The sequence below is a fragment of the Carassius carassius genome, chromosome 25, assembly GCF_963082965.1.
Source record: "Carassius carassius chromosome 25, fCarCar2.1, whole genome shotgun sequence".
NCBI classification, from domain to species: domain Eukaryota; kingdom Metazoa; phylum Chordata; class Actinopteri; order Cypriniformes; family Cyprinidae; genus Carassius; species Carassius carassius.
The window spans coordinates 8,659,220-8,802,888 of NC_081779.1; the positions used below are offsets into that span (position 1 = coordinate 8,659,220).

The 143,669-nt window shown below is 37.7% G+C and overlaps 10 protein-coding genes and 1 pseudogene across 16 annotated transcripts in view; 6 read left to right on the forward strand and 5 right to left on the reverse strand.

Annotated features, from left to right (window-relative positions):
• The first annotated feature begins 18,025 nt into the window (after positions 1-18,025).
• LOC132104089 (C3a anaphylatoxin chemotactic receptor-like) lies at positions 18,026-19,932 on the forward strand. The gene is made up of 3 exons (XM_059509304.1): positions 18,026-18,064; positions 18,622-19,147; positions 19,243-19,932. The coding sequence occupies exons 2-3, from the start codon at positions 18,623-18,625 to the stop codon at positions 19,738-19,740; spliced, it is 1,023 nt and encodes a 340-aa protein (XP_059365287.1). The 5' UTR covers positions 18,026-18,064; position 18,622; the 3' UTR covers positions 19,741-19,932.
• Positions 19,933-28,389: 8,457 nt separating this feature from the next.
• Positions 28,390-29,655, forward strand: LOC132104090 (formyl peptide receptor-related sequence 1-like). The gene is made up of 3 exons (XM_059509306.1): positions 28,390-28,941; positions 29,037-29,074; positions 29,152-29,655. The coding sequence occupies exons 1-3, from the start codon at positions 28,390-28,392 to the stop codon at positions 29,282-29,284; spliced, it is 723 nt and encodes a 240-aa protein (XP_059365289.1). The 3' UTR covers positions 29,285-29,655.
• Positions 29,656-35,818: 6,163 nt separating this feature from the next.
• On the reverse strand, positions 35,819-39,366 carry LOC132104657 (lens fiber membrane intrinsic protein-like). Of its 2 annotated transcripts, XM_059510220.1 has the most exons (6): positions 38,785-39,366; positions 37,554-37,767; positions 37,231-37,305; positions 36,947-37,096; positions 36,666-36,800; positions 35,819-35,926 (listed from the first exon to the last, which is right to left on the reverse strand). In XM_059510220.1, exons 2-6 carry the CDS (start codon positions 37,726-37,728, stop codon positions 35,865-35,867), a joined length of 597 nt encoding a protein of 198 aa, XP_059366203.1. In that variant the 5' UTR covers positions 37,729-37,767; positions 38,785-39,366; the 3' UTR covers positions 35,819-35,864. The 2 variants fall into 2 exon arrangements, with proteins under 2 accessions (XP_059366203.1, XP_059366204.1); XM_059510221.1 differs by lacking the exon at positions 37,231-37,305 and having other exon boundaries at positions 38,785-39,081.
• A 1,779-nt stretch (positions 39,367-41,145) lies between these two features.
• Positions 41,146-51,417, forward strand: LOC132104091 (upstream stimulatory factor 2-like). Of its 2 annotated transcripts, XM_059509307.1 has the most exons (11): positions 41,146-41,434; positions 42,623-42,666; positions 42,750-42,868; positions 44,061-44,171; positions 44,279-44,441; positions 45,086-45,173; positions 45,673-45,717; positions 48,526-48,584; positions 48,867-48,961; positions 49,052-49,180; positions 50,063-51,417. In XM_059509307.1, the coding sequence occupies exons 1-11, from the start codon at positions 41,397-41,399 to the stop codon at positions 50,147-50,149; spliced, it is 978 nt and encodes a 325-aa protein (XP_059365290.1). In that variant the 5' UTR covers positions 41,146-41,396; the 3' UTR covers positions 50,150-51,417. The 2 variants fall into 2 exon arrangements, with proteins under 2 accessions (XP_059365290.1, XP_059365291.1); XM_059509308.1 differs by lacking the exon at positions 45,673-45,717.
• A 5,749-nt stretch (positions 51,418-57,166) lies between these two features.
• LOC132104861 (free fatty acid receptor 2-like) lies at positions 57,167-63,296 on the reverse strand (annotated as a pseudogene).
• Positions 63,297-64,558: 1,262 nt separating this feature from the next.
• On the reverse strand, positions 64,559-76,735 carry LOC132104093 (free fatty acid receptor 3-like). The gene is made up of 2 exons (XM_059509311.1): positions 76,673-76,735; positions 64,559-65,750 (listed from the first exon to the last, which is right to left on the reverse strand). Exon 2 carries the CDS (start codon positions 65,591-65,593, stop codon positions 64,571-64,573), a length of 1,023 nt encoding a protein of 340 aa, XP_059365294.1. The 5' UTR covers positions 65,594-65,750; positions 76,673-76,735; the 3' UTR covers positions 64,559-64,570.
• On the forward strand, positions 75,864-92,752 carry LOC132104092 (protein argonaute-3-like). 2 transcript variants are annotated; one of them, XM_059509309.1, is made up of 19 exons: positions 75,864-76,398; positions 81,842-82,013; positions 82,791-82,911; positions 83,551-83,759; positions 83,999-84,135; positions 84,423-84,557; positions 84,843-84,930; positions 86,716-86,863; positions 87,035-87,154; positions 87,303-87,446; positions 87,829-87,962; positions 88,057-88,241; positions 88,975-89,134; positions 89,251-89,341; positions 89,514-89,708; positions 90,116-90,250; positions 90,364-90,465; positions 90,649-90,848; positions 91,964-92,752. In XM_059509309.1, exons 1-19 carry the CDS (start codon positions 76,380-76,382, stop codon positions 92,070-92,072), a joined length of 2,604 nt encoding a protein of 867 aa, XP_059365292.1. In that variant the 5' UTR covers positions 75,864-76,379; the 3' UTR covers positions 92,073-92,752. The 2 variants fall into 2 exon arrangements, with proteins under 2 accessions (XP_059365292.1, XP_059365293.1); XM_059509310.1 differs by having other exon boundaries at positions 87,303-87,425.
• Positions 92,753-98,292: 5,540 nt separating this feature from the next.
• Positions 98,293-104,746, reverse strand: LOC132104094 (sodium/hydrogen exchanger 3-like). The gene is made up of 17 exons (XM_059509312.1): positions 104,183-104,746; positions 102,979-103,281; positions 102,737-102,897; positions 102,561-102,639; positions 102,282-102,459; positions 101,921-102,141; positions 101,168-101,370; positions 100,967-101,056; positions 100,688-100,758; positions 100,469-100,598; positions 100,103-100,266; positions 99,743-99,860; positions 99,491-99,664; positions 99,338-99,386; positions 98,789-98,860; positions 98,406-98,655; positions 98,293-98,331 (listed from the first exon to the last, which is right to left on the reverse strand). The coding sequence occupies exons 1-17, from the start codon at positions 104,421-104,423 to the stop codon at positions 98,313-98,315; spliced, it is 2,523 nt and encodes an 840-aa protein (XP_059365295.1). The 5' UTR covers positions 104,424-104,746; the 3' UTR covers positions 98,293-98,312.
• Positions 104,747-106,834: 2,088 nt separating this feature from the next.
• Positions 106,835-118,611, reverse strand: LOC132104096 (sodium/hydrogen exchanger 3-like). Its single transcript, XM_059509313.1, has 16 exons — positions 118,335-118,611; positions 113,712-114,014; positions 112,608-112,768; positions 112,340-112,418; positions 111,378-111,555; positions 111,029-111,249; positions 110,227-110,429; positions 109,931-110,020; positions 109,469-109,539; positions 109,239-109,368; positions 108,958-109,076; positions 108,683-108,800; positions 108,364-108,537; positions 108,056-108,107; positions 107,866-107,946; positions 106,835-107,300 (listed from the first exon to the last, which is right to left on the reverse strand). The coding sequence occupies exons 1-16, from the start codon at positions 118,609-118,611 to the stop codon at positions 107,032-107,034; spliced, it is 2,526 nt and encodes an 841-aa protein (XP_059365296.1). The 3' UTR covers positions 106,835-107,031.
• Positions 118,612-132,043: 13,432 nt separating this feature from the next.
• On the forward strand, positions 132,044-141,278 carry LOC132104097 (hormone-sensitive lipase-like). Of its 2 annotated transcripts, none has more exons than XM_059509314.1 (11): positions 132,044-132,334; positions 135,346-135,590; positions 136,194-136,478; positions 136,664-136,754; positions 136,917-137,062; positions 137,626-137,811; positions 138,006-138,158; positions 138,262-138,406; positions 139,248-139,475; positions 139,576-139,943; positions 140,023-141,278. In XM_059509314.1, exons 2-11 carry the CDS (start codon positions 135,348-135,350, stop codon positions 140,254-140,256), a joined length of 2,079 nt encoding a protein of 692 aa, XP_059365297.1. In that variant the 5' UTR covers positions 132,044-132,334; positions 135,346-135,347; the 3' UTR covers positions 140,257-141,278. The 2 variants fall into 2 exon arrangements, with proteins under 2 accessions (XP_059365297.1, XP_059365298.1); XM_059509315.1 differs by having other exon boundaries at positions 136,194-136,349.
• A 369-nt stretch (positions 141,279-141,647) lies between these two features.
• Positions 141,648-143,669, forward strand: part of LOC132104098 (probable ATP-dependent RNA helicase DDX6) — a 5,686-nt gene continuing 3,664 nt past the window's right edge. Inside the window, exons 1-4 of one of the 3 annotated variants that reach the window (XM_059509317.1) lie at positions 141,649-141,777; positions 142,413-142,538; positions 142,976-143,074; positions 143,575-143,638. In XM_059509317.1, the coding sequence (XP_059365300.1) occupies positions 143,025-143,074; positions 143,575-143,638 (114 nt within the window). In that variant the 5' untranslated portion in view covers positions 141,649-141,777; positions 142,413-142,538; positions 142,976-143,024. Of the gene's footprint in view, positions 141,778-142,412; positions 143,075-143,574; positions 143,639-143,669 lie in introns of all 3 variants that reach the window. The other 2 variants (XM_059509318.1, XM_059509316.1) reach the window with 2 other exon arrangements.

Genomic DNA, 143,669 nt, shown 5'->3' on the forward strand with positions numbered 1-143,669 from the left:
AAAGTTCCTCAAATGGCAGATTTGCCAACGGCTCGCCTCCGCATCTTCTGTCCACCTTTCTTCTCAACAGGAGTTGACTGTTTCGGGCCATTTATTTGGCCTACACTGATTAATAGACTGAGAATAAGCGTAATGCTAGAGAGTTGCATCAGCCGATCTGATCGGGAAGTTCTCTGGATTGTTTGCATTATAAGGACATTATATGAGTAACGGACAAGTAAGTCCAGTGTTATTTGAATATTAATGTTATACTGCAAGTATAGTTGTTGCAGATACTGTTTCTAAGTTTATTCATGTATATTAACGTGACCGCACGTGAATTACGCGCTGTATTATATGCTGTTAATTATTTGAAGTTAAAAATAGCGATCGATCACTGTGACTTGTATAAGTAGAAGATACTTTATGTTGTTTATTATTTATATAATTTATGTAACATTTAAGTGATCCATTTGCTAATTATTATTTTTATTTTGTTGTTCTAGAAAACCTTGTACATGTCCATCTATATTGATGTCAGAGCAATCATTAAAAGGCTATCATTGAGACAAGACGGTAAATTCCATCAGGTGTGTTGTAGCAGAAATGACTCGATCCAGACAAATTAAAGAGTCGATCAGGGCTGTGGCTGAAACACGAGCTGAATTCCTCAGTAAGGCAACAGGAAGTCATAAAACATTCTGTGCCACAAGTCCCAAGCAAGATAACCAACCAACCAAAGCTTTCACAGAACAGCTTTCAACATTAACACCACTAGAACAATTATTGACAATTTCAATTCGGAGAAGAGATTTGTCAAATTTGTTGTTCGTAATTGATAAGCAACGCCAGGACATCATGTGTAAACCCATGAGAGTACTACACAAGATCTTTGGACACCCCCCCCCCCCCCCCCCCACAGAACTAGACTGAAATTCCTAAGGGGGAAGGGGCTTTGAACCTCTGGTCTCCACAGACATCTTTGCCAAGAGAATGGCAAAGAACCTGTCTTTTCTACATGTATATGGACCAAAATGAACTCCAAAATGACTTATAAATGAATCAGTCCATCGCTTCACTCCATATTCATTTATATGTAATCCACACATCCACACAATCCATCACTTATTGTGTATGTCTTTTAAAAACTATGGGATAACTTAAGGATTCATAATCATGTTTGGTATGTTTGTGATGGAAACTGCTTGCTTGAAATAGGCCTGACAATCAAATATTTGTCAAATGGATCATATTAGTGTTATAGGAATCATGTCCAAAATTATACCCTACAAGAGCGGGAAAATTCGGACCACATGCTTGGTAAGATAATCATATGATTTATGATGCCCCCCCGAGCCAAGACAATATCTGATTGGTCAAGACAACATTTGAGGTGTGGCCAACAGGCCAGTTTAAATACCCAGGACACCATAAAATCTAGCTTTTAGTCTCTAGCTTTGCTTCTGCTAGTAGTCATGCCTGCTTTTAGTTCTAGCCTTGCTTTTGCTACTAGTCATGCCAGCTTTTAGCTTGGCTTCTTAGCTTTAGCTTTTAGCCATGCTGTTTGTCATCATTGTTCTTTGAGCGCGGTTCCAGCGTGCTTTAGCCTGCACGCCTGCTGCTACTTAGCCACGATGAGAAGAAACACAACCTAGTCTCGTCAAACTTTACTTCTTTTCTTTTCCGTTTGAGAGTTTCGTGTTCTGAGTTTTGTAAGTTCTAAGTTTTGTAACGTCGAATTCAACTTCAGCCAGCTACACACAACTCTCTGCATCTTCAGCCAACGCCCAACAACCACAGGCTTCTCAAGACGTCACTTCAAGGACTACTGAACTTCCAGCCAATCAGCGACAACTTTACACAGGCAATGTACCTTCAGACATTTGTGCTGGTGTATCTAATATAATTTTAACCTCATTGAGGAACTCAGTGCGAGAGTTAATTAAGTGATTGATGGTTGTTCATGTCTATGCAATTTAACGTATTGCTGTAAACTTGGGATTCCATATTTCCATTCTCTTAGACTCATCTTTCCCTAACTTTCAATCTTCCTGCAACTTGTGTGAATGTGTGAGTGCGTGCGTTTGTGTTAGATTAGTTTATATGTCTTAGATTTATCTAATAAAGCCTTATTCATATTGAAAAGAGAAGTATATTGTGTTTTGTGCTTACAAGTTAATGTCTTAAACTGCCGATCTTGTTACTGTGCTAATTGATAGTGTTTTCGCTATACTTTGGATATTAATATCCAGCGCAGATTTGATGTTAAACGGCTCGTTCAGTGAATCGCAGGGCGTCTCAGTGATCAGCCGTGAAACAGTGATTCTGTTCAAATTCCCTTTAAAATCTTAAATGATTCCCTTTGAGCTAAATTGCCCTGTTTCCCTTACAGCGTGATTTCACATAGAGCAGCTGTTACTACACAGAGCCGTTGTTAACTGAGAAGATGCGCAAATAAACGCTGAAATTGAACGTGGATTTGCATATCTTCTCAGTGAACAATGGCTCTGTGTAGTAACAGCTGCTCTATGTGAAATCACGCACCTGATGGAATTTACCGCTGATTAGAGAACCGGCTTTACTGACGAGATGCGCATAACGATCGGCCGATCGTGATCGGAGCAGCCCTACTTAAGACCAATACAAAGAAAGGATTTTTAGAAATCTTGGCCAACTAAAAAGTCTAAAAATGAAAAGTATGAGCATGTACAGCACTCAATACTTAGTTGGGGTTCCTTTTGCCTGAATTACTGCAGAAATGTGGTGTGGCATGGAGCCGATCAGTCTGTGGCACTGCTCCGGTGTTATGAGAGCCCAGGTTGCTCTGATAGTGCCCTTAAGCTCTTCTGCATGCTTGGGTCTGGCATATAGAATTTTCCTCTTCCTTGTGTGCCTCTCCTCTCTTTCTCCAGACTCTGGGACCCTGATTTCCAAAGGAAATAACAAAATTAACTTTCATCAGAGAACATAACTGTGGACCACTCAGCAGCAGACCAGTCCTTTTTGAAGCAAGACGCTTCTGATGCTGTCTGTTGTTCAAGAGTGGCTTGACACAAAGAATGCGACAGCTGAAACCCATGTCTTGCATACGTCTATGTGTAGTAGTTCTTGAAGCACTGACTCTAGCTGCAGTCCACTCTTTGTGAATCTCCCCCACATTTTTGAATGGGTTTTGTTTCACAATCCTCTCCAGTGTGTTTATCCCTTTTGCTTGTACACTTTTTTCTACCACATCTTTTCCTTCCCTTCACCTCTCTATTAATGTGCTTGGACACAGAGGTCTGTGAACAGCCAGCCTCTTTTGCAATGACCTTATGTGTCTTGCCCTCCTTGTGCAAGGTGTCAATGGTCGTCTTTTGGACAACTGTCAAGTCAGCGGTCTTCCCCATGATTGTGTAGCATACAGAACTAGACTGAGAGACCATTTAAAGGCTTTGCAGGTAATTTGAGTTAATTAGCTGATTAGCGTGTATGTGCCACCAGGTGTATTCAATCTTGAACCTTTTCACAATATTCAAATTTTCTGAGATACTGAATTTGGGATTTTCCTTATAGTTGTCAGTTATAAACATCAAAATTAAAAGAAATAAACATTTGAAATATATAAATCTGTGTGTAATGAATGACTTGAAAGTTTAACTTTTTGAATGGAATTAGTGAAATAAATAAACTTTTTGATGATATCCTAATTATATGACCAGCACCTGTATATACATAATCGATTATAACTTATGACATTATTAGCATACGCACTTGACATGCTAGTATTAAGGGCTGCATTTACACTTGGCTAAGCGATCACCGTGAATCATCTAATAAAAGCAGATCGGATCATCACTCAATCACTTGGCCACAGCCACTAACTTTTCTATCTGGATAACCGTTTGGATCTGTCTTTCCTGTGCAATATTTAAATAGATATGCTGAGAATGGCCTGGTGCAAAGTCAACCAGAAGTAGTAGGTTTTCTTTTGAAAAGTATTTCCAATCGCAGGACATTTTACAAATCAAAGACAAGTGTAGGAGTCTAACTAGTCTCCACACAGGTGTTCTCTTTTTTTTCTGAAAGTTTGTGAGAAAAGAGGCAGCGTTTTTTGCGTGATGTCGACATGCAAATGCAGACTCGATGGCTGGATTGCGTCTACATTTCACTGAGATCTGATCACAATGTGTCCTCGACTACCTCTGGACCAGGACATGCGGATCGGATAACATTCCAATCAGAAGCGCTTTTACACTTGTCTTTTCAATGTGTATGTGGACAACGCAGGTCGCATGTTAATGCCAAGGGTAAACGCTGCCAAAAATGCACTCTCTATTTTTAAATCGGATCTTTGCTTTTTACCGCATATGTGTGTGCACTATAGAGACAAACGCACGAAGGTCAGATATAATTCCTTTGCCGATTGTGAAACGTGATTGGTAAACGGTTTGCCAGAATATACCCTGACCCACGAAACTTACATAACTTACTTAACTAGCCTACTGACGGACAGACTGCGGTTAAAGGCACTTCCATCTACTTTTATGATATGAAATTGATGTAAACAAGTCAGTTATGTTTTGAGAACAGGACAAAACATCTGATATGTGGAACTAGATCTGTGCATTAGTCTGAATGCAGTCTATTAAAGCTGCCTGTGTCTATCAGTAAATATCAAATGCCAATAATGCAGAGAAAAAATAAAAACCCATAACTATGATCTGTAAACTTTCGATACTTAAAGCACTTGCAAATACTGAAAGTGTTTTTTGTTTATCACGTGTAGTCCCCCCATTACTTTATATTTCCTTGTATGTTTTGAAGCTATATTCGTTTTCAATTCTTAACAATAATTAATTAATTAACAATTATTTTTAAAAGTAGCCTGCTTATATAATTGAATAAAAATGCAAAAAATTTATTTGATACAATCTTCATGTAAAAAAGGCCCCCTCGTGGGCGCTAAGCATCAGACACTTTACTGTGACTCTCTGTCTCCTACGGGAAGATTACTCGCTTCACCTGGACTCTTAGCCAATCACAAATTGACTCAGGATCGCTGCACGCTGGTAGCATTCTGTCCGAGACTTTTGCCAGTAGTGTACGCTAACCGCACAGACTTACAACCCGTTTTGATACAACTGCTTTATCCTGTGTGCGTCTTCACAAGTAAGAATCTGTATTTTGTTGTTCCTTTACTGTGATTGCTGAGGCTAGATTGGTAGTGTTTTGTCTGTTTAGTGTTGCTAATGTAAGCTCAGGTTTTTTCTGCCCAATTAGGCCTCGCATTGTGATGCTTCTTTCTATCAATGTATAAGTCTCCACTCGGGCATTATTCTTTGGTTACACATTGTAGAATACCAGTTAAGCATCCTCTGCGCACAGTTTGTAAGCTATTGCGATTCGCCTTTAATCCAGTTAATCGGTTATAGAGCACACACCTTCCGCATGCACACTGGTCGTCACGTGACACCTCTCAGAGCGGCCTGGTATAGTTATTTATGTGACCAGCAGAGGGAGCCATTGTATAGCGAATGGTTTATGCTTTCTCATTGTTATAGTTGTAACAGCTTAGAACCATTGCACAGCCTTTTTCAGTTTTTTAATGCCAGTTTCGGTGATGTTAAAATAATATTATTGTATTTTATTTCTGCTGTATTGTAGAATAGGATACAGTTAATACAAATAACGGTTTGTTGCATGATAATCATTCATTTGCATTCAACTAATTATGTTTGTGAAAGTGAAGTGACATTTAGCCAAGTATGGTGACCCATACTCAGAATTTGTGCTCTGCATTTAACCCATCCGAAATGCACACACACAGAGCAGTGAACACACACACACACTGTGAGCACACACCCGGAGCAGTGGGCAGCCATTTATGCTGTGGCACCCGGGGAGCAGTTGGGGGTTCGATGCCTTGCTCAAGGGCACCTAAGTCGTGGTATTGAAGGTGGAGAGAGAACTGTACATGCACTCCCCCCACCCACAATTCCTGCCGGCCCGGGACTCGAACTCACAACCTTTCGATTGGGAGTCCGACTCTCAAACCATGTAGCCTTCTGAGTCACAGCCCAGGGAGCGGCTAGACGAAGAGGACCACAGCAGACCTGATTCACGCTCTGCACCCCCAGAAGGTCAGCTGCACCCCAGCCCAGCGCGATGGTCAGTCACTGATAAATGGGAATCTTCTGCAGATGAGTGGAGAAGGGAGTGCCGCATACTAGAGCGTGAAAGGGAAGATATACTAGCATCAATTGAGGAATTAAAAATACAGAATGAGCAGCTCAGAGCCAGAGCGGAGCCCAGCAATTCCCGTTCAGAGCCACGTACTGTAGCTGCCAGAGATAGACTTTACAGAGAAGGGCTTGATTATGGAGGTGTTTCAACCCAGTACAAATCAGTCTACTTCCGAGACAGGGAGACACCACCACAACGGTCCTCTGACAGGCATCATGACTACAATAGAGGGACAAAGGACTACAGGGAAACAACCAGGTATGAATCTCCCTCACCTAAGCGCTCTACCGAGCCAGTACTCATCAAGCACCAGGCTTCGCGACGAAGCTATGAGTCCAGAGAAGGCCTCTACAGTTCTCAACATAATTATGAGCAGTGCAGCCACCGCCGCTCACCCGGGCGCTACGCCAGCTACAGAGACTCTTGTTATTCCTCCAGAAAATACAGAGAACCATCATGCCGAGGTGACTACTCTCCTGCACACCGCTTCAGCTACTCTCCAGATCAGCGTGAGAGACACTGCCCTTCACCTTGGCACGAACCCAGACTCAGACGCTCAGTGACTCCCCCTGGTGGTCAGGAAAGAACATACAGAGGGCCTACTCCTACAATCCCGAACTTCACCCGTCCTAACCCAAGAGACTTTGCGAGACTCCGTATTGCCTTAGACAATCTCCTTCCTAGAGATGCCACTGAACGTTTCAAGTTCCAGATATTAGTGGATCATCTGAAGTTGGAGGAAGCATTGCTGGTGGCAGATTCTTACAGCAATTCTGACTTCCCCTTCACTGACACTATGGCAGCTTTAAACCAGCAGTACGGGCAGCCACACCAACTCGCCCTTCAGCGTATTGCCGAACCGATGGATGGCCCCAACATTCAGAGTGGAGACATCAAGTCATTCAGGTTGTTCGCCCTGAACGCCAGATCCCTGGTGAGCATGTTGGAGCAGCTCGGTTTAAAGGGGCAAGTTGAGCTGGACTGTGGTTCTCATGTCACCCATATACTGGGCAAGCTACCCCACGACATGAGGTCCAGTTTCAGGCGTTACATCCACCCGCTCCGCATTCCTATCCCCACTCTTCTGGACCTAGCAGATTGGTTGGAATACGAGCTCCAGATCCAGGAGGATATAGCACAATATCGCTTGAGAAAGGACACTGGAACTAGGCCCAAAGACTCCAAGAGTACTGTCAAGTCGTCACCTAAGGCCTCAGTCCTCCTGCTGGGGGCTGAACCCGAACGGGTTAGGGAGCCAGCCAAATTCACTCTTCTAACTAGTCTAGAAGCAAAGAAGTTCTGCCCATTCTGTGAGAACTACAAACACACTCTGAATAATTGCGCAAATTTCAGACTGCTCAGCGCCACCCAGAAACGTAACTGGATTCAGGACCACAACCGATGCAGCAGAGAACACAGATCAGCTGAATGTAATCTGAAGATGTGCTGTAAAACATGCAACAACAGACACCTGCTTGCGCTGCACGATGTCAGCGAGAGAAATTTAGTCAAGACTGACAAAGCTGAGAGAAGGTCTGACCAGGTGAAGTCCAGTGAGAGCAATCCTTTATCCGTACCAAGTGCAGACCAAGTGCTATACATTGGCAAGCCACTGCAGGGCCAGCGTGTGCTTCTCAAGGTCAGTAAAGTTATCCTCCGCCATGGTGACCAAACTCTAGAGACATACGCTGTGCTAGACGACGGCTCTGAACACACCCTGCTCCTCCAACCAGCTGTCCAACAACTGGGACTTGAAGGCCAGCCTGAGGATTTGCCTCTGCGTACAGTTAGACAGGAGCTGCAGATGCTTCACGGGGCATCTGTCTCATTTAGCATCTCTCCAGCCTGTTCTACAGCCATGGTATACAACATCCAAGGAGCCTTTACTGCACCCAAGCTCGGGCTAGGCCAGCAGACGTATCCCTTTAAAGCACTGCAGAGCAAATACAGACATTTGAAGAAGCTTTCTATCCCTTCATTCAAGGACATTGTCCCGCTACTGCTTATTGACTCAGACCACCCTCACTTGGTGACTCCAGTTGAGCCAGTCATCTTTGGTCCCCCTTGTGCACCGGTTGCTGTCCGCATCCATCTCGGATGGACGCTGCAAGGTCCGACCAACAATCTAAAGCAGTACCTTATTCGAGCATCGCTGTTTTTTCACCACCTTCAGGGCACCTCCAGCTGACATCTACCAGCATGTCAAGAGGCTGTGGCAACTGGACATCCTCCCATGGCGCAGTGAAAAGGCCAGTACAAGGTCACTGCAGGACAAGGAGGCCCTTGAATGCTTGGATAAACAGACGGTGCGAGTACATGTTAATGGTGTCCACTGCTATGCAACTCCTCTCCTCCGTGTGAAGAACTTTCCCCAGCTCTGCACACCAAAGGAGGCAGTACTTCCTCAGCTCCGGAATACCGAAAGGTGGCTGACGAAGGAACCCTAAGATGGCCCAAGTCTACAATGCAGAGATCCAGAGACTTGAACAGGCTGGTTATGTGGCGAAACTACCCCCGGCACAGAGAACACCTCAAGCAGCTGGTACATCCCTCACCACCTTGTCGAGCACAATGGCAAGCACAGAGTGGTTTTTAATTGCCCTTTCCAGTATGGCGCCACTGACTTGAACAAACTCCTGCTCCCTGCTCCAACCCTTGGTCCACCACTCCTTTCAGTTCTCCTACGATTCAGAGAACACTGTGTGGCCTTCAGCAGTGACATACAGGGAATGTTTCACCAAGTCAGGCTCCTACCAGAGGATGAGCCTCTCCTCCGCTTCCTCTGGAGGGAGCTCAAGCGTGATGAACAACCTACAGTCTATCAGTGGAAGGTGCTTCCCTTCGGCACTACCTGTAGCCCCTGCTGTGCTACATATGCCCTACAGAAGCATGTCACTGACCATAATCCATACCAGCTGACGCAGTGAGAGACTCTGTGTTAAGACATTTCTATGTGAATAACTGGCTACAAAGTGAGCCTACAGTTGAAGATGCTAAGCCTATCATTGACAAGCTGCAGACTCTTCTTGCCGAAGGAGGCTTTGAGTTACGCCAGTGGGCCAGTACACATCCAGACACCATCCGTCACCTCCCTGCTGAGGCAAGATCGGCTAGTGCTGAAAAGTGGATTGCCCAAGGTCACCCAGATCAAGAAGAATCAGGACAAAAGGCGTGACTGGGACGACCCTGCTCTGCCAGATCACCTGCTAGCCGCATTGAGAGAGTGGGAGGATGAGTGACCTCACCTACGGAACATAGCACTTCCGAGGTGTTACACTGGCCGTGAGTTAGACACTCCTACCTGTGAGCGTGAGATCCACGTGTTCTGTGATGCCTCAGAGCGAGCCTATGGCTCTGTGGCATACCTCCGAACTGAGAATCCTCATGGAGTCGTCCAAGTAGCTTTTGTCACCGCAAGATCCAGAGTTGCTCCAAGAAAGCAGCAGTCAGACCCACGCCTGGAGTTATGCACTGCTCTGACTGGAGCACAAATGGCTCAGATCCTCAAATCTGAACTAACGCTGCCCATCCAGCGGGTGGTGCTCTGGTCGGACTCTACTACCGTGCTCAAGTGGCTGCAGTCAGAGTCATGCTGATTCAAAGTGTTTGTTGGTACACGCGTGGCAGAGATTCAAGATCTCACTGAGGGCAACACATGGCGATATGTGGACTCTGCATAGAATCCTGCCGACGACATAACACGTGGCAAACCTCTCAACACATTGACACCAGACAGCCGCTGGGGTCAAGGCCCAACCTTCTTGTGGTGTGAACCAGACAAATGGCCACAAAGTCCTCAGATTCAGACAGAGGCAGATCAGAGTGAAGAGCTCAAGAAACCTCAGTTCTGCGGCCTCACTACTACCACGCCAAGTCTTCTCCCAGACGCTAAGCAGTTCTCTTCCTTCAGAGACCTCCTGACCACCACAACGAAGACTCTACATGGAGCGGCCCCAGGCAACATCACAGCCTACAGGCAATCCCAGCTGGCTCTGCTAAAATAGGTACAACAAGACAGTTTTCCTATTGACTATGCCCTGCTGCAGTCAGGGAAACCAGTCTTTCAAGCTTGCACCTGAGTTTGACCACAGTGACAAGCTCATCCGTGTTGGCGGACGTCTGCGCCATAGTAACCAGCTAGAACCGGATACTGTTCACCCGGTGGTGCTGGATGCCAAACACCCAGTCACGCAGTTGCTCATCCAAGAGTATGATTACCATCCGCACCATCCAGGCTCAGAGAGGGTCTTTTCAGAGATGCGCCGCAAATATTGGCTACCAGGAGGGCGAGAGGCTATCCGCCACTTTCAGCGCAAGTGCCAAGAGTGTCAGAAATGGCACAGAAAGTCACAAATCCCAAAAATGGCAGACCTGCCTCCATCCAGAGTCCAACTTTTCAAGCCAGCATTTTACTCAACAGGAGTAGATTGCTTCGGGCCATACTCTGTAGCGATTGGAAGGAGGAGTGAAAAGCGCTGGGGAATAATCTTTAAATGCATGACCACCCGAGCCATACATATCAACATTGCATCCAGTTTGAATGCAGACTCATTCCTCATGGCCCTAAGACGGTTCATCGCCCGCAGAGGAAAGCCGTTCGAGGTGATTTCAGACCAGGGGACTAACTTCAGAGGTGGTGATCGAGAGCTCCGGGAAGCATTCCCCGACCTTGCTCCAGACATCAAAGCTCAACTCGCCTCTCAGCAAATCAACTGGAAGTTTAATCCAACTAACGCCCCCCAATTTGGCGGCTGCTGGGAGCGCGAGATACGCTCTGTAAATTAAGCCTGCAAGAAACCCTTGGAGCCCAGCTTGTGACAGATGAGGTACTGAGAACCCTACTAGTTGAGATTGAAGGGATTCTCAACTCCAAACCATTAGGCTACACTTCTGCAGACATCGCCGACCATGATCCAATAACTCCCAACTCACTGCTCATTGGGCGGCCAGATGCCTCTCTCCAGCAGGTGGTGTATCCTGACTCTGAGCTCCTGAGCAGTAGGCGTTGGCACCATAGCCAGCTGTTGGCTGACCACTTCTGGAAGCATTTTATCCGTTTCTATCTGCCCAGCCTCCAGGCCCGACAGAAGTGGAATGCTGAAAACCCAGACCTGCACATCGGCAAGACGGTCCTCATCATTGACCCACAGCTCCCTCGTTCGCTGTGGCCAGTGGGTACAGTGATCACCGTCTTTCCTGGCCTTGACGGTAAAGTATGATCTGCTGAAGTAAATGTAGGAGACCGGGCGTACACCCGCCCTGTGGCTCGACTCATCCAGCTTCCAGAGTTTCAGACTAATCACTACTGGACGAGTGGGTGCCTTTTCATCTTCTACAGATTCCCTTCAGTAATCTGGGGGCGTCTGTAAAAAAAAGGCCCCCCCGTGGCCGCTAAGCATCAGACACTTTACTGTGACTCTCTCTCTCTCCTACGGGAAGATTACTCGCTTCACCTGGACTCTTAGCCAATCACAAGTTGACTCAGGATCGCTGCACACTGGTAGCATTCTGTCCGAGACTTTTGCCAGTAGTGTACGCTAACCGCACGGACTTACAACCCATTTTGATACAACTGCTTTATCCTGTGTGCATCTTGACAAGTAAGAATCTTTATTTTGTTGTTCCTTTACTGTCATTGCTGAGGCTACAATGGTAGTGTTTTGTCTGTTTAGTGTTGCTAATGTAAGCTCAGGTTTTTTCTCCCCGATTAGGCCTCGCGTTGTGATGCTTCTTTCTATCAATGTATAAGTCTCCACTCGGGCATTATTCTTTGGTTACACATTGTAGAATACCAGTTAAGCATCCTCTGCACATAGTTTGTAAGCTATTGCGGTGATATTCGCCTTTAATCCAGTTAATCGGTTATAGAGCACATACCTTCCGCCAGTGTTGGGGGTAACGCGTTACAAGCAACGTGCGTTACGTAATAATACTACTTTTCTGGAGTAACGAGTAAAGTAATGCATTACTTTATACATTTACACATTAATATTTGAGTTACTTTTTTAAAAATGTAATGCGAGTTACTTTTCAGTTGAATTAATTTGCATAAAAAAAAGAAGAATAAAGTACTGAATTAAAATGAACATAGTCACGTAGAACACTGATACGTGCGCGCCCTGCGCGGGAACAAACTCTAGTCAGGAACGGAGATGGCAGGCCAGAGCGTTACATTACTGTGATGGAAGTATTCTCATTATTTTGAAATCGTCGAAGAAAAGGAGAAGGGAATAATCGTTAAGTGTAAATTATGTGTTGGTGAAAAGCTCTTGTCAACTGCAAAAAACACCACCTCAAATTTAAAAAAAACATCTGCATGCAAAGCACAGCACTACAGAATTGGAAGAGAGAGCGCCGAATGATACCTCCACCCAGCCTCAAGCTAAAAAACAAAAGCTTGATTTCAGTTCATCATCACCAGGTAAAACAATTAGTTCCACTGAACTCAACAAATTTGTTGCTGCTTTTATTGTTGAGGAGATGCAGCCGCTGTCCACTGTGGAGGCGCCCACATTTAGAAATATCATCAGCAAAATCTCTGTGACAGGGAAAAGGCCGGGAGGCGTGCTGCCCGATCGTAAAACCTTTGCAAGGTTTTTAGATAATGCATATATGGACATGGAGACCGAACTAAAGAAAACTTTTGCCGACTTGGAATATGTTTCAACCACTGCAGATCTATGGACTGCTCAGAATAAAAGTTTTCTGGGAATTACAGTACACTGGATAGATCCTACTACTCTGCATTGGAAAAAAGCTGCAATCGCCTGCAGACGATTTCGTGGGAGACACACGTACGATACCATCGCAGCGGAGTTAGAGCAAATTCACAGCTCATATGCTCTTTGTGGTAAGATAACTGCCACGGTCACTGACAATGGCTCGAACTTTGTCAAAGTTTTCAGAATGTTTCAAGCTGACGATGATAATGAAACAGAGAATGATGAAGACGAGGTCATATTTACGGACTTGCACGCAGTTTTACGAGATGACATTGAGTCCAGCGAACGGTATGTTCTCCCTCCACATCACCGGTGTGCATCGCACACCCTTAACCTTATATGCTCGAACTTATTTCATAATGGCAACAAGTATTACACTCATTATTACAATGGAAAGTGAATTCACTTTATATAGTTTACTCTACCCACACAATAAGTACAAAAGTAAAAAACACATTACTTTCCATAATCTGTAATGTTTATTGATCTTTTATATAGCATGCATAGCTATGGGATCAGGAAGTTCTCAGAATATAATATTATTCTATATTATTATTCAATATATAGCCTATGTGTTTTTAAAAGAAAATGAAGGTGCTTGACTTGTATAGACCGTTGTTGAATATATTACGGCTTTAAACACTAGTACAATAACTTCTCAGTCAAAAAAAGACCTGAGAGAGATCAAGCCTCAGCCAGGTAAGAAAAAGTAACTGAAAAGTAACGCAAAAGTAACGTAACATTACTTTCCATAAAAAGTAACTAAGTAACGGAATTAGTTACTTTTTTGGGGACTAAATATTGTAATGCATTACTTTTAAAAGTAACTTTCCCCAACACTGCCTTCCGCATGTACACTGGTCATCACGTGACACCTCTCAGAGCGGCCTGCTGTAGTTATTTATGTGATCAGCAGAGGGAGCCATTGTATACCGAATGGTTTATGCTTTCTCATTGTTATAGTTGTAACAGCTTAGATCCATTGCACAGCCTTTTTCATTATTTTAATGCCAGTTTTGGCCATGTTAAAATAATATTATTGTATTTTATTTCTGCTGTATTGTAGAATAGGATACAGTTAATACAAATAACGGTTTGTTGCATGATAATCATTAATTTGCATTCAACTAATTATGTTTGTTTTTAATTCTTTATTTGTTTCAGAACCACACATCAATGTAAATATTCAATCATGCAGTTGTAAATTCAATAAATACTTCCAATGAAGAAATCTTCCGTGATTCTGATCGATCACCTGCTGTTAGCTCTACCTAACGATCCACAAACTATCAAAAATCAAAGAAGCCAGTCCTCTTCTATACACTTTATTTCAATCAGGACCACTTGCGTCAAGTATATTTTATGACAATTATATTGCATACAGTTAGTGTTGGTGGTATGGTTATGTTCTGAGCAACACTCCACACGCCTGTCCATGCAGCCATGCTTGGACAGAGCGGGGAGAGCAGCAAGACAAACCCCCTTGGGGTACAGAACATAGCCATTATAAGCATACATAATTACAATTCACAATTACATGAGTTGTAAACAAAATGTGATAGAGACTGCTTCCAATGAAGAGACTGTAAAGGAAGAATAAAGTTAGATCGGACTACAGGTTCAGTTGGTGGAGTTGGGGTTGGAGGAGAGAGTTAATTGAAAGCAGCGATGCGATGGAAGAGACACTGAAGAATGGGAATTTAAATAGACCGCATGTGATAGGTGTCAAGACTGAATTGGTACACGTCAGGAACAGCTGACTGTCAGCTGATGCAAGCGTGACTGACGTGGCCTGACTGAACTAACGCAATGCTCGATGCATTGTGATGCATCGTGATATCCAGTAGAATCGAATCGTTGACATGATAATCATAATCGAATTTAATTTGTGAAACCAGTGCCGATTCACACCCCTAGTGTCTACTGAAGACAGAGGTAAGAATTGTAGTCCCCTGGTTTGTTGTAACAGATGCAGTAAAGGCTACCTCTGGCCATTTTCTATAATAGTCAGTGAGTGTCAGAGCATATCAAAAGTCCCAGATAGTCTCGAAAGGGATCACAATGTCTATCGCTAGTTTTTCCCAAGGTGCAGAAGTTAAAGGAACAGGCTGGAGCATAACTGACAGGCAGTAATTTTCTCCTGCAAGTGTGTCCATTTTGTGCCACCAATACATTTCATGCAGGTGTGCATTTTTCTTACATTCCCATGATGGCCCTCATTTGAAATGCAGACCAATGACTCACGCAGTTCCCCAGCTACCACCAATCGAGACCCTTTAAACACAAGATCAGCTTGCACACTGAACTTATGTCTGAGTTTGTAGTATGGGCAAAGAACAGGATCCAAAGCAGCAGAAGATGGAGACCATCCACTCGCAATTTCTGTGCGCAGTGCAGAGCATTCAGAACAGTAAGCAGAGGCAGCAGCAAGCTCATCCTGGGATATGGCAGTCAGACCAGAGGACAGGAAAGCTACAAACTCAGGTTCTGTATCCAACTCAGCATCTGAAGTTAGAGGTATGGGCAAGCGGGACAGACAATCTGCAGTGTGGTGTTCAGATCCAGCATTTACACTGCCCAAACGCATGCCAGAGCCTCCTTTGACCAGTGGAATATTTCTGTTCAGCTGAGTTGAGTGTTCTGGATGTGAAAGTGACAGTATGTTCTTGACCATCAGTGCATATTTGTGCGAAGATAGCACCTAGTCCATAAGCAGATGGGTCAGTAAAAACGACTACTGGCAGACTGGGTCAAATAGTGCAAGAGCAGGACTGTGTACCAGTAGCTTTTTTTTATCAGCTAAGCTTTGTTGAGCTTCATCAGATCAGAGAAATCAAGGAAATCAAGCCACGCGTCCTGTTCCGTGCTCCAGCACGGTTAGCGCTGCATGCGAACCGCGCCCGAGTCCAACTGAACCGTGCTCTGGCCCACCTCTTCCAAGCGGGCCAGGGCCGGCCAATCGAGCCGCGCCCGGGCACGGTACGGAGCACTCACATTAGTCAAACGATCCGCGCTTTGGTGGTCAAACGCACTCGGGCACGGTTCAAACTGGCTAGTGTGAGTACACCCCAATTCTCATCTCTCAGGCATGCACACAGAGGCATCACTATGGTAGCGCAATTGGGAATAAATTTGTTGTACCATGAGAGGAGGCCCAGCAGAACCCGCAACTGAACAGCATACGATGGTGCAGCTGCATCGATTATTGCCAAGAGATGTTCCTGATCCAGCTAAATACCCTGTGATGTCACCATGTGTCCTAAAAACGTCAAGCTCTGCTTTCTGAATTAACATTTAGACTCATTCAGCACCAACCCTGTGTAGTGTATCAGACCCAAACCAGACAAATTAAAGATTCGATCAGGAGCAAGGTTGAAATTCAAAGAGCCAAATTTCACACTAAATCTCAAGACAACAGAATGTTGTAAATCACGCACCTGATGGAATTTACCACTGATTAGAGAACCGGCTTTACTGATGTGATATATATCGTGCACCCCTATGAAAAATATAAAGACAGGTTTGCAATCTTAACATTAGAAAATGCAACACAGCATGACATGCATACAAAATACTGAAGTGCTTAAGTTTGGTTAAAACATTTGTAGATATCTATTGCATGACAGCATTACAAACATTGCCTTATATAGTGGCTTTCTTATGTTTGTGGGCTTTATGTAAAACAAAAACCTTGCTTTAAACATTTTCGCTAGGTAACTGATTAAATAAAAACACAATACTAACATTTCAATGGGAATTCCTCCACATAACTCTCACCAGGGGCCTATACCATGAAGCTAGATTAGCTGCCTAGCAAGGTAAGTTTCAGGTTAGTTTGCACCAATCCTGGGTTTTAGGTACCACGTAAGTGGCTTGGCTTTTAGTGGCATTCATTGCCATATTAATTTACACTCCACGGCTAACCTGCTCCGAGGCAGGTTATGTTCTGGGTTAGAGATCTCAAACTGAAGTTGGACCAATCAGATGTGAGTAAAGTGACAATGTCTGTAAAAGTAAAGTGTGAGTAAAATGTCTGACACAAAGTCACTCCTCCAGTTTATCTTGCTGCATATTAAAGGTCACAAAAAAAGTCTGGCTTTAATGATAATTACTGAGTCACTTTATGATTTATATAATTATTATGGTGATTATTATTATTATTTATATATTACACAAAAGCGATTTTAGTTTAACAGTTATTATAAATCATTTATTTTAAATATTAATGTATACAGATCATGTAATATAAATAAGCTGTAGTATCAATAGAGTGCACTATTTAAAAAAAAAACATTCTGACCTTACATGTTCGAGTCTCTGTCACTATATATTTTCAAATGTATAAACTAACTTAAGTTTCATTTGTGACTGCACTGACAGAGCAAGATAATTTATTTTATTTGTCCTCTTTCATGTTTAATATTACGTTTAATTTGGTCATTCTTTAATCTCTTAACCTTAAGCAAAACCTTTAACCTTTAGTTTTGAGTATCGCTGGGTCTCTCGCGAGAAGTAAATCAAACTTCCTTTGTGTTGCAAGGCTCGTGATTGGCTGTTCCAGTGTTGTCACACATGAATCACTGGCGAACAATCCTGTAACTCTAAATTGGCTACCATCATGATACAGGCCCCTGTTTGCCAGTGTTTGACCCATGCCTGTTATGACCATGTCTCTGTCTAAAAAAACTTGCACGTGAATTAACTAATTAATACACTGAATTGTGCCATTAAAATATTACATTTCTCCTACACACATCATACCAGATAGAATCATAGTTCATGCAGTTAAATATACTTAAAAAATGTAAATGGCTGTGTGATTTCTCTGTACTCAGAAACCTGCAGAATTTGATGCGTTTGTAGACAAAATTTGCACATCTCCTCCCACTTCCTCCCTGTCTTCCCTTGTTGCCGAAGATTACACTTTAGAATGACTGGTCAAAAAATGCAGTGAGAAAAACTTGTTTATCATGAAAAGCACCTGCAAGTGATGTCAATGAAGTCGCTTGTATATTAATTTGTGCACTGATGATACAGTCTCTATTTGACACTCAAACATAGCTGAACATATTGACAAAGGATTTTGTAATGCTGTTTTGGCTGATTATTGCAAAAACGCTTTCTGACACTGTGTGCAGGTAAGAACTTAACAATTCATCACCAGATTTAGTTCACCATTTTTAAATACATTTTACAAGATAAGGATTAAATCTGATTTGTTGCATGGATTAACGTATTAAAGAAACATAAATAAAATACTACTGTTTAAATTAAATAAATATTAAATATTTGATTTTAAAATTTAATTCTGAATAAAATACATTGATTAAAGTGTGAATAAAATGTGAATGAAATCCTAAATGTTATGAGAGCAGAAAATTAAAAAAGGTTTTACTGGTTACTCATGATTTAGCAGAAAAAAATTCCAAATCTCTGAAATCTGTGTTCCTTTTATGACTAAGTAAACCTTATCAGTTTAATAACATGTACCCTCTTGGTTGCCAGACAACGCTCATCATGTTTATCTAACTGTGATGTGAAGCTTGTGAGACTTGCATGGTAACCACACGCTTATGGTGTGATTGTGTACAGATCAAAGTTGAGTGCATAAGCATAATCATATGAAAGCTGCTGTAGACCTACAGATGAAAAACTGAAAAAGCACCTTTAAAGGATTTATCTGTTTTGCTTGTAGAATGATCTCAAATACAACTCTTTCCCCTCAATCCAACTCCAATACCTCAATGTCCTATGAGAAAACAACAGTAGACATTGTCTTCTACTCAATCGTAGTTCTCCTTGGCACCACTGGGAACTCTTTGGTCATCTGGGTAGCTGGATTCCGAATGAAACCCAACGTCACAAATGTTTGGCTGGTCAATCTCGCTGTAGCAGACCTGATCTTCTGCCTGACACGAGTCACTTCTCTCATCAAAAGCATTTTCTTCGACCACTGGCCTTTTGGAGTTTTTCTCTGCAAGTTCAATGGTTTCTTCAAGTATGCCAACATGTTTTGCAGTGTTTTTCATCTGGCTGTCATCAGTGTGGATCGAGCTCTCTGTATCTGGCGTCCAGTGTTCACCAGAGAACACCGGACGTTAAGTGCTGCTCGTGTGGTCAGTGTGGGAGTTTGGATTGTGGCAGTGATGTTCAGCTCACCGTACTTTGTATACAGACAGGTCTTCCTTGAAAAGAACAACTTGAGCCACTGCTCATTCAAGGTCAGAATGGCGTTATAAATTACTGCATGTGTCAGCCTTCGTTAGCTTGCATAAAGACAAATTTTAGTATTATGTATTCATAATTGTATTTTCAGGTGAAAGGAGCAGATGAAGAAGATGGCAGTTCAGCAAAGTATGTCTACTATTTCACTCGTTTCATCTGTGGATTTTTATTGCCCTTCCTGGTCATCCTAATCTGTTACATACTAGCTGCTGTTGGGATACACAGAACACGGCTCTCTGGAAAATCAAGGCCCCTTCGGATTCTTGTCGTATTGGTCTGTGCCTTTTTCTTATGCTGGGCCCCCTATCACGTTCTAGGACTGGTCAAGTTGGTGAATAGAAACAACAAGGCAGTAAAAGAAGGATGGGCTATGGTTTCAAACTTAGCCTATTTCAACAGCTGCATTAACCCGGTTCTGTATTTCTGCATGGGACTGGATTTTAGTCGATGCTGCAACCAAAGTTTGTCTGGGATTTTTCGCAGAGCACTTGTGGAGGAAGGCCAAAGTCTCTCACAGCAAGTCACTAGAGAAGAAAACTGTCATTCTATTCCAAAAACTGCAGATGCTAAGTGTGAAACTAAAGTTTAAGAGATGAATATCTAACAGCTAGATTAATATCTAACAAAAATGAAAGGTTAACGCACCTCAGTGTCTTCTGGCTATCTTGAATCAGTAGATGGAGCCTTTATATTGCAAAATGCTCAAATTAAGGTAATTTATATGTTATTTTTTCAGACAAATGTTTGTGACAATTGTAAAATTTCATGTTTTGCCTACACGTTTTTTTTGTTGTTTTTGTTAATTAACAGTCAGGAAGAGAAAGAGGAAATTATTTGTGACCTTAATATGGGGAAAGGTCAAAAGTTTTAGACCAGGATTGCATTATGACTGGGGTTAATCTGAGTTTATTTTTATTATTATTCATTTTATTCCTGTAATATTTGCCTTTGCAATAAATACAGTACTATATGAAAAAAGGTGTCTGGTGTAATTACTCTTCATTAGAAAAAATGTGAAAAAGAATTTCAAAAGTTTATTAGTTAAAATTCTGATTCTGATGTCTAATGTGGTGAATCAAAACCCCTAATACTTTAACTCTAAATGGCATTACGGAGCACACTTACGAATCTTTCGTTCATTATCTGGCTCTGCTCGGTGTTCATCTTCAGTTCTCTCTTCACATCAGTTCAGTCAGTGTACTGTTTGAGTAAATGAATTACTCAGTAGTGATGTCCGATTCGTGAACGAATCGTTCAATTTAACCGGTTCTTCTTAGTGAACCGGTTGAAACAGTTCACCAAATCGAACTGAATCGTTTGAAACGGTTCGCGTCTCCAATAAGCATTAATCCATAAATTACTTAAGCTGTTAACTTTTTTAACGTGACTGACACTCCCTCTGAGTTAAAACAAACCAATATCCCGGAGTAATTCATTTACTCAAACAGTATGTTGAGATTTATAAATATTGTGCTCTCATTTATATTTGGTTTGTTTACCTTTTATTTATTTTCCTTGAACCAGGCAATCATATTGCAGAGTGTATGTCATGTGACCTAATCAGTGACTGAATGAATGCACATGTTTCTGTTTAAATAAAAGTGCGCCAGTCTGAACAAAACTGGTTGATGTGAAACAGTAATCCTGTTGTCTGCGTGAGTTACTCTGCTAACAGGTCAGGTATTCTGGGCCCAGAATACGGGTGTTAAGTCGCTGGGTAAAAGTCGCAACGAAAACTTAACTGCGTGTACCCGAGTTTGTAAGAGAAATGACATGAGGCTGCAAACATGAGCAGAAAGACAAAAGCAGCGGTATCATCGAGCCGCTGGTCAAGGCTTGTCTTTGACGGAGATGAGAAAAATTATGAGTTATGGGAGACGAAATTTTTGGGTCACCTTTGTTTACAAGGACTGAAAGAGACTATTTTGAATGAGCCTTCTGTCGAAGATGAGGAAGACGAGACGAAAAACGCCGAAGCCTATGCTGAGCTGATACAGTTCCTGGATGACAAAAGCCTGTCGCTGGTCATGAGAGAAGCAGCAGATGACGGACGTACAGCGCTGGAGATTTTACGTGGATATTATGCTGGCAAAGGGAAGCCCCGGGTAATAAGCTTGTACACAGAGCTAACTTCACTCCAAAAATTGTCGAGTGAGAGTGTTACGGAATATGTCATCAGAGCTGAAACTACAATCACTGCTTTGAGAAATGCAGGTGAGAATCTGAGTGACGAACTTTTGACAGCAATGGTTTTGAAAGGACTTCCAGAGACATTTAAGCCATTTACTATCCATGTTACTCAGAGTGATGTTAAAATGACTTTTGCCGAATTTAAGACAAGACTTCGAAGTTATGAGGACGTTGAAAATATGCGGACAACTGCGTCCGGGGACAATGTAATGAAAGCAAGAGCGCAGTTTGGAACAAAATCCACTTTTGCTGACTGTGCAGCTGCAAGTGCTGACATTGTCTGTTACCGGTGTGGCACAAAAGGCCATAAAGCAAGGACATGCCAACGTAAACAGTGGTGCAGTCAATGTAAAAAATACCACTCACCGCGATGCAACCTGCAGACGGAGAAAGCCGCGGGATAACGCAAGAAAAGTGTCCGAGGAGCCGGGTGACAAAGAATATGTTTTTCGGGCAAGCGACGCTGAGATGTGGAGGCATGAGGATGAAAGAAAGGGCCTAACGGTGGATGCAGGTGCAACTTCACACATCATCACAGACATCGCAAAGTACTATAAACTGTACTATTTGCACACAAAAGACAACGAGTGTGATGACCAATGTAGAAAATGTTATGACTTGCAGACATGGCATGAGATATTAGGTCATTGCAACTATGGGGATGTAATTAAGCTCGAGAATGTTGTAGACGGTATGAAAATTGAGAATAGAGCAGACAAACCAACCCCACCGTGTGAGATTTGCATACAAGGCAAGTTTATTGAGACTAGAAACCGAGAGCCAGATGCGAGAGCCAAAGCAGCTCTAGAAATGGTACATACCGATTTAGCAGGACCTATAGACCCAATGTCCAAGGACGGCCATAAATATGCATTATCTTTCACAGATGATTATTCTAGTGCGGTGTTTGTATATTTTTTGAGAAACAAGAGCGACACAATAACCGCCACAGAGAAATTTCTTGCTGATATGGCTCCATATGGCAGAGTTAAATGCATCAGGTCTGATAATGGGACAGAGTTCACAGGAAGGGAGTACCAGGCATTATTGAGTAGAAACGTATTAGACATGAGACCTCTGCACCATACTCTCCACACCAAAACGGCACTGCGGAACGTAACTGGAGAACATTATTTGACATGGCTAGGTGCATGTTAATAGAAAGTGGGTTACCAAAGACATTGTGGACCTATGCAGTCCAGACTGCGGCTGTAGTTAGAAACAGGTGTTTTAATAACCGAACTAAACAGACAGCTTACTTCATGTTAACAGCCAGGCAACCTAACATTTCTAGAATGCAGAAGTTTGGTATTCCGTGTTACGCTTATCAACATGAGAAAAGTAAGCTGAACTCTAGATGTGAGAAGGGCATTTTTGTGGGATATGACAAGAATAGTCCAGCATACATGATCTACTATCCTGATAGCAGGAAAATACAGAAGCGCAGACTAGTTAAGTTTTTACCTGAAATGAGTGCTGAGGCAGACGAGATTTCGATTGATGATGATTGTGACGATTTTGGGGTTGGGAATAATCTTAGAGAATCGAAAAGAGAAGGTTCTGAAATTAATCTGCAAAATTCTCAAGAACCAGTCACAGTAAAAGAGCCAGAAATGTGCGAAAGCCAAACACAAAAAGATCATAAACCTGAAACTGGGAGAAATCCTGCCAGAGAGAGGAAAAGGCCAGGATATTTAAGTGATTATGTTTGTGGTTTGGATGGTGACGGAGCTAACATTGATTATTGTTACAGACTTGTATGTAATGTACCCCAGACATACAAAGAAGCAGTAACATCAGTGAATGCAGATGAATGGGTTAAGGCTATGAATGAGGAGATGAAGTCATTAAAGGAAAGTGTAACTTTTACCCTGACCAGTCTACCTGAAGGTAAAGAATTAGTGGGGGGTAAATGGGTCTACGCTATTAAGAAAAATAGTGATGGAACAGACAAATACAAAGCGCGATATGTTGCCAAAGGTTACAGTCAAGAGAGAGGTGTGAACTATGATGAGACTTTTTCTCCAACTGCCAGTATGACAAGCATCAGAGTGTTGATACAGAAGGCAGTACAGGAAAATTTGATTGTTCATCAAATGGATGTGACCACTGCATACTTACATGCGCCAATAGAGTGTGACATTTATATGAAACAGCCAGAGGGTTACGAGATAAAATCTCAAGGTAATGCAAAACTGGTGTATAAATTGAAAAAATCACTGTATGGACTTAAACAGTCGGGCCGGAACTGGAACCGAATGTTGCATGAGTATCTTTGTGAAATGAAGTTTGTTCAAAACCCAGCTGACCATTGTGTTTACACGAAGGTTACAGAAACTGAGAAAGTTTTTATAATCATATGGGTTGATGACTTGATTATTGCAGCCAACAATATGTATGTGCTTAATCATGTGAAAGAGAAACTCAGTGCAAAATTTAAAATGAAGGACTTGGGAAAATTAACACATTTCCTTGGTATTGATTATGAGCAAGATTTTGATTGTGTTACAATGTCTCAATGTAGGTATATTAAGAAAATACTTGAGAGATTTGACATGCAGAATTGTAAGTCCAGAGTAACTCCATGTGAACCGAAACTAAACTACACTGATGATGCTGTGGAAATGAGTGATGTCAGAAAATACAGGGAGGTTGTAGGTAGCTTAATCTACCTGGCAACATGCACAAGACCAGACCTAAGTTTTGTAGTGAGCAAACTGTCACAGTATTTTACTAGACCAACCACAGAACAGTGGAACACTGTCAAGCATGTTTTAAGATATTTAAAAGGGACACAAGACAAAGAACTGTGTTACAAAAAAGGTGAAAATGATAACTTGATTCATGCGTACAGCGACGCGAATTGGGCAGCTGATGTAACTGATAGACTGAGTACTACAGGTTACTGTATTAGCCTAAACAAAAATGGTCCACTGGTCTCATGGAAGACCAAAAGACAGCCTACTGTTGCTCTGTCGACTTGTGAAGCAGAGTATATGGCTTTAGCTGCGACTGTACAGGAGTGTTTATTTCTACAGCAATTGTTAGAAAACATTGATGGTCAGAAATATGAATCGAGAGTGTATGAGGACAATCAGGGTGCCATTGCTTTAGCAAAAAATCCTGTGTATAGACAACGATGTAAACATGTGGACATTAAGTACCATTTTGTGAGATCTGTGATAAAGGAGGGCAGAATGAGTCTGGAATACTGTCCAACTGGTGATATGGTTGCAGATGTGCTAACAAAACCAGCAACAAAGCTCAAGTTAATGAAATTTAACTCATTTATGTTTGGTGTATGAATTTTGTACTTTTATTGAGATGATGAACTGGAAATGTTGAAATAAAAATGTGAGAGCAAGTGGGGGTGTTGAGATTTATAAATATTGTGCTCTCATTTATATTTGGTTTGTTTACCTTTTATTTATTTTCCTTGAACCAGGCAATCATATTGCAGAGTGTATGTCATGTGACCTAATCAGTGACTGAATGAATGCACATGTTTCTGTTTAAATAAAAGTGCGCCAGTCTGAACAAAACTGGTTGATGTGAAACAGTAATCCTGTTGTCTGCGTGAGTTACTCTGCTAACACAGTACACTGACTGAACTGCTGTGAAGAGAGAACTGAAGATGAACACCGAGCTGAGCCAGATGACGAACGAACACGCCCACTGCTGGAGCAGTTCTCGTTCTCGAGTCAAGAGCCGGTTGCATCGGTCTTCGGATCACCAGTACACTGAACCGAGAATCGTTTCTGTCGGACGCGTCCGATTTGAGAACAGATTAACTTATTCTTTTTCTCGAGTCAAGAACCGGTTTGCATAGGTTTTCGGATCACCAGTACACTGTACAGAAAACCGTTCCTTTTGGACGCGTCCGATTTGAGAACCGATGAACTGATGATACTGCGCATGCGTGTAATTTTTTAAGTATTTTGTTAAACATCAGAAAGTGTGATTTTTTTTTTTTTTTTTTTTTTTTTTTTTTTTTTTTAAGATGAATGTTTCTTATCTGTATATTGTAGATAATGTATAGGCCAAAAGGGGTTTTCAGGGAAGTTGGACAATATAATTAAGACTCTAAAGACTCTATGTTTAATAAGAATAAGGGATGATTTATGAAATATCTGTACTGTATTTATAGTTAATGATGACACATTCACAAATTGGGTTTTGTAGTAAAGCAGCTGATGATACTGAACTGCAGCACGTGCCGGTTAGAGCGATTCTCGTTCTGGAGTCAAGAACCGGTTGCATCGATTTTCGGATCATTAGTACACTGAACTGAAAACCGTTTCTTTCGGACGCGTCCGATTCGAGAACCGAGGAGATGATGATACTGCGCATGCGTGATTCAGCGTGAAGCCGACTGACTCCCTGCGCGTCTGAACCTAACTGGTTCTTTTGGTGATTGATTCTGAACTGATTCTTGTGCTAATGTTATGAACGCGGGTAAACCGAGGGCTTGAATGAAGGGCAATCTGGCGAAACGTAAATTCATTTAATAACAAATACATCGCAATGGATTATGTTTAGTAAGTGGATCATGGTTTCTGCGCTGATGACACCTAATTTATTTACTTTATATCTTCAATACTTAAATCCTCGTATGCACATTATTGCTGTTACTGTATTTGGGTGCGTTGTTGCAAAACTTAATTGTAAACTTGTAACTTTTTCATGATTATGAGGTTTTTAACTGACTAAAGTTATGATTACTGACTTTATATATTTGTATGTTTGATAGACGTGACGCCATTACGTCATCACCAATGACGCAATTACGTCGAGCGTAAGAGAACTGCTGAACCATTTTTTTTTCAACCGGTTTATTGAATCGAACCGTCCGAAAGAACCGGTTCGCAGAAAAGAATCGAACTTCCCATCACTATTACTCAGGGATATTGGTTTGTTTGAACTCAGAGGGAGTGTCAGCCACATTAAAAAAAGTTAACAGCTTGAGTCATTTGTGGATTAATGTGTATTGGAGACGCGAACCGTTTAAAACGATTCAGTTCGATTTGGTGAACTGGTTCAATAAGATCCGGTTACATCGAGTGATTAGTTCGCGAACCGGATATCACTAAACTGCAGTGTTGTGAACATGCTCACAACAGAACCGGAAGAGAAGACAATGCTGAATAAAGTCGTAGTTTTTGCTATTTTTGGACCAAAATGTATTTTCGATGCTTCAAAAAATTCTAACTGACTCTCTGATGTCACATGGACTACTTTGATGATGTTTTTCGTACCTTTCTGGACATGGACAGTTTACCGTGCACAAAGTTTCAATGGAGGGACTGAGAACTCTCGGACTAAATCTAAAATATCTTAAACTGTGTTCCGAAGATGAATGAAGGTCTCATGGTTTTGGAATGACATAAGGTTGAGTCATTAATGACATAATTTTGATTATTGGGTGAACTAACCCTTTAAGAATAATTTGACAGAATATTGTGTGAATTTGATATAAAATATTTTAGAAAAATGTATTTACATATTTGCCTAAACACACATATGAGATGGAAAGTAAGATATTTGGATATTATTCCTCTGCAGTTTTGAAAGAGTAACTATTGAAATAGGCTATGTCATAAAAAGCCATCTTGAAAGTAGAACATTTAATGACTTATGCATTGTACATAAGGAACAGTTTATTAAATTAATGATTCAGTTACCAGAAATTTAGATGACAAGTTAGTAAACTGTGCTCAAAAGATGTGAGCAAATATAAATTGTGTTTTGTATCAGGATGATATGGTAGCTAGATCTACAGAACATAGCTGCTATAGTTATCACTTTTTTTTTTTTTTTTTTTACAAATGAACATTACATTACAGTTGCATATTGTACACAAATATATTTTAGATTTTGAAGCTGGTAGTAAAATAGAGTAGACTTACATTTATAATATTTAAATATATTATCATATTTACATCGCAAACTAATGAAAATAATCTTTACATATACAAGTTTTCCTTAAAAGGCTGTATTTTTATGAACCGTTAGCTTAAACATTAGCTTTTTAACTTTGGCTTTGGTCGAATTAATTGTATTTATAACACATTTGAATTGTATCACAAAAATTGTTTCATGTCAAAAAAATAACTTGGAGACTGTATCCCACACGGCCCTGAAATCACAAGACTCTTCCATGGTCTTGTTACATTTTTGTTGTTTAAGTACCCAACTTTAACATACAATATAAATATATTAATAATATATGAATGTGCCAAAGCCACACTTCACTTACAAAATTTCGGTTTACATAAACAAGTAAAGATTACTTTTATGCATGTCCCCTCCCTCTTCCTGCTTTTCTGCTCTTTGTCTGCAGCAAAGACATTTCTGAATGGCCAGATGAATAACACTGAAAAGAGGAGAGGAGAGCAACTGAAAGTGATGTCAATGAACGAGCCACTGATTTATTTATGAACATAGCAAAATTACATTTTAACAGTCAAACACAGCTGTTGACTCAGTCACAAAGGATCATCCAGTGTTGTTTCCTTGAAGACTGATGGTTTAGTCTGATTTGTGAAAACGCTGATTTGTACAGGTAAGAACATTAACGTCATTTCCTCACCAGTCTACAGTTCTGTAAAGTCTTACTATTGATTTGCTATGCAGTGCAATAAATGCTTGCTAAAATTGTCAGGTTAAATTTGTGTGAATATTTTACTCCAGAACATCTATTTTTTAATACAGCCAACATTAGGATGACGTAACTGGGGATAACGTAACTATGATTTATGAAATCCTACATCTTTGTGTCTGTGATTTCATAAAGTAATTCAAAATCTATTACTCACACTTACATGTGGCATAACGAGTGCTCTTTTAAACACATTTTGAAGTGCAACATGAATTTCTACCACCTGACACATATCTTGGTTGCATCTCCCAAAATGATGATAATTATATGTCAGAAATTTTTGAAGGGTACCCATAATGAATCAACCATTCAAGTTAGCTTATAGAAATTGACAGCAAGACTGTTGTTTAAACTGAAATAACATTCACTGAGTTATCTCTTGATCATAGAATGACCTCCAAAACAACTCTTCTCCTCCACACCCACTCTGAGGTCTCAAACCACCATGCAATCACTACAGTGGACAATGGAGCCATTATGAACAAGGTTAGCATTGCCTTCCTCACCATCATTATTCTCCTCGGGACCATTGGGAACTCTTTGGTCATCTGGGTGGCCGGCTTCCGTATGAAACCCAAAGTCACTAACATATGGCTGGTGAATCTCGCTGTAGCAGACCTGATCTTCTGCCTGACACGAGTCATATCACTCATCTCAAGTCTGTTCTTCGACTACTGGCCTTTTGGAGTTTTTCTCTGCAAGTTCAATGGTTTTTTCAAGTATGCCAACATGTTCTGCAGTGTTTTTCATCTGGCTGTCATCAGTGTGGATCGAGCTCTCTGTATCTGGCGTCCAGTGTTCACCAGAGAACACCGGACGTTAAGTGCTGCTCGTGTGGTCAGTGTGGGAGTTTGGATTGTGGCAGTGATGTTCAGCTCACCGTACTTTGTGTACCGACAGGTCTTCCTTGAAAAGAACAACTTGAGCCACTGCTCATTCAAGGTCAGAATGGCATTATAAATTACTGCATGTGTCAGCCTTCGTTAGCTTGCATAAAGATTCATTTTAGCATTATTTACTCATAATTGCATTTTCAGGTGAAAGGAGAAGAAGAAGCACGTGGCAGTTCAGCAAAGTATGTCTACTATTTAATTCGTTTCATCTGTGGATTTTTATTGCCCTTCCTGGTCATCCTTGTCTGTTACATACTAGCTGCTGTTGGGATACGCAGAACACGGCTCTCTGGAAAATCAAGGCCTCTTCGGATTCTTGTCTTTTTGGTCTGTGCCTTTTTCTTATGCTGGGCCCCCTATCACGTTCTAGGACTGGTCAAGTTGGTGAATAGAAACAACAAGGCAGTAAAAGAAGGATGGACTATGGTTTCAAACTTAGCCTATTTCAACAGCTGCATTAACCCGGTTCTGTATTTCTGCATGGGATTGGATTTTAGTCGATGCTGCAACCAAAGTTTGTCTGGGATTTTTCGCAGAGCTCTTATGGAGGAAGGCCAAAATCTCTCACATCAAGGGACTAGAGAAAAAAACTGTAATTTCATTCCAAAGACTGCAGATACTGAGTGTGAAACTAAAGTTTAAGAGATTAATATCTAACATCAAGGTTAGTATCTAACAAAAACAAAAAGTTAACGCACCTCAGTGTCTTCTAGCTAGCTTGAATCAGTAGATGGAGACTTTATATTGCAAAATGCTGAAACTAAGGTAACTTTTAATATATATTTAAAAAAAATCATATAAATATTTACATGACAATTTAACATTTTTATGTTTATGTTTGCCTGCACATTTGTTTGTTTATTAACAGGAAGGAAAAGAAAGAGGAAATTATTTTCCAGCTTAATATGTGTAAAAGGGCACAAGTTTTAGAGCAGGATTGCATTATGATGGGGTTAATCTGAGTTATTCATTTTATTCCTGTAATATTTGCCTTTGCAATAAATACACAGTGTATACAAAAATTATTTGTTCAAATTCTGATGTCTAATGTGGTAAAACATTTAATCTGAAACCCCTAATCCTTTTAACTCTTAATGGCATTACTGAGCACACTTAAATAACTCAACTAACATCTACAGTGACACTGCAACATTAAAGATTGAGCAGTATTGAAAAATAACAAAGTGTACAAAAATGGCCTTAAGACATTTGAGTAATAAATACTGCATTGCTCAGAAGTAAATTTTACAGAATAGTGATTTTGATATAAAATATTTTTGAAAAATTAATTTACATATTTGCCCAACCCCTCATATTAGATGGATGATTAATGGCATTACTGAGCACACTTAAATAACTCAACTAACATCTACAGTGACACTGCAACATTAAAGATTGAGCAGTATTGAAAAATAACAAAGTGTACAAAAATGGCCTTAAGACATTTGAATAATAAATACTGCATTGCTCAGAAGTAAATTTTACAGAATAGTGATTTTGATATAAAATATTTTTGAAAAATTAATTTACATATTTGCCCAACCACTCATATTAGATGGAAGGTACGATATTTGAATAGTCAACATTTTAACATTCAAACACAGCTGTGACTCCGTCACAAAGGATTATCTAGTGTTGATTCCTTGATGGTTTAGTCTGATTTATGAAAACGCTGATTTGTACAGGTAAGAACATTAACATCACTTCCTTACCAGATTGTCTACAATTCCGTATAGTTTTACTATTGATTTTCTATACAGTCAGTGCAAAAAATGCTGGCTAAAAATGTCAGGTTAAATATGTATAAATATTTTACTCCACAACATCTCATTTTTAATAGAGTTCCTGTGGCTCAGTGGTTGAGCACTGCATTAGCAGCACAAAAGGTTGTGGGTTCAATTCCCAGGGAACATGCATACTGGTAAAAAACGTGTAGTCTGAATGTACTGTAAGTCAAGTGTCTGCTAAATGTAATACAGCCAACATTGGGATAATGTAACTATTATTTATGAAATCCTACATCTTTGTATCTGTGATCCATCTCAATTATTATCTTTGACCACTGGCCTTTTGGAGTTTTTCTTTGCAAATTCAATGGTTTCTTCAAGTACGCCAACATGTTCTGCAGTGTTTTCCTTCTGGCTGTCATCAGTGTGGATCGAGAGCTCTGCATATGGCATCCAGTGTTAAAGGTCGCGTTCTTCGTGATCCCATGTTTTAAACTTTAGTTAGTGTGTAATGTTGTTGTTAGAATATAAATAATATCTGTAAAATTATAAAGCTCAAAGTTCAATCCCAAGCGAGATATTTTATTTAACAGAATTCGCCTACATCGAACGACCAGTTTGGATTACATCCCTCTACGTCCTTCATTAATAACGTCACTAGAACAGTTTTTTGACTAACCTCCGCCCACAGGAATACACAAAAAAGGGGGCGTGGTCTTGTTGCGCTCTCACGGAGAAGAGGAATAGTTGCGTTTGTAGAGTGTGTTTGTAGCCATGTCGTCGAAACGCTGTTATTGCGGGCAACGTGTACTAAGCTGCTGTCGAATCACAACACAGGAACCGCTGGCACAATCAGAACTCGTTACGTATTTCTGAAGGAGGGACTTCATAGAACAAGGAAGTCATCAGCCCGTTTTGGTGACAGTGAAAACAGCGGTATACAGATAAGTAAATTGTGAAAAATACTGTGTTTTTTTTACATGCGAAACATGAACACATGTTATATTGCACATTGTAAACACAATCAAAGCTTCCAAAAAAGCACGAAAAATGGGACCTTTAACCAGAGAACAACGGAAATTATGTCTTAAAATTTAAATAAGTTTTATTAATACTTAACTATGAAAAACGAATAATACTACATTTTAATTATAGGTTATGCTTGATAAATGCTATGTCTATGTTTGGTTAACAATAGCATTGCCTATTTGAGTGACAGAGCTGAGCCACGGAGCCAAAGCCTCATCAAAAGTCTGACCAGGTACATGACCAGCAACCATGCCCCCCACAGAGGATTATACAGTGGAGAGCAAGGGTGCATAGGAAAGCACCGCCCACTGTTCCACCGCTGAGGGTGAGCTGCCACTGGACTCAGAGGATTTAATAGACTTTCTATTCTGACATACCACCTTTCCCATCTTCTGAACTCTCTGCCTTTCCCATTAAGGCCAACATGGCCATTTATAAACTGTGTCTCCCCTAAACTGTCTGTCTGTTCCACCACGACCACTGATGTCATTCCCCTTCCGCTAACACTCACCGTGGGCTGTCATGTTCGCTGTGGTCTGGGTTCCGCCTGGCTCCTCCTGCTCCAAGTTCTTCCTGTCTCCATCCTGGCTCCTCCCTCCGTCTGGTCCACCATGGTTCTTCCTGATCTCTCCACAGCTCCCCCCTCCGTTGTCACCTCCCTGGTCATCTGCCTGCCTTCCTGCCTGCCTTCTTTAATTTCCTGTTCTCTTGTTTAGTTTTTCTCCTTGACCTAGTTTTCCTTAGTCACAGTTCATTCTGTTCACCTGTGTCCTGTTAATTAAGTTATTAGTTCCTCTCTTATGTTTGGATAAAAACATTTTAAATGTGTACACTGCATTGGTTGCCTGTCTTCCTGGATTTCCTGTTTGTTCTTCATTGGATTATTATTAAAGACTGTGTGTGTCGTACAATTGAACTCCCCATCAGCGAGTGAGACACAAACCACTATACATTGTTTTGGAGTGAAGAGTGAGAAGTTTGTGTCGAATTTCTCTCTTTTCCAGATGTTTTGAAAAATCTGCTGATGTGAATTGGGTCCCGTTATCAGAGACAAGAGTACTTGATTGCCGTATCTGCTAAACACAGATGACAAGAAGGATTTACATTTACATCACATTTAGAGTCGTGATGGAATCAGTGAAAGGGACTTCAGGCCACTTATTGTAATAGTCTATCAATGTAGGCGCATAACGACAGTCCCATGCAGTGGATTCATATGGACCCAACACATCAATAGCTACCTTTTTCATGGTACAGATGGAAAAAGCACTGGCTGCTGCGGCACAGCAAAGGTGTTAGCAGTTTTGCTAGCGGACAGACACATTTGACAGGTCTGGGTGTGCTTTTTAACCAGACAATCAATGCCTAGCCACCAGTACAGTTCACATAGCCACTGTTTTGTGCACACAATTCCCTGGTGCCCTTGTGAGCTACCTTCACCAGTGTGTGCTGTAGCACAACAGGTACAACAAGACTTAATCCTCTGAACACATAATCCTGCTGCACACTCAGTACATCACGTAGGTGAAAGTATTGACATAGAATAATATCCACAGACATTGAAGAGGAAAGCCAACCGCATTTCTTAACACATCTTCTGGACCAGGTGAATTAAGAATAGCGGAGAGGTGATCCTCATCAGGTTGAATTCCTTGTGCGTTCACTGTATGTCCCAGGAAGCACAGACTGGTTTTGTTGAATTAGCACTTCAATTGATTCAACTTCAGACCACCATCCTGTAAACGCTGAATGACAGCTTTGGGCATGTGGTCATGTTCTGTTTGTGTACGTCCACAAAGAATAATGAAATCCAGGTAATTAGAAACATTCCGAAGTCCTCGTAAAACTGTTGCCAACATTATCTGAAAAACTGAGGGTGCTGAAACAAGAACAAATGGTACCCGACAAAATCTGAAATGTCCTTTGTGAGTAATGAAGGTGGTCAGATCATGGCTCTCCTCATGAGTGAAAGTGACATACAGCCAAGTATGGTGACCCAGTGGCTCTGCATTTAACCCATCCAAAGTGCACACACACAGCAGTGAACACACACACACACCCAGAGCAGTGGCCAGCCATTTATGCTGCGGTGCCCAGGGAGCAGTTGGGGGTTCAGTGCCTTGCTCAAGGGCACCTAAGACATGGTATTACCAGCCCAAGGTTCAAACCCACAACCCTAGGGTTAGGAGTCAAATTCTCTAACCACTAGGCCACGACTTCCCTCATGTAATGGTAACTGAAAGTAAGCACTCTTCAAATCAAAAGTGGAAAATAGCTATCCATAACTACAGCATTGTTGGGCTCTCGCAGGTCCAAGTACATACAAACAGTACCCAACTTTTTCTGTATTTCTACTATCGGGGAGACCCATGGCAAAGCATCCACTCTCTCAATAATGCCTAACTCGAGAAGGTGATTAATTTCTTCACTAATTGTGTCTCTAACAGACAAAGGTAAGTGACAGAGTTTCTAGCACACAAGAGCGACATCTGATGAAATCTTTACCTTGTGCACAAAAGCCTTTTGCGCATCCCAAACCAGGAATAGATATTGAAGCAGACAATCGCAAGACAGGAGCTGATGTGCGCTCTGGCAAAATTTAATTGCCTTCAAAACTAAGATGTAGCCCATTGATCAGATCCATCTGGCTTTGAAGGTGGTCTACAACGGTGACGTGCAGTTGCAGGTGGAGATTTTGCATGCATCACCTGCACAGGAACTGAGTGATTACTCAATAATATTTGGCTTGTTCACCAGCAGCTTCTTTTTGAATGTGTGTTTGCGAGCATTGACAGCACGTGAAAGGAGAGATGGCGAGGAGGTGCATTTTTGGTTGCGCACTCACGAAACACTTTTCCCATTCCCTAAAATTCCCTCGTAACCATCCAGATGGCTTGAATTTTTACATTTCGAGGAAGGAGGGATAACAGAGAGGTCATGGATTTGCTGGAAGCTCTTTACGCACGAATGCTTCAAAAATTGGACAGAACACGAAATGGGGTTTGTGAGATATCTGTCATTAACAGATAACGCGGTCCCATCAGTGTACACCGATGGTGCCTCACAAAGTTTGACGGTAAGTGGGACTGCTGGCGGTGTTTCAGGTGGCGAGTAATCCTCGACAACCGATTGTAAACTTGCGTTCAGATCTGCCTCCATTTCTGAATGAAACACCTACTTTTCTAGATCCAATCAGGTGCTAGTTGGAAAATAAAGCCACGCCCACTATTTTTCCTTATTTAGTATTACGTTTCTCTAGGAAACACATCACAACACTGGCGAAAAGTTGTTTGCAACTTCCGGTTCATGCTGATTTTAACAATTTATACCATTTGTTTTAAAACCTGCTTAAAACGCATTTAAATTAAAAGTTTAGCCTACATATTGACGCGCAAAACAATTCTAACGGATTAGGCTATCTCCCAATCCTTTGATAAATAGCCTATATAGAGTTTGTTCAAAAACAAAAATAATATACATCTAGTTTATAATCAAACTTATATCTCTCTGTGTGTGTGTTTTTCTGCTCCATGTCACTTTGTTCTGTCTATTTGTCCTACCCTGTCAGAATGTGCTACTTTTCATTAAAACAGTGGTTATTACAATTCGGCAACAAAAAATGCTACCGGTAAAATTATGGTTTATTAACACCTACACCTACCACAACCCTAAACATACCCTTACAGTTGCCTAATGTAAGTACAGTAATTATGTGTTATATTTGCAGTTGAAGCTAGAAGGGATACAGCTACAGTAAACCAACAATAATTATTTTTCTACCTTTTAGATTGTGTTTTGAAGGATTCCAAAACTTTTTTGTGTTGTGACCTAAATCTAAACATCTTTTTTGTATGATCTCTCTTATTTTGATATTATTATTCACATTTTCTCAGATTCTGCAAGGGGTCCCCAAACTTTTGCATGCCACTGTACTGAGAGAGAAATTTCACAGAAAATGATTTGATGTGGAATTTTATTGAAAAAAAAAAAAAATGAAAAGTGAAATAAACTTTTGTGAAGACTGGTCTATTTAACTGTGCAGAATTATACAAATATATGTGCATGTGTAAAAAAGTCCTTTAATGCTGTTTTAAACTATTAATTTGTCAGTGTATTTTTGCAGTTTAGAGTTTTAAGGTATAACATAAGGTCTGATGGAGGTCCTGAAGATTCCGTGCCAACACTTTCTGTTTCTTGCAGTTTTATCTTCTTCAGGTTAGCGACTTCCAACCACTCTCCTGGATTCATACAATCTGTGGGCACACATGTAGAATATCCCTGCAAAAGACAATTTTCAAATCATAAACTTTTAAATAATTGTGAATATTATTTTGAGTATCAACTAAAAAGTAAAATAAATACATGAAAGAATAAGCAATTATATTTACTTAGCTCTTTTTGTTCATTTGAACCATTGGTAGGTCACCACAATAATAATGTGAATAACAGGCGCACTTATATTTTTATTGTGCTTGTCATAAAGATAGCTGTAAGAGTGAATTTTTAATTTTAGTTTAGTCTGCATGCAAATCCTGTTTTTTTCGTTCTGTTTTTGTTTTTTGTGTGACACTACTTTATCAAAAGGTTAATCGAAGTCCTTTCAACCACATCCTTAGGCATATTACTTTCATTCTGCACCATGAGAACATTTCATAACTTTTAACTTCTGTGAGTCAATGCAATCCTTAAAGCAACAGTATGTACATTTTCTACCTTGAAAAATCAGTTTCAAAATCATTCTGATGACACACTGACTTCTAATAATGTAAATGGCTTGTTTTTTCCCCAAGATCCTTAAAATGTCTTTTCAGGGAGTATGTAAGTTTGGTGACCAGGTACGAAATTCCCTTAAAATGGCGAATTGCTTTACGGCAAAACCAAATGCACGTGTAGGCTACAAATATCCACAGGAATTACAACAGTGTATTCCACAAACTTAAGGGGGATCCAAAGTAACAAAAATACACAGAACTACATGCAGTTGCTTTAGATAGCAGTCTATTTGGTATTCTATCACCTGCAATGAAGGTCATGAGCATGGCCACCCATCCCAGTATGTAGGACCAGGAGAAGCGCCAGTCTCCAAAACGCTTGCCCAGGAAGCTTAGGGTTACGCCAGTGTAGATCGCCATAGCCAGCAGCAAAAAAAATGCTGGGTGTGAAAAAAGTGATGGATTAAAAATGGACAGAGGAAACGTAGTGCCATCTATATTTTTGACTTTGTGAACAGTTTTTATTTATATTTAGATATGCTAAAATTCCACATTCTTCAGCTCATTGTGCATGTTTGTGACTCACTGGAGATGAAAAGCATGATTCCTGCTGCAAAGGAACGACTGAATCTCTCAAAGGCAGAAAAATGGGCAAATGAGAGGATGCCTGCCATGATGCCTGCAAAGCATGCCATTCCCGATAGGATCATGAATGCCCGTGTGGCATTCCAGTATGCTGGGGAAAGAGACAAGAAATGTTCTAACAGTCAATAAGTTTATGTTCATTCTCCTCCCATCCCAGCCAATTCTTATCACTGTTTGTCTGATTTTTCTTATTTGATCTTTGAAGAACTGTCCCTACAGAATCACCTTGAACGAACCAGAGTACAGCTCCTGTAATCTCAGATGCCATCTTATGAGACCAGGGGTACAACTTTGGAACACCTGTTCAGAATACGACTGTGCTAAGACAACTCAAACCAGAGTATGGAGCTCTGTATGGCAAAAAGAATAAAGCATTGCCATCTACAGGCACAAATTGTCTAAATGCTCAAATGCAGGTGTCCGATTTATTTTATAATGATGTAAGGGACTTTTAACTTCAAGTTGATTTAAAAAGCCATGAAAAATGCATATATTATAGACGCATCAAAATATGATTCTGGAGACATTGCATGAAGACATTTGCTTACCTATACTTGCTGTCTGCATGTAGCATTTGTTGGCCATGCAGTACCTCCACAGGCCCTGGTGGGCATAGCTGCCAGAGAGGCGATACTGCATCCAGTAGTCTGTCGCTGTTGAAACCACTATGAGGATGTTCCCAATAATGGCACAGAACAGGCCTCCACCCGTAAAGCTGTACATTCTGACGCACGCTGTGACAATGCAGGAAGGAGATATGCACTATACACATAGGAGAGACGTTTTAATTTTACAGACACAGATAGCACAAACATTAATAAATGGGAAATACAAAATAATTATTCAGTTAAAACAAAAATATAAATAAAACATCCAAAAAAAAATCAATTCTCTTCAAACCAACATTTGGCTAAAAGGTTAATTAAATATTAACACTTAATAATATTAATAACTTTTTCTTTTTAAAGTTACTCAATTTAAACACAAAAAGCATTTCCAAAAATATGCATAAAGCATTTCAAAAATAAATTTGCAGAAAAGAATTATGAATTTGGTAGCAATATCTACTTTTTAAACATATTCATATACTTTTTAAACATACACTTCACAATTGCAGATTTCTTTATACATGCATAAATTATTTTATTTATCATGTTTTGAGATATACACCCAACAGATAGGGGGAAAGAAAATCTTTTAAACGAATACATAAAAAATATAAATAATACATTTAAAAAAAAAATCTAACTGGTTTTCTCGTGAAACTATGTTAACAAAATTAAACATATTATATAAAATTAAATAATAACATGTATACATATTCATATGCAAAATAATTGCAGTTTCTCAATTTAAACACAGAGCAATTTGAGAATATTTTTAAATACATTTCCAAAACAGCATTATGAATTATCTACAATAATTCAGCAATATCTACTCTTTAAAAACATTCCTAAAGCTTTACAATAATAGATTTCTTAATAGTTGCATAATTCATTTCGTTTATCAAATTTCTTCACACAAGAAGCTTAAAAATATGGATGTTACAGCTTTTTCTGTATACTTCAATATATTGTAATTGAGAAAGCGATCTTACTTAAACATCAGAGCTATTTTTGATATTCCAGGTTAGATAAAACATTTCTGCAATGTATTTAATTGGCATGCTTATCGTAAAATAGCGACCAGTTCCATTTACACTGCATTGACGTTTCAATCAATGAATCGAATATTAAGAATTACAGATATATAGAAAAAAAAGTGCTTTACATCGCTTACCTTGTTGCTTGTGAGGCAAATCCCTCTTTGCTTATCCTCTGGGGAAAGAGGGAGTGAGAGAGTGGAGAGGGAGAGAGAGATATTAAGAGAAATAGACAACCTCTGTTGCCCTTTTTTGTTGATGGTGGCAAAATCCTTTAAATGCTACCTCCTCTGTCCCTGAAACAAATACACTTGAACTGGTTAGGGCAGGGGCCCTGGTGTGTCCGACTTTTCACTATGTGTATGCATGATGTCAATGGTCCTCCTTTTGTTTGAAGAGTAGACTGTTCTGTAGCTGCACATATTCAAAGGATTGCTTTGGTAAAGCTGTCAATGCAAAATGCTGAGTTGCATGCTTGCTTTGACAGAGGCCACAGCGTGGATGCCCAGGGCATACCTATAGTTTAAAGTGCAATAAACTCAATGTTTCCCATTCCCAAATTAAATTACTGAATCAATTTTTAAATCTAGTTCAACAACGAGGGAAAACTGCTTTTGAAAAAAAAATATGATCTGTAAATATGTGAATGAATCAAGTCAATGCTTATAAACAAGCTTTTTATATGGAGAATCTGTAGGAATGCATGTGACTTATTGCGACAAAAACAGCTTAACTGTATGATTGACAATCAGAACTGTTTAATAAAATCGCATGGCTTTATTCTTACAAATAACATTAATGTATATACAAATGTACTGTTTAGTGAAATTCTTGGGTGCTTGCTTTACAACAAAGCAAGCAGTAATATCTCAACAATGCTGCAAAATATCCATCCACCAATTTTCTACACCCTCTTATGGAACGCTGGAGCAAAATAAATCCAAATATTAAATATTTCTAAAGAACACATATATACAATGCACAGAATTAAAATACCTGTTAACAATAAAGAATAACTGCATGGTCAACAGGACAGTTAACACTCTCTTCAGATATTATCCAAAAGCACTAGACACTTGCATTTTAAGAAACTTTTATTTTGTACTAAAAAATAAAGGTTAAATAAAACCTTTAATCTTTTATTTGGGTTTTTTCAGTGAAAAAAGCTTGTATTGTAGGGAAATATTCTAGTGACAATCAGTTTAAAGTGATGCTTCACCAAACATGTCTACTACTTGGATTTCTCCTCCCATAAACATCAGATTTATATGAAATAACTGTCCACTACGCAATTTTCAACATTATTTTAATTCAGAAAATATGGAACCCTTAAGGTGTATGAGCTGGACATACTGCATGTTCAAATTCATATTCCATGTTGTCAAATGTCTTTGACTTCAGCTGTTCATTTAATATTATGATATTTTTAACGATTAATCACGTTAACTTCTCAAACGATGTATATAAAATACACTGCGTAATTATGACAAGGCTAAAAAAAAAAAAAGACATTTGGTATTGATTTCAACAGCTCAATTTGCCATTCAGCAGCACAGTCTTGTGGCTACAGCAGTGCGAGTTCAGGAAAATAGAGTAGTAGCCTACTGTTGGGAAACGCTTGCTTTTATAATTTCATGTTTAGGCATATTAATGAAAACTTGTTACGCGTGTGGGCAATATCGAGTTAACAATTCGGAGCATTTATGTAAATGAAGTTAGCATGTTCATTCACATTACAGCTTTTAAAACAAAATGTCTATTTCCTATCCACCACTCTTGCATTCGTGTCATGTGGTTTGACCAAAAACCCGGATTGGATCGCGGGGGTCACCTGAGAAAAATCACCACTCGTCATATTCGTTATTCCTCGTGCTGATGTGACCAAGGAAAATCTTATTTTGTGCACGTTATAAGTTTTGAATTAACACGCAACCAGGTTCTAATTCGTGGCGAAAACACAAGGTAAGTTTTCAATTTCACTTATTTATGAAAAGAGATTTCAAAGCATCATGTCAGTCATCATAAAATTCGCGAGGCTGTTATAGCAATAGGTTAGTTGGATCTGATTTGAACTTAAATTGCCAGTTTCAGCGTTGAAAGTCTATCGCAATAATGTATCGTTAGACTCCCTATTTGTTCTGGTTCTAGCCCGTAACGTTACCTGCGAAATACAAGTTCTTTCATAATACGTACTCAGCCATGGACGTGTTGTTTTATCTATCTACCAAAAATATTTTATTATTGTTCCTTTATTTCAACCTAAACCACACTTTGTTTAAAATAAGCACTCCACTCCATATCTTATTAACGGCAGCGCTAAAATGTAGCTGCTTGCGGATGGATACGTAAAAATCGATAACAAAGCAATGCGGCGCAGTTCAGAAATAAGGCGAAAACGTGATTTTAATGTTCCAAACGCTTATAAATAAACTGACAAATAAAAACAGTGTTAACGTCGGAGCAAACATTCTGAAAATAAGCGACTCAACAGCTCGAGAACTCGATTAGACCGAGAGGCAGGAGTGCGTAACAATACGCAACAAAGCCGCGCAGTGAGCGCAACAACAACCGGGACACCTTCCTTCTTCTTTCACAGCGATCTCCATTTTAACTCCTCGCCCAGCCTGCACCTCACGTGTCCTGGACTGTCTTTCTCACATGACCCGTGTGTTTGTCCCCGTGATCAGAGCTTCCATCTCCCGTATTTCAAGTGTCGCTGAATATCGCATTTTTAAAACCGCTCGCCTTCATGGATATGCTCGATCAGAGCTTGGACACCTCGACGAGGTGAGAGCGCGTCCTTTATGTACGGCCAACCTCAAGGCCCCAGTCAACCATTTTCTGCTCTGTTTTCATAGTAGGACAGTTAGCAATCATCTTTTAAGTTTATTTTTTGACTTTTCTAAAGTTTTATGCACGCCATTAATATAGTAAGTTATACAACATATACGAAAAGCACGAAGAAAACAAGAGATCGCAGGCGTTTTAACATCGATGGTCGACATATTTCTATCACTATTAGCCCGATTGCTAATTTGGTGATTTTTGTCTATCCTAGGTTACTAGAAGAAAACACAACTCCAAGCCGGTGTATGTTTGCCTTTAACAGTACTCCTCAAAATTGATATTTTCTGAAAAATGAAAGACATTCGAACTGATATTTCAAATAGAAATGTCGTGTGTAGGCTATGTTACTGTTGGAACAAAAGCTCTTTCAGCAGTTTAAAGCATTAACTGTTAAATTCCCTTCAACCTGCAACCAAACAGCAGTCTTTTCATCCAGAGGCTTTATATGCATTCCGAAGTTTTTGTTTATTTGTGTATATACATATATCATTCTTTATCTAGATAAGTCGTTGCTATTGGTATTTTTTTAATTTTGCAGACCACTTTAAAAACTGAACGGTCTGTAGTGATGAGAAGGGGGCGTTCACCGTTTGTTCACCAGGATCTTGAAGATCTAGTTCAGATTTATATCTAGAACATCTTTTTTTTCAGTCATTTGGAGTTTTTAATGGATTTTCAAATAGTTCAAACGCCGTTTTATTTAACTGCATCAAAACTGAATGTAGTAGTTATGTCCGATTCGTTAACGAATCGTTCTTTCAGTCGGATCTTTTCAATGAATCGGTTCGCGATTCTTTCACAAATCTGAGCTGTTCTTATTAAGTGAAAAATAAAAAGGTTATTTAATATAAATATGGCAACAACAAACAATTCACATTAATTATATCTAAATGTAAAACACCCAAAATATGTTTTCAAAATAACAGTATAAATGCGAATTATATTCAGGGACTAAAGGATCAAAACACAATTACAGTAAACGCTTTTATTGTAAATAACATTATTATTTTTAAACCAGTGTTATCAATTAAACATTTAGCAGAAATGTGTATTTTGATCTGTATCTCTGGAGTTTCCTTTGAGTAGTTTTATAACATGACCCAAAACATTTGCTCTTTCTCTTTGCAGTCACGAGAAACAGGAAACTGAGGAGGTTGTTCAGCTGCAGGAGGGTAAGTAAAATCATGCATGTGCGGATGCAGTGAGTGATGCATATATTAAATATAGCGCTGTTGGTTTGTGGTGCATTTCTCAGGAGAGGGGGTGGGAGCGGAGGAGCAGGCAGCCGTTACAATAGCGAGCGTCCAGCAAGCGGCAGCCTTTGCAGACCACAATGTTCAGTACCAGTTCCGGACAGAGAACACTGGTGGACAGGTCAGTGCGAACTTTGACCTTTCCAAGGTTCAAACTGGGGTCAGTCTGTAATAAAACATGACTGGAGTACTGTGTCTTAATAACGGGTCTTATAAGAATGATTTTATGCTTTTATGAATATTTTCACTTTGTGCTATATCAAAATAAGAGAAATCCAGTAAAATTACTTCTTAAAATCTACTTGTGAGCCTTGCGATGGACTGGCCATTCAAGCAGGGATTTTCCTGCCTGTGGCTCAAGACGCTGAGTTAGGCTCCATAATTGTACAACCCTAATAAGGACAAAAAGGTTTGGATTATAGAATGGATGGATGGACTACTGAAAATATTTATTTAAAGATACAGTTCACAATTTCAAAGGGATTTTAAAGTTGACCTTACAGAACTGGACTAATAGTGCTCAACATCCCACGTATAAATGTTGCGGGGAAGTACAGTATATATAAGTATATACTTCAATAGGCAGTTTTCATAAACAAGACCCATTTAAAGATTTCAGAACAAAATCAAAAAGGTTTGGTCTTCAATTGATAAAATATCATCTAGAATTACAGTAAAATCATACTAGAGCCACTGGCTCAAATTACCCCACTCCTACCATCTTAACAAACTTGTATTATCCAGCAGTTTAGAGATAACATCACTTTAACAGTATAGCCACATATTATAACCTTCTAAAGCACAAACGTGCGATATTTATTTTCAAACTTGCCTGAAATTGTTCAGACACAAAAAGCAAAACGAGTCCTTGAACATAAAAAATCTAAATGTAGTTACAAATTATTTAATGGGTAAACTAATTAGTAAAATGGTTAACTCTTCAAATGTGTGTGGCCATATCACCAATATTGTTTAAGGTTGTCTCAAAACAAGGGGTGGCTCAACTTCCCCACAGGCTCATATCACCCCACTTTCCCTTATTGGCAATGTTTTAGCAAACAAGTATATAACATCCACTTTACATTATAATTTGATTCTTGGTAGATAAAATCAAGTGCAACCTTTCTTTTTCTTTACTGTTGAATATCGCATCTCATTCAGAAAATGTCAAACTATGATAATACAGTAGGTTTCAAATGGCAAATCATGTTTGTTTTAATGCATTTTTGTTATTTAATTCCAAATAGATTATGCAACTTAAAAGATACAAAACATTCCTACAAAATTCACCTTTGTGTTCTGACCTGAAACAGGTGACATATCGTGTGGTCCAGTTAACAGAGGACCATTTGGAAGGAGATGGAGGAGCGGCAGTCAGTGTAGTGTCCACAGCCTTTGCGGGCGCACAGCAAGCAGTAGCACAGGTGTGTATGGAACAGACTGGATGAAAGCATGGAGAAAAGTAATAAATTAATGCAGTGTCAAATTTGGCTGCATATCTCTCATATTTCTTTCATGTATCTTTCTATAGGCTGTCATCCAGAACCCTTTTAGTAATGGAGGCAGTCCAGCGGGTGAAACGGTGGGGGGAGAGACACGCTTTGCCTACTTTCCAGCAGCAACTGTCACTGACGGTACAGCTACAGCTGTCTCAGTGCAGGCCACGTCTGATCCGACCCTCACACAGGCTGGAGGTCAGTTTCACATGCCAAAGTCCAAAAGCAGTGTTTGCCATTGACGCATTGAAATTAACGTTTTTACCTGTTTATATGCAAAGCAAGTAAGCTGCATTTTGAAGAATTGTATTCCAAAATGTCAATGGCATATGTGCACAGTTTTTACGACTGTACCACTTCTCTTATTGCTGCACAAAATTAGAACATTTTATTTTTTAATAATCTCTTGGGTCAGAAATTATTAAGAATTTGCTATATGTTTCCCCCTCCCCAACACAAAACACTCACTGTGGCTGCATGCACTTAAATCCGCCGTAAGGATGCTTTCCGGTCACATATTACACATGCTGTAAACAAACAGAATGCAGGTTAAGGTGTTTACATGCTGGAAGCAATTGGGTTAATGTGCAGAATCCTATGAATCGGTTTTGTTTGGTTTGTTTAAGCCATTTATGACCTTATGAAAATGAAAAATAAACCAAATTGGTTTAACACGTATGACCACCCATGTTGTCAGTTTAAGCATAATCCAGTGGTAGTAAGTTCTAGTATGTCAATGTGCCAAAAACGTAGAGTGTTGATAACAGATGCTGCAGGTGCACATTTTTTCAAATTGTGTTTTTCAAACATTATTTTAACATTTCCATTTTTGTTTTCCCTAGGTCAGTTTTACGTGATGATGAGTCCACCAGATGTTTTACAGACTGGAACACCACGGACCATTGCCCCTCGTACACACACTTACTCTACGTAAGTATGATCATGAATCAACATCCCGGTAGCACTTTATTTTACAGTATTTAGTATGTAATAACTAGTAATAACTCTGAACCTACCCGTAAACCTAACCCTACCCCATGCAGTTACCTTGTATTACCAGAACTTTCTTAGATAAATACACTGTAAGTACACTACAAGTACATGTAAGTACACATACTGTAAAATAAAGTGCAACCAACATCCCTCATTTTTTCCTGTCTGCATGGCCCAGTCCAACCTTTCACCCTAGTGCTATGTACATAATGATTTGATCCCTTCACATTCCCCCAAATTAATTTCTGTTTGCAGAATTAAATTTCAAATCAAATCCTGATGAGTTTTCCTGCAAAACACCTCCGATTGAGAGTATGGAATTAATTTTAAAATGCAATGATTTCACATACAAATATGCAAAGTATTTTCCAATCAGTTTAAGTGCAGTCAGAAAAACAACCAAAACAAATTTGTCCCACTTGCCTGCTATCCCCAGAGACCTTGGTGAACGTGAGAGTCTTCAACACAGCAGATCAGAATGGTGAGGAAGACCTTTTACACCCCACCCCCTTTCAGCTCCCAGCCTGTCCATCTCTAGATGCTGCAGCTGGCTTTTAAAGGAATAGTTCACCCAAGAATAACATTTTGCTGAACATTTACTCACCCTATGCCAGCCAAGACGTAGATTAGTTGGTTTCTTCATCAAAACAGATTTGGAGAAATTCAGCATTACTTCTCTTACTCAACAATGGACCCTCTGCAGTGAATGTGTGCCGTCAGAATGAGAGTCCAAACAGCTGATAAAAACATCACAGTAATCCACACAACTTCAGTCCATTAATTATTACGGACTGTGGACTCATATTTTGGCCAGAAGCAACGGTTTAAAGTTAAAAATGCGTTTTTGATGGATTTGTTTCTTACAAACATGCAGCTTTTCACTTCACAGTTTGTTAATTGATAGACTGGAGTTTTGAATTACTTGTGGACTATTGTGACGTTTTAATAGCTGTTTTTCAATTCAATTCAAGTTTATTTGTATAGCGCTTTTTACAATACAAATCGTTACAAAGCAACTTTACAGAAAATTATATTTCTACAATATTTAGTAGTAGCTAGTAGTTTGTGCACGTTTGACAGGATTTTAGAAAAAATAAAAAAAAATAATAATAATACAAGACGTAGTCAGCTAGACTATGAACTATCAATATTATTAATTAATAGTAATTATATGATGCAGTCACACATGTAGCAATAATTGTTAGTTCTGTTTGTTGATTCAAGGTTAGCATCATCTGGGGTCCTCTGAGGGTCAGCATCATCTCTTCTCAGGTGTTCTGGATCCAGACTGGAGCTTGTGTAAATCCTAGTCCCGTGGCAAAACATAGAAACAAAATAGAGACATCATTAGCATAGCTGCTGATCCAACAAAGTAAAATTAGTTTAACCCAAGCTAAAGAATAAAAATGCAGATGCAACTACACTCACAATTTAAGAGATACATTATTCGAATGCTTGGCGAAAGAGATGCGTTTTTAATCTAGATTTAAACAGAGAGAGTGTGTCTGAAACCCGAACATTATCAGGAAGGCTATTCCAGAGTTTGGGAGCCAAATGTGAAAAAGCTCTACCTCCTTTAGTGGACTTTGCTATCCTAGGAACTACCAAAAGTCCAGCGTTTTGTGACCTTAGGGTGCGTGATGGGTTGTAGCGTGGTAGAAGGCTAGTTAGGTACGCAGGAGCTAAACCATTTAGGGCCTTATAGGTAAGTAATGATAATTTGTAACTGATACGGAACTTAATAGGTAGCCAGTGCAGAGACTGTAAAATTGGGGTAATATGATCATATTTTCTTGACCTGGTAAGGACTCTAGCTGCTGCATTTTGGACGACCTGTAGCTTGTTTATTGACGAAGCAGGACAACCACCTAGAAGTGCATTACAATAGTCCAGTCTAGAGGTCATAAATGCATGAACTAGCTTTTCTGCATCAGAAACAGATAACATGTTTCGTAGCTTGGCAATGTTTCTAAGATGGAAGAATGCAGTTTTTGTAACATTGGAAATATGATTTTCAAAAGACAATTTGCTGTCCAATATAACACCCAGATTTTTGACTGTAGAGGAAGTAACAGTACATCCGTCTAGCTGCAAATTGTAATCTACAAGATTCTGTGTGGTGTTTTTTGGTCCAATAATTAATATCTCTGTTTTATCCGAATTTAATTGGAGAAAATTATTTGTCATCCAATCTTTTACATTTTTAACACACTCTGTTAGCTTAGATAATTGGGAAGTTTCATCAGGTCTCGTTGAGATATATAGCTGAGTATCATCAGCATAACAGTGGAAGCTAATTCCGTATTTTCTAATAATATTACCAAGGGGCAACATGTATATTGAAAATATAAGGGGACCTAGGACGGATCCTTGTGGCACTCCATATTTTACTGATGATAAATGAGATGACACCCCATTTAAGTAAACAAAATGGTAGCGATCGGACAGGTAGGATCTAAACCATCTTAGAGCCTGCCCTTGAATACCTGTATAGTTTTGTAATCGATCTATGAGTATGTCATGATCTATGGTGTCGAATGCAGCACTAAGATCAAGTAAGACTAGAAATGAGATGCAGCCTTGATCTGACGCAAGAAGTAGGTCATTTGTAATTTTAACAAGTGCAGTTTCTGTGCTATGGTGGGGCCTAAAACCTGACTGAAATTCTTCATACAGATCATTTTTATGCAGGAAGGTGCTCAATTGAGCAGACACAACTTTTTCTAAAATTTTAGACATAAATGGAAGATTTGAAATAGGCCTATAATTTGCCAGTACACTAGGATCTAGTTTTGGTTTCTTAATAAGAGGCTTGATCTCTCATTTTGATTTCACCCATTCACTGCAGAGGATTCATTGGTGAACAAGTGATGTAATGCTAAATTTCTTCAAATCTGTTCCAATACTCCTCTACATCTTGGATGGCCTGAGGGTGAGTAAATTTTCAGCAAAATTTCATTTTTGGGTGAACTATGTCTTTAATTCAGTACTGTATAAATATAACAGATTTGTTTGCTGGTGTTTGCGTTGTCTTCATGTTCGGAAGACATCAATTCTGACCACTAAAAACTGAAATGGAGAAAAATCAAAGGTTTTTTTTTCAGGCTTATTACTTTATCCAGATTTAAGCAAATCTTTGGGTAGATTCAGTACTGAACTGTTGTTATATCAGTGAACGGGCTGGAGAATTTTTTTTTTTTTTTTTGCAGATTCATTTGGTGGTTTAATAGTGCAGTAAAGCAAGCTAACATAAGTCTCCTCTTTTTCTCTTCTGTCTCTACTTGCACAGGAAAATTGATGGCCCCCGGGCACCTCGTGATGAGAGAAGGAGAGCACAGCACAATGAAGGTCAACTAATACAAGCCTTAAGTCTTAGAGCTCAGAATATGTACAGTTTCAGTGGAAGCAAGAACATCTGTACAAAGCACTTACATGATCAATGTCCCACATTTGTTCTGCCTATTTAGTTACAGTAAAAAAATAAAAAATGAAAAACCAGGAATGTGCATTAGGGAGAGAAAATGGGATCAATTTGGATTTCATATTGACTTATTGGAAGTAATTCAGTCTATAGAGTAAAAGTAGATCAGTTTGGGCTGTTGCTAAATGGTTTTCTTGGTGTTTCTGCAGTGGAAAGGAGAAGAAGAGACAAAATCAACAACTGGATTGTCACACTGTCTAAAATCATCCCAGACTGCAATATGGACAATACCAAAACAGGAGCAGTAAGTAACAGCACCAGATCTTTTCTTCTTGGAACAATTGTACCTCTTTACACCTGCTAATGTTAATGGGCTGCTTGTTGTCGTCTCTAGAGTAAAGGAGGCATCCTGTCTAAAGCATGCGACTACATTAGAGAACTCCGACAGACTAACCAGAGGCTGCAGGAGAGCTACAAGGAGGTGGAGAGAATACAAGTGGACAATGAGCTACTAAGACAACAGGTATTTTTGTTGGTGTTGTTTATGTAGGATGCACAGTGGGATCTCAAAGTCAGATTACTAGTTAAGATGCTCCTTTTTACTTCAAAATATTATTATTTCTTTTAATTGCAGCTAGTATAAATAACAATACAAGTGCTAGTTGAATTGAAAATTTTTATTTTTTCGCCCTTTTTGCTTTAATAGCAGCAACACTGGAACTGCATGAACTCCATAAGTTTATATACAACTTCATGATCTTAAGGCTCAATGACATTGGTTATGCATTTTTCCTTTCTTTTCTTTTTTTTTTCTTTCCCCAAATTCAGTTTTCTGTTAAAATTGTTCTGAATTCTATTTTTAATTGGTTTAATTAAATTTTGATCATCAAAAAGGATGTTTAATCAGTTGTTTATATATATATTTATATATATATATGTATGTGTGTGTATATATATATATATATATATATATATATATTAAATTAGAACAATTTAACACTTTATTATGAATCGTGTTTTATTTTTCCAGAAATTCTGTTTCAGTTTTTCTGGGTCCTGAGTTTGATCTATTAGTTGATCTATTTTTTGGTCTAATACAGTAGTAATCAAATTATTGCTGTCATCTTTTACAATTTAATTAATCTTTTAAATTGTAATCAAATGACTTTTCAACAGTTACTTTCAGTTTTTGGTGAACAAAGTGCTGTACAAGAGGTTTACAGTTTCAATTAAAATGGATGACACATCGTGATATTTTGTGATATTCTTAAAAAAATACCTTAATGTATCCTTAAGTAAAATAAATAAATAATTCTAAGTTGTAAAATTTATGAGATCTGTGTTGTTTTGCTTACCAAGTCCGATTGGGCAAATGGTAATATGTTGAATGTCCATTGCCCTGCAGATTGAAGACCTGAAAAATGACAATGCATTGCTCAGAGCTCAACTACAACAACATGGCCTGGAAATCAGTGAGACTACATCACAGTGACAAAAACAAAACAACAAAAAAACATTCTCACGAATAAAAAAAAAAAGTGAAAGTGACGTGGAGAATTATCCCTCAATGACTTACTTGTACACGCCTCATCACAGAGTTAAGATGTTCTGCAACTCAAGTAGGGTATGAATGCTTATGTGATGCACAGACACACATCCTTCTGACAAGAGACTCTGACCATTTTGAAAATAACATCTGCTGTACAAGCACATTTTGTTTTCTCCGTCACTTCCGTGAGAATTCAACAACTTGGACTCGACTGATATGGAATAACCCTCATCTTCCAGAAGTATCCTGCTTGCCACAGGTTTATGTCTTTAGCTTCAATCATGGATTTTTGAACCAATTATTTGCCTGCTAATGCCTAATGCTCATCTTTTGTTCTGTTTGAAACATTTTGGTGGATTTTATTTTTGCTACATAGTGCAAATTTTACTACTGTCTCTAACATGACAGAAGGTCTTTTTTCGAGGGTTCTTCTGTATTTTATTTATTAGCTTTCAAGAAATTGCGTAGCAGCAGGTATACAAAACTATTGCATTTGGCTGATGTTTTGAATTAGATTTCATTTTTCTGTCTTGTAGTCTTTCCATATATCAGACTTTGTGAAATACATTCATCAGGCTGATCAAAGACTTGATATCGTGGCACATCAAGACTAATTTACAGTACAAATTTGCTTAGAATGTAAATGAAAGTGCATAGAGTATGTTTTTATTTAAAATGGAGACTTGTGATATCTAAAACTGCATTACCTATAAATCTCAGTTTTCAGAGTACATTATATTTAATGCACTGTAATTTTAGTGAAGGATGAACGAGTAGCTCAGGGTTTTGAGATGCAGGAAAATAGCCTAGGCTCTCCCCACTAACCTTGTAATCCTGCACTTTTTCCCCTTTGGCTTTAATATACTAGATTCAAACATGAACTGTGTGTATATATATATATATATATATATATATATATATATATATATATATATATCTCATGTATTTCAACCAGTTGTTCTTAAGTCATTAATTAATTCAAATTAATGTACTTCATAAGCCCTAATTCCCAGGTTCATATAATCTATGGCAAATAAAATGGAAGATGCACAATAGAAACAGATAGAATTGCTACTGCTAGTAGTGTTCTGGCTTATTTTGTTGTAGCTTATCTTCCATTTTATTTTGTAACAGTCCTAATTTAGGTGGTTGATTTAGACATTGATCAACAACACCATTTCGGTCAATAAAATTGGATTTGAGCTTTAAAATTTATCAACCTCCATTTAATTATAAGAGTGTGAACCTTAATAACTGATTGCAATGAGAGTTACTGTTAATGAGCTATGCATAAGGAAATCAAACATAAAACATTAAACCTTCTTAATAGTGTTAGTGTTTACCAGTTAATCTAGGTTTTAAGGCCAGAAGACCTAAGTCTTGGAATGAAAAGGGCTTAGGTTTACTGGCTTAAGTCTTGGATTTGCGTGATCTAGGACCTTTTAAGGCCATCTCTCACAGCCTTGTTTTCATTCATGTTTAATTCAATATGTCGTTTAACCTGAAGGTCTATTCAGGCCTGGGGTTTTTCCTTCCTAGTCAGGCTTATTGCAGAGTTTGAATAATATAATGCTAGATTACAAAAATAATACTTTAGACTGTTTACTGCAACCAATCAGGAGGTGGTGGTGGTATCAAACCACCTCAAGTTAAACCACAAGCAACCTGTGATCATAGCATACCAAGGCCTGGTTTCACTGACGGGGCTTAGCTGAAACCAGGACTAGCACTTTCATTAAATTATGGTATTTAAGCAACTTTTATAAAAATGCCTTTGAAGAAAACATTACAGGTGTGTATCTTGTGACAAAACAATGGCACTGACATACTTTAAGATATGCCAGAGCAAGATATTTTCAGTTGAGACAGCTCAAACATTCATTTTAGTCTTGGACTAGCCTTAAGACTTGTCTGTGAAACCGGAGGAAAGTGTTGAACCAGTGAAACATCAAGATATATTTCACATAGCAATACAGAGAGGGCACAGATAATCTTTAAGCACTCTCTCTGTCCTCTTCACAGTATTAATGCTGTACTTGAATGACTGTTGAGTCCAGAACCATAGTCTAATGCACTGCTACTTTTAAATTAAAGCTTAGAAAGAATATTTTTATTCATGTATGTCTGGTTGAATTGAGGAACACTTAGCATGACATTCTTACCACTGGTTTGATATCTATAAGCTATAGAACAACAACAACGTTGCGTTTGTCGTGCCTAATGACTGTTGATGTTTATGTATGTACTTATATAAAAGAGAAACCCAGAGTTACAATATGTAGTTATTTTTCTTTGAAAGAAACAAAAATTCTAAAATAAATGTGAAAAAAGCTGTCAACATTTAAACAATGTCTTATCTTCTACATCACCATTAAGTCATATGAAATTCAATTCACTGCAATGACAATGTCCCAAAAACACTTCTAATCTAAGCCAACGGGGGACTGTGATAATGACCCAAGCAGTCACAAGGAGGATCAATAGCGAAGTTGGGGTCCAAAGGGTTGTTTATTTAGAGCAGATGTGCAAAATATGCAAATAAATAGATATAAGAGCTTAAAACAAAGATTGTCATAAAAAGTCTAAAACTAGAACTGCAAGTACTAAAAACAGTACCAGCTCCAGAGGCTGCAGTTTCCCTTGCTACACAGCACAACGATCTTGTCCAAGCACTCTATCCGTCCCCCTACTACTAGTGGACAAAGATTTGTTTTATCATATATGTTAAAATTAATGCTGAAGTTTCCATTGTAACACGTGGTGATAAAGTGTTTTCAGTCACAAGATGGCACCAGACAGTCAACGATAGCGGAGTGACTCGTAAAGCATATAAGTAGTACCGGATGAGCAGTGTGTTATTCAATTTGGCGGTTGTTATCTGGGAATAACATACTGCAGGATGGTGCGATTGACAAATTAGAATCAAGTATTCCACCGAGCCATGTAATAAGTAAGGGAAAATGTACATCCAAGGTCTTGTATCAGCCTGAAAGGGTTTATTCTGAGAGAACAACTGGCTGGATGTACATTATCTTGCTTATTACATGGCTACTTGCCACATAAGTAAATAATTAGACATAAAATATTGATCTGAGTTGAAATATTTGAACGCAAAGCTTCTGTGAACAGAGCAGTTGCGAGAAAGCGGCAAGTTCAAACTAAACAACTTTTGCCCACTGTCATCCAGACCAGCACGCACCACCCCATCTGCCCCCTGGCTGTCCGATGTTCTGTGAACATCGCTCTAAACTCAGGGCTGCAGAGAGGAAATGGCACAAATCAAGAAACTCTACCAACCTCAGTCTGTATCAGTCACTCCTCTCTTGCTTCTCTGCAAATGTCTTCACTGCTAAAACATCATACTACCACAACAAAATTAACAACTGTTCTGACTGTCCCATATTTTAAAAAACTTTCTCTTCTCTTCTTTGTCCTAATCCTCCTTTATCGACTCTTACAGCCGATGACTTAGCAGTTTTCTTCACAAATAAGACAAGAACCATCAGGGACCAATTCTCCAAACCGCAGACTGATGATAACTTCATAATGGCTAATACACACTCTCTCTCCTCCTCCTTTCCATTCTCAGAGATGGACGTTTCCAAACTTATCCTTTCCAATCAGCCTACTACTTGTCCACTTGATCCTATCCCCACTCACCTCCTTCAGGCCTTTTTTTCTTCAGTACCTTCACTTACTCACATTATCAACACCACTCTTCACTCTGGTACATTTCCCTCAGCATTTAAGGAGGCTCGGGTAAGCCCACTGTTTAAGAAACCATCTAGCACTTTTAGAAAACTACAGACTGGTATCCCTTCTTCCATTCATTGCAAAGACACTTGAGCGAGTTGTGTTCTGCTGTGTACTCTCTTATGTTTCTTGTACAGAACAACCTCCTGGACCACAACCAATCTGGCTTCAAAAGTGGCCATTCAACTGAGACTTCCCTGCTCTCGGTTACTGAAGCCCTGCGACTGGCAAGAGCAGTTTCCAAATCCTCAGTACTCATCTTGCTGGATCTGTCTGCTGCTTTTGACACCAGATTATCCTGTCCACCCTTTAGAAAGATGGGCATCTCCGGAACCGTACTCCTGTGGTTTAAGTCCTACCTTTCAGGTAGATCCTTCATGGTGTCTTGGAACAGTGAGGTTTCTAAAGGAATTTCGTTTTCGTTCTTCGTTTGGGGGCAAAAAGAAGTTTGAAAAGGCAAACGATGGTATACTGTTTCTGAACATTCTGACACCCCCACGCTATACTGGCACATATCCTCTAAACACAACAACGATTAAATGATGAAGTATAGGCAATCTAGGTGTGAGACGGGCACCTATGGTCAGAATATTATAGACAAAAGAATAATGTTTAGCAGCAGTCAAATATCATGTTTAGCAATACAAAAGAACCATAATCAGTCCTTTATGGGAAGTGTGAATGTCTCATAGTCTGTAAAAATTTAGCTTGATGTGGAATAAATATACATATATTGGAGTCAGTTATTTAATTTTATAAGTGTTCATTTATTATATTAAACTGGAAAAATTGTAACACCTTTTTGTATTTTATGTGGTGTGATGATTTACTTTTGATAATAACAAAGGTTTATTATTGTATGTTTGTTTGGTATTTAATTTATTGTATAACGTTTAAATTAGCTTTTTGAAAGAACAGCAGCAGCAGTATGGTGTGACATTTATTTGAAACACATGTATTTGATACTTGCTACCTTTTATCTTTACTCTTTCCATTCATTCTTTTCATGGCTTTGGAAAACTTGTGTTGCTTTTTGCATAACTCCGGGTCGTCGACATCAAGCTTTGTTGCTATTTCTTTCTAGGTATTAATGCTTTTATATGATATATTTGTGCCAGCTCAGCTATTCGACACTCCAGTATATTCATGTTAGGGGATGTTTTTCTCTCTTGCCTGACCTCCGTTGAATGGGAAACGAACCGGGGAAAAAAAATTGCACGTCAAAGAATGTGGAGTTTCAGAACACGCCCACCGATTGCGTAACCACCACGGACCAATAGAAACTCAAACGTGTTTAGGAGCCAAAACGAACTCCCCCAGAAAGTTCGCTTTGGTCAGCTGTTTCTAACTGCCGAAACAAACTCAAAACAAATTTAGTTTCAGCCTGATTTTGTTCTAAATGACATCATAATCAGTTCGTTCTTTGATTTTGTTTGAAGTATATCGGGGCCTTTAAGCTTCACAGACCATATTGCTACAACGACCCGGTCCTGCAGATTTGCCTTACACAACATTAGGAAGATTAGACCCATTCTGTCAGAGCAAGCCTCACAACTTCTTGTCCAAGCTCTTGTTCTCTTCAGACCGGACTATTTTTAATGCTCTCATGGCGGGCCTTGCAACTGATCCAGAATGCAACAGTGAAAGTTGTCTTCAATGAGCCAAAAAAAAAGCTAACATTACTCCTCTCATCAGTTTACACTGGCTACCAGTAGTCGCTCGCATCAGATTCAAGGTACTGATGCTTGCCTACAAGACGACCACTGGCGCGGAACCAATATACCTAAACTCACTAGTTCAAACTTATGCACCCTCCAGAAGCTTGTGTTCTGCAAGTGAATGGCGCCTTGTGGGGCCATCCTAAAGAAGTTCAAAATCACTCTAACAGACTTTTTCCTAGTTTGTGCCCAGCTGGTGGAATGACCTCCCAATCTCAATTCGAACAGCTTCGAACAGAGTCTTTACTCATTTTCAAAAAACATCTAAAGACACATCTTTTTCGCCAGCACTTGACCAACTAGTACTAGCACTAAACTTTTCTTTTCTATTCTATTCTTGAAAAAAAAACTCATAGCTACGTGTTCTGTTCTAGACTAACTGAGATTTGCCATGGCACTTTGTTGTTGTTCTCTCGTTGGTCTGATTGCTTCTATTGTTCTCATTTGTAAGTCGCTTTGGATTAAAGAGTCTGCTAAATGATTAAATGTAGATGGAAAGGAAATGGTGCAGTCAAACCCCTTATTTCACAACATTTCACCACAAAAATAATCATGGCAATAAAAGGATTAAGACTAAATGTTTTAAAACCTTTCCAGTTTGTTAGTTCTATTATAATCCATTACAGCGCACAAAACAATCGTAGCAAAATGGCAGCAGCTGCATTTGAATGAAATGAGAGCGAGTCCGCGATACCAGGAAGACATAGTAAATAATAGTACACCATTTTGAATCGAGTTTTAATATTTTATTTGCTAAACGAAGGCAAGATTCCACCAAGAAAAAAAAAATTGTTCAAGCAAGAGTACAGCGCTGACTGCTGTTACCCGGAAGAGCTTGTTTTATTAGCTTTTACCGGTTGTTGTCGAGGGATAACATACCTCGGAATGTCACAACTGACCAATCAGACTCAAGTATTCCACAGAGCCGTTTAATAAGCTGCAAGGACTGTAAGAAAATAAAATGAAACAGTCTGTGTTATCAGTATTATTGATTAGACATCTGTTATCAGAAAATTGATTGTCTCTACATACAAAATATTGTGTGATAATTAAAGAAGAGCCTAAAGCTGAATACACTGAAGTCTGTGTAAACTGTGGTTATCAGCTGCTCTTCTAATGTCAGATGTGCTATTATTACAGCTTTTACCATAGAGAAAATCACTTTATGGGTATTATTAAAACAATGTGATAAGTTCTTTACTTTACTAGTTCTTTTCTATATTTTAAAATATGTACTTTTCTTTGTATATCTAGACAGTGAAAACACCTCCAGGAAATCAACACGGGTGTAATTTATTCATTAATTATATTTCTCTTGAATAACTCTTTTGAAATTCAAGTTGAATCCAAATGACTATAAAAATGTAAAAATTTTCTGAATAAAATGTGAAATCTTAATTTCATTTTGTTTTGGTTTTTCTCCATGCTACATGCAAACACTTCTTTCTGTATGCCTAAATGAACTAAAATTCTCTCTGTAGCTCAATTCTCACCCCAAGCCAAGAGGTGGGTTTGTCCCTTTGTAGGCCTCAGTTTTGGAAGGGCCAACAGAACAGCATCGTCTACATGTTATGATATGGATTTTCTCCTTTATACCATTAACACATGCGCGTTTGGTGCTGCGAATGGCAACTGAGGAATAGTAAAAGATGATGGGGTCCAAACAGGCATTCAGAGTGCTGGAGATCAAAGCAAAGTGACGCCACCTTTCGTTATCATCGTGGACGAAACCAACCACGTGCGAGACGTTATAGGGGCTGAAACAGATGGTGAAAACCAAAAGCGTCCCCACCGTCAACCCAATGGCCCTGATTCTACGGCGGCGTCCATGATGAGGCAGATTGGAGAGGATTCGTATGAAGTTAATGTACCAGAAGCAGCAGATGAGGAGGGGTATACAGAAAAGTAAGAGAAATAGCTCCAGACGAACAGGAAGTAGAATGTTAAGCTGCTCTTTGGTGAAGTAATAATAGCAAATTGTCACGTGAGAATTGGTTTGTATCTTGCTGCTGCTGCTTGAATTATCACTTGAGGGTATGCATGGCACAATATACACAATGCTGAGGTTAAGAGATCCCACAAGCCAGAGGAAGCAGCTTGCAATTACAGCACTGCGTGGTCGCTAGGGATGGGTACTGAAACCCGGTATTAAAATGGCCCCGGGGCTAAATTATGAAAGACCGTAGTATCAGTAAGATCTGACGGTTTCGGTACTGGAGAGGAAAACATTAATGTACTATGTATTTTTGCTTAATAATGTTATCGTGCACATTTTATCTCACCAAACATTTCTAATGTGCGATCATTTTAAGACGTTTGTCTGTGAGATCTGCGAGATCTCTCATGCGCGCCGCGGAGGCTGTCTGTCAGTCACACACACTAGTGATGCGCGGGTTGGGGTTTTTTCCAACACGTGGGTCCCGTGTGGGCAAATAAAGTAAAATTTCTTGACCCGCCCCGCGGGTCTATTCTTCTCTCTATATAATATAGAGAACTCTAAAATAATGGTTTAAACCAAGTAAATCCAAAGAGCAATTCATAATGCATGCTGTAATATATGAAAACAGAGATTTTATAACAGGATTATTTTTTTTTCAACTACAGACATTCACTAATTTTATTAGTTTTTGATAGGTTTTACTATATTTTACTTTTTAACCAGCTTAAAATATATATATATTTTTTTTATTTAGCAAATGGGAAAGGGGTTATCTTAAATTGTTAATGATGCAAAACAAAAAATTTAAATATTCATTAAAAAAACATGTCTGAGGTTGAAGAAATATTCTTGGTTTAAAAAGTGTAATACATAAAACTAAAATACTGACCTTCGCAATGTAGGAAAATAATAATCCACAGCATTTTGTGTCCCCACAGTTTCACACAAATATCTGCGAGCTTCCTTCACTTCTGTCTTAGACATAGTGAATGTATGGTCAGACTACGTGATGGGTGCGATGTCTCAAAACAGTGGAAATGTAATCAATTCAGAGCACAGTCTTCAACAGAGGCTCATTAAACTATGTCTCTTGGCAACCCTGGGAACAGACAGTGAGATGAACACAGGAAGTTGTCTTAACTGCTGCATATGAGGTATATTATCCCCTTCCAGAACATCCCCTCCAGTATGTTTCGTGGAACATACTGGCAAGATAAGAAGCAAGTGTTTGTTGTGTGTGTGTGTGTGTGTGTGTGTGTGTGTGTGTGTGTACATATATACATGGAAATTAATTAAATCAAATATTAATTAGGATTCAGCTGCTAGGCCCTAGTAAAGACTGAAGTATGTTCAGTTGATCTGTATATCATTTTCTTTTTAGTCCTGAAACAACCTTTTGATAGTCTCTTTGCAATTGAAGTGAATATTGACTGAAATCCAGAATGAAAATTTGCTATATTTATGTTGGATCTTTTCATTTGTTAGTAATAGGTGTTTGTCTGCTGAATCATTTTCAGCAAGACAAATGGACTCTGGATAAAGAATATTTTTTTAATGAATGCAATTTAATTTAATACAATATATTGTTTCTAAAGTTAAAGCATCAGTATGTGCTATTTATACAATGATAAGGTTTATTATGAGACTAATGAAAAATTTCTGGCTGTTTCCTGTAGTTCTTGATTACTCATTCATACTCCTGAATAGTCGACTTCCTGCAGAGTTTAGTTCCACACCTGGCTGTAATTTTCAGCTAACCTTAGTGACCATGTGACGTTGATTCATTTGCATTTAATTACAGTCAGAACTAAACTCTGCAGGAAATCAGAAACAGAAATGGGCTCTATAGGAACAGGAAGGATTGCTATATTGCTATAGCTTAAAGGGATAGTTCAACTCAAAATGAAAAATTTACTCCGGCTACCCTCATGTCATTATAAACCTGCATAACCTCTTTCTTCTGCATAATACAATATTATAGAATACAGATTTTGTACAAACAAACAAATTAAACATAAAAAAATAAATAAAAAAATAAACACAAAAAACACACACTTCTGCGCCATTTCTCAAAATATGTATTTTATGTTTAACAAAAGAACTTAAGTAACTTTAATTAATTTTAAACCTATTTAAATTTACCATATTTTTCGGAAAGTTGCACCAGGTCAGAAAAAAAGGTGAATAAGTCGCATTTTACTATTACTTTTCAGAAATAATGTCAATGCTGATAAATAAAACGATCATTAACTAACATTTGAAGTCACAATTGGAATGAATATTTAATACGGGGTAATGAAAAAAATGAAAATTTTTCATTGAAAAAATTAAAATTAGCCCATGATTTACTCCCCCTCAAGCCATCCTAGGTGTATATGACTTTCTTCTTTCCGACTAATCCAACCGAAGTTATATAAAAAACTGTCCTGGCTCTTCCTAACTTTATAATGGAAGTGGGCAGTTATTTCTGTTCAACAGTCCAAAAGAAGTCCAATAAAGCACATCCATCCGCAATAAAAAGTGCCTCACATGGCTCCAGGGGTGAATAAAGTCCTCCTGTAGCAAATCGATGCGTTTTTGTAAGAAACATATCTATATTTTAAATTTTACAAACAGTAATCTCTAGCTTCCCCTTACTGTCATACGTGCGTTCTTTCCGGGCAGATGACGTAGGATGTATGTGTTGCACATGTGCCGGTGAGAAGCAGAGAAGAGAGAATCATGGGCTAATTTTTATTTTTGGGTGAACTAACCCTTTAAGTAATCAGCAATCTTTATCATCGGATAAACCAGAAAACGTTGAAATGCCCGCTCTTAAATGTTTACATTTTACTTATTTAACATTAAAGGCATTATATAAGCCACTTTGGAATTCAAATCATAGCACGTTTCAAAAGATAAAAAAATGCGTAGTGCGAAAAGCCAATTATTTTGCGAACTCTGGCTTTGGGTGATGTACGCCCAAGGTTCTGCGGACCACAGTTTGAAAACCCCTGGGTTACAATATAATGTCTTTGTATATTTGTTTTGTGTAATTTAATTAGAAGACATTTGGTAATACCAACAACAACAACAACAGCAACAGCTTTAGGCATAAAACTGCACAAGGCCTTTGCACATATTTGATGGCCCCTCTCATATCCTTAGAGATACAGAAAAATATAATGGGATCAAAACATACGTTTAAAGTACTCAGCATTAAAGCTTTCATGCGCCACTCTGAGTTTTCTTTTTCGATAAAGCCCACAATGTATGATGCATTGTAGGGTGCAAAACTAATTGCTAATAACTAATAACACATGAAGGAGAGTCCACACAACCAATCCAACCACCCGGAGTTTACGTTGTTGCTTGATGAGAGGAAACTTTAACAAAATACTTTAATGAAGTTACTGTAACATCTCTGAGGTTCCACCATCAGATGGCCCTTATTAGTGGTGTTGTCCACATCATTAGAATCTAAATATGCTACCTTGTAAGGAAATATCAAAGTTATTAAAACAAGGACCCAGATGCCAACACATATAAGTATTGTAAAAATTATCCTCTTTGGACTTTTATAGTTAACTGGAAATGCTACACACACATAGCGCTCAGCGCTGATTGCGGTCAAGAACAGGCCACTGGAATAAAAAGGAAGAAAGAAAATATTGACATGGAACATGATATAGGGCATGTTCCAAACCATATTATTAGCAGCTTCTTTCATCTTGACAGGCAGGTAGGTGAGGAAGGTCAGAAATAGTGAGGTTCAACATGAATATGTCAATGGGCAAAGTTTTACGGTGAATCTTGCGAATACATGAGAAGAATGCCAGCACAGCATTAGGGAAAGCAATTAGAAATGTGAATATATATATGGCGAGAAACACTGTCGAATCTTCAGACATTGTTGTCGGCCTGTGGTAAAGTTCTTCTTTACTGTAGAAAACAACCCTGCAAGTTCTTAAAACAGCACCTGTAATATAAAAACACACACTTTTGAGATGAGATGTATTCTCTTAGATTTTTTAATATAATAAAAAATAAGCAAAATAAAAAATTTTTAATTTTTACATTTTTAAGCATTGTTGTGCAGTTTTTCCCATGCTTGATCGTCTTGGTGATCAAGCTTGTCTAGCTCCGAAATTACACAAAAACATAATGAATTTACCTAACAATTGTCTGTATTCCAAGTCTAGAAAAATATATATTTCCTTTTTACAGTTGCACAGATGTATACATTATGAACTGTTATAACTCTTATAATCTGTAGAACAAATTTTGTCTTTCTTTCTTTTTTGGCTGAACCATAATTGGCTTTTGCATTAAATGACTTAATATTGATTCCATCTAGTCTACATGCCATGATCAAACTACTGAGCAGAGAGCTTTTCAGAAATACAAAACATAATATAGTTATTTCAAGAAAGGTTTTATATTTTAGTACTGTACTTACTTTGGAGATGTTTTGTAAAAGTGACTGTTACCACTTCTTTTTTATAGTTTTTCCACTACAATAAATAAGTAAAATAGGTGTATTCCAGTCCAACATTTTTTCAAAACAATCTAAAAAGATTGTAAGACTTAAAAACTCACCAAAACTCTTCAGGTTGCGGCATAGGCTTCCCTCTCACTTTTAATAGTGAGACTTAAACGTTAACTTTTAACATGCATGTTTATCAGTTCTCTGATCTCTCCTGGGTAGTGTCTTATTGCAGCCCACAAATCACATGGGTATTTGCCCACACTTCCTCAGTGTGAAAACAAAGGATTATGTGTCACATTTTGGTTGTAACAAACAGCTGGTGGGACTGGGGACGAAGGTGGAGCTAGGGCGAGGGTGAAGGCGGAGCCAGATGTAGCCAAAGGTGTAAAAAAGTTTAGTGGCTGACCAAGGTAAAGACAGAGAGACCGGGGAGCTTGGAGAAGCCATATGGCCGATGGTTTCCTGTGAAGCAGAGGAATGGAGGAGCCAAGGCGGAGCTGAAGTGTCAACAGGCCGAGGAGGAGAGATGGGCACAGAGGCTAGAGTTGGAACCAGGGGATCCTCTGTGTTGGGTGGAGCTGATGGCCTGAAGACACTGGGCAGGTCCTCAATGCCAATGGAAGCTGCTGAGTGGTTGAAGGGCAGCGGAGTGGGGAGGATATGGCTGATTAAGGAGGTGGGAGAGAGAGGCTGGGTGGGCATTCTGGAGACACAGGGGGCACTGGAGATACAGAAGATGCTGGACATTCAGGAAAACTGGGGATAACCTCCCCAAACCAGTCTATAAGATCCTCAAAATATCCACCAGGAATCATATCAAACACACACAGCGACGGGAGTGTGGGCGGGGTTTTCCTCCCAGCCTTTGAACTCCACAAGCACTCTCTCTGCGATCCCCGGTGTTGCCGGCTCATGCAGCTAGTCAGACTCTTGTTGTTGAAAGGTCTCTGTGGTGCTGACTCCTTCCCACCTCTTCCTTGGTTTAGGCTTGTCCATCGCGGCAGGCTGGTCTCTATGGTCTGTGGTGGGCTCTATCAGAATCCCATTTGGTTCACTCACTGGTGGATGGCTGGTCTTTGGCTGCACTGGGGTCAGAGCATAGCTTGTGAGTTCTTCTACAGTGGGGCAGATGGTGTATGGAGATCCATTGCACACCCACTTGATTAACTTGGTGAAAGTTTCCTGAGGACCCACACTGGGCAAGCGAGCCATTAGGTGTAGGCCTTGAGGCTTTGCTGCATTACATTTACGCATTTAGCAGATGCTTTTATCCAAAGTGACTTACAGTGCATTCAGGCTATCCATTCTTATTTATTTATTTTTATCAGTATCCGTGTTCCCTGGGAATTGAACCACAACGCAATGCTCTATACTGAGCTACAGGAACATTATTCTGGATTTTGTTCCAGGCATAGCAGTTGGGTTGCAGGCAGGTCTATTTTCCTGGTACTCACTTTGGAGAGTCCGTCTTTCTGTAATGTGTGGTTGTCACAAAAAGTGCACAACGAAGGAAAATTTTCAAAATCAGAGTTTTGATGTAGAATACACAGGAGAACTAGTAAAACACAACCAGACATAAATGCAAACCAAGGCAGTCAAAGACTAGAAGGAACTAAGGGTATATAAACACTGGGACTAACAAGATAATTAATAAACACAGGTGGAAACAAAAGAACTAATCAACAGTCACTGGTTAAGACGCATGATGACGCCTATCCCAAGCCAGTACTCAATATCCCACCCCTCCTGTGACCAATGGTTTGTGTGCATATTCAGAGCCAGTGAGCAACGGACTTTCGAAATAATAATAATAATAACTGTCTTAATGTGCGATAAAATAATCGTCAACGTTCCAGCCCTAAAATATTTAAAATATTACTTGCTGCATCAATTCATTATTTTCATACACAAAAACTGCACCAGGAAAATGACCATGTAAGAGCAATTTAATTATATTTACAATACAGCACCCATAGTTAACATTTTAGACATTTCACATTATACATTTTATATTACAAATAACAATAATTACAGAATAAATGTTTCAAAGAATAGTTACATATTAAGCACATGGGTCAACAGTACCACACTGTTGTCCAGATTTTGATGAAATACATCAAGCCTCCATAGAACCGCTTCAATCTTACTATAGATCTTCCGTCATTTTCAAAAGATCCGATGCTGCTTTACAATTTTTTTGCCATTATAATAACTTACTTTTATTAATGTTTAGTTAAAACCATTAAAAATGTAATCATGTAATATAGAGGCAAACATATGTGAAAAAGGAAAGCTGTGATTAAAAAGCTAATGTCTTGAAAAATGTTATAATGTTAAAAATGTTATGTTACCATGCACTCTCTTCCAATAACTTTAAAAACCACCAAAACATTATCTCATATCCTTCCCCTAAATATGATTGGGTGACTCACAAAAAAATCCATGTTCAAAGTCAACATTTATTTCCATGTCTTGTCGTACCATAATCAGGTCTCTTTTATGGACGGGTCAGCTTTGTTTGCTTTTGATTTGTCATCTTTTGATTCAACATGGCTTATTATTGACGGAGCCTGTGTCGTTGTTTGAGGACTCCTGGAAGCCCTTTTGCAGTGATTCCAGTACTTATATGATGCATTCCTTCGTTTATGGCACAACTTGTCCACCAAATCCCTCGGCGTCCACGGCGAAAGCATTAACATGACCACTGGCTCAAGAAATACATTGCAGGAGCAGGAAAGCATGGCTTCACTTCTCCACTCCACATTAGTGTACAATACAAAGCCCACCACGTGGGAAACATTGTAGGGTCCATAACAGACCACAAATACTACTAAAGTGGAGAGTGCAATGGCTAACACCCTTCTTTTCCCATCAGAGGGCAAAGCAGAGTGTCTGACAAGCACTAGGCAGCGCAGTGTGCAGAATGCTGACAAAACAAGCGGCACCAAGAAGAGTAGCAGTGCCATCTCCAGGCGTAACGGCACCAGCACTTCCAACTGCACCTGCGTGAAGTTTTCATAGCATGCTGAGACATTCTCCTCTGATAAAGACACAAAATGGCCCCCTCCTTCGGCAATATAAGCAAAACCCAAGTGTGCAAGCACTAAAAGCCACAAGATGGCGCTTACCAGGCAAGAGGTACGCGCCCGACGGTAGAGTTTGTAAGTTATGGGATAGGCAATACTCAGATAACGTCCAACGACGACTGCTGTGAGGATCAAACTGCTACCATAGACCGAAGAGAACAGAAAGAAGCTGTAAACTGGACAAACCGCAGCTGGAAGCGCCCAACCTTGGAGCACGGTCTCTGCCACTTTGACTGGCATCCATGACACTAGAGCCAGGTTTGCCACGCAAAGGTTAAGAGCGTAGACTACGTTGGGGGTGGCACCATGTTTTTGAGCCTTACGGATGTACACGAAAAGAACAAGGAGGTTGCACGGAAGTCCAAGCAAGAAGGTTAAGATGTAGACCAACAATGAGAATAAGCTGGACACAGTCAGCTCCATGTCAGATCAGTTTGTCGATTCGTAGCTCACCTACAGTAGATCAATTAGCTAATGCCTCCTTTTTATAGGCTCTCCATTGGCTGCCAGTATTCTCTTGTTATACCCTTTGTAGCAATAGCTGTTGCTGAATCAAATTAAGTGCTGAACACTCTCCAATCTGCATGGGAAAAAAAACATGAAGACAATAAGGAAATTTGTATTTGCACAAAAGTTCATATTTATTTGGAAGGCAAAAAGTAGGGGGTGGAGGTGGGGGTGGGTATGGGAGGAGCGTTAGATGGGTGGTTAGTGCATCTAAGAGCTTGAATTGGTCTGATATGATGCAAGGGGATGGGTATTTAATGCAGCAAGATTATATGGAACATATATGGAGCATTTATATGGTCTCACATTGCCTTATTTGCTTTTGGTGCACACACTAGATCAGGCACCTTAGTGAAATGATTCAGAATAATTGGGATTTGCAGGAAGCTGAGCCCATCCAGCCGTGACTGCAATGAACTGGACGGTTAAACCATTAAAGCTGTAAACTCACTAGGAGTCTGTTTGGGGACGTCATTCAGGAATGGCTATTAAATACAATGAATTAACTTGACGCTTTTATAGCAGCTTGCAAAAAGCCTTTGGATCATTTTATTAACCATGATCATACTGGCTATACACAGTATATACTGTATATGTGTGTGTGTGTGTGAGTGAGTGAGTGAGTGTGTGTGATCATATACAGTATAATCATACTGGCTGTATATATATTCTAATGCAAAGTAGAAATTGTGAGTCAATTATTCACAAGGGATCTCAGGAAAAGACAAATGCTTTAATAAAGAAATTAAACAATTTAAACCAGTGAATTTACTATATTCTAAATATTGTAATTACATTTCAAACAGCTTAAACCAAACATGCCTAACCACATCCAATTATGTATTTAAAGACTGAAAACCAAAGAAAACAGAAAGCTTCAGCAATCGTTTACAACCTCAATTTTAGGTTAATAAAAACAGTTATCAACAGCAAAAACAACATGCATATCACAAACCCAAAAGTAGCACCACAGTCTTCATATAATGGCATTTAAATATAACCTGATCATACTCTTGTGATCAACCATGATTAGAACTCTGTCATATCTGCCATGCACATAAGACACAAGTAGTCCCGTTTAGAAACATTAGTGTAGCAGTAAACTTCAACAGAACTGATAAATCATGACCAATGGATGGGCATTTTTTTGTCACTCATTCTTTTATCATGTTTATCACTGATTAGAGTCAAAGTCCAATCTGAATAGAGGCTTTCGTATGACATTAGCTGCGCTTCCCAAACATGAAACTGCAATCTGTTGACAGATGGATTAACATTGTTGTTGTAAAGGTCTGTGAATACGAAAAGGCCATTTAACAATATGACACAATGATCCACGTGCAGATGACCATGAATAAAAATTTTTTTATAATTTAGCAGCTATTCAAACCTGTTCGACTCTAACTCATAAAATTAAATGTCTGAAATGTAATACTCAAAAATGATTATCAAATTGAAAACACTTTTTTTTCTATCTTGAGGCTGATAAATAAATTTGTTAAATACTGGAATCAAGATAATACAGTTTATTATGCAATGATTTGTATCAATGTTTTTATTTAATTTATTTAGTTCTTTCCGACTAGTTTCCACCCTGTCTCTTACCAATTATTTGCCCATTTTTGCAGCTTAACTGGTAGATCGTAGTGCTGGCATCTCCAAGGCTCTGGGTTTAATTCCCAGGGCATGCTAGTACTGATAAATGATTTCCTTAAACACTGTAAAGGCACTTTGAATAAAACTGTCTGCAAAACATGTCTATCTACTGTACTTCCTCTTTATTACCTCACCATGACTGGCCAGGCCAAGTTGCTAAATGTCACACTTATGTCATTGACTAATAACTGCATAAAGTCCTGTGTCAATAGGCTATGTTCATTTGTCTGATGTCAAAAACTTGTGGAAGTTCAGAACAAGACATAGGACCAGGGTTGCCAAGTCCACAGTTTTCTTTACATTTTTTAAAATGTTGCTATGGGTTGACTTTTTTCCCCCATGGGTTATAAGTTTTACATATTGCATAAATTGTATTTGAAGTGCTCGTTTTGATAATATTTTGCCCAATTTGTACTCTTCCAATGATAAAACTATGCTGGATGATGAGTTTTTTGAGTAAGGGGTAGGGCTGGGATAAACGATTATTTTTTAAATGATTAATCTAGCGATTATTTTTTCAATGCATCGATTAATCTAACGATTAATTTTTCCAGATGATTCGATTTTGATTATCTCCCCATTAATTGACTACTAACAATTTATACATGTTGATTTACATATCTGAATGAAAAAAACATGAATTCCTTAACATTGCAATATATGTTTATTGCTCTTAAAATTACAAAAATAAAAGACTGACTAAGAATGCATTACTTTGCACTTGTATAGAGATAGCATTCAATAAAACCTTGAAGCCTTGAAAGCACATAGCTTACTGAAACAAGCTTACTGAACACATAGGGCCTAGCTTACTGAAAAAAAGTTCTTCTTTCAGATGAAAATAACAACAACTTGATGTCTAGCATTCAATAAAAAAGTTCACTCAAAATACTTGTTTAGAGCAATTGAAAGAATACAGTAACCAATGTAAACTTTAGGGCTTTAAGCTAATACAGAGAGTGATTTTCCAAAAAAATAAAAATTAACAGTGGGAGCCAGCAGCCTGTCATGGAGAAAAAAAATCACCGAATGCTCCACGTGAAACTTTGGCGTTCCGCCCTTTTTCTATCGTGTCTAATGATTTTGGTTAATATGCAGGAGGGAGGGAGAAAATGCTACCGTAGCTCGAATCGATAGCAGAGTCTGTCGATTTTTGCTGCCTTGTCGAAAAATGCTACCCGAAGCGCGAATCGATCACAGAGAATGTCGATTCATTCTACCCTTGATATAATAAGTAAAAATTATATACAAGTAAAAATGACATAATTGTAAATGTACAATTATAAAATTCAAAGTTATGAGTACCTACTACATACGGCACTGTACTGTTTTTTTTTAAATGGCGTGAAAAGTAAAAATCATCAAATATTCATATTTGACCTGTCAAAGCAAACCTTTCCTTGGTAACTGAACTTTATGAGTAGCATATTCTGATAGACCAACACGCCCTATCAAATAATGCTCCCAGTGCAAATTCACTTTATTTTACATCACTAAAGATATCGCAATGCTCACCGTCCGTCAACCGAAGTCTGGATGCCTAGATTTATGGGCGTGGCAACGCAGAACACAATTGTGAGTCTGCACATGCGCAGAACCAGTAAGTAGCACATCTCGATGGGTAGCATGAATCGACAGAACACCTGTTTGGGCTCTCTCTCGTACGCGTCCTGTCAGGCGCAGCACAGATCACTCACCGATCAAATAACGCCAAAAAAAAAGATCAATGCAGAAAAACCCCTGGATTGGTTATATAACGTTGGACAGAATGTTGATCCGGCCATCGTGTATATTCAGCGCACATAAGGTAAACGTTTTGCAAAAGTTTTTTAGAGAAACAAAAACAGGTCGACGAATCGATGCGCATATTTTGCGTCGACGTGTCATCGATGACCTCGACGCGTTGTCCCAGCCCTAGTAAGGGGCAATGGTTGGGTGCTTTGTGAAATCAGACTGTGTTCATGATTACTACTGTATAGCGATATTCAAGTTGAAATTGTGCATTGAAAACAAAACAGTGACTGTAAAATATGTATTTTGGGCATGGCTGGACTGGCCATTGGGCATACCGGGCATTTGCCCGGTGGGCCGACATGCTTTTTGGGCCGATATCTCATACTCATACTTTTTTTTTTTTTTTTTTTTTTAAACGGCCCATAAAATTTGTACATCGGCGGCCCATTTGTTTCGTTTTGTTTTGTTTTGCTTAATTGGCGGCGCTGGGTTTGTGCCGGTGTAATGCATTGGTCAAAGTCAGTGTTAGTTTTTTTTTTCTGACAGACCAGCCCATGAAACACGTAGATCAGCGGCCCATTGGCTCTTTTCTTGATTGACACTGGGCTGGCCCAATCACAACTTTAAACGAGTGAGCGAGCGGCAGCAGTGTCAGTGTGTATCTGTAAAAAAAGATGGAGAAGAAACGCAAGGAATGTGCAGATAAATAGCGTGAAAAAATAGAACCAGGCCCTTAAAGCAGACACTGTAAACTGTGTCAAAATATATGTTTTCTGACCTTCATCAGCTCCTGTGGCAGATGATGATAGTGAGGACGGAGGATCAGGAGAGAGATGAGAAAGTGTAGAGCCTGCGGTAAGCATAACTACTTTCAAAACACTTAGGCCATGTCATGAGTGTAGATTATTTCCACATCTGCATAGTTGACGATTACCGCAATTCACTAGAAATTTAATAAGAGGCGTTTGTAAACCCTGTTTTCCGCCAAAATAAAAGCTTGATGCAGTTTGCGTCAAAATAAAAGATCATGTGCTTATCTCTTTCAAGTATAGAAATTGGTACAACTAATTAAGAAAGTTTCCTTTATTTTTTTGTGCATTTGTTTTACAAAATATGGCTATTACTGTCATTGGATTAATATTATAACTATTATTATGTATAGGTGTAATGTAAATAGACACTGTAACTAAAAGAGGTTTGAATTTTTCTTTGTTTAATTTGCACACTGAATATGGGTTGGAGCTTTTAATTTTGAACTCTCAAAGTGCATCAGATTAATGAATTTAACATTAAAATGCACAAAATTTTCTCACGGGGGGGCATGCCCCCGAACCCCCCTAGAAGGACCGAGGACACACCACCATAGTTTTAATAAAAATCCTGTAAGAAACAGTGGTATTGCTATGCCAGAGCCGCTTATAGCTTGTTTTAGGATTCACCGCTGTGGAGTATAGTTCAACTGTAATAATAAATATACAATTTTGACTTAATTCATCTGTTAACTCTCACTCGTTCCTATACTCACTCATTACTTGGCATTAGTGGTTTTAATGAATAGGAGTTGGTATGCATATAATTAAGGGCGTGCAAAGATGGGTGGTGTTTATGATCATATAGTGGGCCGGTCTGGGCAAAAATGCCCGGGCCGATTTTTTGTCCCAGTCTATCCCTGATTTTGGGTATGGGAGTGGCATATTTTGGGCCTATTTGGCCATTTACCTATTGTTTTGCAGACATGTCAACCCTGCATTCAACTGAGGAGGAAGCTTTGGGTAATGATTTCAACTTATTTCTAAAGATCAAGTAAAATTTGATTTCAAATGAAACAAGTCCTTTAAATCGAGGTGCGGTCACATTAGTGAACAAAAAATAAATAAAACATCCATTGTCAATAGCGTAGAGATGTATAAAGAACTACACACATATTAGTCAGTTTCAAACCAAGCACATATAACTTGAACACGAGTGAAATCTGCATGGGGAACTTTTATCAGGAGAACCTGAGCCCAGCCCCCCATCATGTACACCTTCTACAGAGGCACCATCTAGAGCATCCTGTCAAGCTGCATCACTGTGTGGTATGGCGCCTACAACGCGTCCTGCCGAAAGGCTCTGCAACGCATAGTGAGAGCAGCTGAGAAGATCATTGGTGTCTCTCTCTGCCCTCCCTCCAGGACATTTACGGAACCCGTCTCACTTGCAAAGCCCTCTGCACTTCAGGTGATCCCACACACCTTTCACACAGCTTCTTCAGTCTGCTGCCATAAGGGAAGAGACTGCGGAGTCTCCAGACCAGGACCAGCAGACTGAAGGACAGCTTCATCCATCAGGCTGTCAGGAAGCTGAACTCGCTCCCGAACTTGCAACCCCCCCGTCCCCCCGTCCCTCTTCTGCCCCAGGCACCACTGAACTATGACCCCCCCCGATCCCACATCCCCTAGTCCTTCAACCCCCCCCTACTAACATACGATGACATGCACCAGTCACTTTGTGCGTCATTGGTCTGCTCACTACCTCATTCACCATGGAACTGACGTCATTCTACTACCTCTTCAGTCAGTTAAATAAAATTAAGTGCTCTTCAGCCCTATGTCACTTTAATCAGACACAACAAGCTTTGTTTGGCACTAAAAATCTTTTTTATCTGCCCTATTTGTTTACTTCAGTGATTTGCACTCTATCTGCCATGTGCCTTGCGCTGCCTTATTTAACTTTATTTTTAATTTTATTTTATTATATGTCTTTTTTAAATTCCCCTATTGTATAGCTGTATCTTATATTTTATATTTGATCTAGATTTTTAGGCTCTACTGTTGGTGTTATCTGTATGCACCGAGGGTCTGAGAGTAACGCAATTTCGATTCTCTGTATGTATGTACTGTATATGTGGAAGAATTGACAATAAAGCAGACTTGACTTGACTTGACTGGAGTTTGTGAGAGGCACCAGAGCTGAAGACAGACCCTCAGTCTGGACCCCTAGAGTCAGAGTGTGTCTGGCAATCAAAAGTGTTCACAGGTCAGATTGTTTTTGAATTTGCATCGTTAATAAAAAGAGGATAACTTTGAGTTAAAACAGTGGACTCACTGGGCCTGTGCCAGCTTCTGTTTCAGTGCCAGAATTGTGGCTTTCATTTGCTTGGCTTATTTATTTATTTATTTATAAACATTTATTAGAGGATCAACCGAGATGAAACATCTCGTTTTCATGGGGGTCCTCGGGATCATGTCCAACAACATAGAACAGAAGAACAACAGGGTAGATACACAAAAAAAAAAAAACATAGCGCATGCACTCACACACATTCACACACGCCATTATGGACATGCACGCACACGCATGTCTGCATACACACACACACCAGCTCTCACTATAACCACCCATCTCAGATAGAGTAAAGTAAACCACAGTGGTTCCCAAACTGTGGTATGTATACCATTAAACACATTTTATTTTATTTTATTTTATACCCCTTTTAAGTAAAACCTTTTTAATCTAGAACCCAGTAAAAGTCCCGCATTTTAAGAGGGGTATTTGATGTGAGATGTTTGAGAACAACTGATGTAACATATTGTATATAACACAATAATCCCAAATATAACTGACAAAGTTAACATTATTATATATATAAGTATATATGCATAAGCATATTCATATATACACACAAACATAACATGACACATATCGATGCCAAATTTGAAATGCCAAAAACATAGACAAGTATTCTGAAGATCTGTTAACAAAGCACTTCAGAACAGAGAAAAAGATCTAAGTGAGCGAATGGATGCAGGAAAGCTGTTCCAGTCACGAGGGGCTCTAACACAGAGAGCATATTTCCCAATTTCTCTCTTAACTAGGAACAGTAAAAAAGATCAGTTCATTGTGACAAAGGCTATATTGTGAACTGTAAGGCACTAAATATTGCGATAAATAATATGGATATTGAAAGTAAATACATTTTAAAATAAGCTGAAGCCAATGATATTGTCTTCTGGCTGAGGTTGCAAGCCAGGACAGCTGTTCGTACATCACACAATGATGTGTCCTATAGGGGCATCGAAGGATGAATCGGCACAGGCTGTTGTATACCACATCAAGAGAGTGTAGACAAGTGGCAGTGGTGTTAGCATTTACAATATCTGCATAGTCCAGAACAGGTAGCAACAACTGAGAGAATATTATTCTCCTGACCTGAAAGTTAAAGCAGTCTATCGATCGATATAATGTTTTAAAACGAAAGCTAAGTTTGTTGTTAAAAGCTTGTACATTTTTTTGAATGAAAGATCAGTTTCTAGCCAAACACCAAGATATATAAAAAAAATTTGGTTGACTCTAAAGGAGTATAATGCAGAAAATGCAGATTAAGATCATTTCTATATTTCTTCTGGAAAAGCATACAGTAAGATTTTGCTTTATTCAACAGGAGTTTATTAAATGACAGCCAATGCTGTACAGAATCAAAGTCATGTTGTAAAGAATAATTTATGTCAGGAATATTTGGTTTGGCACAATATATAATTGTATCATCTGCATAAAGATGAATGTCACATCCTGAACAACAGAGTGGCAAGTCATTAATAAAAATGGAAAATAACAAAGGCCCAAGCAAAGAACCCGGTATACCTTTATCTACACCTGTAAAATTCGACTGACTGCCCCTGAAGGACACACACTGGCAGCGGTGAGATAATGATCAACTAAATCAAATGCTTTCATAAGATCTAAAAAGATGGCACCAGTACACATATTGTTATCGAAACTAGAAAAAATATCATTTGTAAATTCAAAAAAAGCAGTGGTAGTTGAGAAGTGTTTCCTGAAACCTGACTGGCATTGAGATAGTAAATTGTTATTAGAGAGATAGTTAGTTAATTGATCAAAGATAATTTTCTCAAAAATTTTCAAAATACTATTAATTATTGATATAGGTCTGTAATTATTCATGGCTTCATCCACTAAACAAAACTGAAACTTTCTTTATTGCTGATGGCATAAGGTATAAGGAATTGTTTAAACACTTTGTTATTGTTCTAGTTATTTACCTTTAGCTAATATACCAGACGACGTGCACATTCACAGAAAATAGCTTACTTTCGTGCTGCAAAGTAAGGTAAATAGAAATATGGAATTTAGTTTGAGGGCAAAAAAATTTCCCCATGCCAATGTTACAAATAGGTTACAAAAAAGTTTGTTTTGCCAATTCACGACGTTGATCAAAGAAAAGCTGTTTGGTTTCAAAGTAACTTTTATGCGAGTTGTACTGCATACTTCTTAACACAATTAAGTTAAGGTGACCACTTTATAAAATCCAAACCATGCGGTTCCAACATTATTTTTTTAAAAACTGAACCACTTACTTGTAAGACTTACCTTGTAAGTCATGGGGTGCATCCTCTTTTCTGTCAAAGCACGATACTGGACATGACAGGATGGATGTTGATTTTCTGCTACATTTGTAGACCTTCTTTAGGTTATGACTTTATCCATACCTCTCAAACATTATAACATGAATTAAGAATAATTCATCCTAGGCAAATCTGTCAATTGATTAAAAACCTATATGAAATAGAGTTGACTAGCTGATTAGTGCTTATGCCACATATGGGAGATTTGAGTTATTGATCTCAGTTCTGGTTTAGCTGCATTTCATCTTGACTTTACCAATGTATAATAGAATCTAATCTTAATATAGTAGCACATATAAACAGGGTTTGAGCTTTTTGTACTTCATCAACATTCTGGTGTACTTTTACGACTTCATACAGCTAGTTTCTGAATTTACATACTTAAATATGTGAGCCACTGATGTGTGCCCAAATTATTTAAACATTCATGGGATGATTTAAGAAAGAAATGCATTTAAATTAATTGATCTTTCTGTTTTAGACTATATTAATTGCATCAGTAAAACAACAGGATAAAAACCACCAGATACTGTCCTCAGGTTTATAGAATAGAATATATCCTGTTACAATCTGCTCCTTTGGCAATGGCATACACCCTAAGCACACTGCTGCCATCTGTAGATCATAGTTTAAAGTTAACTGATGGTATTAAAATATTTTTGTTGTGATTTTCTTCCTTTTTTTTTTTCAATTTACAAACCAGAAATGTTAGAAACTACCACAAAAATGAACACCAAATTTGTAAAAACATAGAAAAAGACAAAAAATAAGCAAGTAGCAAAACATTTAAATCAAATGTGATCAAGATAAGGTACATAAAATTTAAGATAACAACATATAAAATGCCACTAAAAGAAAATAATGTTTGACAGAGGAACATACATGTGGATATAATACCAGATCAAATTGGAGGATTTGTTCTTGTAAAACAAGGAAGGAATGAGGAGGAAGTATTATCATTTACTGTTGTAATATATATATACTTATATATATATAAAGTTTTTTTTTCTTCACAATAAAAACATTTTTATAGAGAGTTTATGTAATTTATGGTCTTACACTACCTATGAATTAACAATCTAAGGCGGATTAAATAAATGACATTATGCTAGGAAATGACGGTGTTTCCTGCGTTTGGTATTTCCTGTGGGTCTCCCTGATTCAGTGTTGCCATGCCCCTGCAATTTAGTTTTCTTCGACTTATTTTTTTGCTTATAAATATGGGCGATTTCAGGTTTGGGGATTATTTCAGTTTTACAGTGCTCGAAACCTCAACAATCTTTAGGCTAGAAATGAGGCTATTTTAGGATGATTTTGAATATGCAAGCCGCATAGTTTCGTCATACCAACTTGCCTGTTTTTGCAAGATCTGGCAACACGCCTGACTGTACAGAGATGGTAAAGGCAAACCGGTAACACACCGACAGAGTCGATGAGACGTCAACGGCCGCCGGGCAAACTCAGACTAAAGCGACTAGAATAAAATAAACATTTTCGACTCGACAGCGGATATTCATCTTTAAACTTAATATGTGAGTGTATGTCTTTATATTATAGGAGATTGGCACTTTAGAAGACACCGCGAATGGTTCGAGGCTCCGGACAAACTGTTTCGCGACGGCTGTTAAAAATACTTTTCTTCTGAGTCTTTTGGCTTGTCAGCTGGTAGCAATCACGGATCTACGACAAACTGTAGGAGACACGGTAGGCATTTCGTGCCTTTTGGTTGACTGACTTGTTACTGGCTGGGTGGAGCTCCGAGCAGAGCAGAACCTCCGAGCGGCCCGCTTCAGCTCCCGCGGTAGGAGCCGTGTGTAATTCGGGACATTCAGTGGCTTTAAACAAACACCCTTTGGCCGGTATTTGATCCCCTGGAGCCGGCTATAATCCGGACAGAGACCTCATGAATGGAAATCGGAACTACAGGTACGTCGCTCTCGTTTTCAGACCGATTTAGGATTCTTGTCTATTCCGAGCTATGGCGAATGGACTCTGTGTAACTTTGTTACGTCCACCGTCAGCACAACACACGTTTATTGCTTAGCAAACGTCCTTGGTGAGTTGTTAACTGCTTTTTAAGATAAGAATACGTTTTTGATTTTATTTTACTGCTCGTGTACGTTTGGGTGTAGCAACCAAATTATTGTGAGGGTTTTGGGTATTTCTTTTATTTTTTAATTTTTGGCAGATCCTGACTCACTTTCTCTGCTGACGTCAGTCCGCTGTGGCACAGCTGTCACGCACAGGTGCTGCGTGCGTCAGGTGCGGCAGTCCTCGAGCTGCCTGGGGGAGGGGGGATTTCTGATTGTCTGTTTCCATGACTACTGTCACTGAATCAACGCTTTATCAATCTGAATAATCTTACGTAGGATTTTTAGGAGACTTGTTTTAGGAGTTTGTTTAGGAGTTTTGTATATAACCAAAAGTTCCTTTAGAAACTATTCTTTGTAGATGCTCAGAATTTATAAGGACACCGAGATAATAATGTGTATCGGTTTAAGTGGAAAAAATGTCAAAATATTGGTGAAATAATGTTCCATAGTTATTTAGCATAACATATTATTTATTGTAAAAATTAAACAACATACTTATTCCGACTGTACATACATTACATATAAAAGAAAATGTGATCATACAAAATTTTATTTCAATTGTTTTAATACTTTTTGCTGATATCTAAAGTCTTTGGTAAAATTTAGTGGTTAGATCTGAATAGGTTAAATTTTAGACTCTTAGGATAGTGGTAAAGATTTAAAATTCCATCCATCCATCCATCCATCCATCTTCTTCCGCTTATCCGGGGCCGGGTCGCGGGGGCAGCAGTCTAAGCAGAGAACCCCAGACTTCCCTCTCCCTAGACACTTCCTCCAGCTCTTCTGGGGGGACACCGAGGCGTTCCCAGGCCAGCCGGGAGACATAGTCTCTCCAGCGTGTCCTAGGTCTTCCCCGGGGTCTCCTCCCAGTGGGACGCGCCCGGAAAACACCTTCCCGGGAAGGCGTCCAGGAGGCTTTCGGAACAGATGCCCGAGCCACCTCAACTGACCCCTCTCTATGTGGAGGAGCAGCGGCTCTACTCTGAGCTCCTCCCGGGTGACTGAGCTTCTCACCCTATCTCTAAGGGATCGCCCAGCCACCCTGCGGAGAAAGCTCATTTCGGCCGCCTGTATCCGGGATCTTGTCCTTTCGGTCATGACCCAAAGCTCATGACCATAGGTGAGAGTAGGAACGTAGATTGACCGGTAAATCGAGAGCTTTGCCTTGCGGCTCAGCTCTTTCTTCACCACGACAGACCGGTACATCAACCATATTACTGCAGAAGCTGTACCGATCCGTCTGTCAATCTCACGTTCCATCCTTCCCTCACTCGTGAACAAGACCCCAAGATACTTAAAATTCCAGTGAATTAGAATTTTGAGATTGCACTGTGATCATTAAATAGAGTCTAATCTCAATAGAGTTTAATGTCATCTAATGATTCTTGTTCTAAATGTGTCTTGACAAGATTTTATATACAAAGTATTATTACACAGAATGACACATATTCTGTAAATTATGGTAAAAATGTATAAAAAAAAGTTATTATTTTATGCTCAGGACACATTCTAATCTATTGAGAAAATATTAAAGCTGTATTAAACTTGTTTTGCAATGTTTTGATGCTTGAAAACCCCTTTATATATATAATATATATATGTGTGTGTATGTGTATGTATGTATGATTTAAAAGAAAAAAACTTTAAAAAAGAAACTTTAATATAACATTTGTGTAAGATGAGATCCTATAAGTTCCTACAGAAATTAATTTGACCAAAAAAATTATGCATACAAGTAGTGATGCTTACAAATAGAATCCCATTTTCCTGAGAAGTTAACCCGAAGCAAAGTACTAACTTTTGGCTAACTCTACTAGGTCTGACAAATAACAAATTTAAAAATAATTTTTCTGAATTCTGTTTTAATAACCTAAAAGGATGTATCATGATTTGATTAAGTGCTTTCAATTTGCTCATTCAAATTTAGCCAAATTCCATGACTTTCTGATATACAGTAAATAAAATTTGTATTGCTAGATTTATCAATTTCACAAGTCCTATACATGCATACAAACATGCATATATATGTTTACATATATGTATGTGTATATGAGGTCCTTCAGAAATTCTTTTGATCAAAAGTCACTGTAAAAAAAGTAATAAAGTAGCAGGGGGCAAATAAATGGAAATCAAATCACGCTTATTGTTATAGGTGCTCACAAACAGTGTTCATCTTAGGAAAAGTACTGCTAGAACCCTTATCGAATGATCATTTATCCCTTAATTATAATAGAAATATTTTAAGAAAACTTGTATTTGACTTTTGGCTAACTGTTCCAGTTCGACCAAATAACGATTTGATTTGTGAGATATGAGAACAGAATGCCCCTTCCCAATATTTTACTATAAAATTAATTTACTTAAGTCACACTGTATATAATACAGATTTTTTTTAATTAATATTATTGGTCGAGTATTTTAATTTTAAATTGAAATATATTTCACACAAATATTGACAAAATGTAATTTAAAATATAGGAAAAAAATATTATTACCAGCCTACACTAGGCAGAATGACCAGTGTACCACTTCTGTTAATCAGCGAATCTGCGTTATAAATGCTGAAAATTTAACAATGGTCATATTGACACACATTTAGCAACATTTAGCCAGAATATATCAGTCTGTGATTTAATAGAAGCCCATATAAAGTGCAAAATTGTCTGTCTAAACACAACAGTATCAGACAACTTTAAATTCTTCTGCTTGACTAGCTTTAAATAATTAAATGATGAGAAAGGAGATGTTTCAGTCCCTGAATGAGTGAAACCCTTGTAAACATGCCAGTCACCTATTTGCCAGTTAAGTGAGCGTTACACTCCAAGCAGCAGACCAACAATAGCCTTTCGAACTGATCTGAGTGTACGTTACCACATCACTGTCAAACCTGTAGTTCCTCTTAGTCTGTGATGTCAAGAAACTGCTAGGGATTTCAAATAAAGGGAGAAAAATGGACTTGTTGAGAATGAATGCGTGTGAACCGTACAATCAAGTGTTTCATGGTGACATTTCTCATGAACATTGCAGAGTGAACGCACATGTGTGACCTACAAGATCAATTGTACCTGTGTCTATATATAGAAACAGCTGTTCTTCCTTGAATTGGTTGTTAGTGTAGTCTTGGCTGCTATGGTGATAAGAAGCCACATGAGTGCCACCGGCATAGCAAAAGCACACTGGAAAGTGTAAGTAGCAGTTGCTGTCGAATTCCCCTTACACACATCTCTCGGTAACGGTTTCGATCTGTAAACCCCCTCTAAAGCGTCTTTACAACACTAGTAACAGTCTCGCCCACTGTGACATGATGTGATAATGCAGCATGCTACTCAATGTGAAAAAAGAGAAAAGTGATGTCAGAGTTGGTATTCAAAGTGAAAGAAAATTTTAAATGACGTCAAGGCTGAACATCTAAAGCAGATTTAAATAGCCAAGCAGAAAGGTCATTATTTATTCAACATACGGCTAAAGATGTTTTCTGTAAAGAGGGGTGGGCACTCTTTTCCATTAAAGAAACCTGCTATGACTTCAAGATAAAGCCTGCATGATTCATCGAAATGAATGAACCGAATCACCATATGGCTTAGGCTGATGATACATTGAGCAACTTTTTGAGAAATGTTGCTTGGGTAATGTTTTTTTTTTTTTTGAGCAATGTTGTTTGGGCACTTTCACGTTGATGTTGCCCGGCAACATTGCTCGAAAAGTTGCCCTGTGTATCATCAGCCTAATTTCTCACTGAGGATTGGTAACAAATCTATCTGGATACTTTAGATTGGTCGTGGGCCCTGTGTCTCACCTGGTTGCCCATTGATGGCAACATTGCCCAAAAGTTACTCAGAAACATTGCTCTATAAGATTCCCCATTTATCATCAGCCTTGGTGTGATTATCAAATCGCATAGGCTGTGATTTAATTAAGCAAATAAATAAAAAAGAGTGATGCACAGCAGTGTGTTCTTACATGCAAAGCACTTCAGGGCTCCCAGAAACTTGTAAATGAAGAAATTAAGACTATCATAAATATTAGTATTGTAATTTTACAATTGTAGTATAAAACAATTATTGTATTATTTAGTAAATACATTACAGTGAAATATTATAGCAGTAATATTTCTTTAGTTTTTATTTAGTATTATTATTATTATTATTTTATAGTCATGTCAACAAATGCTGTTAATTTGGTTGTTGATTTTGTTATCTGAAATTATAGTTACAGAGCTCTTATTCCACTCTTATACTACTTTTCTTTGAACAGAGATCCTAGTCATCTTAAAACTCTCAGTATAATTAATGTAACTTAAAATGACTTAACTGTGACTTCTGGTTGAGGTCTTTAAAGCAATAGTTCACCCAAAAGAAAAATGTTGTCATAATTTACACGAAAGATGATATTTTGAAGAATGTTGGTAACCAAACAGTTGACTGTAACCATTGACTTCTATAAAGTCAGGGCTACTGTCAGCTGTTGATGTTTTCAAAATAACATCTTTTGTGTTCAGCAATGAAAGAAATTCACACAGGTTTGGAACAACTTGAGTAATTTGAGTAAATGATGACATGAGTAAATGACATTTGTGGGTGAACTATCCACTGAGTTTTTACATGAAGTTGTTAAATCACCTGTCTTAAAAATGCAACGGAGAAACTACAACAAACTAACAAATTCTATTTTTCTTAATGTTCTCAAAAATAGGCATTTTATTTGACTATACTGAGAATATGAATTGTGTCTTGGAGATATCTGAATGTGTGCTTTTAAATATTCAAGCCAAATTGGTTGCAATCTTTCTGTAGAAGTCTCAGCTGACAGTGTATGTGTTTTATTTGTTTCGCAGGTAAACAGTGATGTGTGTATGAAAGGTGTGGGTTACTGGTAATGTGTGTGGTGTGATGATGCTGACTGTTATGTTGTTTCCACTGAGTAGGTATTTAGAGGAAATCTCCTGATAAGACAAATAACACCCACTGTTTAAATTTCGGTGTCACGAATCGAAGAGGTGATTTACTATTATTAATTCAGATATTATTAATGTTTCCTTGTCGAATGAGAAATAATGCTTTTATATCTGTATGAAAGTTGATTTTGCTTTAATGTCATGATTATTATGATGGCACCATGACAGTGATGTCTTTTGACTTTATATGTCACATATTTTTGTGGGGGCTTGTTTAGGTTTTCCTTTTCATTCAGTTCAGTGGTAATAACTGATTTTGAAAGTCTATGTAATGTAGTGAAAACTCATATTGATGGGAAATCCCCTCTGATTTTCATAACAGGAGCCGTTGGGGCTGCGCCCCTGTTCTCCGTACCTCGGAGGCCAGGCTATGGCACCATGGGGAAGCCCATCAAGCTGCTGGCCAACTGCTTCCAGGTGGACATCCCCAAAATGGATGTCTACCTGTACGATGTGGACATCAAGCCCGAAAAGTGCCCACGTCGTGTTAACAGGTACCAAACAATGAGCAATAATGATAATTGTAGTTTGTGACACTTATTTTTTTTTTTAAACATTTTTTTTTTTTGCCAAAGAGACATGAGCATTAATCAATCTGTATAGTCAAATTGAAAACAAAATAAACACAATCTTGTTTTCATTCATTAAAGGAACAGTTCACCCAAACATTTAAATTTGCTGAAAAATTTACCCTCAGGCCATCCAAGGTATAGAAGTTTTTTTCAAATTCATCATTGAGACCTATTTTATTTCAAACCTTTTCTCTATCCATAGTCTTCTATCCATAATGTTGCTTTCTTCAGTAGTCTCATTTGAACCAGGAGAGAAATATGTACAGATCAAGCAACGTTTATAGGTGATACTGGTTCTAAAATATGTCAGTGGATTTTGATGTGAGAGGACAATAGGGGATACGCTTTTTTTACTGGAAGAAGAGTTGCAGTATTCTGGATTATTATTATAATTTTGTCCAGAAGAGATGGTTTAAAGATTTTACTTCATAATTGATTGACTGGGATTCATGTTTTTGATTGTTGTGATGTTTTTATCAGCTGTTTGGGCTCTCATTCTGATGGCACCCATTCACCGCAGAGGATCCAGTGATTAACAAGTAGTTTAATACTAAATTTCTGTTCCAATAAAGAAAAAACTAGTTTACAGCTTGGATGGCCTGAGGTTGATTAATTTCCAGCAAGTTTTAATTGTTGGGTGAACTATTCCTTTAAACCTACGATAACCACTGCTATGACCCTTTCTGTAATGGCTTCTAGGGAGGTGGTGAATTCCATGGTGCAGCACTTTAAGGTGACAATCTTTGGGGACAGAAGACCAGTCTATGATGGCAAGAAAAGCCTCTACACCGCCCAACCGTTACCAGTGGCCACGGCGGGGGTAAGACCTGGGCTCCAGGGTTGGTGGGAAGTACCTTAGAGTACTTAAAAGTAACTAAGCCTTGATACATGTATTTGATAATGTTCATCATCAGATTCCTGTTATGATACCAACTGTAATTCTTATAAATATTTGCTGCAAACTTTTTATAATAGGCTTACCAAACTATCAAGACTGCTATAGAACAGCATCTTGATTATTTGATTATTAGTGTTGTTTTATGCATATATGATTGCACAAAGCATATGATTATTATTATTAATACCTTAATAAATAACTAGGCATAACTAGAATATTGATAGTGGACATTAAAGTATTGCCATAAATCAGGAAAATAGCATGTCATTTAATTTTGTACAATCAAGAAATGGAAAGAAATGAATGTAAAAATGCTAATGAATTAAAATAGCTTAATTTTAGAAAGAAAAAATGTATCACATGCAACGAAAATACTTTTGCCTTAATGCATTTGCACATTTGTATACAAATGTGATATTAAAAAATTATTTATATTATATACGTAAAAGGGAACATCTCATACTTTAGAAATGTTTTTACGACAATGTATTTTATTATTTAACCTGTATGACTAAATGAAACACATTTGTAAATTTGTGCCAATTTGTGTATTATCTGTAGGTGGACTTGGATGTGACCTTGCCAGGTGAAGGTGGGAAGGACAGGCTGTTCAAGGTCACCATTAAGTTTGTGTCACTGGTCAGTTGGCATTTGCTGCATGAGGTCCTGACTGGGCGGAGCACATCTGATCCCCTGAACCTGGATAAGCCAATCAGCACCAATCCCGTACACGCTGTAGATGTTGTTTTGCGCCATCTGCCTTCTATGAGGTAAGAGTTCCCCCGAGTACGGTTACCTGATCATAAAGGGCATTTAATACAATTAGAAAAGCTTTAAGTGATTATCTATTTAACGATACAGTGCATGTACTAGTAAAATGAGAGTGTTTTGTTGTAGATTAGTGTAGCATAAACAGTAAAATGGTTGGATAAGGATAATTTAGGTCATTTATTTTGTACAGGTTTATTCTGCTGGTTACAACTGTGTTATTTGTCTTCTCTCCCTTCAGGTACACTCCAGTGGGACGATCTTTTTTCTCCTCCCCTGAGGGCTATGATCACCCACTGGGTGGGGGGAGGGAGGTGTGGTTTGGCTTTCACCAATCAGTGCGACCAGCTATGTGGAAGATGATGTTAAACATTGATGGCAAGTCAAACCATTTTGGTCTGAATTATCCAGTTACATGATCTGGATGTTGTTCAGTGGTTATAAAAGATCAGATAAAAGAAAAAGGTCAAACAATGGCAAAATAATTATGCAATTATTGACATTCCTCTATTTCCCCCCTATTTGTCACTGGTCGGAAAAACAAATAGTCCAGTTTTTAAAAGCATCACAGTGTTCATATTTTGGGGGATTTAACCTGCAAATGACTTTTTAGCTATTTAATTAACTATTGGTGTGACATCAACCCTGTTTTAATTTCTCAACAGTGTCTGCTACTGCATTCTACAAAGCTCAGCCTGTGATTCAGTTCATGTGTGAGGTTTTGGATATCCACAACATCGATGAGCAGCCTCGACCTCTTACTGATTCCCATAGAGTCAAATTCACCAAAGAAATCAAAGGTTTGAGTGAATGGAAGAATAGAGTTATTTCTATTCATCAAAGAATCCTGAAAAAACATCATAGTTTTCAAAAAAAATATTTAACAGCACAACATTACTAATAAGAGGAAATGGTTCTGCAGAAGGAGAACCAAATCAGCACATTCTTTAATTTTTGCATAAATAAAATTTGCAGCTTGGACTGAAACATGATATTTACAATACTGTATTTAATAGTCAAAATACTCTGTGCTGTAAACTGAGCAGTTGCATCTGAATGGTGTAAATACGATCTCCTCTCATTAGGTCTAAAGGTGGAGGTCACCCACTGTGGCACCATGCGGAGGAAGTACAGGGTGTGTAATGTTACTCGTCGACCAGCAAGCCACCAGACGTAAGTGTACTGTATATGCATTGTTTTGTATATTTCTTATTGTAATGTGAGGCTTGATTGTGTCTCAATTAGCAGACAGGCCAATAAGTCTGTACTGTGTCAAAAAAAAAAAATTACTGTCTTTTTTGTTATATTGAAGCATTATATCACTTGCTCACCAGTGGATCCTCTGCAGGGAATGGGTGCTGTCAGAATTAGAGTCCAAACAGTTGCTAAAAACATCACCGTAATCCACATGGCTACAGCCCATCAATTAATGTCCTGTGAAGCAAAAAGCTGTGTGGTTGTAAGAAACAAAGTTATCATTAATATATTTTAACTTCAAACCATTGCTAACTAAAATAGGAGTCCACTATTCATAATGTTGCTTTCTCCAGTCATCTTATCCGAATCAAGTGAAAATATGCACACATTTCTCTGTGCACAGAAATATCCACAAACCGTTTACAGTTGAAACACTGTAAAACAGTTCTAAACAAATATATTGGTGGATTTTGATGTGAGAGGACAATATGGATGTCACATTATTATGGATTATGGACTTGTATTTCTATGGGATTTAAATCCTGCCATGATTCAAAACTGAAAATAAAGTTCGGAAAGGTTGAAACTAAGTGTTCGAAAACTCAAAATCTTACAAAAAAAAGTTTTGCAAGATCGAAAAATAAGATTTGCAAGCTTGCAAAATGTAAAAAAATAAAAAATATCTCTGCCAACATTGTTGTTTTTGAGATTTCTTTCTTCAGAACTGCAACATTTTTTTTACGATGTTGCGCAAATAATTTTTCAGAGGTTCAAATTTGTCAGTGTTCTCCCAGTGTATATAGTTTGTTTTCAAGATTTGAAACCTTGTGAATAGTGATCTGAAAACTGGTTTGCGAATAGGTGAAAAAAAGTTTTAAAAACTCTGAAAACTGAGGTTCGAAAGGGCGAAACTTATTACATTACATTTGCACTCCTATTGCAGACAATTTTTTCAGAGCCGAGTTTACAACACCCACTTTGCGGAGATACGCCCACACAGTTGCGAGCTTGCGACTCATGTGATTTGTGGCAGTGTTGTCACGCAGCTCTGCTCTGAAACTCTGAAACTCAGACTGAGCGAAAATGAAGCTTCGCAACCTCGCAACTAAAAAAAAGCCTGGAGGGAGGGCCTTCTGCTCTTGGCCAATGCTTTGCTGTCTGCTGACGAACAGTCCAATCACAAGTCGTATTTACTGGAAAGGTGGGATTGACCGACTGCTCTGCCAATGACAAAAGCACACAGGATATGCAAAATAAACGGTCCTAAAATTTTAAAAAGGTTACCGACTTGCCGCTGGAATTCACCATACAATTGCCAGTAGACACTGAGTTTACCACTGATAGACCGGGGGTGCATCAGTATACACTCACCTCACGCAGCGAACGACTCACTTTCCTCAACTCAGTTTCTTTTTCGGGTCCTGTAGCTAATTTCACATAATGATTACAAATTACAAAATCATAATTTAAAAAAAAAAGTTTTATTGAAAAATTTGCCTTATTAGATGAACTGTTATTTATAAGCTTTTTTCCTTCTGGGGCCTGAAATTGATTAATTTTGGTAAATATTTAGCTAAATGTGTTTTTTGTGTGTGTGCTGGTAGTAGTCTTAAATGGGGTTTGTAATTTTCATCAGATTTTCATTTTTGGGTGAACTATTTCTTCAAGAAGTAGTGAAGAAACCATTTCAGAAATGTTTTGTACTTTTTCTGTTTAAAGTTTATCACCCCAGCTCCCCGCTAATTTTTTTTACTTTATCAGGTTTCCTTTACAGTTGGAAAATGGTCACACCGTGGAGAGAACAGTGGCACAATACTTCAGGGAAAAGTACAACTTGCAGCTCAAATATCCCCATCTGCCTTGCCTACAAGTGGGGCAGGAGCAGAAACACACATACCTGCCTTTGGAGGTGAGTCAAGATATTTGATCTATTACATCAGCTACCATTTTTTCCCCACAGCCACCATCTCTTCACTGATTTATGGATTCATTTCTACACTAAATGACACTGTCAGAAGATTTTCAGATTTCTTGATTTATTTTAATGGATCCAAAATTGATAGTCCTCTTTATCCCTCAGGTGTGCAACATTGTGGCAGGCCAACGCTGCATTAAAAAATTAACAGACAACCAAACCTCCACAATGATCAAAGCCACAGCCCGCTCAGCACCGGACAGACAAGAGGAGATCAGCAGACTGGTGAGTCAGTGTTTCGCTCTCTGATGCTGCAGTAATTCTTCAAGAATGTAGACTAACAAAATGTTGCTTTCATGGTATCTAGGTGGAAAACCTAATCTGTCCCAAGGATTTTCAATCAGTCCCAACTCTAATCTTTCTGAATCCATAGGTGCGCAGTGCCAACTACAACTCGGACCCCTTTGTGCAGGAGTTCCAGTTCCGTGTGCGGGATGAGATGGCGGAGGTGACGGGTCGTGTCCTGCCCGCCCCTATGCTGCAGTATGGCGGCAGGGTGAGCTCTGAACAATTTATGGTACCTTTTCCCTTTCACTCATGCACCATATGTGTGGCTAGAAATTGGTCATTGTTTGTGTCTAGATTTAACATTTAATATTGTAACTGATGTGTGCTAATTTTAATGTCTGCATTTGAGGAGAGTTTCTGTGTGGGTTTCTTTAAACAGAATAAGGTTTTTATTCCTTGTGTTTAATTGCTTGTCTTTTCAAATATCTTGCTTTTGCATTTGGAAAATGCATTTTCCTTTATCGTTTATGTGTGTTTTATGCTTAATTGTGAATAATTCATTGTAGCATGACCGCTGTTTAGAAATACATATACTGTAAGTTCGGCTTAAAATTAACACTGAATTCGTACACTATTTGATCTCAACAAATGACGACAACCCTGTGTTACAGAATCGTACAGTGGCCACCCCAAGTCATGGTGTGTGGGACATGAGAGGCAAGCAGTTTCATACTGGTGTGGAGATCAAGATGTGGGCCATTGCTTGCTTTGCCACTCAGAGACAATGCAGAGAGGAAGTTCTCAAGTAAAGCTTTTTCCATCGTTTTGTCATTTACCAAAGCACAATTTATTAATAGAAGTGAATCAGAAATACTCAAGTGTCTCTCGTCTTTTTGTAGGGGGTTTACAGACCAGCTGCGGAAGATTTCTAAGGATGCAGGGATGCCCATACAGGGCCAGCCATGTTTTTGCAAATATGCTCAGGGAGCAGATAATGTGGAGCCCATGTTCCGCCACCTGAAAAACACCTATGCTGGCCTCCAACTCATCATCGTCATATTGCCTGGGAAAACTCCTGTCTACGGTAACTATATATGGACAGATGTTTATTTTGTCATGAAGTTTCCTAAATCCCTCTTCATTCGATTAGAATTAGTCGGGCGAATCTTCCTTTTCTTGTGACTTGCCAGTATGAGAGTGTTAATAAATATGTTTTAATAGTGTCTCTGATTTAAACTTCGGCAGAGAAAAATGGGCTTTAAACCTGATGTTTGGTTAATTTGTGTGAACTGGTGCCAATTAATATTTTTATGGAAACTGATATATTTTTTTGAATAATTTGATGAATAGTTCAAATTAACAGAATGTATTAGAAATCAAATTACTGTTACTTTTGATCAGCTCAGTGCATCTTTTGTAAATAAAAGTATACATTTCTTTCGAAAAAAAATTTTTTTACTAACCCAAAACTTTTGAACTGCAGTCTACATACTGTATACATTTGCATCTCCTTGGTATGTCATGGTAAATGTATGATTTATTTTTTTACATTATAAAGGGCTTTATTATTTTGAGCTTCAGTGTATATATAAAATCTGTAATTGTATATTTTAATGAAATAGGATTCTGTGTTATATAAAATAATACACATTTGCATGACTGACACCCAGATGTATATGCAACAGTTCAACACATTGAGTTCAGCACAGTCTGTGCTTCGTTCATGTCAGTTTTAAATGAATTAAATATGGTGTCTATTCTCCCTTGATATATTCTTTGAGCTCCTCACTGTTGCACTCTGTGCTCTCTTTCTCCAGCGGAAGTGAAACGGGTTGGAGACACTCTTCTGGGAATGGCCACTCAGTGCGTTCAGGTGAAGAATGTGGTGAAAACCTCCCCTCAGACCCTCTCCAACCTCTGTCTCAAGATCAACGTCAAACTGGGTGGCATCAACAATATACTGGTACCCCATCAGCGGTAAGAGAACTAAATGAATCAATTTACTCTGAAAACTTGGTTTCCTTGCTTAAAACACAATGTCCTTAAATGTACCAAACACCTGTTTATGTGAATTTATGTTGTATGTTTTTCAGCCCATCTGTGTTCCAGCAGCCTATTATTTTTCTGGGAGCTGATGTCACTCATCCACCCGCAGGAGACAGCAAGAAACCCTCCATTGCAGCTGTGAGAAAAACAGAACATTTATACACAACTTTTATATCAAACACTACAATTTAATCACATTATTCACACTAGTGAAACAAAAAACTAATTTGCAAAACCTAAACTGACCTGAAAGTTAGACCACCGTTGAACAGCTGAAGATATTTCAAAGAATGCTCTTTTTTTCACACAGGTGGTGGGCAGCATGGATGCTCACCCCAGCAGGTACTGCGCCACCGTCCGTGTCCAGAGGCCCAGACAGGAGGTGATTCAGGACCTGGCATCCATGGTGCGAGAGCTGCTCATTCAGTTCTACAAGTCCACCCACTACAAACCCACCAGAATCATCTTCTACAGGGATGGTGTGTCTGAGGGACAGTTCAGACAGGTGAGGCTCTCCAGAAAAAAGCACCAAAAAAAAAAAAGCACTGATGTGCTGAAAAAGTAATACAGCCAATCTGTTTTTCATGTGGTCATCTGCGCTGCTTGCTGTGGTTTTTACTTGTTTTGTACAATTTTCATAATGCTATGTGTTCATTTATATAATAAATATAATGCATTAGGAAACTAGATGAGGTAAAATAACCCATGCATGCAACTTGACATTCCCTTGGTTTGTGCTAATGCAAGTACCGACAAAATCTAAAAAGACATTTCTAAAATGATAATAATCATGATTTAAAAATCGAGATTGTAATTTTAGAGCAACATAATCATGATTATCAGTTTTCCTGTTATCCTGCCATATTCAGAAGTATTTTTGAACTGTGCAGTATTTGACCTCTTTATTTCTAGGTGCTGTACTACGAGTTGCTCGCCATACGTGAAGCTTGTATCAGCCTTGAAAAGGATTATCAACCGGGAATTACCTACATCGTCGTGCAGAAACGCCACCACACTCGCCTGTTCTGCGCTGACCACACTGAGAGGGTGAATGAGAGACTTCTACTAAAAGCTTTGTTACATTTTCCTCACTTTTTCTTATTTTTAATTTTAACTCGCATGCTCACCTTTCTTCTTTTTTTATTTATTTATTTTCAAAGGTGGGCCGCAGTGGTAACATACCAGCAGGTACCACAGTGGACACTGATATCACCCATCCATATGAATTTGACTTTTATCTGTGCAGCCATGCTGGAATACAGGTAAGGACACACAAACATGAACACAACTATATTAGTGCATTTTATGCCTTTTTTGCAGCATTTTTGCCTGTTAAATCAATTGATAGATTAACTGAGTTATTAAGTCTGTTCATAGTTTCACCATTTGGAAGAAGTTAACCTAATGCATCTCATCAAAATGATTAATTAACCTCTTTTACCCAGGGTACAAGCCGACCATCACACTACCACGTGCTGTGGGACGACAACTGCTTTACAGCCGATGAGTTCCAGCTATTGACCTACCAGCTATGCCACACATATGTACGCTGTACCCGCTCTGTTTCAATCCCTGCGCCTGCCTACTATGCCCACTTAGTGGCCTTTAGAGCCCGCTACCATTTAGTGGATAAAGAGCACGACAGGTATGAGATTTACTCGCTTGATTGTCTCTGTCTTGGTATCTACAAGTAGAAATGTTTTGTTTGATTCAAATTAAAGGCTTTTAGAACCTGTCAATCACTTTGATTTGAGTAGGCTTTGCATTTTCTTGGTTCCCGCAGGTGTTTCTTTGACAAAGTAAGCCAGTATTATTAATTTCAGTGATTCGGAGTAATGGCTTGAATTCAGGAAGTCGAATTATTCAAGCTAGCCACCTGAAAGACAGATCATAATCACAGATTTGTGTGTTGCAATACCATGTAAAAGTGATATTTTATATCATTGGACTGTATCTACTTGTTTTCACTCTTTAGTGTTAAAACAGGAGATTTTTCCCTTTTCTTATTTATATTTCTGTATGTTTTAACTAGAGACTTTGGGCTGGTACTCGGTGTGTTTCCACCGCAGGAACCAGGAACTAAATACAGTTCTGTGTAAAAAAAAAAATTGCCCCTCAGAAAGTAAATTCATTTTCGAGTTATACAGTCTATGGGTAGTACTTTTTCAAAGGTCCGGAACTTTCGGGGGCGGGATTTGGGCGCTAAACATGCTGATTGATTGAGATCACACAGCATTGTGTTTTCAACCTCCATATATTCAGATAATTTTCTAAATATTACTGTTATTGTGTCATGAAATGTAATTTTAAAAGTATTTCAGGTGATAATGTAGTTGTTTAAAACTAAAATATGTGGTTTATTTATAAAGACCGCACCTATTTAAAAATGTGTTTCACTGATTTCGGAGACGGTCAGTTCCAAGCGATCAGCGGGAGCTCCGTGCTCATGTTTACCTATGAGAGCAGTCTCGACTTGGCTGGTCCTTCTGAGATTTGCCGCTGGTTCTGATGTCTCTTTAGTGGTTCAACATAAAATATAATTATTTTGGGGTAAATCTAACAGGCAATCTTTGGTCTTTATTCATTTAATCTATTAATATGTTAAAAATGAAAATAAAAAGAGGTGATACTGTTTGATATAATATTTAGTTTGTTCCTGGGGAAAATTTTTCCTGGTACAACTGTTCCGGGTAATTTCGGTGGAAACGCAGCTATAGTGTAAATGCAGGCCTCTGCTCATTTCTTTCTCCTCTTTCACAGTGCGGAGGGCAGTCACGTGTCGGGCCAGAGTAATGGCCGAGAACCCCAGGCCCTGGCCAAAGCTGTGCAGATCCATCACGACACTCTGAGGACCATGTACTTTGCTTAGCCCAGCCACCACAGACCTGTCAGTCTCTGGTCATCATGCACTTAGTGGAGGAGGCCTTCTCCCAATCACAGGCTGCTAAAGAGAACCAAATGTAGAACTTACAGGAGGAACCTGCACTGTAATGAAATAGAAAAACAGCCAATCTTTCCAGTATGCTTAGCTTACTGATTGTTTTTAATTTGTAGATTGCAGCTATACCATTATTTATTATATTCATACATCTGTTTAACTTTTAATTTTGCCTATTTAGGTCACAAAACCAAGCTTAAAAAGGTTTGCTTAAACAGCTCTTTCTAGATCAGCGAATGAGGCATTGTTATGTCTTCAGGACCAGAGTGATGAGCCCTACTTGTCTGGATTTGTCCTTCTACACAGTTTTGTTTCACAACTAATCATACACGCATGAAGTTGAACATCAGCATCGTCAGGTTCAGTTGAAAATGAGAGGCAGGTGTGTTCAAACAGAGTTAAAACTTATCTTAGGAACCACTTTTGGTTTAGGATTAGTATTTTATTAGGTTTGGTGAAGTCGGTCGTTGGAGGAATGCCACTAGAGGGCAGTGCAAAGTTTGCTATGACATCTTACGCTAATCTGTGATCATTCTTGATGTTTTACTAGTAACTTAATAGAAAATTATGTTTTTCCAGCTAATTGTAATCTAGCATCTGCAAAAAAACAAGACAAATGAAATGTCATTCCATTTTGTTCCAACCAGTCGGAAATCCATATTTGTCCCCCTACTTCTCATTTCCCATGTGTCCATGTCTTATTCTGCTTTTTGGACATTGGAGGTACCACTTTTCTTCCAATTCCTCAGTCTTTCAAATGATTCTATATACCTCTGTGATACATTAACTTTCTAGTCCATGTGCTGTCTGGAAAATATTGCACCTACCATTGAACTATTAGTTCCTTGTGGTTCCTGACGGCTTTCTCCTAGGCTCGCTCATTAAGCAGAGGTGACAGATTAGCTAAGAACTGCAGAATCACCAAAAGATGAACTTTGAAACTCAAGGGTTGGCAAAAAGTTTCCACAGTCAACTGTTATGCTTTGTGCCTCGTTCAGTTTGTGTGCGCTTACAACGGAAACGGTCAAATCAGTCAGAGCGTGACCATAACACATTTGATGGATGTGTGTGCACATATAATTCCACCCAAGGCTACTCAGATGCCTACGTCATCCATTAATATTAACTTTACAGCTGTTAGACATTTTATTCTCATTTATGATATTTGAGATTATTTATAATGTTGCTATTAACTTGCTTTGTCAATTGCTTATCTGTAAATTATCTATTTAACTTAACAGTTTGTTAATTTTGCATTTTAGCCCTGTGAACTCTGACAAACACTGTCCCATAAGCCTTTTAGTGCAATAAGCCAATTATTGACAGCTCTGTCGTAGACTTTCATTATAGAATGCAGACCATAGCTTATGAGTGAATGTTTTAAGATTTGTTGTATGTGGCATTGTGTAAGAGAACTTGAATTGAAATAGATTGTGTGTTTTATGGCTGGAATGCTGGGTTGAGTTTACAGAGGAGATGGTTACTCTCATGGGTATGTTTTATGGACTCAGTTTGCTGTCAGAAAATCCTGGACAAACCTTTCATGTAAAAAGTCAAATGAGACAAAGTGCCTGTTTTATAGGAAATATCCCTAAAACACAATTCTATTGGGGGACATCTTAAATGTGGCAAGTACATATGTTGGACAGATATTTAGCTATTGAAACTGTTGTTGTTAAGGTATTTTTTTTTGTTGTTAAGGGCCATTTGAATAGTTGAACTAGTATAGAACTGACTAAACCAAGACCTAGGTCATTTTCTTTTGAACTTTCTTTTAAACTTTTGAATTGTCTTTTGAACTTTTAGACATTCTTTTGAACTTTTTTGTTTTAAACATTTGGACATTTTGAGTTTTAAAATTGTCTTTTGAACTTTAAAACTCTATTTCAAGGATTCTTTTGAAGGTGTGAATTTTTTCGAAAAATTGTCAAACTTTTTTTTTTTTTGAGGCTTTCTTTTAAACCCTTTTCTTCAAACCCCTGCTTGTCCATAGCCCCTGTATATTCAACTGCATTCCACACAGACCAAACCAATGTGCCTCAGAAATTGAATAATGAGTAAAGGCATTTGGATAATAGTAGGGGTAGGTGGAGGGTTATATTTGTTGACTCCGTGGCCTCTGGCACACTTTACCATCGGCCTTAATGTGAATGGCACTGTGGTCTTTCTGCTCTATAGCCACAAATATGCGTTGACCAGTGTAGCTGCTTATTTTACATAAACTACATCTGCTTTTATATGTGGAGAGAGCAAGAGAGTTTCTGAGAAATTACTGACAAATATATTGCTGCACTTAAACAAAAAGCTGTACGGTCTCAGATTTGGCGAGACTCCCAAGGTGCTAAGAGGTGTGGTGCTGTAATTCGGGGATGTTAACTACGCTAATCTGTCTAACTCTGCATTCACTTTGAAAATTCTATAATTTTTAATGTATGGAGTGTTTCACCAGGTAAAAAAAAATAGATTTTTAGAGCCTTGTTTGGAATTTTTTCAGGGTGTGATTTTTGGATAGCTTGCTAATTTCTAAGAAAAATTGTGTTGGTGAATTACCAAACCCACATAACGTGGTGATATATTCAAACAGCTGAAATAAAATGTCCGTTTCAGCAAGTTAACTGTAGTTAAGCTCTGTAAACAAAAAAACCTTGCGCAAATGTCAAATGGCTTCGGTGCTCTTTTTTTTTCTTTTTTTGATGTTTTGAGAACTGTTACTTCTCTGCCGCTACCAGCATTTGAACTTACTTGAATAAGGGGAGTGATCAGTAGAACCTGCACCCATATGCATGTTTGGCTTTAGATGACCGCATATAGAGCTTTCTGAAGTTGCCACGGAATAAATCGCTAAAAAAGTCCTGTAGGTGGGGCATTGTGTAGGGGTGGGGCTTTTTTTTTTAGTTGGTGGGTGTGGCTTAAATGACACCTCCCACTAAAACTGTGACGTAACACTCTCCACCCCTTGGTTTAAAGCTGGACTGTGGATACCTTAAAGCATTTTTAATTCAGAGAAGTATATTAGAATATTTTTAAATAATGGAACTTCATAATTCACATTAATTATTTTTGCTAACAAAGTCTATGAAAGATAAGCAAAAGATGATAATAGTGATGTCAATCATCATAGTGACTAATAATTGGGCTAATATGCAATAGACTATTGACTAGTAGATTCGTCTCGTCTTGTTTTTTTAAATGAAAGTCGTTCGTGAGTGTCTCTGCATTGTCCTACGTTATTTATGAGTGAAATAGTGTAGTTCACCAAGGGATGAAGCTTCAGTCCTCTCACGCTATTACTTCTATTGACTTAAACATGAAGGTACTGCCTCAAACATTTCCATTTAGTTGATAAAACAGGATGATTCACACAAAAGCACAAGCATCCTCTTGAACTCAATATAATAATAGTGTCTGAGCTGAAGTGATTAATTGTTTTCTTCAAGCTTAGAGTATTTGCTGCTTGATGTTATTTTTCTGGCTTTGCTGAGGTGAAGATTCATCCTTTGGGCAGACGAGTTAGTGGAATGTGCCTTTTCTGTTGGTGCTGTTCTTAAACCGATAAAATACAACATTTTTAAGGGCCCAACTAGCCTATATTGAAGTTATATTGATATGATATGCTGTATACTGTGTGTTCAAGAGTGTTAAAACTGTATGTGTGGGTGTGATTGTGCCTCTTTATTCGCCAAGAACACATTGAATCACAGAGCTTGCCAGTTATAGGGTCTCTGGACCAAACTTTCTACAAGGGTTATAGCTACTTTTTGTAAGGATTTGGCACTGCACAACTAATAGATCAAGCACTGACCAGGCAAGCTATACCGTAAAGAGCCTGGAAACCCATCCCAAGTGTTGTTTTCCCATTATTATTATTATTATTTTTTATTATTATTATTATTTGTCTTCAAACCATTTTTAACAACCAAGACAAATCGGTGTTCTCTATGTGATGAAATAGCAATAATGAAATTAGTTATGTCACTAATATTTGGCCTAAATTCCAGTTTTAGACACCTTTTCATAAATGAACTTCACAGATCCACTGTTACATTTATTAACATGATGATTGGTGATGATAAAATGAGGATATTAAAGGTGATTAAAGACCGCACATTATGTATCAGATTTACCATACTATGCAAGTTTCTCATCTTGAAGGAGCTTCATTAGATTCTTTCAGCACTCTTTCAATTGTGATGCAACACATGTTCAGTGCTCTGATATAACGGTTTAGTTAAAGTGTGATGAAATAATATTAAAGAATTGATAACAGATTTGTCCAGTTTTGAAACTGTCTTGTCCAGTCTTTTGTTTTATCTCCACCTTTCTAATTGTGGTCTTTCATTGTTTGTTCTATTTAATTGTCAAAATTTTAATTAAAACTGTATGTATGCAAACTTTGATGGATATGTCTTTTTGAACTGTTTGTCTTGAACAAAAATTATACATATTAATAAATATTGAATGTACATGCATTTTTGTTTACTGTGCAAGAAAGGAGTATGTAGTTCAGTGTTGTTAACTATTAAAAATGATTTTGGGGTATTTAAAATAAAGCTGATATAAAATGTAAGTATTAGATGATTAACTTTAAAAAGGATGAAAATTAGAAGTATTACTAAAAGTGGAAAAAAATAAAAAATACATAAAGCTAAATATAAATATTACAAAAATATATTTAAATCATTATACATAGCGAAATTACTTTTTTTTCAGATTGAAAAAATCCTCTCATAAATGGAAATAATAGTCTTAATTGTACTAATGTAGAAGAGTAAAGTGGGAATGGTTAACAAGATAAATGGAAATGATAAAATATTTTATAATCCCACAAAGAAAAGAACAATGCCCCAATAAATACATTATTTGAATGACAAGATACAACCCATTGATTTAAAATGTGACCTTCTCCTTAGTTTGTAACAGTTAACACTTCAATTCAATCACAAACAGATTAAAATACTAACATCACCGCTGAATTCTAAGTGAATAACTCATACAAAAATTTACTTGATACTTCCTTATTAATTTAGTTCCATATTGCAATGCAGGGAAAGTGTGCCTTGTTGAGGTGACATCACTGTGGTAAAGTGCCATTACAATATTTAACTACAAACTCGACCTTGTGAAAGACTATATGGCTTTGCCCCCGCTACATTACATTGGAAGCTGTTTCCACTACAGAATAATAATAAAAATAAAAAAATTCAAAGGTAATTGTGACTCTTTACCACACAATTCAGTTTTTTTTTCTCTCTCACAGTTTAGTTTATATTTCAGAATTGTGAAATGTAAACTCTCAATTTCTAAGAAGAAAAAAAGTAAGAATTTTGAGGGGAAAAAAATCATTTATATCAAAATTCTGAGAAATAATTCTCAGGTAGTGGGGAAAAGTAATTGCAATTACCTTTTTAATTTTCTGATTCCATGGCAGAAACAGAGCATTATTAAACAACACATTCTCAACCATTTATTAAAGATTAAAATTATAGGAGGCTAAGCTCTGAGACCACCAAATATTTTCTTCAACATTATAAAACTGACTAGAGATAGCAAGTAGCAAATGTGTCAGAATGTTCATGGCTGTGATGTAAACGGAAGGTTATTGGCTATATTAAAAGCTAAGCTTCCTTTTTAAATGGGAAATTTGACAGCACTTTTTTACCTGGGTGCCGCAGTATAAAAGGCTGCCCACTGCTCCGGGTGTGTGTTCACAGTGTGTGTGTTTACTGCTGTGTGTGTGCACTTATGGTGGGATAAATGCAGAGCACAAATTCTGAGTATAGGCCACCATATTTGGCTGAATATCACATCATTTTCACTTGTCACTTTCACATATAGGAAACGGTTTTTGACAAACTATTTCACAAGGTGTTTAAATTGAAAAAAATCATTCACAAGGTGAAAGTGGATCATTAGGAAAACTCTTGAAAGGATTTGCTTTTCTTTTTCTACTGCTGTACGCCCTCAATAGCACATGTTGCTCTTAATGGATACATCCACGGGAACACCAATGAGAGTTTGGTCCATGTGATTTCATTGGCATTTGGCAGTTTCAGTGGGATTACCTGCAGCTATTCTCCAGTTCCACCTTGTTTTTGTTTTTTTTGGACTGAAATCTGTACACAGGCACTTCTATGACTGCAGATGTGCTTCGTGACACGCTGCATTATTGTCCTAGTCAAAGACTGGTCGCCTGTAGTCATAAAAGCACATGGTCAGTAACAATACATCTGTATATTTTGGATTAACAGTTGGAAGTGTACTCACATGTCTTCATTATCTGTTTGGGGCTGTTCCTCATGTTCCTCCAGAGTTAAAGAAACATCAGCCATGAGGAAGGAGTCTGTGGAGCAGGTGCTGATCCTCATTGGTGCAAGACGCCGGAGTCTGTTGGGTGTCCAGGGCAGGCGCCGCTGGGCCCTCTGGGAAGGTGCGACAGCCTCCGTCTCCATCAGCCAGGGTGGGCTGTGAGCGGGACTGTCCATATCTGGCAAGAAGACTGGATTCTCTATGCCAGCTTCAATGAGATGTGGAAGAAACATACACAAACCTTCAGTTTCTGACTTACACAAATGTTAAAGTATATTGTAGTCCTATAGATTTATTGCACTTTATGTACAAAACAACATCTGTTCAGACTCTTTTCTTACCTCCAATTGTATACATATCTCTCATGAAAGTACTGTTGATCGCACCAGTGTCCCTCCCCACAGCTCTGTCAACTAAAAACAAAAAATCATGCTTTGTCAAATGCTGATAATTAAGAGTTTTATAAGTTTATTAAAAAGGGCAAAACTGCCATTTTTAATGTAAAGGAACATTTACTCAAAAGAAAACCATCTTCAAGAGGTTTATTTTCCAATTCCAAAGCATATGCTTGAAAAAATTTATACATATCATGTATACATAAAATTATATATAAATTGTATATATATATAATTTAAATATAATGTGTCAATTATTTAAACATCTATCATAATTAATATGTTTATATACAGCTATACATTTATTTACTTAGTAAACTATTATGAAATTAATTATAATATTTATTAATATATTTATTAATTTATTATTAATTTAATTAATTAATTTAATATATATATATATATATATAAAAATAATTTGTGTGGTTTTTTTTAGCTAGCTACTTAGTATCATAAATACTAATAAATGATGCTAATAAAAATTTTTTAAAATACCTTCATCTCCGTATAGGTGACCTGTGCTGTCTGTGTGTCCGTTAGGCATCTGAAGAAGAAAAGAATGTATATATATAAATTGAGAATTAAGAGATAAAAATATAACTATAACTGAGCAAACCAGGTGAAAGAGGTGTCATGAAGGTCTAATACCTTATGCATTAGCTCCTTCTTGTGGTGCTTTGTGATCTTTTTGGCAGGATTGACACCCATCTTAGCTGATTTAAAGGACTCGAGGCGGCTCCTCATGGTCCTCTGAAAGATCTCCTGCACCTCGTCCTCATTCTGGTTGATGCTGAAGTGACTGCGACTGTATTTGTGACGGTGCTGCTCAGAAAAGAGAAAATTATGGGCCAAATGAGATGCAAACTGTATGCGCATGTGTGTGCGAAGAGCAATTCATACATTTTTTCTGCTCCTGTACAGGTGCTGCTGAAGAAGATGATGGGCATTGATGTCATCCATCGCATTCTTCCTGTCTTGCCCATGGATGTCCAGGGATACAGAGGGAATGGTGTCTTTTCTAATTTACAAAAGATAAAACGATTGTAATTATTGCCACATCTCAACTTCTATGAATTCATCAAATTTGAGCACTTTAGGGTTTGTAACCCTAGCAAAGATTCTTAGTACCAAATGAAAATCTCTGTCCAGACAGTAATTATCCATCTCCTTCATTATTCATAACTGTTTTATGATTGATTACAACTGCTACATGAATTACACAACTGTGTTTAAATGTGATTAAGCAGTCAGTTCACTTACACAATGGAGGTTACTGAAAAATGTTCAATTCCAAGCTCGTAATTGGACATATCAACCATTATATTAGGCATCACATCTGCAAATTCTGAACCAAATTGTTTCTTGAAATCTACATTGGCTGCTTCATCACTGCGACTGAAGGCCAGAGAACCTTGTCGTTCACCCTACATGAATAAAGAAAGAGGTAACATACATTTCTCATGAGCTTTATTTTTGACAGTACACAGGCAGCAAATGGATTGCATTACAATCACTATACCTACCCTGATTGTGTGTAAAAGTAATGCAAACTTTGTTGTTAAAAGAAACAAATGCAATTTGAGAAAACCATATTTTGCAATATATAACAACCATCAGTGCTCTTACCTCACTGACGTAGTTAATAGCGTCCTCTAGATTGAGTTTGTGGAAGATATTAAAGAGGTAGTCTCTGTTCTTTCTGGCCTTAGATTTCATCAATAACCAGCTGATATAATTTTCCTCAAACCTGTTCCAGCTGAGAGAGAGAGATCAATGAAGAGATGTGTATTAACATATTATTGTTTATTAATATTCAAGTATATCCACAGAACTGTGGAATCATACCCTCTGGTCCACCAGTTATCTCCTATACGTCCACAAATGTCCTCCACTGCTGCTAGAATGTGGTCAAATGCCTGTAAAAACACCATAAAACATGACAAATTTTTAAAAGAAAAAACATCAAAATGAGCACATAAATGGATGAGTTAAAATAACCCTGTATTTACATTTTTAAAATGTATGTACATATAATATATACATTATATTTAAACAAATACACACATACTTGCAATATTATATACACTGTGTAAGTGTGAAAATCATATAGTGTCAAATAGTTACCCTATTGTTTAGTTTCTCAATAAGTTTTAAGTCTGAATGAGCTGCTCTTTTGACTTTGAGCCACTGAACCAATGGCTTCATTGTGATTCCCTGAAAAGAAACCACATAGACCTTATGACTACAGGTTAGGTTGGACGTACAAAAACAATTTAAGCATTCAGAGTCTCATAATTATGATAAAGTGATGGATAGGGTTTTAACCTGAAGAATGACAGTGAAATACACCACAATGAGCGTGGTACTAATCATCAGATTCTTCTCTGGGATCTTGTCTTCGTCTAACATGGCTGCTAATCCATACGCCACTGCCCCCCGCAGGCCACCGTAGCTCATTACAACCTGGTCAATGACCTCGATGGGAACCAATCTGAACTTGTTCAACATCCAGGTGAACAAGAAAGTACCTGCAAATATGAAACAAACATTTCCAGACATGTCTTAAAAGCACATCTCAAGATTCATTCTTTGAAAGAGAAATCTTTGGAGATATCTGGGAGATTTTAAATGTTTAATCATTTTACTTAGGCTACATCTCAAGAATCATTATTTAAAATCAAATTTTTGAACAATATGATTTTTCTATAAAAAAATAAATAAATAAAAGAAACACTGCTCTTTCCGGGTTTTTTTTTTTTTTTTTTGGTGGATCAGTTAATCTTGACTAATCCTGTCAAGCACGACTAGCAGTTAATTTTTTTATTATTATCATTATTATTTTAATATTAAAATGAGCATAGATCTCATAAACTTTTGATTTTGGCTTCTCTGAAAACTCAAATTATTATGAATGTTTTTATAAAGTTTAATCATGTATATTTAGAGAATAAATAAATATTTGCAAATAAATATTGCAGCACTGCCCAATTCTGCCATTCTGAAAAAAAAGGCACAAAGTATATATCATTTAATGTTGTGAACCAATTCTTAATTTTTATAGGGCACAACTCCACTCACCTATGATCCTGTATATAAAGACGAAGAGGAGGGTGAGGAGGATGAAACCCGTGTTCCAAACCCAGATCTCTGTATCAACGGCTGTAACACCCAAGAATAAAAAGATCATGATTTCTGAGCCGTTTGCTAGCAACTTCATGGCATGACGGACCGTTGTGACCGATTTCTCATCCATGTTGGCGTTCACATATTTCTGACAGCATATACCGCAGAAAGTGATTCTGTGACACAGAAAGTCATTCTTCTCCATGAGTTGAATTAACTGCTTAGAAACATTGTGCATTGAGTCTAAACTTCTGCAGTTCTGGTGTATCACTTTAAATATTCTATATACATTTTGCATTATTCAAGAGACTCTTACGAAAGTATTGCAGAGAGGGAGAGCATTTCTGCTGTCAGGTAAGACAGGTAGCCCACCACAAAGATAAAGCCGGCTTCGATGATCTGAATGTGTTTGGTGCACCTAGTCAGCAACGACAGCAGGATGGCAAACACAATGCCAAGAAATGAGCCTCCAAATGCCACCACAACAAATGAAACTGTAAGAGGTGGAAAGCAAAATAAATGAATCTGGTAGTTAAATAAATGTAAATTGTTATGTTCATCATTATGTATGAGTTGTAGCGTTGAGTATTCATACATATGCCCTTAAAAATCTCTGCGGCGTCAATCCTTGGTCCACCAAGAGAAACAAAAGCATCAAATACATTGTAAAGCACCTACAAAAGAGAGAGAGAGAAGATGATTGCATAAGTGGATAGATATACTCTTTGAGATATAATGGCATTTAGAGCATTTAAGGAAATTGAGACTCACGACTGTGACACCATCATTGAGCAGGGACTCTCCAAACACCAGGATAAAGAGCACCTCGTTCACATGCACTTCTTCAAACACAGCGATCACGGCCACTGGATCCACCGCGGCGATTAAACTGCCAAACAATAGAAACTGCAGGAGACCGATGTCCAAGTTACCTGATGATTACAGAAATTGACAACTTAATTTGGTATCCTCTACATTCCAAAATATAAAGGTTTATATTATAAATAAAATACCCATCACTCCAGCCTCATAGCAGCCCCAAAGCGAGAGGCCCACTGTAGCTGCGTTCCAGCACGTCCCGAAGATGGCGTAAATGAGAATGGCACCCAGGTTGCTGAAAAATAGCTTGTTGGGCATAAAGTAACTTGCATCCAAGATAATCTGGGGCAACAAGTAGTAGAAAAAAGTGGGAGGAATCAGTTTAAAAGACTGTGCCATGTCTGCTCCCCAGACGATTCCTCCCAAAACAAAGCCCAGCATGATGAGCAGCCCACTCTCTGGGAACACGCTGGTGACATGATGGCTTAGTTCAACCACTGGATAGAGAGGAAGAGACAGAAAGGATGTGGATGAGGATAATATGATGCACCATTAAAGATATAATGACTATATAATAATCAAGTAATAATGACTGGTTTAGCATGGGCGCTCCCTAAGATTGGTATTTGAAGTTATTTGGGGCAATCATGTGGTGTCCATAAGTTTAAATATTTTATTCACAAGATGTTATTGTCATGAGCAATGCACAAAAAAAATCAGCTAAATGGCTAATGCAATTTAAAATGATATTCAGTTATAAATTTACATTCATGCATTTGCCAGATGTTATGCACCAAAATGATAATGTGAGTAGATTTTATGATTGATTTATTTGTTTAATGAAAAAACTAACAAGATTATTTTATGATTATCATACTGGATCAAGTATTTGGAAGCTGTTATATGTTGTTAATTAGTTTTAATATATTTCGTTTTTTACTTATTTTAAATTATGTTGTTCTTACTATTAAATTTTTTGCAATAGCACATATTATTTTCCTATTTTCTTTCTCTTTCTTCCAAAAGCATCCATATTTAACATCAAACTGATGAAACCAGAATCTTTTTTTTTTTTTTATAAACAAACATTAACAGCACGTGAGGAAAGAACAGACATAATCACTCCATACTGATTAAAGAAGCAGGATAAGAATACCAATACTATGTTAATTACAGGCCTTGTGCTACATTATTAACCCTTTACATAGCACTATGCAGTATGTTTAAAACATTATTTTATGTGATTCTCCGAGCTTCAGCATTTGCAGTTGTCAAGTTACACACTATTGTTACTAAACTTCCTAGTACAAGCTAATCACTGGAAATGGTACACACCAAATCTAATTTCTTACTTGTTAACTGTCAGTCAGCTTCTACTTCATAGTTCAAGCTACATACCTGATAGTTTTGCCAGTCCAGCCACAAATACCCAAATTATCACCAGGTATGGGGTCTGAACATGATGCCATTTAAATGTAACAATTGGGAGTCCAGTGAGATTCTCTTTCGGTTGATGATGATGATGATCCTGGATCTCATTTACATCTTCACTTAGTCCTAGGATTATTAAAGGGTTAACAAAACACACCAGGAAAACTGCCCTCAACAGGCAGAAATAAACAGAGCTTGGCATTGGCATTGTTAAGATGCACTTATAGCATCATTCTCTTCTCCAGACTATGTGTGCTAAGCTTGTCCTTCACAGAATCTCACAATAGTCCATCAGAGGTTCCCACTATGCTTTGTTCTGCTTGCTTGTCCTGAAGTCCTTGGTGAGACAAAGATTTGCAGTTTCCCCTTTTAGTTAGTTTTTCTTTAAATCCGCAGTCATTTTCAAAGTTCATCCCTCTCTAAGTGACTTGGCTGTCTTTCCATCAGTTGACCCTCTGTGTTTGTGGTCCAGGTGAGAGTAGTGGTTCAATCAGGGTAGAGTAAGAGTGTAATAAGAGCAGTGCTGAAACTTCTAGTCAGCCTTTAATTTGTTACACAGAAAGGGGGCTGAGATCTACGTCATTGGACTGTTGTTACTTTGTCACGTTTATGATGATTACTCTTTCTGCTTCCGTTGAAAAGTTTCCCTTGCACATTTCACACTGGTTATTGTTCAGCCAACTTTAACAGGCTGTACTGCTGCATTGTTACTTTGAAGAATTTTTGGACAACTTTTGGTACAAATATCCCATTCAGACACTACACATTGCTTATTGAAAATTGCATTGTGAGACTTTCTACTAAAATACATGTTGACCTTTAACAGTATTAGAAGGTGGAAGCTGAGTGCATTTTATTAAAGTATGGTTCAGTGGCAGGCTGGCAAACTTCCAAAAAACAATTTCTTCATTCAGACAAATGTAAGAGATTGTTTCACCCCAAAATCTGACCCGACTTTCTTTCTCAATTCTTGGTCACCATCCAATTATTTTGAATGGAGAAGAGCAGCTTGGATATTCTGTTAAACATCTCCTTTAATGTTAGACAGAATAAAAAGTCAAACGGGTTTCTATCAACACGAGGGTGGGAGAATTATGACAGACTGTTTATGTTTGGGTTAATTATGCCTTGAATTGTTTTGTTTAAATATATATATATATATATATATAAACAATGTTTTATAAATATCTCAAACCTTCCTGTTCTGTGAAATCATATTGCTGAGTTCTGATGGCTTTACTATACACCAGTTAAAACAAAAAAGTTTCCACACATTTAAGTTAAACTGTTACTTTATTTGGCCCTATCTGAGTATGACGTAAAAAAAAAAAAAAAAAAGGGAAGTGATCAGTACGGCTTGTACCCATGTGTGTGTGTCGGTTTTAATCATAGATCCTGAGAATGACAGTTGTACTGACTAATGAGCTGAAAAATAAGTGGAAAGCCTAGAGGCAAAACAACACAACTTGAGATTGAACTGTTTAGCATTTCAACCCCCCCAAAATGTATAATTACTTTTTCACAAACTTTTAAATCTACCAAGATTATTGACACCATAACTCTCCACTTTTATAGCTGCTGTTAATTGATTAATACTATAGTTTGTTGCTAAGGTTATGTGTTGATATCATGCTGTGTTGTGTTAATAAGTCCAGGGTTTATGGGAAATTATTCTGTTTTACGGGTTTATGGGTGTTTTGTGTGTTTGTTCAAATCCTGCTCTGTGATTTTACCATTTTGTTTGTGTAATGATTTACACAACATGCTTACTGCTATGTACACATCATAATGAATTGCACTTTATTGTTTCCAAAATGCTTCATTGAATGTTCACATATTTTGCTTAGAGGCTATACATTTGTTTCCTTTACTGCAATGATTATCTTGATATCAGTCATATCAGAATGTATTAATAAAAGAGGAATATAATATTATAGAATTCAAATCAGCTCAAAAAAATGTAATTTTTCTTGTGCTCTTCGCATTTCTTTATTTGCTCATTAGTACCAATTTAAATACTCAAACTTTGAGTTACAGTTCAAGTTTTATCAGACACTATTAACCAATTCCAAGGTCAGACTTCACTGGTACTCATAAAGCATGAAATCCACACATGAATACGTTACTTTTAAACTATTATTTTTAATGATATACATTTTAATGGTCTTCATTCGTCTAATAAAACATCAATAGCTTTGAGTAAAATACTAAAATAAATCATTGTAAGATTACAGAAATGCAGAAACAGACATTTTGATTCTACAAAGAAGCAACCACAGAACGACCATGCAATAATAAATAATCATATACAACATGCAGAGTTTAAACATTTATATAGACCAACATGCCCAAGGTCAAAAAAGATCAAGATATAGTCCGAATACAGAACCAATAGACAACTGCTTGCAGTTATTATTTGGCACTCAGTTTGTAAAGGCAAAATATGTTTAAGAGTATAATGATTTCATCTTTTGAGCTCCATGTTTTCTATTTTCAAAGCAAAACAAAGTGCTATAACAGCTTCCACAACAACTTGGATTTGTATAAAACAACCACAAACATTTTTCAATGACAATGTCTCTTGTGAATCCGAATATATTCTCTTCCCTATTTTATATATATATAGGTAGGTAAAACCACAACAGTACTTCAAGTTATACGATGATATGCAATAAATGTACTATCAACACTATGATTCTCTAATCTGTGGGCTCATAACATAATAACCACCTAAAATGAAAGACAGTCTCAGTTTGAAAGGATTTGCCTAATCGCATGTTTGGCAGGTTAATGATAGCGGATGGAAATATATCAGATTACAATCTAGTATGATGTGTTCCGGGCTTCTCCTCAGGTGCTTTCTCATCAAGCGAAGCATCAGCCGTCACGAAGGAGTCTGTGGAGCGGGTGCGCATTCTCAGTGGTGCTAGATGTCTCAGGTTGGTGGGCATCCAGGGCATTCGTCCCTGAGCTCTCTGGGAAGGTGCCACAGCCGCGTTGTTCCCTGTCTCTGTTTGCCAGGGTGGGTTTCGCATGGGTGGAGAGGTGTCTATCTCAGGTATGAATGCTGGATTATCAACACCAGCTGCAGTAAATAGAGTAATCATGATACTGAAATGAGACACCATAGAAACAACCATAAAATAAGATGTATTTTTTCTACTCACTTGCTCACTTAATGTAAATTTATATAGATCATTTTGACAGACTGTGATGACACGTTTCCACAGTTATTAACACTGTTAATCTAGCAAATTATATATATATATATATATATATATATATATATATATATATGTATATATATATACATATATATATATTTTATTATTATTATTATTTATTATTATTCAATAGTATTATATTACAGAAAACTAGTTAACGCTGCTGTTTGACTGTTTCTTATACTCGTCCAACTAATGCAATCAAACTCTTTATATGCTTTTGCAAGGTTATAGAAAAGCTATTTAATTTTTTTTCCTATGGGATAAATGGTAATGTCAAATTGAATTTGTTTCCGTTCACCACTGTAAAAGTTTACCCAACAATGATGACTTGAGCTTCGAAGAACCCCGGAAATGCAAAAAGGGTTCAATGTACAATATGACGTTAATATGTCACATGAATTCAGTATGCAGCTTGAGTCTTACCACCATGTGTGTTTGTGCTTCTCCTGTGGAAATGACCAGCAATTTCACTGCTGGAAGCGCTGTCAGCAGAAAACTCTAAATCTGATTGGACAAAACAGAATAACTTTCATAGATATTCATGCTAAAATGAATGCAGCTACAGTACTTATATAAGTAATATCAAATATATAAATAATAAAAATATATATACCTCCATCTCCATATGGATGAGTTCTCTGTGGGTCTGCTGGTTTTCCATTAGGCTTAAAATACACATTAGACATTCAAGTATTATGTATAATTAGGATCAAAACCCCATCAAAAACCCAATTTAACATATATATAAAAAAAAAAAACAATTGTCCAGTTTTGATGTTATCAAAGTTTTTTTTCCTACCCAAAACAGTCCTTTTATTTATTTATTTATTATTTGTATTATTTATTTATTTGTGAATGCAGACCACATACATTGAACTCTATTTCAAAAGGTATTGAACATTAAAGTAGAAGGTCTAATACCTTATGTGTTGAATCCTTGTTGGGATGTTTGGAGATTTTCTTGACAGGGTTAAAACCCATCTTAGCTGTTTTGAAGGACTCAATGCGACTTCTCATGGTTCTTTGGAAGATCTCCTGCATTTCATCTGGATTCTCTGAGGTATTATAGTGATTGCGGCTGTAAGTGGGACAGTTCTGGTCAAAAACAGAAGAAATTGATTGATTTGGATGGAATGGGATTCAGATCATGGGCAGATGTATTGTGATAAGATATCCAAATATTGATAAGAAAACAAATAATAAACAAATAAATGGTTTGAGTGATCAGGAAAGTTCTAACATTTCTTCTGCTCTTGTACAGATGCTGATCTAGTAGATGATGGGCATTGAGGTCATCAGGCGTGCTCTTCCTGTCTTGCTCATGGATATCGAGGGATACAGATGGTATTGAGTTCTTCCTAGATTGAAAGAAGTCCAAGTAATTGTAATCAACATAAATTTAGCACAACACATTTAGCCATCTATAGTTGTGCAATTTATCTCGTAAACCCTCATAAACATTACCAGCTGCATTCAGTTTAGAAAAAAAATGAAACCATTTGACAAAATACTTACATAACAGAGGCCACTGGAACATTGTCAATGTCAGCATACTCTAAAGCAAGCTTCTTCTTGAAGTCTACAGAGGCACTGTCATAATTACGAATGAAAGACAGAGAACCTTTGCGTTCACCCTAAATGTGAAAATAAAAAATAAAAAAAATAATAATTATATATATATATATATATATATTCGTGTGTGTGTGTGTGTGTCATTCACTACATACAGTAATAAAAACTGGAAACAGAACACATTTTAGCAATTAACAAAACATTACAAATGGCAATACTCTCACCTCAGTTACATATTTTGTGGCATCCTCCAGATTGAGCTTATGGAAGGCACCAAAGATCGGGTCCAGGTGCTTTTTGGCATCGCTTTTCATTAGTAGCCAGCAGACATACTTGTCTTCAAAATATTTCCAACTAAGAAAGAGAGAGAGAGAGAGAGAGAGAGAGAGAGAAAATGAGTAAAAGTTCTCAAACACACATTTTATGTTTTTTTCCCCTTAAGTTAAATGCTCACTGTCTAGTCCACCAGTTATCTCCCATTCGGCCACAGATGTCCTCCATTGCTGTCAGTATGTGTTCAAAAGCCTATAGAGACACACACATAGTGTTATCACCCTTATTGTATTTCTTTTTTTTCTTTTTTTTTTTAAGTTGGTAGTTACCGATACTTAAATGTTGTCCATTTAGCCTTTAACTGTGCATGGACTAAATCATATTTGCAGCGTTGAAATTAAATGTAAGCAGTTTGAATTTGAATAATTTGAAGCAGTTCCATGGCTCACTCATGCGCTTGTTCAACTGAATCTGTTGGTCGGTTTCTCGCTCCAAACTTCCTCACGCATTCAAACATACTCTAATAGCAGTATAGCAGTGGGTTAAAGTCCTTTCAGGTATTCTATAGTCTTTAGTTAAAGTCACATTATTTAACTTCATATCATTATAAGCAGAGGGATAAACTGTCATGAGTGTTTTTTACCCTGTTGTTCATTTTTCCATTGAGAGTCAGATCTGAATTAGTTGCCTTTTTAACCTTCAGCCATTGAACCAGTGGTTTCATGGTGATCCCCTGTACAAAAATAATATTCAGAGTGACTTCAAGTTAGCCAAACCATGTCCGTCATCAGATGAGGACAACTGAGAACTGAGAACATCACAAAATGCCCATTTTTATAATCAGAGGCCTTATGAATTCAAGTGACATTCATCCTTTTGCAACAGATCCATCATGGTATGCACTCGTTTTGGTCAGAATGAGTGACTGAAGGGTCACACCTGAAGAATGACAGTGAAATACACCACAATGAGCGTGGTACCAAGCATCAGATTCTTCTCTGGGATCTTCTTCTCATCTAAAAGGGCCGCGAGTCCATATGCCACTGCTCCTCGCAGGCCACCGTAGGCCATCACAAACTGGTCAGTGATGTCGATACGAATCAGACGAGACTGATTCAAGACCCAGTTGAGGAAAAAAACACCTGCATATAAAGAGATCCACAACTGACGTCAGTTTTTGAAGTGTGTGAATTTTCAATGCTGTTATATTTTCCATCTTTTTCATTTTCATTCATACAGCGTATTCATTCTGAGTTATTCTTTATGATTCTTTTCCATTATATTCATATTACTCACATTACTGGTTTATGTTACATATTTACTCAAGTATAACTCATTATTCAGTTATTCTCTATTTTTCATTTAACACATATTCCATTTACGTAATATAATTTTCTTCATTTGACATATAAGAAAGCACGTTATGATATTTTAATTTTATTTAATTTTTGATTTTGTAAACTTATTCTCTGCAAAAAATTATTTTTATATGCAACGATGTTTGCTAAATTTGTCCTTTGCCTTCGTGGTACCACATATTCTTTTTCAAGAGCTGATATTTGCTGTTTGCAAGGTGATATTTAAAATTGCCAAGATCTGCTATTTCTGCTCTAAAGGCACAGCTACATCTGCATCTGATCTTATCTATACTTCGTCTACCAGGATCTCTTCTGCATCACTTTTCATGAACATGCTCAGAGTTTTAGGAAGCATTTCCAAGGAATCCATGACTTTAACTAACCTATGAACCTGAAAACAACGACAAAGAAGATAGTGAGAAGGATGAAGCCAGTGTTCCAAACCCAGATGTTTTTATCAATGGCTGAAACTCCCAGGAAGACGAAGATCATGGTCTCTGAGCCGTTGGCCATCACCTTCAGAGTGTAACGCAACGTTGTGACAGATTTTTCATCCATGTTGGCATTGATGTACTTCTGACAGCAAACACCACAGAAAGTGATCCTGTCACACACAAAACCACAGTCCATGACTATTGTAAACAAATGGTTTACATTAATTTACTCATTTTAAAATGTAAGTATAATCATGCATTTATCAGGAAAGCAGTGACTTTCTAAAGAAGCTCTTACGAAAGTATTGCAGAGAGTGAGAGCATCTCAGCTGTCAGATAAGACAAGTAGCCAAGCACAATGATGAAGCCGGCTTCGATGACCTGGACGTTCTTGGTGATCCTGGTCAGCATGGATATCAGGATGGCAAACACAACACCAAGAAAGGAGCCTCCAAATGCCACAACAAAGAATGAAACTAGGAGAGCAAAACAATTTGTTGTGAGGGGGTGTCAAAGGGGGTTATTATCGTTAACTAAAACTAAAACCATAAAAAATAATTACTTAAAGAAAGTTATTTTATTTCAGCTCCCGAGGCAACATTTCACATTCTATTTAAGTTAAAGTCAAGTGTGAAAAGTAAATTGCTGCCAATTGTGATGTATTTCCAACTGAAGTGGGGATTTATTTTAGCGCACATCCTCTCCAGCTCTCATTTGTAGCAAACTAACGTTTAGAAGGGGAGTGTTCAAGGATATTCTTGCCAAACCGTCAAACTGATGTCAGCAGAGGAGGAATACCATTCCAGAGCGGAAGCAAATATTCCGATTTTGATTAAAGATTATACCAAGACAAACATTTATTTATTTATTTATTCAGTGGATTGACTTCCATGGATTAATAATTCACCTCCAGACTAGCAATGTGAGCTAGAAAATTAAATAATGTCAATTTTGATTTCATGTGGACCTTAAGTTGAAGTACTAAATTAACCGACACTAAAACATAATAACCTAAATTGTAAAAAAAAAAAAGCACAATAAAATTACTAATATATACATTTAAATAAATGAATAAAAAATCTATTTATAATATTAAAATATAATCTAATTAAAATAGAATATCAATGCTACTAAAATAACACTGGTGTCAATTGGCTCAATTTGTGAAAAGGCATGACAAAGTGTTTATTAGGGAACAGCAGAAGACAGAATTTCCACTAGTGATCTAAGAGTTCTGCACCCCATTGTCTGTGTCCATACCTATTCCTTTGATAATCTCTGCCGCGTTGATTTTCGGGCCTCCCAGAGACACGAATGCATCAAACACATTATAAAGCACCTGTGACAGAACAAGAATGAGAGAGAGAGAGAGAGAGCTAATATTAGATGGATGTAATAGCCTACTATTATCAAATATTTACTTGACATTCAAGTATATTTTTAAATGAAATATCCATGATTCCTTCAAAAAAAAAAAAAATAGAAACAGTTGTGACATTTAGAGTTGTTGAGGAAAACTGAGACTCACCACTGTGACACCATCATTGAGCAGGGACTCTCCAAACACCAGGATGTAAAGCACTTCATTCACATGCACTTCCTCAAACACGGCAATCACTGCCACAGGGTCCACGGCAGATATCAGAGCACCAAACAACATGAACTGCAGAAAGCCGATGTTCAAAGTCCCTGAGGTTTAGTGAAACTGTTAGTTTTATTAAATAACTGAAACTTATGTACTTTTCTTATGCTTACCAAGACTATGTTTATTCATTTATTTGGCCACAAATTCAGTCAAAACTGTAATATTGTGGAATATTGAATATTTTACCATTTAAAGGAACAGTTACGTCTTAGGATGTATGCATTTGTGTTTTGGAATCATGGTGTATGTCATTCATTGATGGGCTGCCAGGGAGTTTTCTGTGCTCTTCCCTGTCCTAATCTAAATCTAGGTGATTGGACCTACCTGCTCCTCCTCGTCAATGTCAAGAGGAACCAGGATATAAGCAGAACAAGAGTAAGCTGATATTCTTTCTCCCAAGAGCATGAGTTTTGAGATGTTGTCAGTCCCAGAGTGTTGCTCTTAAATGTGGTGTTGTGGCTGTAGTCTGCAGATTTATATGTTAAACTTAATCTTAGAGTCAAACTTAAATATGTGTTGTTAAGAGTTGGTAAGGTAGTAAGGTAAGAGTTCTGTTGTTTACTTGTTTTGTTTTATTTTATTTTATTTTTGCAGGTTAACTAGATTTCCTTCTAGCAGGTGGTCTTTTGTTGGCTTTTCTGGCTTTACCCACTCTTGAAGAAACACTACTTTGAGTTGAAAATGATTTGTTTGGGTTTCCTTTTGCCCAGCATGTATGTCATTTGTTTATTATAAGCAAATGTGTTTTCTTCTTGCTTTGTGAACTGAGTGCTGGAACTGTGAACAGTTCAAACCTTTCTCTTTGTCACTGCTAACCTTTATTTTAAAGTGATCCTTCCCTTTTGCCCCTAGAAATCTAATTGGAAATGTAACAGTTTCTATTCAAATGTATTTTAAAATGTAGCTTATTCATGTGATTCAAAGCTAAATGTTCAGCAGCCATGTCTTCAGTTTTTAAGTAAATGTCATTGTAAAACTCAGATTTACCCATTGCACCCCCTTCATAGCAGGCCCATAGTGAAATGCCCACTGTGGCCGCATTCCAGCATGTTCCAATAATGGCATGGATAAGAATGGCACCCAGGTTGCTGAAGAATAGCTTGTTTGGCATGCAGTAACTTGCATCCAAGATGATCTGAGGAAGCAGGTAGTAGAAGAAGTTGGTGGGGATCAGTTTGAAAGTCTGCGCCTTGTCTGCTCCCCAGACGATTCCTCCCAAAATAAAGCCCAGGATGATGAGCAGCCCACTCTCTGGGAACACACTGGTGACACTGTGGTTCAGTTCACACACTAAAAAGAGAGAAGACAGATGATGACAAGTGAAATTTTAGTAGTCATTATTCAGGCTTTAGTTTCACATTGTCCTTAAGAAATATCTCTAATATGCTTCCACTGCTGTCACTTTTGATCAGTTTAATGTGTCTTTGCTGAATAAAAGTATAATTTATTTTACAAAAGGAAAAAAAAAATACAAATTGCTGAACCCAGACATTTGATGAATAGTAAATGTTTTTGAGTTTTCAATAAGTTTCGACATTTTAATTTCATAAGTTACATTTAATTATATGAACCGTATTAAAGCTGTTTTTTTATATGTATATTAAAACCCAGACTTTCAGTCTTATATATTGTGTAAAAAATGTTGTGTGTTTTCAATCTTATCAAAAACAAAGGAGTCATTTAATCTGTAAAAAAAAAATAAAAATAAAAAAAAGTCCACCTCAGAATGTCCAACTCAGTACTTCAGTACTCAAAACTTTGTATCAGAGATAACAATGTAGAATTCTCATGACTTTCAGAAAAGTAACAAAATCTGCAAGCTATTATTAGAAGATAAACTAGTGAAAGCCTGAGAAGTGTAAAAGTTCACAGCTCCAAAATTGCCTGTAGCTGAACAAAACATCAGTTTTAAACACATTAAGCTCTCTTTGTGAAATGTACAATAAAAAATTTGAAACTTTAGTTCAAAGAAACTTTGTTTTTCATGTGATTCATTTAACATCAGTTACTTAAGCTAAAAAATTAAGCTGCGCTACTGAGATTGATGTTTCATCATCTTCTGCAGGAAAGGAAGTTCGAGGCGGATGAACTGCATCCTGCTCAATGTTTAAGGTATAAGCTATAAAGTGAGTAACATATTTTCTATCTTGTGAACCAATCTGTCAGTCTTATTATCATATATCATCAGCATATCATTGCACCTATACCATATTCATTTGGTTTTGGTATTATGTTATGAGAAATGTTTGATCTGAGCCCAGTTTGAGATTTTAGTGAGATCTTGTATGTACCTTAAATAGACATGTAGGATTACTGGAGTCATTTTATTAAGTAAAAAATAGGAAGTAGAAGATTTAAGTAAAATTTATTTGCTTTCCATTTGCTAATTTCTATGTAAGAGAAATAAGTCCTTTCCTATTGGATCACTCGCTGGATTCTTTCATACAGGATTTAAAAGCTTCGTCACTCCCAGACAAGGTCATCTGAATGAGATTACATTTAAATGCCCACAATTACAGAACTTTACATTGTCTTTGTACCAACAATTACAGACTACACTATTAGATTTATATGTGGGATATGTGTTTATTTTTTGGGTTTGGAGTAGTTAAATAGTTTACATCCAGACGACTGTGTGATCGGACAATAACGGCTGCCTAACAAACCGAGCTGGCCTAAACTAGTAAACCGTTCTGTACCTTGCTGACCGCTGTCTTGTATATGTTACACCCGATGTCAAAAAAGATCAGGAAAGTTACAGCTTCAGGGGAACGTTCATGTCCATTATGCTGTAGGTGACCTTGACTTAATGTTTTTACGAGTGAGCTAGAATTATTTTACAACTGAGAATACTAAAATAGTAGCATGTATCTTGAAATCTTAAGTAATGACTGATTTAGTTATTTTTCGATGTCTTTGCAATCAGTACTGTCGACTTGTACAGTGAGTAAAACTGAATACCTCTGCAACAGAATCAATGGTCAACATTTGAGAGTATGTGGTCCAACAAGTCCTGGTATTGCGAATACATTTATGCAGCCTCTTTGATGCATGCACAGGGGTGACTTTCACCAAGGGACACAATTATTATCTCTTTACATTTCTGACAGAATTATACACATCTATCAACTGTAAATAATGATTTTAATAAGTAAAAGATAGCTATTGTTAAATTTTTGCCCTTTTTAATAATACAAATTATGGAAGGATGGGGAATTGTATATCCCAGTAATCCTACATTGTAACTGGATATTTTATTGGATCTTTTGGTGTTTTAGTGGGTGTTTGTGTGTGTGTGTGTGTGTGTGCGTGTGTGTGTGTGTGTGTGTGTGTGTGTGTGTGTGTATTGGTTGTGTTTACTTCAATTCGATAAATCAGAAAATGAACATTTATCCTACAGTCTGATTTTGACTATCAAGCACTAAAGCTGACCTGACACTGTGCCTTTGAGGAAAGTCAAAGATTCAGGTGGCCCATTAATTATTTAATGTAGTACATTATTAACTAGCAGTAAGGTATTGTTTCAGCACTGTAAGTTCTCAGAGTAGATCTCTCCAGCTTTGTTCTTTGTCAGTGACGTGTTACAGATCATGTACTTGTACTAAATATAAATGATATACCTCATTTGCTTCTTGCCAAAAGCCAATTAACAGAGGCTGTGAGTTTATGAACATGGAATCTTTGCGCACACAGAATAAGGATGTAAAACTGCAGGTCACATTGACATGAAACATGAAGAAATACACTAAGCAATCACCTTCAGATTTTAACATTAGGCTGTCAATTTCTGAAACATTTGAATCGAATTATTTACATGACTTTCACAATTTATTTATTAACTGTATTTGCCTAAACAATACAAACTAAAATTAAGACACTATAAAAAGTGTCGTTAGCAGTCAGTAGCCTATATTTTCTGTTCGCTTCTTTATTTATTTTAAGCCTGACTTTGAACAACAGTGCAGCAATACATTTTGCAACTGTATTTGTGAAACTAAAAATCAATAAATTGATTGGGTCATTAATTTTCTTGAGTCACTGACAAACAAGACAAACCAGATTTTACTTGACTTTCAAACGTAGAATTACAGAAGTCACTGTTACTTTTTTAAAAGTTCATTTTAAATACAGATTATTATTTTTATTTTTTAGAGATTTATAATTAGAAAAGCATTGCTTTTATGTTTATTTTTAATTAATTGTGAAATGTACCAGTATAAGCTAATTTCTTTTCTTTTTTTCTTTCTTTTTTTGTGTGTTTTGTCTATTTTATTGATGGAAAGTACAAATAACTTTTAGACCACACATACCCTACTATGGCAAAGAAAGTTGTTATTGAAAAAGCTAATGCACCTTTGTTTTACATTTTTAAAACCTTCAGCTTGTCTCGCCTATCTGAACCTCCTCATCACCTTGAACTCAACCTCCATTACACTGTGCTCTTTGTATTCTTTGCTAATTCTCGAACACTCTTTCTCCTGTCAAATCTCTTAAAGTCATTGACTCTTGTAAAGGTCAGGTCACTTTTTTTAATGCCAGTGCCAAAAAAAAATTATGTAAACATGAAGCCTGAAGGGGGCAGAAGTATACTACATTTATGACACTGATTCCTCCGACAACTGAGAAACTCTTCGGTTCAGAGGAGTCCACCTTGACCTTCCAAATACTGTCTAATATATATACATATATATATATATTTATATATATAGAGAGAGAGAGAGAGAGAGAGAGAGAGAGAGAGAGAGAGTGAGAGAGTGAGAGAGAGAGAGAGAGAGAGAGAAGTGTAGCTAAAGAAATCTGGCTAGCTTTATTCATTGTGCAGTGTTCTTTTGCGACAGCTTTTTATAGAAAAGAAAAAAGATTTAGACAAAACTGACTGATAATAACTGATATGAGGGTTAAAGAAGAGTATCTTGTATTCGTCAGGACAGCATTTAGTGAGCCATTTTGATTTTAAATGCTTTCGTCTGGCGAAATATGACTCTGATTTTGTTTTGGAGCACAGTATTTGTGCTTTAAGTACAGAAAAGAACTCGAGAGATGGTCTGTAATTCAATATTTAAGATATCAGATAACCTGTTTGATTCCCATTCGATAATAAGCTGTCAGATGTGCACCTTCACTGGTATTCAGTGCCACTTATCCACACTGTAATAATAAATACACGTAAATGTTAAATTGTGATGTTAATATACCAACCTACTGAAAAAAACTCAGGTGGTAATATAAAGCAATATGAAAAGTAGCTTTTCCACAGCTGAGATAAATATTAATATATGGAAGGTACACACGCAATTCTGGGAATCTAAATTGATGGGGGTGAGGGGGTTCCGCTGCATACCTTGTGATGTTTTACTTCCAAAAAAAAACTGTAACTCAACAGCATTTTACCGTAAAATTACACAAAATGTCCCATTAGATTAGTTTTTCAACTTGTATAGTTATGGAATGGATTAACAGGTTTTTACCATAGACCGGATGGTTTTTAACATACAATTATTTATTTATTTTTTTGCAGACAAAAATGCTTACAGTAGATTTATTTTGCTATTTGTATTAAACTTACATTGAAAATGAAAAAAAAGAGATCAGATTGGCGATTAAACTTACCTAATTTACAGAGCCAACAGGTCAATATCCAGAGGGCCACCAGGTATGGAGTTTCTATATGATGCCATTTCCAGGTGACAATAGGTAGTGTAGAGATTTCTGAAGGAGCATGTCCATCGGTGGAACCGTTAATCGAGGTTCTAGTATCCTCAGTAGCTGACTTTGAAGAATAGTTATGGCCTACTTCAACACTATCTCCTTCTAATGTTTCAGCCTTGCATGATGTACTGAAAACTATTAAGAATGCTAGAAGTGCAAACTGCTGTAGAAATGCCATCATAGACTTCTGTTGATCAAAAAACTTATTTCACTTTCTGCTTGTGCCTACTTGCATTAATTAGCTGTTATTGATGTTGTAATTATGTAGTCACTCCCGTATCCTGGGGTTTCACCAGTGTCTTTCTCCTCGCTTGTCAGTCTGAGATTGACATGTATATAGTGTATATTCCTTCTCTTATTTGTCCCTCCTCTTAGAAAATAGAGATTCACTTTGAAGGTAGTTCGTGATCCCTCCCTGTTTTTTCTCACAGGTGACTAACATTTTGTGTGTGACTTTTCCATGGGATTTGTTTGACACGTTTCTTTATTAAAGGGGGAGGATTGGAACACCTTGGGCTGAGAGTCAGATAATAACAGAGGCCCATACATTTAGCAAACACAGATAAAACATTGTCTTTTAAACATCAGTGTCAAGAATGCTCCTACTGCTCACACAAGCCCCAGTTGAAATTATAAATTCATTGCATAATGTTTGTATTCAGAAAATGCATCTTGAATTAAGTTTATTTGGCAATTCATTTATGTATTTATTAATTCATTCTTTTGTTAGAATCTTTGCTAGTAGTTTAAGAAAATAAACTCTAAATATATCTTACCTATATCTTATTTTAAATTTACATATTTAATATTTTTATTTACTTTACATTTAGTCATTTAGCAGATGCTTTTATTTAAAGCGATTTACAAATGAGTACAACAGAAGCAATCAAAACCAACAAAAGAGCAAAAATATGTAGCTGAAATGCTGTAACAAGTCTCAGTCTAACACAATACATGTACCAAGTTTTTTTAAATAATATATTAAAAGAAAACAAGTAGACAAAACAGAAAAAGAGTAGAGAATGCAAGTTTTTTTTCCTTTTTTTTATAAAAGGTAAACAAGTAGATAAAAATGAAATGGAACAGAGATTATGTTTGAGGATCAAGTTAAGATGGAAGAGATGTGGTTTTAGCCGTTTCTTGAAGATGGCCAAGGACTCAGCTGCTCTGATTGAGTTGGTCAGGTCATTTCCCCAGGAGGGAACAGTTAAAGTAAAAGTCTGAAGTGGTGATTTTAGGTAAAGGGGTGAAGAACCAGTGGTTGTTTTGTAGTCAAACATCAATGCTTTGAATTTTAGTGAGCAGCTATTGGTAGCCAGAGCTAATTGATGAACAGAGGTGTGACACTTATTTGGCTCGTTATAGACTAATTTTGCAGCCTCTGTTACACAGCCGCATTCTAGATTAATTGGTTTGATAGAACTGACTGGAAAACCTGCCAAGAGAGCATTGCAATAGTACAGCCTGGACAGAACAAGAGCTTGAACAAGGAGTTGTAGCATGTTCCGACAAAAAGGGCCAAGGTTCCTGGTAGGGGTGGGCGATATGGCAAAAATACTATATTAGCACGATATAATAGTCCAGGTGATATGGGAAAATTATGTTAACTTTTTCATAAAAGCATGAAACTTGGTACTCTTGTTTAGTTTGCAGCCCTTAAAATTTTCAGAAATAGAACAATCTCAAAAACAACCCGTGGTTGCCATGATGACCATTTTACATTCGACTATAACCAAATAATGTATTTTGTGTCATATCTCCTGAACCAAAAATGATAACACAGAAAAGGCAATGTTTACCCCTATGTTTTGATGGCCAAGAATAACAATAATGCCATATGCAGCAACATAAACTGTTCAGGTGAAAAGTTGATGGTGAGATCAGCAATGTGAGAAGGAAATTACATCTGAGCATTACAGTATCATAGCATTTGCAAAAGTCCATATTATGGCTATTCATTTTTTCTTTATTTGATAGCAAATATTTGATTCAATAATACATTAAAAGATGGTTTTCAAAAATACTATAATATATTTCAGATATATAAAAAAAATAATCTCAGTTAAGTGTATTTTTCCTTACCTCTCAGGCAGAGTCAGGTTGGTGGTAGTATGTTTCTAATTAATTCTTGTTCTCTCTCAACAATGCTCTTACATCACATGCACATGGCAATGCAATCAGGTGAACAGTTAATGGTTAATTCAGTGACTTTATGAGAAGGATTACAATGAAATCTCAGAAGAGAACTCATTTCATGTAAACTTAATTTACAATTACTCTTTGAGGCCAGAGTTGTCTGTTTTCCATAAGGATGATGCCAGAGTCCTGCATGTACCCGCCTGGCCTCAAAGAGTAATTGTAAATTAAGTTTACATGAAATGTGTTTGAAATTTCATCCTGCATCCTGCATGCAGGCGGGTACATGCAGGTGAATCACTAATATTTAATGTAATGGGTGGAATAATATTTATGTGTAGGGTGTGATGCGGGTGCGGGCCGGACGGTGACCAGCACGGGCGGGTAGTGGGTCCAGTCACCAAGGCTTTTTTGACTCAGTCCAGTACACACTTGATTGACAGCTGTAGTGATTATATTAAAGGTTAGCGCTCTTTGTTTGCTTTCTGTATTTAATCTACTCACAATTTGAATTAACTTTTTTTTGCCTGCCTCATGTAGGAGATTTAATGCTGGTGCGGTTCGGGTCACAGTTTTTATGTCAAATGGGTCGGGTATAGGATTAAATTAGTGTTGCTATCGGATAATGGTGTTTTGTTAATTACTGCGATTGTGGGAATATCATTTCACCAGGAAAGGTGAATAAAATTTCTTCTCTGTGATGTCACCACAACGCATCGCTTACAGATCTCAGGATTTTGGAGGGGATGTAGATTCGTAAGTGTAGGAGGGTTTTGAGCTTGTGGCTGTTCTGTACGCAAACATCAATGTCTTGAACTTGATGCGAGCCGCAAACGGTCGCCAGTGCAGGGAGATAAAGAGAGGTGTGACGTGGGCCCTTATGGGCTCTTTGAAGACCAGTCGTGTCACTGCATTCTGAAACATTTGTCGAGGTTTGATTGCACATGATGGAAGTCCAGCCAGAAGAGCATTGCAATAGTCCAGAAATGACAAGGGCCTGGACAAGAAAGTGTGCAGCATGCTTTGTTTGGAAGGTCCTGATCCTGATCCATTCAGCCTGAGATCCATGCAGCTACTATTGGATTGTCTGATTGAAATTTATAATAGAGCTGTGTTTCATTAGCATAGCAATGGTAGAAGAAACCATGTGCTTGTATAATGGGTCCCAGTGATGTAGTGTATATGGTGAGAAGGAGGGGTCCTAGAACTGATCCTTGAGGAAACCCTGTGACTGGCTGATGTTCTTTGGATACCTCTCCTCGCCAGGAAATCATGAAAGACCTACCTGTGAGATAAGATTCAAACCAGTGGAGTGCAGATGAACAAACAACATTACATTGTACATTACACGTCACATCCTGATGTCATGTGACATTACAGGACCTTTACGTGTTGTGTGTGAACGCAAGCACAGATTCCGGGAAATCACTGGCAGTGTGAATGAACCAAAATCTAACGATCCAGGAACAATTCCTGGGACACCTGTATATTATCTGGAATCTCAGTGTGAATGGGGCTCCAGTTGAATGGTCACTGCGGAAACCTGATAGGTTAACATTCAGTTGGTCATTCTCTGAAAGAAATAATGTAACGGTGTCTATAGTGAACCAAATGGTCCATTCCATTAGAATTACAAAGGAACGGCATTCCCCAGGAATGTATTGTAGATTGCAGGATCTCCAGCGGGAAGGTCCTAACAGTATCTGTTGTTTGAAGGAAGACATGCTAACATCGCTATTGAAGAAAATTTTGGTCAAGCCTACAAAATTTTTTTGCATTAGAGAAATCTAGTATATTGGTGAGCCACCCAAAAGACTGCTCAGCAAAAATACAGTAAAGATGATACAGATAGGATGCAGCTTATCAAGATTGTGTTGCCCTCTGTGTGTGATGTTAGAGCATTGTTGAGAGAGAACAAGAATGTATTTGAAACATACTACCACCTACCTTACTCTGTCTGAGAGGGAAAGAAAAATACACTTACCTAAGATTATATATTTTTTACTGTATATATCTCTGAAATGTATGATTGTATTCTTTAAAACTATTTTTATTGTACTATTGAATAAAATATTAGTTAAGCTGGTGTGTGGTGGGTGTTCTGGTGCCATATGGCATCACTGGCCTGACAACGTCAGACTTCGTACTTCCGCTTCTGCTGCTTTAGGTTAGGGAAATCAACAATGACAGGGGACATGGAGACACGGGATGCTATTTGCTCTGAATATTCCTTGCATTTGCCAACTGAAGCCCGAACAAGAAGAGTGTTTGTTTCACAATTTGAATGGAGGTGATGTTGTGGCCTTACTCCCGACAGGTTTTGGGAAAAGTTAAATTTATTAACTATAACTGATTGTCAGCGAGAAAGTGAGGAGGCCAAAGTCTAGCAAGGTGATATTTGTGATTGTGAACTGCCATGTTCCCTCCGGTATTTCGATTGATGGTTTTGTTTTCGTAGCATTCCTGTGTTTACAGTGGAAATACGAGACAGCTGAGCCCATAGACATAATATCAAAAGGCAGCACATAGACACAAAGTCAAGTGGCAGTGAATTAGAGACTTGCTCTCCTGCGAGACCCTAAGCAACAGAGCGCGGCACGGGACAAGATGGGCAAGTGCTGCCGCCGGCGGGTAGACACTCTTGTGTTTACGGGAGGTGGGAAAATAAAATGATTCACGGGACATAAAACAGAAACGTGAATATATGTTTATTTAATAGAATTTATGTTTTAGGCATAAAATATCTAAAAAAAATGAATTGTTATCCATCTACTGCACAAAAACAACATGAACTGATATAAAATATAAAAGATTAACAGGGGCAAGCATATGCATACTTTCTATTTAGGCTATAACACGTGTTCGCTGTGTTGAGCAATGCAGTGCTGAAATTTGTGTGCTCACGAATTCTCTCATAACACAAAAATTGTAGACATTATGAAAGTTTCATTATGCGTATTTATTGGGTTATAACAGATTTGTGAGATTGCAGTGAACTGAGAGGTCTTTTAGAGATTATAAATGTAGCGTGTTTTGCTTGACCATGCATGCAGCAGCCGCTTGCTTTAGTTAAAAATAACAGTGTTCTGTGAATGTTGATGCTTTAATGACACTTATATTGGGAGCGTGTATGCTGGGACTTCATGGAGAAAAAAGAAATGTAACTAGTAATGTAACTAATTACTAATTACTTCTGAAATACACTAATCAGAATTTGCGGATCATCAGGATGGAATGAGAAGTAGAGTTGAGTGTAATCAGCATAGCAGTGATATGAAAAGCCTTGTTGATGAAGCACCCCAGTAGCTTGTGACTTGGACACCTCACCCCTCCAAGATACCTTGTACCTATCTGAGAGATAAGACTCAAACCACTGGAGAGCAGTTCCTATCCACATTGATTAACATATTGATCTGTTTGAAGGATTCCATTAATGTAGGTCACAAAATGTCTAAATCATTAGTAATGTGTAAATCATGTGTCAGTTAAGACCAGTACAAACGCTCCCCCACTGTGTAATGTATTATGTTGTAATATCATCTTTCTCCCTCAAAATGAAACTCCATGAACCATTCTAACAGTTCAGGGGTTGCAAAAGTTGTGGTTTTGCTATGATATGAAGGAAGGAAGGAAGGAAACATTTTTACAGGATCAAGCATGCTTATAGTGTAACATGTTGTTCCATACTGGTTTAGAAGATTTGAGGACATCATGTTTGAGTGGTTTACACTACAAGTTCTGGAAATTAGATTATAATAAATGTTTTAAAGCATAACAGTGCAATACATTTTTTCCTGTACTTTTAAGACATAATTTGTGACATCCTCCCATTGCTTTGTTTGTTCCAGATTGTTTATTTTAAAAACACACATTTGTATACATCATAAAACAGGACACCGGCAGTATTGGGTGTATTGCTCTTTGTTCTTAACATGGTGAAAGTCCTTTATTAGGCGATCTAAAGAGGGAATGCATTGTCTCTGACTGACCGCTGAGTTTGTGTGAATCCACAACCAAAAAGAAAGTAAACATTAGGACATGTTTTAATTTAGCTTTGATAAAAGCACAATGTGAAATCCCAAGGAAATATTAAAAACTACAGGGTGAAATACTATTTAAAAAGCTTTGTTATGCCCATAAGGCATCATTTATTTTTAGCACAGAGAGGATCCTGGGACTTCATTGACGCACTCAAAAAAAAAAAAAATTGTCCCTACTTTTTTACTTCCTGCTAACTATGTTAAGGGGAAGGGGGTTGACTTTGGAAAGTTAATAAAGCAACACACTTATAGTTTTATCGGTCTCTTTCAGACACCAGCAGACTCTCCATGTATCTTGAGCAGATGTCATTCAACTTGCATTTGAAGGTGGAGACGCTCTGCACTGATTTGACTTTACAGGCCTCATGAAACTGGTTGTGGCACAGGAACGAAGGTTTGGCCATTAACAAGCTTCCTGAGTGGCTTTCTAATATTTATCGTTACAGTAAAGGACTTCTCAGCTAGCAGGAAAGTACTTTTTACAGCTAATTAAGAAGAAGATCAGAACACCATGAACCTGTATTGACCTGTATTTACATGAGAACACTCCCGTTATGTGTGTTTTATCATCCAGTCAATCAGCGGTGCAATGAAACATCAGTGTTGTGCTATAAACACTGAAGATTATAGACAACTACACTTAACTACACACAAAAATAAAGGTGCTTCCCGATGAACCTTTTTGTCTAAATGGTTTTATAAAGAACCTTTAACATATGAAGAATCTGTTTCACAAAAGGTTCTTTGTGGTGAAAGAAGGTTCTTCAGATTATAAAAAGGTAAGAAAGAGATGGTTTTTTAAAGAACCTTTGACCGAATGGTTCTTTGTGGAACCATAAATGGTTCTATGGCATTGCTGTGAAAAACTTTTTAAGCACCTTTATTTTTAAGAGTGTTAATATTAATCTTCTCATTTAAGGATCTAATCTGGATGCAGTAAAGTATTTCTGATTGCTTGGACAGCAATAGAAAATAATGACTCACTGGAATGAGTAGTGTATCACTTTATCAGACATTTCCCTCCCTATATGCTCTCAGAAAATCCTGAGAGTAGAAATGATGGTATGTGCAATTTAAGTTAGCTTTAAAAAAATTGTTTTTGTCATTTTAGATGTTTCTCCAGACAGTTGGAAAATTTCAATGAGAAATGTTATACTGAAGTTATATTAAAAACTTTTTAGCACAGTCACTAAGATCTCAAACAGGACCCAATCAAAACACATGAAATGTGTACAAACACCTGATACAAACTTGAACATTGCTTAAAACATCTGCAGAATATAATTTACTTTTCTTAGGAAATGTTTTGATGTATTGCAGATGAGAAAATGTTCTAAAAGTTACAATGTGCAGATGAAAAGGCAGGTGTGATGTGTATGAATCAGACAAGTGAAGTTTACACAATAAATCATGTTGTGGCAGCAGTGTTATAATTGAGCTATGGGTGGACTAATTGTTACATGAAAGTTGACCTCTCTCCATGTTTTTTTTTTTTTTTTTGAAAAACATCTAAAGTTTAATTTAATTAGTACTGCTCTCTTTAAATAACTAAATATATTTATTCGGTCAAAAATAAAATAAAAACAGTAAAGCTGAGAAAGATAATTACTTTTTTTTAAATAAATATTTTTATATATTTTAAACTATAATTAATTATTGTGATGGCAAAGCACATTTTCACCATCCTTTCTCCAGTCTTCAGTCACATGATGCTCCAGAAATCATTTTAATATGCTGCTCAGAAAACATTTCTTATTATCAACAGTTGTGCTGCTTAATATTTTATGGAAACTTAATATTTTATGGAAATTTATCAGGACACTTTGACCTAAGGTTCAAAAGAAAAAAAAATGTTTTACTGTTTTTAATGTGTATATAGTTATTTTTGTATTTTTAAAAACAAATATTTTTAACAAAAATAATGTTTGCTTTGAGAATTTTGCTAGAAAAGACAAAATGCTGATTCTAAAAAAATAATTGTGTGTGAAGAATAGGAAAAATAAGAAGGAGATGGAGGAGAAGAATATTCAAAAATAATTGATTGGATCTTTTTCTAACTTCAGTCTTTGTTTCACTATAGGGGATTTCTTTGGGTGTGACCATGCAAATGCAGAAGCTCTTGACACAACGTCCGTCTTTGACAGACCGGTCGACCTGCCAAGTCCTTAATGCTTTCTTCCCATGGGAGACTGCAGCAAGCTCTCTCAGCCCAACTTGACTTTGCTGATTTCGCTAAACTGTTCGACAGGCTGACCATCATTGGAATCTGTCAGCAAACACAAGGTCAATTGGGCTGGATTGTGTTGAGTGACATCCTTAAAAATATGAATATTGTCCACGTCAAGGCAAGCTATTCTAATTGGCCTGTTGCATATTAAATTACAGTGTTAAGTGGTGTCAAGTCAACTTGAGGCTTTACGCATCAAGGCGAGCCTTTGGAATGTTTAATTACCTTAGACCAACAGGCTGTATCAGGCTGTGCGTCATTGCCGGGGAAAATCTTGGAAAGGAGAGTGAGAGTGGCAGTGGCAACAAGCAGAACCTATGCCTGTCCAGAGGTGCCACACAATCTGTGGCGACTGACCCTCTCACACATCTCACCATCTCCAACTCTGATCTCCTCGATTTAGACATTGATGACGAAGAGGAGGAAGCAAGTCATCTCTTCCCCGACCAATAGTCTAGGCCAGCTAAGAGTGACCTTTATGATGGGAAAAGGTTGCCTCCTGCTCAGCCTGCAGAGAGACAACTCCTGCCTGCCGTGCCTGTTTGCATGAAGGAAATATCCCACTACTGGTCTAGCCCCTTTAAGAGCAAGCTCCCCACCAAGGGATATTCCATATTGGAGATACAAGGGATGGGAGAGCTGGGGTCGGACCCCCAACAGTAGAGTCTTCGTTGACCTCATCTCTATTCAAATCAACACTCTGTTTTCTGTCTTCTCTTGATTTTGCTGCAGAGTAAGATGGAATAAGAAGGTCTACATATCAGAGGATGTATGAATATGCAGGGCAGTCCGTGTGCTCACTGAACCCAGTGACTTTACTGTCAGACTACCAAGTGGAGATTTCGGAGGAAATGGGGTGGCAACTGGACTTAGGAGCACCGAACCCTGCACTCTGGGACTAAATTTGTGCGGTGAATGATTTAATTTTGTGTGCTCTTCCCGTGGCATGGTTCAGGGCTGTGGACGCGTGATGGACTTGGCTGTATCAGTTGAGAAAGTGTTATGACTAAACTTAATGAGCAGAAATCGGAAGTAATTGATGCTGCTTATGACCCTAAGGTGCTGTTTGCCCCAGCCCTTGATAAAATGAGGGAAACCAGCACTCTCAGCAAACAGGAGAGTGAAGCTTTTAACCTCTGTCTGCCACGTAAGCAAGCGCCATGGTTACCCACTCAACTGGCATGACAGGGCATTGCAGCAGCAGCTGCGGCAAGAGGGAGACTAGTGGGCACTAGGGCTCTAAGACCTGTCAAAGAGGGCAGCACGCTGGCCAGCAACCATGACTGGATGCCTCCAGACCTTGGGGAAAGCATTCGACTTTAGCCACGACAGCTAAAAACCATCCATACCACCAATAGGAGTGGAAGAAGCAGTTTGCAACCTCACACGTAGGTTTTCCCCAGCTCTTCTCTCCACCCGCTAATAGAAGAAGGTGGGAATACAGCCCTCTTGTTCTGAGTTCAGTAAGGGCCCTTTCGGTAAGCTGTTTTTAAGTTCAGTGAGAAGAGGGAGCTCAGGATCATGTTCAACAGTGTCTCCAAGTACTCACATGGTGTTTTTAAACACATTTCAGTTTGGGGGAATTGAACATAAAGACTGCATCATCGCATCCAAGCCACAAGCTGAGGGCATTATGCTCCCCAAGTTCAGAGAACACATGAATAAATGTTATCCTCCAAAGACACACAAAAAAATGCACTGAAACATGAGAAGTGCTCCCCTAGTTTCACAGCTGGAGGAAGCGCTCACTCCTTCAGTGGGAGCCAGCATGGCAGCAGTTATGATGTCATCACTGTGCAACTTCAGCCAAGTGGAAGTTTACGGAGGACTTCTCTCTGCCCGTTTAGCCATTTGATGCACATGTGCAGTTCATCCGTGGGTTCTGCCGATGATTTCATGGGGATACAGACTTCATCATAATCAATTACATACGATTCTGTTGAGCTTATGAATGCAATAGCCAGTTAGAGGCGTTGTCATCGCTGAAAAACCAGAGTTTTTTCATTGCGCAGTCCTGCTGACTGGATTCTACGCTCTCTCATCACCTTGTCATTTTAGACAGTGCTTAAATTTGCACTATGGACTTAAGTCAGTAATAATATTCTTTAATAATGTCAATGTTCTTTGCTCACTTTCTGTATATAATAGCATAATAAATAGTAACTTACAGTGTTTTTCTTAAATTCACATTAAATACAAAAACAGTCGTGTTAATATTTTATGACACCAATATCTGGTACTTAAGTAAAAAGACTGGTTTTATGCATAGTTAATAGCTTTCACTAACATTATGCTACTTCGCCCATCGCACTTTAAAGATCAACTAACATAATCTAAAGATGCAAAATGCATTTACTTAACACATTCGAGAATCAAGTTATTTCATGATATAGTTATCATATATATTTCATGATATAGTTATCATATATATATTCATATATATTTCTTATTAAAAAAGGCCTACATCAGATATAAAGTGCTATCCACCCCCCACACAAACACTGGTGGCCCCCTCAAAAATATTAAGTGCATGATGCCCCTGCAAACATTTCAATTATTTAGAGTTAGCCAGTGTGGTTAGAGCTGTAACATTTTCTGAGCTTCATCAAAGGTCAGCATGTTTTAGTGAAAACGAAAAAAATTCCACAGTAGTTGCTTACATCAGTCGTCAGGGGCTCACTTCAACTGCATCAGATGGCAAAGAGGCTGATCACATGGATTGACACAAGGCTTTTATCCTTCAGGCCAACTCTCACTCCAGGGTTTTTAAACAGAGGAGCAGATTATTGTCCAGGGGAAACCTCCTGTATGGGGAATGGAAACTCCATCACCATGTGGTGAACCATATATGGCTTTGTTTGGGATTTGCTTGTGGTGCCTTTTACCAATTTAGCATCATGAATTTCCTTCTCTAAAGAGTCATTAGTCACATGTTATTTTGGTTTGACTGGTGACTGGCTCAAAAAAAAAAAGCCTGAATTCACCCTCATTCATCCCACAGACACTAACAAACTTTAGATACATGGAATAACCACCTCACTTGCAATGATCAATACCTCTCAAGTGATTATACTAAACATTGGTAAACCGCTGGCCTTTCTGACTCATAACGGCATTGCAGAACATCAGTGCAGTCTCATGAAATCTAAATGAGAAGTTATTGACAAGCAGAGGCATCTGGAAGAGAACCTGTTTAAGTTAAACATTTGAGTTAAGAAATCAAAGGATTTCATTTTAAGCAATGAATAAATACCAGAAATAGAAACTGTTATAAGTTCTAAAAGTAGACATTTTAAAAGTCGCCTTTTAAAGATAAAACAGATAAGAGTTCATAAATCCCCTGGTAAAAGGAATAATAAATGATAAGAAATGAATAAACATGAAGTACAAATAGAGATAAAGATACACGCAATACTAAGACAAACAAAACTGAAAGAATAGTTATGTTTGTATGTATTATATAATATGTAAATAATAAGAAAAGGGTGATTTTACTAAAACATGTTTGTTTTTTTTAGATTTTTTACACAATGTACATTTTGCACAACAGGTAAGAAGGACCTATGACTGATCTTTTATATTATTAATCGATTTGCATTTGATTCCTTTTTATTCCAGTATTGCTTTTTTGCAACTGTTTAACAAACAAGACTGGGAGAAAACACTTTTTGTGAAAAAACATTTTGTTTTTAGGGTATAGTTCACCCCAAAAATTGGTGAAAATTTACTCACCCTCTGCCCAACCAAGATGGAGATAAGTTTGTTGCTTCACTAGAACAGATTTGGAGTAATTTAACATTACATCACTTGCTCACCAATGGATCCTCTGCAGTGAATGGGTGCCATCAGAATGAGAGTCCAAACAGCTGCTAAAAATATCACAATAATCCTACTGCTACATTTCTCCAATTTGGTTCTGATTATATATATATATATAAATCTACATCTTGTATGGCTTGAGAGGGAATACGGTTTTTAAATGGAAATATATTAGAGAACTGCACGGTGTATATATTGTGGGACATCAAAGGGTTAAGTGCTTTGTGACCTTGTATAGTCTTTTCTGCCTGTTAAAGAAACTGATGAAGAAGTGAAGAATTTACATTAAGTCGTTAAGGGCTGTAAGTTGTGAAAGTATTATAGGGAACCCTAAAAATAGACAAACTGGAAGCTCCCTCTTTAAAGATGAGATAAGAAAGATAAGATAAAGCTTTATTCATCACCGTGGAGAAAATTAATACTTACATTTACATTTTACATTTATTCATTTAGCAGACGCTTTTATCCAAAGCGACTTACAGATGAGGACAGTGGAAGCAATCAAAAACAACAAAAAGAGCAATGATATATAAGTGCTATAACAAGTCTCAGTTAGGTTAACACAGTACACATAGCATGGGATTTTAAATAATAAAAATAAAAAAATATATAAAAAAATAACCGACAGAATAAAAAAAGAATAGAGCAACCACTGTCTTTCTTCTGAGATTCTAAGACCATTTCTCAAGTATTTTTCTGTTGATTCTTTATAGCACTAAGGCTATTAGTTCAAGAATTCAGTCCTCAGTATTATTGAGTCAGTTTTCTCCTCGACCAGCAGAGGGTATCATCAGGTGATAATGAGAAGTCACCATGCTGGAATCAAATGTCTTTGTAATGACTGCCACTCTGTGCTCACTGAAAACAATTCACTGTGAAATTAAGTAACTCATTCATTACAAAAAAGCTAAAGCGATTTAATTTTGTTATTACTATTTATAATTATAAATTAATATTTTATGAATCGTTTATTATTATTAATTTATCTTGCTATATACGTTAACCTGCTATTAAACACCTATAGATATAGCAAATGCATATATAAAGAATATAAAACTGTAGGCTATAAAACAATATAAAACTGTTGAAATAAATTTATATTAATCAGCAGTATACATTCTTAACATTTAAAATACACGTGATATTCATGAAAATATAAATATAACTTGATATTCATTAAAATAGCTGATATTTAAGATAACCTTGTACTGAAAACATGAACTTTTAGTAATCGATAAAAATATTTATTAATATGTTTTTTGTATATTAAAGCGTAATGTGTTTATATAAAGGTCTACTATTTTTAGAAATAACTGGATTTCTCTATACGGCCCCATTTATAAGACTAAACTAGATACATAGAAAGCGTCGATTGCAGTGGAAACGTTCGCGTCGCGTCACTCGCGTACATGCGTCGATAGGGCTCTGTTCTGAACTCGTGTACCCATGATGCTGCGGGTTTGTCGAAACTTTCACAGGCACGGAAGAGGATACAGGCAGGTTAAAGCGAAAACAAAAGACATCCACTACCACGCTGTGTTGAGATATAAAAATGTATGAGTGTCAATAGCATTCCGAGACAGTCTGCTGTTAGATATGCGTTGCTGCTGTCAACGTACGCTCGCAGTTCAGGCGCAACGTGCACGCGCAGCGGAGCTCATTGAGTGACAGGTTACCAGGTAAGAGCGGTTTAACAAACCGAAACCTTTCAATGTAGATGGGTAAACTTTTCTGCGGGCGGGCTGGTTGCTTGACCATCGGCTCCAAAATTTGTGAGTGGGGGGGCCACCGTTCCCAAACGTTTCGTAATGTCTGTTTCGTCCCATTGAAAGTTAATGAGCAACCTATTGCACCCTGGAGTTGTCTGGCAAACGCTGCATCGCGCAAAGTGGGTTGCCAGGTCCTTTTATATTACATGCCGTTTTATGATACTTGGCTGCTATAACATTACCCCATAGCCTCTGTATTGTTAAATACTGAGGAAAACAGGCTACATAGCTGATAAATGTTTAATGCTTTTTGGGTGCAACCTTAAAAGGTTTTATCTCAAACTCTCTTTTACCTTACCTGTTAAAGTAAAACCCTTCATGAAAAGTCAGATATTTATAATAAATATTTTAAAATATATATTGTATTAATGACGTAATATTCAATTTATAATTCAATAATTACATTTAATATTTTGTTTATTTTTCTAATTAATATTTTATAACTAATGTTGTTTTTCTGGTGTTGCCATCTATTAATAAGACTTTATTAATTAGGAAATTTATGTTACAAGTTTCTGTGACAGGGGATCATTGATCCGATAATATACTACACTATATTAGTTCTATAATATACAGGTGCATCTCAGTAAATTAGAATGTCGTGGAAAAGCTAATTTATTTCAGTAATTCTACTCAAATTGTGAAACTCGTGTATTAAATAAATTCAGTGCACACAGACTGAAGTAGTTTAAGTCTTAGGTTCTTTTAATTGTGATGATTTTTTTTTCTCACATTTAACAAAAACCCACCAATTCACTTTCTCAACTAATTAGAATACTTCATAAGACCAATAAAAACATGTTTAGAGAATTGTTGGCCTTCTGGAAAGTATGTTCATTTACTGTACATGTACCCAATACTTGGTAGGGGCTCCTTCTGCTTTAATTACAGCCTCAATTCGGCGTGGCATGGAGGTGATCAGTTTGTGGCACTGCTGAGGTTGTATGGAAGCCCAGGTTTCTTTGACTGTGGCCTTCAGCTTATCTGCATTTTTTGTTTCTAATTTTCCTCTTGACAATAGCCCATAGATTCTCTCTGGGGTTCAGGTCTGGTGAGTTTGCTGGCCAGTCAAGCACACCAACTTTTGGTGCTTTTGGCATTGTGGGCAGGTGAAAATGAAATCAGCATCTTCAAAAAGCTGGTCAGCAGAAGAAAGCATGAAGTGCTCCAGAATTTCTTGGTAAACGGGTGCAGCAGTGACGTTTATTTTCATAAAAACACAATGGACCAACACCAGCAGATGACATTGCGCCCCAAATCATCACAGACTGTGGAAACTTAACACTGGACTTCAAGCAACTTGGGCTATGAGCTTCTCCACCCTTCCTCCAGACTCTAGGACCTTGGTTTCCAAATGAAATACAAAACATGTTCTCATCTGAAAAGAGGACTTTGGACCACTGGGCAGCAGTCCAGTTCTTCTTCTCCTTAGCCCAGGTAAGATGCCTCTGACATTGTCTGTGGTTCAGCAAATTCCTTGACACGTCTGTGTGTGGTGGTTCTTGATGCGTTGACCCCAGCCTCAGTCCATTCCTTGTGAAGTTCACTCAAATTCTTGAATCGATTTTGCTTGACAATCCTCATAAGGCTGCGGATCTCTCGGTTGGTTGTCATCTTTTTCTTCCACACTTTTTCCTTCCACTCAACTTTCTGTTAACATGCTTGGATACAGCACTCTGTAAACAGCCAGCTTCTCTGGCAGTGAATGTTTGTGGCTTCCCCTCCTTGTGAAGGGTGTCAATGATTGTCTTCTGGACAACTGACAGATCAGCAGTCTTCCCCATGATTGTGTAGCCTAGTGAACCAAACTGAGAGACCATTTTGAATGCTCAGGAAACCTTTGCAGGTGTTTTGAGTTGATTAGCTGATTGGCATGTCACCATATTCTAATTTGTTGAGATAGTGAATTGGTGGGTTTTTATTAAATGTAAGCCAAAATCATCACAATTAAAAGAACCAAAGACTTAAACTACTTCAGTCAGTGTGCACTGAATTTATTTAATACACGGGTTTCACAATTTGAGTTGAATTACTGAAATAAATTAATTCTAATTTATTGAGATGCAGCTGTACTAATGTCCAATCCTATTCCTTATGTTGGGTTGAAAGTGGAAAAAAAAAGGTTTTGTAAGATTTATTGATCAGATTTGATTGTTGTCTTCAGCACACACTCGTGAAAACATGTGAAAGTAAATTGGAGTGCATTTGCGTGTTTGTTGAAAAGTGCTGAATAGGGAGGGATCAGTTCAACAGTAACAATGGCTGCAGCATGTGAGTGAATAATTAATTTCTAAGGTATGAATTCTAGGGTTTGAATTTGGTTTCCTGTACAAATTTTGCATTTCCTGGGGCAAAGAGTTTCAGTTTATATATTACTGGTCACACCTAATTAATCTACTGTATCTAATCATGAAGCAGGTATTTTATTTGTCTACTGAGGTCCAGTATCATTTCTAACAGGGTCCATTATGCACTGCAGGTTCTCATCATGTTCTGGGACTCCAATTCCATTGATAAGCTTCTCCTTGAAATCTCTGTCACACATCACACCCCTAAATTGAATTATAGTATTTGGTTCCTCCCATTATACGTTTTCAGAAAGTTGCTGGTTTTTGTGCTTGCTTTTGGACTTTTGATGACTTAAGGGTTAGATGTTGCAGGAATATTGCGTGATCCTACATTCAGTCTTTGTGTCTGTTGACAAAGGCCAGGATCTGTCAGTCTCTGCTCTCTCTGGAACACAATATTTTGTATTCATGACATTGGTTGGCCATTGCCAAACTGTTTTTTTTAATGTTTTTTTTTTTGTATTGTTTGTGTTTTTTTTTTTCTTTGTGCTTTGTTGCCTTCAGAAAAATGTACATTTCTGAAGGTTTTTGGGGGTTATTTCACATTTTCATTGTTGATAACTCTGTCCTCAGACATGGATCATAAGGATGTATTTGCAGCACTGCAGATGGTATGTTCAGATGTCATCTTGGCTCTTAATGGATCCCGCAACAATTCTTCAAACGCCGATGCCACCAATCGTCTGTTGGGGGTCATGAGGCAGATTCAGGAACATGGTCGTGCTGTTGAACCCTTGATCACTAGTTTTACTGCTGTCTATCACCATTTTGATTTGGATGCGCAGACCCCTGGCAATGGATATCGCACCTTAGTCAAGGTAACCACTAGCAGGTTGCAAAACTGTTGAGTGCAGTATTACAAATGGTGTTAAGTGCAAATAATGGCATATCATAATAACATTTTCAGCTGTGATGAAGTATTTTATGCTCACCAAGGCTGCAATTCTTTGATCAAAAATACGGTAAAACAAATATTGTGAAATATCACGATGCTTTAAAATAAGTTTTTTAAAATATATTTTAAATTTTAATTTATTTCTGAAATAGATAAGCTGTATTTTTAGCAGCTATAACTCCAGTCTTCAGTGTCACATGATCCTTCAGAAATCGTTCTAATATGCTGATTTGCTGCTCAAGAAACATTTATTATTTTCTGTGTGGAAAAAACAAAAAAACATTTGTGCTGTTTAATATTTTTGTTATAATTTTTTTTTCAGGATTCTTTGATAACTAGAAAATTCAAAATAACAACAGTTATTTAAAATTTAAATATCTTACCTTGCTGAAAAAAGCATTACATTTAAAAAAAAAAATCTGACTGACCCCAAACTGTGTATTTGTATAAAATATAGAAAATTATAGAATATTATTTAGCATAATATCCACAAATGGAGTCCATTGATGTTGTCTGTTTTCCATAGGTGGTCCATTCCTGCATCATCCACATCCTTCAGAAGGCCCGTTACATCGCATCAAACTGCACTGGAGCGTTTTTCAGGATGGACCATAATATGGCAGAGATGGATGCATACTGTAGTGCCCTGTGCCAGCTGCGGGCGTTGCTTTATCTGGCACAGGTATTACTTAGTGACAATGCCCATGGTCAGCTCTATTCACAGGAGGAAGGGGGTTTAAGCGAGAGGTTTGTGCGAGAGTATATCTCCATGCACAAAGCATGTTTCTATGGTCGTTGCTTGGGATTCCAGGTAAGATAATGTTAAAAATTATTTTGCATAATTTTGCCTTCATTTACGTTTTTTCTTTTTTAGCAGTTCTGGGAACCTCCCATGAATAAAAATCTTTATTGTTTCACTGGTGCGTGCAGTTTATATGTTGTATGCAAACTGGTTCCAGAAACACCAAGTCTTTATTTATTTGTCTCTGCTCCAAGTTTTCCCCTTCTCTCAGGCCTTTTCTACAGACAGTGGTCATCAGTATGGTGTCCTTTGGTGAAAACTACAAGAAACAGCAAACTGGGTTAGGTAAGTGCAGACTCATATAGGGCAGATCATAATATTAGGACTACTTGATTTATTCTTTGATGTGTTTATGTCTGCTATTTCCATAATGCACTGCAGTGGGGGAAATTAGTCTCTCGCACAACTACATATCCCTTTTGCCAATGAACTTTGATTTATTGACAGGCATTGCTGCTCTTTCTTTCTTCACATCGGGCAAATACATGGTAGATCCTGAGCTGAGGGGGACAGAGTTTGAGCGCATCACACAAAATCTAGATATGCAGTTTTGGAAAACCTTTTGGAATCTTACAGAGACTGAGTTATTATCAGTAAGTACAAGTATGTTTATGTGTGCTTCTATGAGAACAGATAAAACAATATCTGTATTCTTATTGTTGTTAAACTGGAGGTTTACAAAATGTAAAGTTCCATTCAAACGTTTGGGGTCAGTAAGATTTTTAAAAATGCTGACCAAGGCTGCATTTATTTAAACAAAAATGTAATTCATTCCTGTTATGCAAATCTGAATTTTCAGCATCTTTATTCCAGTATTCAGTGTCACATGATCCTTCAGAAATCATTCTATTATGCTGATTTGCTGTTTAAGAAAAATATCTTATTATTATCAATGTTGAAAACAGTTTTTCAGCTTAATACGTTTGTGGAAACTGATCAATTTTCAGACTTCTTTGATAAATGGAAGTTCAAAAGATTGGAAATAAAAAAAAATTGTAACTGTCATTTTGATCAATTAATTGCATGCTTTCTGAATAAATATACTAATTATTTTTAAAAACTCGGACTGACACCAAACTTTTGAATGGTATGTTTGAATAAGACAGAAGAGTTTTTAATTATATATTTTTTTTTTCTTTTCTGTATTTTTCTAAAGAGTTTGACAAGGATTACTTCCACTGTGGTGCAAGTGAATGTAATATTAACCATACCAGCTGTAAGTCTGAGTTTGCCACTGGCCTCTGACCCCAGTTTCTCAGTCTCTATGAGTCCTCCAGTTGCACACTGGGGCCCTGGGCCAGTCAAAGTGCGCTTGATCTCTCACACACTCCGACAAGGACAGGTTTGTGTGTTTTATGAAAAAGAAAGAATTAATAACATACTTAGATTTTGGACAAACAGGTATCCTAAGGCTCTGAATGATGTTTCTAGCATGAGTTTAAAGAAATGTTTTCAACATTCTTGTAATTAAATGCTGCTTTTCTTTCAAACTATTAGTTCTGCAAAATGTCCTCCATATTCAAACTCTTCCCACAGGACAGTGCAGAACTGTTGGCCCTTTCTCGTCCCGAGGGGCCTCAGCTCTCTCTGCCAGGGGGTTTCAGTCGTCAGACAGCTCCTCTTTCTCCATGCCTGCTCATACACTTCCACGGAGGAGGCTTTGTCGCACAAACTTCAAAATCACATGAGGTATGGCTGTGCCAATTTTATCTACCTATATAAAGTTTCTCACCTACTGATTTCATTGTTTGGATGTTGTGTTTTTTTCTCTCTTGTTTTCTCTCTATTGTAGAATTACTTGAAGAGCTGGTCAAAGGATCTGAATGTGCCTATTCTCTCTGTGGATTACTCATTGGCTCCAGAGGCCCCATTCCCCCGGGCTCTAGAGGAGTGTTTCTATGCCTACTGTTGGGCCTTAAAGAATTGCCACTTGCTGGGTTTGTAAAGCACACTCCTCTCCAAATGGAATAACTAATATGCAGACAGTAATTGTTTTATGGAGATATAATGTAATTTCAGTATTTACATGTACTAGTCAAAAAAGGCAGTTTTAAAAGGAAATGTAATGTTGTTATTAGTAAAAAGAAAATAGTATTATTATGAAAGAATATAAAAAAAACTTAATATGAACTACCATTCAAATATTTGGGCTCAGTAAGATTTTTTTTAGGGCGAGGGGGAGGTAAGGATGCAAAGACACTTACATAATACTACAAAATATATTTATTTCAAATAAATGCTGTTTTATAATTTTTATTCAAAGAATCTTGAAAAATCCTGGTTTCCGCCAACATATTAAGCAGCACAACTGATTTCAAAATGGATAATAAGAAGAAATGTTTTTTGAGTATATTAGAATGAGTTCTGAAGGATCCTGTGACACTGAAGATTGGAGTAATGACTGCAGATTGGGGGAAAAGACATTTTAAAAATGTATTAAAATAGAAAACTGTTATTGAAATTGTAATTTTACAGTATTACTGCACAGTACAGTACTGTTCAATATCAATAAAATGCAGACTTGGTGAGACTTCTTTTAAAAACATTAAAATATCTGACCCCAAACTTTTAAACGGTAGTGTATAATAATTATAAAATAAGTTGTAAACCATGTAGCCTGTCACAAATCCTATAAAAAGAGATTTGAACTTCTGCAAAGAACCATTTGAACTTTATTTTTACCTTTAGGTGTGTGAGCATATTAACAGGTGTGAACATGACAAGCAGTCCATGCCAACCATGCCTCAGGACTCTCTAAATGTTGATCTTGCTGCACAGGCTCGACTGCAGAACGTGTTTGTTTGGTGGGAGACAGTGCAGGTGGTAACCTGTGTATAACAGTCTCTATGAGGGCAATGTCTCACGGCGTACGTGTTCCTGATGGGATTGTGGCAGCATACCCAGCAACTCTGCTAACAACAGATGCCTCACCATCCAGACTTCTCACTTTAATCGACCCTCTGCTGCCTCTGAGTGTGCTCTACAAGTGTATTGATGCCTATGCTGGTGAGTCAAGTCATGTTCTAGACAAAAGTTTTATGCAGTACAGTTTTATCTACCGCACTTTCATGATTGTACTGTCTCTTGGTCACTGTCTTGGTCTCAGGTACGAGTTTTCAGTCAGCACAGCCTGCTCAGCAGTTAGACACCTTGGCCGCTTTGGGACACGACACAGTAAAGTTGTTGACTAACTTCGCTCAAGGAGCGACAAATTGGTTTCAGACCTTATTAGATCCAAAAGCAGCATCGTCATCCTCTTTAACCACATCATCAAACGGTCCTTCATCTACCAAGTCGCATTCTGTAGAGAAACCACAGGAAGTCAAAGAATACCCAGACAACTTTGAGCCACTCCGGTCTCGGTGTCTGGTGGATATACGGACACCTTGCACACCAATAATGAAGAACCCATTCGTTTCTCCTCTACTAGCTCCAGACAGTCTTCTCAAGGGGCTTCCACCAGTGCATATAGTGGTAAGACATGATGAAAATGCATTTCCAAGAACAACATTGAAGCTATTTTTTTAATGCTTTGATTGATTGTTCTTTTCAGGCCTCTGCTTTGGATGCCCTGTTAGATGACTCAGTGATGCTTGCCAAAAAGCTTAGGAATATGAACCAGCCTGTGACGCTCACTGTGGTTGAAGACCTTCCCCATGGCTTCCTGAGCCTATTACAGCTTTCCAAAGAAACCCAGGAAGCATCTGATATATGTGTGAAACGAATCAGAGAAGTCTTCCAGAAAGAGGAACTACCTGCTGATCAGAGGCAGCAGGGGCTCAATTAGACCGTTTAGGCTTGGGAAAGTCATGATGGACCACCAATGTCCAAGAAGTTCCAGGGATCTAAATAATAATGAAGTCAAAGTAGTTTTGACAGGTTTGAAACCAGATTTTTTTTTCTTAAGATAAGTCTGTCCACCAGCTGAACTCCTGGAAGCAATTGTAGATCCAGCTTGCAATACCACAGTCATAGGCTTAATGTGCAGCCAGTTTTGCATCAGAATTACTCATTTTTAAGTATTCACAATAACTATCCACTGTTGTGTTCTAAATTAACTGAAAGTCTTACCATCCACCAAATTTTCACCATTGTGCCTGTAGTGATGCAATTAGATCAATCCTAGCTACTTCTGCTCTGCAAATGAATATTTTTAAAGCAACTGCACTGTGGATTTTTATTAAAATCACCATGTCTGACTTCTTATTTTTATCTGAAATGAAAATGGTTTGAATGTTTTTGAATTAAATGTAGGGGTGTCAAACACACAGCACTCTCTATAATATATATATAAACTTATATTGTCCCACATAAAGTTGTATTTAGTGTGTCTCATGGCCTGAAATTACTTTGACACCCCTGCTATGGTGTATATATAACAATAGCAATGTCAGCTATAACATTATTTTAAAATGTGTAATTCATTTTTACGAGGATATTTGTGTGTGATATGATTGATTTTATATATCTGACAAAACTTTGAGGATGCAGTTATGCGCTTTATAGCATTGTTTCTTTTCATTGTACTGTTGTCTACACTTGAACCTTCATACGAACAGGTTACCTCATTATATTTCTTGAAGAACTGGCTGGATGCACAAGAATCATTCACTGTTGACTAGTTACCAGTTCACATTAATGATGCATTAAATTAAATGGCTAAAAGGTGTTCATAACCAAATCAGATTCAGCACATGATGACCTGTACTCTTTTCTTTTAACACTAAATATATTTGTTCTGTGCTTTACATTTCTGAGAGAATTTTGATGAACTGAATGTCAAATGCAATAAATTAATAATCCACTATTTTTAAAGGGCTCTGTGTTTCCAGTGCTGTTTTATGTTTTGGTCTATATGTTGCTCAATTTTGCAGTTATTGTTACTACAATAACATTATGGTAATTTGATAAGTATTAGTCACTACTTTATGCTACTACTACTAATAATAATAAGAATTTCAAGTCTGAATTCATGAAGTGTTAATTTATTGAATTTATTTTTTTTATTTATATATTTTAAATTACGTTTTTTCTAGTATTATTATTTTTTTATGACTAAGAATGCCTAAAATACACTATGGAAACCACAGTAATTTTAAGGTAATAAAGGCATGTTTGATAGGGTCATAAGAGCCTCCGAGCCGTTGATGGCAGCACCTCAGATACACAGCTTAAAAAAGAAACCCACTCACGTTCATGTCGACAGAAATACAACAACGAGAAGAGCTGTTTGAAGCGAATTGAGATAAATCCCACCAAGTAATTTACTTCACATATATGGCAGCATAGGAAACGGGTGTAAGTAAAGGTAAATATTTAGTTTTAACTGTCGGATATGTTAGAGTAATGTTAAAAGTTTAGCCTAGCTTAGCATAACTAACTAAACTAACGTTAGTTGATGTCAGTCAATTTGGGATAAACGTTATTTTTCAAAACGATTTGCCTGAAGTAACGTTAACTTAATTTAATGCGGCGTTTTAGTGCTACGTTAAAAAACTAACATTACAATATTAAGGTAATATTTTGAGTAAAAATAAAAACCGAGAATAAAGTAAAAAATATTTTAATATTTACGAGAATAAAGTTACCATAAAGTGCAACATAAATTGTTTTTCAATATGGGAATCATTCAGCATCATGACATGTGATAAGGTACTTTTATAAAGTTTTATTTATACCATAAAGTCCACTTTATACCATGAAACTCCAAAAAAAACTTTTTCTGTCAGGGGATGATGACCCATTATCACATTGCATTAGACAGTTTAAAAAAAACTTTCTGTTTGCAATAAATGACGTTAACAAATATAACATTGATATAGTTACTACTGTAAAACAATAATAAATTAAAAATGGATATTCAATGAGCATCTTCCAGAATATTTAATGTCATTTCATTTTGTATAGTGAATTGACTTTGATTTCCACGTTGTTTCTCTGCAGGTGGCACAGTTGTGGACACAACTGGAAGTCTACACAGAGGAAAGCACATCTGAGAGTTAAACTGCATCTGAAGAAGTAAAAGTGAAAATCGGCAGCCAGAAGACCACAAAGCGCTGTTTGCATGATGTAAATATTGCAGAAGTGTAGACACGAAAAGAAAGTTGTAGTCTAGATCTTTCTGTAGTTCACATTTCCTTAGCAGACAAGTTCTTTATTGCACCTGTCCAGGTATAATTTTCTATACTGTATGCAATATTTATGCACATACATATTTATTTATCTTCTTTTAGAAGAGCCCTGTAATAAATCTTGTGTGGCAGCATTGCTCTGCATTATTGAGCCTAAGCTGTATGTAGAATTTATAAATATCTCATACGATTCTTTAGTGATGCTTTTTATTGAGGCCTTGTGGACACTGTGAATGGTTCACTTGGTCTTATTAGAAATTAGTAAGGCGTTAGAAAAGTGAAAAAGACATGGAAAAGCTTTAGAAACTTAAAAAAAATGACAACAAAGATGGAGAATACTGGGCCTGCTTTCATTGGGTTAAACACACACAATAGGCATCTTATATGACAGCCTAAAGGCCCCTCTCAGTCTGGAAAGGAGCCCATGGGGACCCAAAAACCAGCCAATGCATCTCAGGAAGGACCTGGAATCAGGTGAGGTTGTTATACTGTCTTAATGAACACTTGTTTGCTTAGTTATAATGTATGTGTGTTATATGTGACATATCTGTGTACACTGCTGTTTAAAAGTTTGGGGTCTGTTAAGACTTTTATGTTCACCAAGGCTGCATTTATTTGATCAGAAAAACAGTAATATTTTAAAATATTTTGTACAATTTCTAATTGTTAATTATTAGCTGAATTTTCAGCATCATTACCCCAGTCTTCAGTGTCACATGATCCTTTAGAAATCATACTAATAAGCTGATTTGTTGCTCAAGAAACATTCTTTGATAAAAGAGTTCAAATAACAGCTTTCATTTGAAATAGAAATCTTTATTAGCATAATAAATGCCTTTACTGTCATTTTTGGACAATTGAATAGGTTCTTGCTGAATAAAAGTGTTAATTTCTTTCTTTGCAAATATATACATATGTATTACTGACCCCAAACTTTTGTACAGAAGTATATATATTAATTTACTGACACACAGGTTTGGTGATGACTGGAAAAAAAGCCTACTGCTCCCGGCTAAGGACAATAGATTCAAAACTTCTGTAAGTCTTTCAGTGAAATGTTATAAGGATG

Coding starts and splice junctions, on each gene's coding strand:
- LOC132104089 (XM_059509304.1), top strand. CDS start 18,623: ATGATCTCAAATACAACTCTTTCCCCTCAATCCAACTCCAATACCTCA. Junction 19,148..19,242: donor TGAGCCACTGCTCATTCAAG/GTCAGAATGGCG, acceptor TTGTATTTTCAG/GTGAAAGGAGCAGATGAAGA.
- LOC132104090 (XM_059509306.1), top strand. CDS start 28,390: ATGACCTCCAAAACAACTCTTCTCCTCCACACCCACTCTGAGGTCTCA. Junction 28,942..29,036: donor TGAGCCACTGCTCATTCAAG/GTCAGAATGGCA, acceptor TTGCATTTTCAG/GTGAAAGGAGAAGAAGAAGC. Junction 29,075..29,151: donor GCACGTGGCAGTTCAGCAAA/GTATGTCTACTA, acceptor GTTACATACTAG/CTGCTGTTGGGATACGCAGA.
- LOC132104657 (XM_059510220.1), bottom strand. CDS start 37,728: ATGTACAGCTTTACGGGTGGAGGCCTGTTCTGTGCCATTATTGGGAAC. Junction 37,097..37,230: donor TGTACTCTGGTTCGTTCAAG/GTGATTCTGTAG, acceptor CTCTTTCCCCAG/CATACTGGAATGCCACACGG. Junction 35,927..36,665: donor GCTCATGACCTTCATTGCAG/GTGATAGAATAC, acceptor TGTCTTTTGCAG/GGATATTCTACATGTGTGCC.
- LOC132104091 (XM_059509307.1), top strand. CDS start 41,397: ATGGATATGCTCGATCAGAGCTTGGACACCTCGACGAG. Junction 48,962..49,051: donor ACAATACCAAAACAGGAGCA/GTAAGTAACAGC, acceptor TGTCGTCTCTAG/AGTAAAGGAGGCATCCTGTC. Junction 49,181..50,062: donor ATGAGCTACTAAGACAACAG/GTATTTTTGTTG, acceptor ATTGCCCTGCAG/ATTGAAGACCTGAAAAATGA.
- LOC132104093 (XM_059509311.1), bottom strand. CDS start 65,593: ATGGAGCTGACTGTGTCCAGCTTATTCTCATTGTTGGTCTACATCTTA.
- LOC132104092 (XM_059509309.1), top strand. Junction 82,014..82,790: donor TGCCCACGTCGTGTTAACAG/GTACCAAACAAT, acceptor AATGGCTTCTAG/GGAGGTGGTGAATTCCATGG. Junction 84,931..86,715: donor CGACCAGCAAGCCACCAGAC/GTAAGTGTACTG, acceptor TTACTTTATCAG/GTTTCCTTTACAGTTGGAAA.
- LOC132104094 (XM_059509312.1), bottom strand. CDS start 104,423: ATGCCAATGCCAAGCTCTGTTTATTTCTGCCTGTTGAGGGCAGTTTTC. Junction 103,282..104,182: donor TGGACTGGCAAAACTATCAG/GTATGTAGCTTG, acceptor CTCTCTATCCAG/TGGTTGAACTAAGCCATCAT. Junction 99,387..99,490: donor AGAAGGAGCTAATGCATAAG/GTATTAGACCTT, acceptor TTTCTTCTTCAG/ATGCCTAACGGACACACAGA.
- LOC132104096 (XM_059509313.1), bottom strand. CDS start 118,611: ATGGCATTTCTACAGCAGTTTGCACTTCTAGCATTCTTAATAGTTTTC. Junction 110,021..110,226: donor ATTTCACTGTCATTCTTCAG/GTGTGACCCTTC, acceptor ATTTTTGTACAG/GGGATCACCATGAAACCACT. Junction 107,947..108,055: donor TCATCCATATGGAGATGGAG/GTATATATATTT, acceptor TTGTCCAATCAG/ATTTAGAGTTTTCTGCTGAC.
- LOC132104097 (XM_059509314.1), top strand. CDS start 135,348: ATGGATCATAAGGATGTATTTGCAGCACTGCAGATGGTATGTTCAGAT. Junction 135,591..136,193: donor GATATCGCACCTTAGTCAAG/GTAACCACTAGC, acceptor TGTTTTCCATAG/GTGGTCCATTCCTGCATCAT. Junction 138,159..138,261: donor AAACTTCAAAATCACATGAG/GTATGGCTGTGC, acceptor TCTCTATTGTAG/AATTACTTGAAGAGCTGGTC.